This window comes from Hylobates moloch, unplaced genomic scaffold (genome assembly GCF_009828535.3).
Source record: "Hylobates moloch isolate HMO894 unplaced genomic scaffold, HMol_V3 SCAFFOLD_3, whole genome shotgun sequence".
Taxonomy (NCBI): Eukaryota; Metazoa; Chordata; class Mammalia; order Primates; family Hylobatidae; genus Hylobates; species Hylobates moloch.
Genome location: NW_026652278.1, coordinates 12,359,204 through 12,503,149, shown reverse-complemented (window position 1 = coordinate 12,503,149; position 143,946 = coordinate 12,359,204). Strand labels below are relative to the sequence as shown.

Here is a 143,946-nt window from a genome sequence, read left to right as displayed (position 1 = left end):
CTAGGCAACAGAGCAACGATGCTACTCTGTCAACAGGATTTCTGGAAGGCCCAGCACTGCAGTACCAGGGTTGACCCAGGGTTCTAAGGCTTGTAGGAGGCTGGCACCTCAACCATGGAGACAGATGGTTTCTTTCCAGAGCACAGCCTCAGGGCTCCCTTTCAACTGATCTGACTTTGGCTGACGCAAAAGGATTTAATGTCTTTTCCCAGAGAGAAACTAGATCTTTTCTATATACGAAGCTGAGAGACCATCAAACAATTTTTTCCAAGCCTAGAAGTTTCATGGAGAAGAAAACAACAAAAACACGTAAGCCAAATCAAACCAAACCAAAACAAAAACAACCCTGAGAACAGAAACACACTAATGAGATTTCTGAACATTTAAAGGTTTCTGAATAATTCATGCAACCACAACTTTCCTTCTTTTTTGTTTCTTAGGATTCCCAGGGTAAGAGGACTCAGCTTTGCCATGGTCCCTTCCAAGTGACATCCTGTCTCTGCTTACATACCTCCCATGATGGGCCGCTCACTACCTCCCAGGCTGTCCCTTGCATTACTCTTAACTTCCATCACCAGAATGTGCTTTAGATAACAGTAGGATGACTCCAGAGATCCACCACATCAGATTGGTTGTCTAGTGTAGGCATTGAAACTCTGGATTCTGAATTAGACCTCCTGGGTTAGAACCCCAGCTCCACCATTTATGAGCTATGTACAAGTAGGCAACATGCCACATTCCTCTGTGCCTCAGTTTACTCACCTGCAAAATGGGGGATCATACACTGTACTTATCCCATAGGGTTGCTGAGTGATAACACTCATATCGGTGTGTGGCGCATAGTGCTACACAAGGGTTTGATGCTATTTTTTTCTAAATTGTGATGACTTGGGACATTCAGCAGCGTAGTCTTTTCTAGATTCTCCACCAAATACATACAGGTCTGTGCACCCAGCCTGGACATCAGCTCTTTGGACTTATACCAGGCAGCCATGTCCACAGCCATGGCACCAGGAGGAAAAGGCCAGGGAAAGACCGGGACACTGGGCGTACTCTGTCCATCCACTGTGGTAAGTTCTTGTGCCGAAAGCTCAGGTCCTCTATCTTCCCTTTAGATTATGGCCTTCTGGTCTCATTTTCTGATTCACTGAGGCTCATCTAGAGACTCTGGATGTGAATGGCTGTGTAGCTCATCACCCTCTTCTTCTACAAGAACCTACGTGGCTGCCAATGATGAAGGGGTGTCTCCTAACTTCACTCAACATCTGCTTTCAAGCCTTGGGACCTGGTAAAGGAGCAGTGTCCCAGGTGGAATTCCCCAGGACCCTGGGACCAGGAATCTGTTGCCTCTTGCTGGAGATGGCCCTGAGGACATCTGGCGGCACTCCTAGTCCCCAGAGATGCTTCATCCCCCAATCCACAGACCCAGTTTCCTGGCAGTGCCCTACCTGTCTCTCTCCTGGGGATGTACACAGGTGCCCCACTGGAAGCAGCTAGAGAGTAGGTGAGGGACAGGGGGATGGAAAGGATATTGGGCCAGGTCAAAGCACATCACAGATGGAAAACATCCAAGTGACCCAGATGGGACAGCACCTGTGAGTGGATGTCCTGCTGGGCGCCCCCCAACCTCAGACTCTCAGGGAGTGAAGCTTCCATTAGAGTCACACTTGCCAAACCATGCGCCATCTGATCCTCACAGCTTCAGGGTAGCCACGATCACCCCACTTCACAGAGGAGTGAACTAGGCTCAGAGAGGTTGAGAAAACCAGGGTGACCAACCATCTGGATTGTGCCAAAAGGAGGAGTTTCCTAGGACACCAGACTTTCAACTAGGACAGTCCTGGGCAAACTGTGACAGTTGGTTGTGCTGCAATGAAGTGACAAATTTGGGATGCAAGACACACCCTGCCTGACATCCTGGTCTGAGCTGCCTCCACTCTAACCAGCTTTCCAGAGGAGGGAGAATTGAGAAGGATCTGATCCCCAGTGGTGCTGGAATCCCAAGTGCTCTCTTCCTGCAGAAGGGGGAAGCTGAGTTCAGCCAGCAAATGAGACAGGAAGGCCCAGAATCCAGCAGGGGCCAGAATTAAAGGATTGTCTTCTTAGCCATGCTCTGTTGGAAATAATGCAGTTTTCAAAACATTTTTAAACTTTTTTGCACGGTGGACTTTGGACATTCCAAGTAAGTTTATTTGCAAAATTGGACCAAGTTATACCATTTTGGTTTGGGGTGCTTTCCTTTCATACAAAAACTACCAAAGAAATCCATTGCTTCTTCTTCTGTCCTTATTTTTCTCTTGAACAAATAGCAGATGCTTTAGGGAAAATGAAACCATACCTGTTGGCTGAAAACCAAAACATCAGTCTACAGCGTCTGGGCTTTAGAACCAGGATTCTTTTCCTGCTACCTTGGAGGTGGCTCTGTTTTTAATTACAAGGCCAGCAAAAGACAGTGCTCGCTCCTGACAATGGCACTAGGATCATTCTTCATGATGACAGGGTCATAGTGGCCACTAGTCATTCCAACCCTGGTCTCAGAGATTGTCATGCTCAGGGCCATCTTCCACTGTTTGATCTACTCAGGAATCCTGGTGGGATCAGATTCAATAAATAAACTAAATAAACCTCCAATGAGGTTTAAATAAAGCTGTAACACTGCTTGCAGGCGGAAGCATTGTGACTGTTAAGATTTCATAAATAGGATGTTGCCTGCACTTGCAGGGGATGAGACTTTAAGAAAGCTCCAGAGAGGTTGCTCTGTTTCCTTGCATTTGCTTCCTGGCCCACCCCTACTCTTATCTCCTCCTCCCTGCTTTCCTTTCCTACCCTGACCAACTTGGATTTTGGCCACTCCTAGTGAGGCTGGCTGAGAGTCTTGCTGGGTGTGAATTAGACCACGTGAAACCACTTGAGGTCATTAGAATGTTAAGTGGAGAAGCAATTCCCTACTAACACAGAGTGGCCTGAGCTCACTGTCCAGCTGCCAGAATGAGGGCAAAGGCTCATCTGAAAGTTCGTGAAGACCCAGCTCCCATCTGAAGACACAAGGAGGCACTTGTGCCTTGGAGAACCAATGACATGGAATATACTCCGGGAAAACCTCCCTTTGTGGTCTGGGCCTGTCAAGCAAATGGCACTTTTGGCCTTCAGTCATCAGACTGACCCTTATGTTCATTAGAGTCAGTAGGCTTCAAGCCATCAGTGGTTGAGGCAGCTTAACTCGTATACATCAGTGGGAGTATGAATGGGAATGCTGTGTTTGAGAACTGAGAGGCTAGTGGCTTTTCATAAAGTCATCGCGATGCTTGGTGAGCCTCAGGCCCGGCCTCTGATGGACCTTCCCACGGCCGTCCTCCCACACCCTGAGCCACAGACATGAGTGTCCACCTGAGCTGACAACCAGGACTCTGGAACACCTGACTCTCCTGTAGTGGAGTTAATAATCTCTCTCCCAAATTCACCTCCATCTGGAACCTCAGAACGTGACCTTACATGAAAAAAGGGTTTCTGCAGATGTAATTAGTTAAAGATCTTGAGATGAAATGCAATGACTGCTATCTTCACAAGAAGAGGAGAGGACACAGAGACTCACACAGAGGGAAGAAGGACATTTGATAATGTGAGACAGAGATTGGAGTTGTGCTGCCATAGGCCAAGAAACCCCAAGGTTTGCCAGTCACCTCCAGAAGCTAAGAAGAGGCAAGGAGGGCCCCCCCTAGAACCTGCAGAGACAGCACGGTCCTGCCAACCCTGATTTCAGACACCTGGTCTCCAGAACTGCTAGAGAACAGTTTTCTGTTGTTTGAAGCTAGCACGTTTGTGGTCATTTGTTACAGCAGCTCTAGGAAGCTAACCACCTCCAATGAACAAAAATGAGGACCCAGAATTCTTCCGGGTCCTCTTCAAGTTGTAGAGATAATCCCCCTACTTTTTGCCCAAAAGACTAAGAATTCTAATTCTACCCTCCTGTCCTTCTTTCTGGCTGAGGGTGGCTAGGAGGAGGCCTTTTGCTTGTGTTTGTTTTACTCAGAGTCCTTGTCAGGTAAGGACCCACTCTCTAAAAAGAAAAGGATGTCCTTCAGTTGCACCTCTGGACTTAGAAATTCCATTTGCAGCCAGATTTACACCACAGGCTCAGTACCTTCGGCTTCCGTCACCATGTTCAGCAGCCCTCTCAGGCTTGCTGGCATTTCTTTCTGTTGTCCACAGCTGATCAGACGGAACTATGAACACTAGCAAGTCCCAAACTCATAGCCTGGGGAATGTTCAGCTCGTCGAAGACATTGGACCCATGATGGTGGCTTGGGGAAGGTTCCAGAGTCACGGAATATCTTTGGCTTTAGCGTTCTAACTGTCTGGAGCCCAGAATCCCTTTTGCCAATATATTCCAATCTGTGCTCCTTGGAACTGTAATGCCCTGCAAAATATTAATAAACATTTTTAAAGCATCATGATCAAATATGTCTGGGAACTGCCAACATAAATAGAATTAAATGACTTTCTTACTGCAGAACTTCTCAGAGCCTTTAATATGCCAAATACAATTTTTACCCCCCAAGTAAAGGATATGGTATTTGGGGATTCTCAAGCCTGTAAATCATAGGTTTTCCTCTGTGTTCTGCCTGCCTCTGCCCGACTGTGCTTTTATGAACTTCAGCAATGAAGAAATCCCTCTCTTGCTTCTCTTCCACGTTTTAAGGAAGCCACTCTGCCCCTCCAGTTTTTCCCATAAATCCATGTAACTATGCAGCTTCCTGGTCCAGAACTTTTCACTAGTTCTCGAGCCCCCAAGGCCAGAGTTCACTTTTGAATGGCATAAAAGCCACCCCAAAATCCAGAGCCAGGCAACCTGTCCTGCTCAGTGTCTACCATCTGCACCCCTCGAAATGGGCCTGAAACCCGTGTGGTTCTGAACCCACAGCACCTTCACAGCGTTGCTCTCGCTGGCTGAAACACCAGCTGCCTGGCTCATCTGTCTGACAAACACGGACACATCCTTGAGGCTTTGTGCCCACCCCACAATGCCTCCCTTTATCTGGATCAGGAGCCCACCTCTGAGCCCCACACCCCTGAGCTTACCACAAGATTTGCTCCTCTACATAATAATTGTATTAGCCAGAGTTCTCCAGGGGGACAGAACCAATAGCATATATATATGAATGAAAGGGGATTTATTCTGGGGAATTGGCTCACATGATCACAAGGTGAAGTCTCACCATAGTCTGCAAGCTGGAAAACCAGAGAAGCTGTTAGCACAGCTCAGTCCAAGCCCAAAAGCCTCAGAGCAAGGGAAGCTGATAGTGCAGCCCCAGTCTGAGGCTGAAGGCCTGAGAGCCCTGGAAGGCTGCTAGTACAAGCCCAGCAAAGGCTGAACGATCTAGAGTGACGTCCAAGAGCAAGAGGAGAAAATGGCATCCCACTCTAGAAGAGAAAGAGAGAGAACGAGAGCCAGCTGGGTACCCCCCTCCCTCTACTGCTCTGTCCCAGCCAGGCCCCAGCTGATTGCATGGTGGCCCCACATTGAAGGCAGGTCTTCCTCCCTCAGTCCACTGAGTCATACCACAATCTCATGTAAACCCCCACATAGACACCCAGAAACAATGCTTCACAGCCATCGAGGCCTCCCTCAGTCCAATCCATTTGACACCTAACATCACCATCACGGTAATGTACCACTCATTGGCCTGTCTGTGATGACCTGGATGGTATATCCTGGACAGGTCTTGCCCACCACACCATCTCCAGCATTTTCTACAGTGTTGGACACTTCCAGGTCTCCATGCACTTGCTTCGTGATTTGACAAATCAGGGTCCTGGACGTTCACTGGCCATGTTTTTTTGTTGTTGTTGTTTGTTTTTTGTTGTTGTTGTTGGCTTGTTTGTTTTGAGACGGAGTCTTGCTGTGTTGCCCAGACTGGAGTGCAGTGGCACAATCTTGGCTCACGGCAGCCTCTGCCTCCTGGGTTCCAGTGATTCTCCTGTCTCAGCCTCCTGGGTAGCTGAGACTACAGGCACATGCCACCATGCCAGGCTAATTTTTATATTTTTAGTAGAGATGGGGTTTCACCATTTTGGCCAGGCTGGTCTCAAACTCCTGGCCTAGGGTGATCTGCCTGCCTCGGCCTCCCAGAGTCCTGGAATTACAGGCGTGAGCCACTGTGCCCAGCCCACCGTCCATGTTTTTACTGGAGGATGAGGACAAGCCCATCAGGTCTGTAAGTCACCCATATTTACAGTCTTTGCTCCTTGCCTTCATGTCTACTTTGTTTGATATTAGCACAACCACACTATTTTTCTTTTCCTGTGTGCTTATATTGTTTTATGTTCAGCCTTCTCTATCCTTAACAATGTGTCCCTTCTAAGTACCAAGTAACTGGGTTCTTGGTTTTTTATTTGCTCTGTCTTCCAATTGGAGATCAGACAATTTACATACAAAGGTATTACTAAATCCTTTGTATGTAAATCCATCATCTTATTATTTACTTTCATTTTTTTCTCACCTGTTTGATGTTCCTTTTCCCTTCTGTCTTCTTTTGGATTAGTATGTTTCTTTATTACTCCATTTTCCACTCTATTATCTTGTTGCTTACAGATTCTTTTCTATCCACTTAGTGATTATCTGTTGGATTACATCATTTGTCCTTGACTTATGATTAAAGTCTAATGTAAATTTGTACTTCCACTTTCCAGACAAGTGAAAAGGACCTTAGAACATTCTAGTTTTGTTTATCCCTCTTCTGGTTTAGGTGCAATTCTGTATTTTAATTCTTTATGCATCCGAAACTCCTTCAAGACATAATAATTATGATTCTATTTGGTGAATACCCCTTTAGGCTCGCCCACGTTATCTCTCCTCAGACCTTCCTGCATCTCTCAGCTGCCATTTGGCAGCTTAGGGCCCTTCTGCCTGAAGAACACTTTTCTGTATTTCCTTTAGTGCTGTTAATAAATTCTCACAGCTTTTGCTTGCCTTAGCTGTCTTCATTTTGCTTCATTTTGCTTTCATTTACTTTATGGAAAATCTCAAGCATACAGAAGTAGAGAAGATAATGTAATATATATATATATATGGATGCATCACCCAGTTTAAACAATAATCTCTCACCCCCATGCTTTAGGCTGTTTTCACTGGCTAGTCTGGGTTGGGAATTATTTTCTTTCAACACTTTGGAGCTATTACATTGTCTTCTAGTTTCTGCTATTTCTATAGAAATGTCAGTTGTCAGTTGTCAGTTGTCAGTAGTGACATTCCTTTGGGTATGCCTGATCATTTTTGATTGTCAGACTCTATCTATCTATCTATCTATCTATCTATCTATCTATCTATCTATCATCTATCTATCATCTATCTATCTATTATCTATCATCTATCATCTATCTATCATCTATCTATCATCTATCTATCTATCTATCATCTATCTATCTATCTATCATCTATCTATCTATCGAGAGAGAGGCGGAGTCTCACTCTGTTGCCCAGGCTGGAGTGCAATGGTGGGATCTTGGGTCACTGCAACCTCCACCTCCTGGGTTCAAGTGATTCTCCTGCCTCAACCTCCCAAGTAGCTGGGACTACAGGTGTGTGCCACCGTGCCTGGCTAATTTTTATATATATATTTTAATAGAGACAGGGTTTCACCATGCTGGCCAGGCTGGCCTGGAACTCCTGACCTCATGATCTGCCCACCTGGGCCTCCCAAAGTGCTAGAATTACAGGTATGAGCCACTGCACCAGGCCTATATTTTAAAATATTAACATTTTAAAAATTATATTTAATTTGAGAATTTGGATGATGTTGTCTTCCTCCAGAGAGGATTTACTTTTGCTTTTTGTAGGCAGCTAAACATTAGAAATGCCAGGTTACTTAAATCCAATAGGACCTGAGATGATTCAGAAGTAGGCATTGACCTTTGTGAGGTTTGGCCTATTTCCGGTGCACTTTTTAGAGTGTAGCCTTGCAGAGCCCTCCGAGCTCCTTGTATCTACTAAGAGCTCCACTTAGAGTCTCACCTTCTCAGTCACCACTTGTAAACCTAGGAAAAAATATTTTGGCCACTTCTCGAAGATGGAGGTAAGAGTCCAGAGGCCCCGTTGCCCTATCTGTGTGATCTACAGGCTGCACCGTGCCCTGCTATAATGGCCAAGTAAGGTATGCTCTCCCCAGGTCACCAAAGGAAAGCAAGTCTCTGTCAAATCTTCCACAGGTTTTCGTGATGTTTATCTTCCGCTAATGAGCAAAAGGACAAAACACAGTGCATAACAAGAAGTGTGGAGATGACCAGTAATGTTGAGGTCAAGGGCTATTTTTTTTCTGGATGTGTTTGTGGTTATAATATTTAAGAAAATACAAACATGCAGTGCTGTTGTATCTTTGGCTACTTGGCTGGCGTTGTTTGGCTGGTTTGTGGGGTTGAATGAAATGTTTACACATTTCTGGTGTCACACAAAGAGAGCCAATAGGCTCCTTGATTTGTGCAGCTGGATTGGAGTACGGGCTAGGTTGAGATGAACCCAAACTTCTTTCTTTTGTGGATAACTGTGATCCACGGGCTCTAGAGCAAGTCAGAAAATCAAGTGCTGGTAGGGGTGGAGCAACCAGAGTGTGAGGGGATGGTCAAGGTGTAGCACTTTTGCCCACCCTATGTGAGTGGGGTTTCAGGGCTGCAGGCTCTCAAAGATCAGTAGCAGCCATTCAGCTCCAGCTGACTCTTGGCACAGAAAAATTGGGACCCACAGTGTCAGATCCCTTGATCTTTCAAAAGAAGCCAGAAATTCAAATAACTAGGTGAAATAGCCCATTTTTGGCTTGACTAAAAAAAAATCCAGTGTAAGCCAAACAAAATACATCTCTGGGCCAACATCAGCCCTTGTGTTGACAGTTTGTGACTTTGACAATAATAAAAATAAGCATAGGCATTGTGGTACATCTTTCTTTCTTTTTCTTTTTTTTGAGACGGAGTCTCGCTCTGTCGCCCAGGCTGGAGTGCAGTGGTGCGATCTCAGCTCACTGCAAGCCCCGCCTCCTGGGTTCACACCATTCTCCTGCCTCAGCCTCCCAAGTAGCTGGGACTACAGGCGCCTGCCACCACGCCCAGCTAATTTTTTGTATTTTTAGTCGAGACGGGGTTTCACCGTGTTAGCCAGGATGGTCTCAATCTCCTGACCTCGTGATCCACCCCACTTGGCCTCCCAAAGTGCTGGGATTACAGGCGTGAGCCACCGCACCCCGCCTGTGGTGCATCTTTTCTTCACTATCTTAAGACACCAAGAAAACTGGCATATGTGCAACATTTTAGGGCATCTTGGTCTTGCTGTACTACTTAGGGCCCATCCTGGACACACTTGGGCTTCTGGAGTAGTGGCCCAGATGTTTCTGCCTCATTCCTGATCACCTGAGTTGTATGTGCAAATTTTGTTTAAAGTAGTATAACCACACCACCTTATTCAGGTGGAGTTCTGAAAGCTGGGGCCTGAGCATCTGAGGTTTGTACAGCAGCCCAAGTGATTTTAATGTGCAGCCAGAGCTGAGTTCATTTCGCTCCTCACTCCCCTGTCCTCCTAGCGGAGGGATGGTGACCAAGATGGTGACTAAGCCCCTGATGGCGACCCTGTTTGCCAAAGTCCCCAATAGCTTAGAAAGGACGATTTCCGAGCAAGATGTCCACACACATCTGGGCCCACTTTCTGGACCTGTCACAGGACAGGAGAAAAGGCATGAAGTCTAGCAATAAAATAACGGGTGGCGTCCTCTGTCACTTCCTGGCTGGATTGGACTCTTTCCTATTTGACCTCCATCTTTTCTACTTTTAACAAGATGATGATGCTGGTGCTGGTGAGATGGAAAATTCTGCGAGCAGCTAGCAAGCTGTGGAGTGCGGTGCACACATGGGTGCTAGTTTTCTCAGGTCCCCTACCCCCAGAACTTGGTGTATGTCCAGCCTTGGTCCCTCCTCTGCTCTCCCAGGAAACACTCCCACACTGCTTCACGCAGGTCCTGCCATGGGACCACTGTCTTCAGGGAGGCCCTCCTGCCTCAGTGTCACCAGAACTTTTGCAAAGGGCCCTATCATCCCCAGAGGTTGAGCTCTGGGGCCATGCCTGGTCCAGGACACAGGGCTGGAACGTGGCTTCCCATGCTTATTGGCTCCAACTGTGGAAAGGAGACCTTGGCCCTTGTTACTGACGTCAGCCCCTTCGGAGAGGCAAGTGGGCCGTGAGCGCCTCAGTTCTGCCCCTCTGCTCCCCTCCCAGGCTCCAGCCCACTCTGTCTTGCCCCACATGCCCCCACCCTGTCTCTGCGCCTCCCCTCTAAGGCTCCGTCTGAGCAGAGACTCACTGCCCCCTCCCTTCCTCCTGCCCTGAGCTCTCAGATTCCAATAGCATGCCCTCGTGGCTGTTGGGCCATCAGTATCTCTGCATTCTGTCATGATTTTTTTTTTTTCTTTTCACACAGGAAGCCCTAGAACGCTGCCACTGTCTTCTTAAAGTAGCCATATTTTCAGGAAGAGAAGGCCCTTCCAGTGATCAGACATGGTGCAGGGTACACTTGGGGGCCGAGGACCATCCCCGAGGGGATGAGAATAACGTGGGCTCTGGATGCACATCCCTTTATAGCTCCCCCTCCAATGCCTGTCCCTTTCCCTGACTAATTAATGACTCCACCCATCACCCAGCCAATCCAGGTGCCTGGAAGTCATCTTCCACACTTCCAGCGTGGGCAGGCGGTGTCTCTTGATCACAGATGAGAGCTTGCCCCATCTGCTGCCTCAGCCCTTTGAAGCCTCCCTCCCATCTTCAGAATGATGCCCCCATCTTGGCCTGGCACTCCCTCCCACCAGACACTTCCCAGGGCTCAGCCTCCCAGCCCCACCCCACCCCGGGCCCCATTCATCCCAGGTAGCAGCTTCTGCTGCTCAGATGCCCCTCTGCTCCTTGGGTGGGTCCGGGAGCTCCTCATTCTTCCAGAGGAGGCCTGAGCAGTGAGGGAAGCCCTTGACACTCGCCTACAATTTTTTCATAGCATCATTTGGCGAGATAAATAAAGTCTTTGAAGTGGCTATGAAATTCCACTTGTAGACATTTTGCCCAGCAAACATGAATGGGCGCAAAAATTCAGCTGCAAAGATATACTTGTAGCAATTTGAAACACCCAAGTGTTGCTTAAAGCAATCCTAGTGCATCCATTTAGTGGAATCCTAGGCGTTAAAAATATTGAGGCATATGTAAATTTTGTTTTTGGAACCGTTACGTCTGTCCTGGACTTCCTCAAAGCCTCCTAACGGGCCTCTAGGTGTCCCTCTTTGCTCCTTTCCAAATCATTTGCACCTGGTATTGGGTGAGAACTAAAAGCCTGAATCATGCCATCGGGCAGTTTAAAGCCTCATAAGGCATTTCCATTGCAATGAGATGAGCTTGTGAATTCTCTCCCAAGCTGTGCACCATCAAGGCCCTGCGTGCCCTGTAATCAGGTGCTTGTCTACCTGGGGGTCCCACAGGAGGACACGGGCCTTAACCTGGGCCCTGAGCTTGTCAAACCCTTGTCAAACAGTGCCTCCCTCCCGCCCTGCTCTGGCCACAACCACCTTCTGTCAGCGCCTTGGGATAAGCCTAGCCCTGCCCCATCTCTGGACTTTGGTTATGCTGTTCCTGCATCAGTCGGCTTCCCCTTCCTGGCACTTGGGGTAACTTCTCTGCATCCTTCATTTCTCAGAGAGGCTTCCCTTAACCCTTCTGTTCAAATGGGGTTGCTGCTATTATTCCTCACTGTACCTTGTTCTTTCTGTTTTCCCTTTTCCGATTATTATACCCAGTAAATCCCTAAGGACAGCATCCTGATGGGCTTTGTTTACAGGGTACATCCAGCACTGAACATTCTGTATGCCTCACACAGAGGAGGTGCTTGATAAACATGTAAGAATGCCCATGCTACATTGTAATTTAAAAAGCAAACTACAAAACAGTATGATGGCATATATAACATAGCACGGTATAATGCCATATAGTACAAGAGTACAAGGATTAATATTTAAAAATCCAGAAGACTCTTCCACAAACTTTTGTCAGTGGTTAAGTATACATGATGGGATTATAGATGGTTTCAAATGTTCACCTGCTCTGTATTATCTATATTTTCCAGATTCTAAATACATTTTTATTTTTATTTTATTTATTTATTTGTAGAGACAGAGGTCTTGCAACCTTGCCCAGGCCAGTCTCAAACTCCTGGCCTCAAGCAATTCTCCCGCCTCAGCTCTCAAAGTGTTGGGATTACAGGTATGAGTCACAGTGCCCAGATTGAATCAATTTTTCAAAAATGGTAACAATAGCAATTATTCCACAATAAAAAAATAAAAAATTTGCTTAATTCTCACTGTAAAAAGACTCTGCCCACAAATCCCCAGCCTCTGTGAAGTGTTTCCTCTAAGCTCCATCTGCACCACACACCTGAGAAGGTGAAGCTTGAGGCATCCTTCTCTCTCCCATAGCACCCTGGGACTGCTTCCTTCATAAGATGAGTCATCACCATTTCATAATCCTCCCTCTCCCTGCACCCTCCTGCCTATGGGAGCACCCAGAATGTCTTCTTCATAGCCCTCACTCATTAATGATTGTGACTAATTAATTTGAGCTAATCCATTTTATGTGCAATTTCTGGCCTGCTCTGTCTTCCCAGGGCTGTAATTTCAATAAGGGATCATCTACTCTAATTGCTAGCATAGTCTTTATAATTCATAGTCAATGCTCGATCAACAGTTGCTAAATGAACAAATGAATGAATGCAAAACAGGACTGTCTCCGAAGTTGAAATCCCTGCCCTTGATTATGTCTGCCATCAGATGTGCGTCCCGAAATGCAGAAATCCTACTCAAGAACAGAGGCATGTTACCACTCACTGGAGTTCCATAGACATCACCTGACCACGGAGACTTTCTAGGTATTTGTCCCTGAGAAGACTCCGCTGCAAAGTTCCGATTAAGATACCTGTGAGCGGCCGGGCGCGGTGGCTCAAGCCTGTAATCCCAGCACTTTGGGAGGCCAAGGAGGGCGGATCGCAAGGTGAGGAGATCGAGACCATCCTTGCTAACATGGTGAAACCACGTCTCTACCAAAAATACAAAAAATTAGCCAGGCGTTGTGGCGGGTGCCTGTAGTCCCAGCTACTCGGGAGGCTGAGGCAGGAGAATGGAGTGAACCCGGGAGGCGGAGCTTGCAGTGAGTCAAGATGGCGGCCACTGCACTCCAGCCTGGGCGACACAGCGAAACTCCATCTCAAAAAAAAAAAAAAAAAGATACCTGTGAGCTGTTTAAATCCGAATGTTCGCACAGCACTGACCTTTTTAAACATGAAAATGAAAACAAATAGTCAGACTCCTGCATTTTTCCATGTCTTATTTCAGTTTTAAAGATGGACAATATGATAAGAAAGTCTGTTTCTCTTCTGGATTTCTATTTCCAGAGATAGCAAAGGTTCTCAGGTTACTTGGAGAGTTTACTAGGATGCCGAGCGCTGATCCTCACCCACATAGTTTATTATTCAGGAGGTCTGAGATGGAACCCCAAAAGACAAGTTCTCAGGTGAGGTTGATGCTGCTGGTCTGGCGACCACGCTTGGAGACTCCGTGAGCCAGAGGACTTTGCCCGACTGCTAGAGAGGCAGGAGCTCCGGTGACCTGCTGTGTGGCCTGGAGGAAGTCACTGTGCATTCTGAGCCTCGGATTCCTTGTTGGTAAACAACGTCTTAGGACGCAGCTCTGTGATGCTGTGGCCCTCTGCGTCGCATCGGCATGTCTCAGCCGGCACCGGACAGCAGAGGGCAGCAGAGATCAGGAAATGGCGCCCCGGCAGGCGGCTTCTCCCACTGCTGAAGTGAGTTCTCTCAACTGTCGCTCAGCACTCCAAAACCATTAGCCAAAGAAAAAAGACATTTCCTTATCCCTTTGCTCTCCAATGACTAAGAAAAGTGAAGTGATGCCTTACACTGAAATGTATTTCTTAAAGTTGGATACTTGTATCATCTTAAAAGCCCCCCTACATCCAGGAAAACTGCAGCCCAGAGAGGGGTGGAAGAGCCCGTGGCCTCCTGCTGGTGGTAGGTTCAGGAAGACGCATGGGCCTTTCTGCTCCGTCCCAAGCTGAGTTTTACTTTCCCTCCTAGAAGAGAATTGGCGAGTGGACATGAGGGTAGCTTTCTTCCGTGGTGCTGGGGGGCAGGAGGAACCCCAGGGTCTCATGGATGTGGGAAGGACATGAGGTTTCCCAAGTAGGGCCCCTTGCATTTAGAGCCCCGCTACATGGAGCTGGAAAAGGGAGTTCCCTGTAAATGTGTGACCTTGGAGTCCCCAAACATCTATTCAGAGACAGCAGATAAATCCCAGACTGCGCCTCTCCAGCTGGTCTTCAAGCTCAGAACCCCCTCCTCATTTCCAAGTGTAGATCCATCAGAATGAAGGGCCCACACCTCTCCCCCACGGTGGATTTCACATTTCCTGGTGTCTCTAAGTCACCGGGAGTGGGCAGAAAATTCTGCCTCCCAAACCCCACCTCCAGGGACCCCATTCATCAGGTTTGGGTGCGGTCCTGGAATCCACTTGCTAAACAGACACTGAGGGTAGTTTGCCCAACCAGACCTGGACAATCTCTGGCCCGGAGGTTAAGCCTGAGTGGTGAAGATGAAAAGATAGGTGGCAGGCAACACTGGGAATTCACAGTCTCCATTCTTGGAATCATACTCCTCATCCATGGGGAAAATTCCTTGGTTCTGGTACCTTCCCTGCAACTCTCTCCAATCATCCTAACATTCTGGGGGCCCAAGATGAGAATAAAAGTGAAGGTCCCATACCATGTGTCAATTATTAAAAAGTTATCAATCCGGGGCCGGGCGTAGTGGCTCATGCTTGTAATCCTAGCACTTTGGAGGCCGAGGTGGGTGAACTGCCTGAGTTCAGGAGTTCGAGACCAGCCTGGGCAGCACAGTGAAACCCTGTCTCTACTAAAATACAAAAAACTTATCCGGGCGTGGTGCCATGCACCTGTAATCCCTGCTACTTGGGAGGCCGAGGCGAGAGAATCGCTTGAACCCAGGAGGTGGAGGTTGCAGTGAGCCAAGATCACGCCATTGCACTCCAGCTTGGGTGACAGAGTAAGGCTCCGTCTCAAAAAAAAAAAAAAAAGTTACCAATCCAATCAGTTGTTAGAAGATAAAATACATAATTTTTCTACCTTGGTAAATACATCTTCATCATCATGAAGGCAAAGTTTGAATTTAGAATTCTGAGGAGTTGACTTTCGAAAAAAGGCAGCACAGAGAGCCAGGCTGCAGCCTACCCCCTTCACGCCTCACCCCACTTGGCTTTTTAGTGCACACACACGTGTGTGTGTGTGTGTGTGTACAGGTGTGTACACCCACTAGCCTATCCACGCCCCCAACCAGTTCCAGCTGAGCCATCACCCACGGAAGAATGATGGACCCAGGGAGAGAAGCCCACACAAACCTGCAGGTTGGCTCAGGGTTCCAGGTATCCGTGACTCTAAAAGGCAGGGTACAGGATCCAGGGGAAGCCCAGCCCCAGCCCCAGGGATCCCTCGCCCTAGATAGGGCATGGCCTCTTGAGACAGAGCAGGCCCCGCCCCTGCCCGCCGGGACTCCTTGCTGGCCAGTGGGAGGTGGAGGCCTTGGAGTTATAAGGAGCTGTCAGGATGGTCCCACTGAAGCCACACTGGCTTTGGGCCCCTGGGAGCCTGTCTGTGAGGGCTTTCTGAAACCTCAGGTAGGCCTGACAGACAGACAGGGCTGCAATCCAGGGCTGAGCGCCTGCCTGGAGATGGGGTTCCAGGAGGGGCTGGCAGGGCTGCCTGGAGGGAGGGCTGTTAAAATGCCGCTCTCTGGACCCTGCCCCAACTCTTCGGAATCAGTGGAGCTGGACATCTACGTTTTAACAAGACCCTCCTTCCCAAGGATTCTAACACAATGCTAAAGTGTGAGAAGCACAGCTTGGAAACATTTTGTTTTATTCATGCAGTCAACAGATATCCACAGAACATCCCCTCCCTTGGCACTGTCAGATTCCTGTCCCCTGCAGCCAACAGGAAGTCAGCTCTTCCCCACAGATTCTTTTCCTCCTCAAGTTTCAATTCTAATTTCACCTCCTCAGGGGCACCTTTTCCAAAATGGCTGCCATCTCCCGGCCCTCAACACCACATCCCCTCTCCTAGCTCCTTCTTGGCCTTTACCACAGGTGCAGATGAGCTTCTTGGAGTATTTATTTTACTCATTGCCATGCCTCCCCCTCCAGAATATAACCTCTTCCCCAGGGCCAGGGCCTGATATGTGGGAATCTTTCCTTTACTGCAGTGTTGCTGGGATATAATATGCCCATAAACCTACTGAGTATTTGATGAATGATGAATAAGGCCACTACCACTCAGCAATTCATTCATTGCCTCTTCCCACAAGGGGACAATGGGGCAGGTGCCTTTTGGATAAAGAGGGAAGGTGTAGGTGGCGGAAGCCTCCGAGCTCTGAAGGTGTAGGTGGCGGAAGCCTCCGAGCTCTGAAGACCCTGCATGGCTGTCTGCCTGCCCCTCCATGAAAGGGGCAGCTCTCCCAGGAAAGTAAGAGAGGAAGAGGGGCCAAGAGAGCTCACAAATGGGTGTCTTCTCTTGTGAGGAAGGATTCAGGGCTCAACACGCTTCCTGGGGCTGGGTCTGTACAGGTAGAAGGAAGAGGCCCAGTTGGCTCCAAGGCTGGGCCAGCCCCAGCCCTGCAGCCTGGCGGTGTGCAGGCACCCTCACTTCAGAACATGCTTGTATGCACTTGCTCTTCTGGCTCGCCATGAAGTGTTTCTTGGCTGCCTTGTTACGAGATTAAGCTTTCTCTAAAAAGATGAAAAAAAAAATCTCTAGCAAAGGCCTGACTAGAGCTGACCCCCGAGGAGGCGGTGGGAATAACTGATGGGCACTACATTTGTCTAACTAATCTTCTTGTCAACAAAGTTGTTCTTTGCTGGTGCCAGCTCTGACATCATCCTGCAAGCTTGCCACACTGGTTCATATGCAGTTACAAAGGCTGCCTGTGACCCAGCACTACACTCCCTAACCACCCCCAACACGCTGCTGCCTGGAAATGGGTGGATGAGAACAGAGATGTCACACAGCTGCCGGCTTAGAAGGGGCCCTGGGGAATCACAGCTTGAATGAAAGGTGGATAAAGATCTGGAAGGTTCAGGGGATCCCCAGGCTGGAAGGAGCCTGGTTTCTAAATAGGACACCGATGCCGACCATCTTCTTCAAGTTAAACTTTGGAAAGTTCCATTTGCCATGCAAACTACCCTTGCCATGCAAACTACCCTTGCCCTGGATGGGTTGCCCCAAGAGTGACCCGAGAAAGTTGAGGTGGTAAAGTTGCAAAATCAAGTGCCTTCAGGGCCCAGGCAGAGATTTCACCTTCAGTACCCTGGGATGAAATCTCTGCATGTCCACGAGGCTGACCTGGACTTTCGGGATTGGGAGGCCTTGTGGTCAAAAGGTGAGTCCAGGTCTGAACACCAGATCCAAATGTTCGAGAAGACTGTGCAGATTTACGGGCTAAGTCAGAGTCCCTGGTAGCCATTTCCTACCTCTGTATGGGGCTTTCACAGTGAACTGTGGTCTCATCCAGGCGTTTCTCGACCATCGCGTCCCACACAGGGCCTCCCTTCCGATTTTATCGTTAGTCTCTCTCCCTGTTGATTTCCTCCAAGTGCTCATCACTGTCCACACTCACCTGTTTATTTCTGCTCACCGATCTGGCTTTTTAACCAAGAAGACTGTTAATAAAATCTGGAGGAGGGGAGGATCCAGGAACTTGGACAGGGAAACATTTATATCATTATTTTCACTAACGTCTAACTGAGATTTAACAATTTACTCAATTACGAAAATAGGCAACAAGCCACAGTGTATTAGCAGTGTCTGTGACTTTGTCTCCAACAGAAATCACAGCTGTTTTTCTATAACATCATAGTTGATGCAGTTATCTCAAAATATCTGCTGGGCTCATCACTATTTTGAAATGACTGTAGTTAATAGATTGGTCTGTAGATCCTGTTACATCCTCTATCAACAGAGAAGATATACGACTATAGCACTACTTAAAAATATTTTGATAACTGCATGACAGTATAATCGGTTTGTTTCATAATCCTGTGTATCTTAATTTATGCTTTTTTCAAATATTCTGGCCTCATGAGACTGGCAAGAAAGACTGTAAGCCATCTTTTCCGTTACCTTTTCTTTCTTTTTTCTTTTCTTTTCTTTTTTTTTTTTCTATTTTTGAGACGGAGACTCTCTCTCTGTCGCCCAGGCTGGAGTGCAGTGGTGATCTCGGCTCACTGCAACCTCCGCCTCCCGGGTTCAAGCGATTCTCCTGTCTCAGCCTCCCGCGTTCTCTTTTCTATCCTTAGCCTCAACCTTGGGTTCTGGCACACGGTAAGTGCTCAAGACAATATTGTTGACTGAATTAATGAAGGAACCACTGAACAAATGAATTAAATAAGTGAACTGAACAAATGAACATGAGCCTTAATGTGGCCGTGCCCACGTCCATGGACCCATGTATTCTGGAAGGTGCAGAAGGTTCCACGACCCTTTGCCACCTGAGCTTCTGTCTCTGCGACATCCCCACTACCCACCAGGAGAGACGGGGGTCTTGCTACCTCCACTAAGAACAGTACGAACAGCTCAGAGCTGACCAAGGCGTCCCCGCTAAGCAAGACTCCACCGGCCCATTGCCTTTGTTGCTCCAGCCACACGGGCCTCCGGAGCCCAGAGCTGGAGATAAGGGGATGATCCTAAAGGGACGCAGTGGTCCCGCCCATCGCCTCCTCTACAGGGACGGAGCCGCGGCCCCGAGCTGGCCACGCGATGGCGCTGTGCACCCGGCCGCGGAGCCCCTGCAAGTCCGGCTCCCGCTCGCGCTCTCGGCTCGGGCTCCCCGACTCCAGGCTCGGAGCAGGGGTTCGGGCTAAGGTTCCCGGCTCCGTGGGACCGCGGGGCTCTCTGCCTGGGAAGGAAGCTTGCGGGCCGCCTCGGGCCTCGCTGCAGCCCAGCTAGGTTAATCAATTAGCAGCCGCTCACCCATCCGTTCCGCCTCAGTTGCGTGGGTCTGGGGATCATGCCTACGGCGGGAGGCGTGGGAGCGCAGGGCGCCCCGGGTCCAGATCCTGCTGGAGGGGCGAGCACAGCGGGTTCTCCATCCCCTGGGGTAAAATCTCTGGGCCCAGGCTTTGAGACCCTCTAACTCGCCATGCACACCCTGTGTCTGCAGAGGGGGCCGTAGTTCAGAGGCCAAGCCCGCTGTCGGAAGGCAGCCAGGCGGACTTGAGTCCCAATTCCTCCTTCCTTTCTGCCATCACTCTCTGTTTTGCAAAATGGGGATGATAAAGGTCCCGACCAGTTGGTAGGATTGACGGAGATGGGGCAGCACAGGGCTCCTAAGCACAGTGCCCCGAGCCCAGTCGGCACCGCGGGGCGCATCGTCTGCAGCCGCGTGGGCTCGGGCAAGGCGACCTGGGCTCATCTCCGCGGGACGGACGAGGTCCGCCCTGTACTTGTGGCATCTGTGTGTGGTGGAACTGAACGAAACGCCTGCGGAGCTGCGCACGGTGCCTGGCACACCGCTAGCAACCCTTCCCTTCCCTTGTTCTGCGCCTGTCCTGTGAGTGGACAGGAGGACACCCAGGGCCTCCGCTGCCTGTCCAATACTACGGTCACCCCAGGGCTTAGAGGCTTATTCCCTGGAGATGGGACCCACGCCGAGCCAAGGTCTCCCATTTTCTAGAGAGAACTTGGGCAGCCGGGAATGCCACCCTTGGAAGGAAAGGCAAGAGGGAGGTGAACATTCATCCCAAGGCCGTTAAACATGGGGAGAGGCACTGCTGGAAAACTGTTCTGGTCAGAAAGAAGCTGCTTAGTAAACCCAAGAGGCTCAGTGGAAACCCAGCCGCGGTGCTTGAGGACGTGGGGAGGCTCCAGCTAGCTCCGTTCCGTGTCTGACGTCTGCCCTGCGTGCGTCCCAAGGCTGTGTCCCTGCTAGGTGTCCCTGGCCCACTGGCCCTCCGGCCTGTCCCTGTGCGCGGTCACTGGGGCGTGCAGACCCGAGCCGGCCCTCCCTGAGTCAGCCAGGGACCCCCGAGTGTCGATAATTAAGAGACACACGTCAAGAATGTAAATTCCTGTGGTTCCCAGCCTAGGAAGTGTTCATTCGGTGCCTCAGGACAATTACAAGCCGAGGGAGTCTGAAAGAGCCAGTGTTACTGTTTAAAGTGTTATCAGTTTAATGAACTACTTATGAAGTGTTAAATGCATGCAAGTGTAAACTGCAACATCTGGGTTTGTGTTTTATTTGTAGACTTCAAACTGGGCACTTGGTGTTTTGAAAATGCCAATTAACAGTGTAAATCAGAATTTCTAATGGAAGGAAGAAGATTTTTTTGTGATGTCTCCCTAAACTATCTCAAAATGTCTTTAAAACACACACACACACATTCACACGCAAACGATGCAGCTACAAGGACTTAAAGGATTTTCTTTTTAATTAAAAAGAGCAGGAATTTGCTGCCCTCTTCTTTGTTCTTCTATATATATATCTAGTGGAAAGAAGAATTTAACATCAGGGGTGTCATCAACACAAATTTCTCAGAGGTTGTCGTAGGAAATTTGTCATTTCTACCCATTTCTTCCAGGCTAGAAAATAGATCGCCTTCAGGAATATTTACTGTGCTTTCTTGAGAAAAATTTCCAAGCTACCCCTTGAAGCAATGAAGTTGGATTTGGAACAAGTGGAAACATTATAAAATTGCTTATTTTCTTCCAAAATTTGTATTTTTCTTCCTTATTTCCTGTTAAATCAGTGCCACTCATTAGCAACCATATTTTTGCATTATATACTCAGCAGAATTTTTGCTCCGTGACTGCATTCCAAATTAAACTTTTACATTTCCAGGGAAAGTGTAACAAATGTCTAAATCAGTCAGAAGTTAAACTAATGAGAGGAAGGGAAGAAAACTCAGCTTTCTTCTTCTCGTATAAAAGCGATTGCTTTTTATCTGTTTCATGCTTTGGGGACACTTTCATCCCTGGGATCTTGAAAGGATCATTCACAAAGCAAGAAGGCTCAGGAAAACAAAAAGATTCTAAATTCAGTGCTGTTGAAGAGTTCTGACAAATGCTGGTTTCAGGAAACAAAGGCAGACACTTTGAGGATTTCATTGCAAGATTTGGATAGGGCTGCCTGTAACCAGTGGCCCTACCGTAGAGCTGGAAGGATGTCCAGACTGGAAGAATGTCACAGGTGGTGTGGTGGGATTCCGCCATGTGATAGCAGCATACCTGAGATAATTCGGTGATAAGGTCGCAAATACAGACTTTACCCTTTGCTGAGTGTTCCTTAATGGACAGCTACCAGTGTCATTTATGGGTGCCCCTCTGCCAGGGTGCAGTGAAGAGAGCTAAGTGCAAGTTATTGCTTTCTGGCCAATAGCACATGATTCTCTTAATAAAAAGAGGGTGACCACACATGTTAATTTCCTGTCAACGTGGCCCAGCAAGGTCCAAGCTGTTCCTTCACTCTGTCCTTCTTGCTTCTCCATTCCAATGCAAAAGGCCACTATGAGCCGGGAAAAATCAAAAGATCAGTTTTTTGGAAGAAAGTTGTAAACTTGACCTCTTAGAGAGAGACAATGTTGGCTGTTCAGGTCAACAAGAGTTATATACACACCAGGTCTGCAGTAGCCTGGACTGTGTCTTTTAAGACATTTTTGGTAGCACAATTCAGCCCAGAATATTTTGAGAAAGAAGTATATTAAAAGTATTCTATCACAATGGGGAGAAAAGGGTGGGGAGATGGTATTTTAAAGCTTCAATAGCCAAATTAAACTGTGAACAGATGAGTCAATATAACAGAATGTCTCAAACACAGGTCTTAATAGAGGTAATATAGACAAAAAATTTAGTATGTGGTAAAGATCTGTGAGGAAAGGGAGATTAGTCAATAAATGATGTCAAGACCAATCATATGGAAAAAATTAAAGGTAATCCCTATACCAAAATAAATTCCACATGCATTTAACAGTTATATGCAAAAATAACATAAAAATAAAAGACAGGTAAACTTCAGATCTTGAGAGCAGGACTTTGTTGATATAAAAGCTTAGGAATAGATTAAAAAGTAAAAGATTATTGAGTTTGATGACAGAAACATTAAAACTTCTAGGTATCAGTAACACTGGAAAGATCTTTGGATAAATATCAGAAAGAATCTTATTTTTATGTGAAATTTTATTGCAAAACAATGAGAAAAGTGCTATCCTAATACAGTTAAATTGGACAAAGAACACAAGTAAATAATAAAAATACAAATATTCAATAAACAAGATATTCAAATATCAAAAACAAAATAAAAATTCATTTTGCCCATCAAATTCCTATATGACATGCACTGTTACACATTGCAGGTGTGACTTTCCACAGACAGAAACTTTATGTAATTGATTGGGGGCCTTAAAAGTGGCCATATCCTTTTGTAATTTTTCCTATTTCTACAAATGCTCTACAATCAGATAAAAGTACAAAGACTTATTTTCAGGGATGTCCACTTTGGGGATTAGTTAAACATTTTGAGAAATAAGCTATATAACCAGTAACAAGAATTGCTATCATCCAAATGCTAGAATAATATGCAGCCATTAACTTTTTAAATATTTAAGGATGTGGGAGCATGATCATGATGTCATGCTAAGTGCTAGACTTTGGATGTCAAAAGGTACATATTGAATGTAGCAAAACACTAAAAGAAAAAATCCAGACGTTTTCAGTGGGGTTAGTGAAAATTGTGTATAATTTTAATTATCTCTTTTTATGTGCTCATTTTTTCCACAATAAAATATATAAATTGATGATAGAAAACAAGTTATTGAGAATAGCCTGACCATCTCTGGCTGATCTCCCCACACAGACCCTGTTGGCAACGGGTGGGGGCAGATGTTTTTCCCAGGCGGTGGTGAAAACATGCTTAGCAGGAGACACGGCTGCGCTCTCACGAAGTGGGTCTGGTACCCTGTGAGCTTCTTGAATGTTTGTTCTGCGCTCATCCAATCCCTCAGAGCAGCCCAGTCAGGGAAGGAGAGTTTTCAAAACCCTCAAGGAGCTGTGGCCTCTCTTGCCCACAGCCATCTGTGTATCTACCTCTCCGCAGGTGCAGGTCTTGCTCCCCTACCTTTTCGTGTATTGTGGAAGATACTGTCAAATTAGGGGTGGCTTAGGGTTGGGTAGATGTTTCTGTGCCCTGTCTACTATGATTCTGTGTCTTGGCCAAAGATAGGCGCAGATAGACTCCACCAATCCCAATGCTTCCTGGCTCTGGACTCTGTCACATAAACTGGAAAAAGAACTTTAAAACATGCTCAGAAGGAAAATTGGCCTTCAGAGCTGTCCCTTTTAAAGATTTACTCTAGTGCTGTATACAGGGGTGTGCAGGAGCCCGTGCATACTACTTGTGAGAACCAATTGTGTGCATCTCTTCCCAACTCTTGTTATCACATTAGTAGCTTAAGATTGGCCATTGTAGGAGTTTTACACCACAGAAATAGCCGAACGCTACAAATCAGGGTGGCTTTTTTTTTTTCCATGGAGAAAAATCCAGCATGCCAATGGCTATGCTTAAAACAACATTTTATTGTCTCTCCCAGTTTCTGTGGGACAGGAAATTGAGAGGGGCTTGATTAAATGGTCCTGGGTCTCTTATGCGGTTATAGTCAGACAGTGTGGCTGGAGCTGGGAGAGGGGGAGCGTGAGCAGCTGGGGGTTGACTGGGAATCTCTCACTCTTTGTTGTCACGTGGCTTCTGCATGTAGGATAGCTTGGGCTTCCTCACAACATGGCAGTCAGAACAGTCAGAGTGATTCTCAGGGCTCCAGTTAGTTTTCTGTTGCCACGGCAGAGCTGAATTGCTTTATGATCTGGCTACTGAAGTCTGACAACATTACTTCCACTGCATTCTATCGGGTACACGTGAGTCAGAAGCCCATCCTGTTTTAAGGGGAGAGGAATTACACTCCACCTGTCAATGAGTGAATGGTAAGTTTCTCAAAAATCATGTAGGATGAGAAGTGTTGTTTTGGAAAATATAATCTGCCAGAGAGTTTAAAAATATACTTTGGGATTTGCCTTTCAAGGCTACTGGACATTTTTCTAGCTATTTGGTGGGTGTGGCTACCTTTCCACTGTTGGGCATATATTTGATTTGTGAGAACAGACAAAAGATATTGAAAGCCGACTCCAGCAAACAATGCAGATAACTCTGCAGGATGACAATGGATCTGGAATAGGAAATGTTACAATGGTAACAGCCAGCTGAGACCTGACCAGGGACCTGAAGACATTTCCAAGAGGATGGAGGAGCCCTTCTCAGCTACATCTTAGAAATAAATGCACAGCCTTCTAAGGGGACTACTGTGAAAGACAAGGTGTTCTGGACTACATATTACAAAAGTGCCATGTTTTGCTATGAAACCTGTCTCATTGCCTTGTAGCCACATTGTACTTTTCTTTGGTAACCATCAAAATATTTTGCATTGTATCAGGCACATGATAGAGACAAAGTAAATATCTGAGTGACTGATTGATACAGCTAAGCCAGCCCCTGGTTCAACTAGGTCCTTAGGCATTAGTTGGACTTGGCCAACTATCAAAAGAGAAGGTGACCCTTTCTCATCAAAACCACTTACAGAAATTCTAGTGTGTTTAAACTGGGGGACTCAGGGTATGAATACAAATGTACATTTCTCTTGATACACACTTTTTAGTTTATCTCTTTCTAAACTTCATAAATCTATTTCCTGCCATCCTTGTTGACAGGGCTCATAGAGGGGAGGGGTGGGAACCATGGATGATACTCCAGGGTTCTTCATGGCCTTAAGGCAGACCCAAATAAATCTTAGCTGGCTTATTTCTGCTCAAGCCACTAAGCATCCTCTTTTAGTTCTTAGACCCCACTTGACCAATTATGCACAATCATCAAATATTTACCAAGGTCCTAACCTATTATGCCACTAGCATAGAGGTGCACATAAAAGTCCTTATGCATCTGTACATTCTCATTAATTAAAGCTCAGAATTTCCCCTCAGTGTCCCCAAAACTAAAACAATCTTTTAGTAAGTCTCATGATTGTAGACTTATTGATGCTTAGATGGGATGGTGGAGACATTTCCTGCTCAACAAATACCATATCCCCTTTCCTGAGCATATTCGCCAGTCTCCTTGCAGACAGGTGGGGCTGTGTGACTAGTTCTGGCCAATGAGCTGAGAAAGAAAATGATACATGGAACCTCTAGGGTTCTCCAAGAAACTTCCAGGTTGATGCATGATTCCAGGTTGGGTTGGGATATCCAAGGGTTCTCTTCTTCCGTGGTAATCGTAGAGGTCATATGTTCCCAAGAACTTAGCCACAAGATTCAGGAATCACCATTAGTCTGGCTCTTTAACTGGCTATGTAGAGCACTAGCTCCCTTGAATATCCCGCAGCCCCTGGCCAACCCATACTGGGTTACATTAAGACACTAAAGTTTTACGGGTAAGTAGTTCTTGCAGTATAGCCTCAGCTAGCCTGACTAATACACATGGTCCACAACTAAAGAGCAGGAGCAGGAGTTGGCAAGGGTCTCATGAGAGGCTAGCTGAGTGGTCCTATCTACAAAGCACACCACTCAGCTGGTCCAGGTGTGAGAAGCTGCTTGGCTAGTGGGAAAAATTCCACCTAACTTTTGTTTTAGGAAAACTTAAAATGAGACTCTCAATGGCCAATAAAGGACATTTCCTTTGGACACAATAAATATTTGATATGATTGTTAGTATGGGATATATTTGTGAGTTCAGGATTATGATCATGTGTAGAGAGTCTAAAAGCCAATATCTGATGAGCTAGGTGAACATTTGGCATTCTGAGAATATGTAAACATCACTTGTGTGAGTGTGTGTGTGTGCGTCCACATATTTATAAAGTTCAGATGAGTTGAGAATATAATAAATGGGAGTTTTTAATCTGCGCATTTTGTAGCTGGCAACCCAATGGCTCTATACTAGAAGCTGATATCAAATAATAGAAGATTTTCATAAACTAAGTCAGAGGCCAGAAAATCAGTCCCCAAAGGAAGGTCAATTATATACGAAAATATTAGGCAGGGAAATGTAGTTGTTAAAAGTGCATTTTGGCCAGGTGCGGTGGCTCATGCCTATAATCCCAGCACTTTGGGAGGCCAAGGTGAGCAGATCACTTGAGGTCAGGAGTTCGAGACCAGCCTGGCCAACATGGTGAAACTCCGTCTCTACTAAAAAATACAAAAATTAGCTAGGCTTGGTGGTTTATGCCTGTCATCCCAGCTACTTGGGAGGCTGAGACATGAGAATTCCTTGAACCCAGGAGGCAGAGATTGCAGTGAGCCAGGATCATGCCACTGCACTTCAGCCTGGGTGATGGAATGAGACTCTGTTAAAAAAAAAAAAAAAGTGTATTCTTGAACTCTGCCTGAGTTAGAATCTTGGTTGCACCCCTCTTCAGATGTATGACCTTGAGTTAGTTATATAATCTCTATGTGCCTCAGTTTCCTCATTTGAAAAATATTGATGTCATATTATTGTTATGGCAATTAAAATCAGTAACTCTGCATTAGGAGTATGTTTGGCTGTTGTAATAGCATACCTCAAATAACAATGTATCTGAGTCACCATGGGCTTCTATAACAAAATATCATAGACTGGGTGGTTTAAACAACCGATATTTATTTCTCACAGTTCTGGAGGCTGGGAAGTACAAGATCAAGTTCCCAGCAGATTTAGTTCCTGGTAAGGACCCTCCTCCTGGCTTGCAGACTTCTCACATGGTGGAAAGAGAGTACTCTAATTTTTCTTCCTCTTCTTATGAGGCCAGTAATCCCATGATGGGGTCTCCACTCTATGACTTTATCCAAACCTAATGACCTTCCAAAAGCTCACCTCCAAATACCATCATGTTGGGGTTTAGGGTTTTAACATATGAATTTTGGGAGACATAATCATTCAGTCTATAATACGGTGGCTTAGAAAAAGAAAGATTTATTTCTCTTACCCCCAAAGAAAGACCAAAGCTAGGCAATGGTGTGTAGTCCATGGTGTCAGAGACCCAGACTCCTTCTAAGTTGTTGCTGCTCCACCATCTTCAACAAGTCGCTTCCACTTAATGATCTAAGATGGCAACTGGAGTTCCAGCCATCAGATCTTCACTCCAGCTAGCATGAAGGAATAAGAGAGAAATACAAGGCAAAGGGCTCATTCTGTACATCTCATTGACTGGAACTTGGTCCCATGGCTGCCCCTAAATGAGAGAGGCTTGTAGGCTTGTAAATGTGGTCTCTATACTGGGAAGCCACATGCCTAGCTTAAAACCATGGTTCTTTAATTAAAAAAAAAAGCAGGAAAGCAGGTATCAGAGTATATAATTTGTAGTCTGCTTGAAACAGTGCCTGGTACTCAGTGAGCAGACAATGAACATCAACTATTAACTCTTATCAGAAGTCTGCCATATTGGATGGAGCTAGTCATGCTTCGAGCACGTCATAGGCCTCATCACTGTGCTCAGAGTACTTTTTTGGCTGAGTTTCATGCTCAGGATGAGTAAACAGACTGCCCTTCTGCTTTAACAGAGTAGCTACAACAATTAAAACATAAAAAGAGCTAAAGCTGGCATAGGAATAGTTAGACTGAATCTTAGGTTTCCCTGGGAGAGAACATAACTGCACCTGAATGATGCCAAGGGCATTGGTGCACTGTGGCAGCAAGGGGAGCCCTGGGGGGGCAGTTGGTCCAGGGGACATGCTCCTCCAGCAAGTGGGAGGGTTTCAGACAGATGTGGCCATGTGCAATGCCAATGAGAACAGCTCTGATTCTTCTTAAGGACATATAAGGTGACATGTCAATGGTAGCTTCTCTTCCTAATCTTATGGGTGAGGGTGGAGGGAAGAAGAGGAAATAGAAGACAAATGAGATTTGGAGAAAGCCTTGGATCTGGGAAAAACTGCCACTCCTTAACCTTGTCCCCAAAGCCTTTGGTTGCCAAGACTGCAGGGGAGCCACTGGCCCCACCCTAGGTTTGCGCAACAAACGAGGGAATGGCTCGTGGTGTTCTAACCTCTTCCATCTCTGACTCTCTGGTTATCTTCCCGGAAGCAGAGGCAGGAGAGGCCATCTTTGCCCCAGCCTAGTCAGCTATCTCTTAGAGGCTTCGCCCTACGAATGTTTTATTTTTATTTATTTTTTGAGACAGAGTTTCACTCTTGTCGCCCAGGCTGGAATGCAGTGGCACGATCTCGGCTCACTGCAACCTCCACTTCCCGGGTTCAAGTGATTCTCCTGTCTCAGCCTCCCAAGTAGCTGGGATTACAGGTGCCTGCCACCATGCCGAGCTAATTTTTGCATTTTTACTAGAGACAGGGTTTCACTGTGTTGGCCAGGCTAGTCTTGAACTCCTTACCTCAGGTGATTCACCCGCCTCAGCCTCCCAAAGTGCTGGGATTACAGGCCTGAGCCACCGTGCCCAGCCCTATGAATGTTTTGGATCCTGTGTTTCTAAACCAGTGGTTCTCAAAGTATGGCTCTGTTACCTCTAGGGTTCTCCAAGAAACTTTCAGAGGGTTTACTAGGTCAAAACTATTTTCATATTATTACTAAGATGTTATTTGTCTTTTTCACCCTCATTCCCTCATTAAGTGCACGGCAGAGTTCCAGCTCCAGTGGCTGTGTGTATGTAACGTCACAATAGAGTGAACATCCACCTGTCTTCTCTTAACCCAGACTTTAAGGAAATTTGCAAATATATAAATCAATCCCACTCTTCTCAGCTGATATTTTTGTTTTGAAAAATATAGTTGTCTTCCACCAAAATGCATTATTTATGTTAACATGTAACAGGTTTATTATGTTATCTTAAATAAATTAACATTTTATTTTTTAGACCCTCACCCAACGATCTATCAAGTAAATTTTTTTTTTTTTTTTTTTGAGATGGAGTTTTGCTCTTGTTGCCCAGGCTGGAATGCAATGGCGCCATCTCGGCTCACTGCAACCTCCATCTCCTGGGTTCAAGTGATTCTCCTGCCTCAGCCTCCCAAGTAGCTGGGATTACAGGCATGTGCCACCACTCCTGGCAAATTTTGTATTTTTAGTAGAGATGGGGTTTCTCCATGTTGGTGAGGCCGGTCTCGAACTCTTGACCTCAGGTGATCCGCCTGCCTTGGCCTCCCAAAGTACTGGGATTACAGGCGTGAGTCACCGTGCTCGACCTCAAGTAAATATTTTAAATGTTCGTAGTTTTAATTTCTAAATATGGCAAATAGCAATAAACAGAATCCCTATTTTAAAAAAGCTCTTTTGGGTTCTCTGCGATCTTCAGGATTCAAAAGGGGCTCTGAGACCAGTTTCAGAATCACTATTCTAAGCAAAATAACTTTTGTACACATTGGTGTGCAGGTACACATTACTGTGCATGCACACATATGTACACTTAAAAGTATATTGTGACCAAATATCTTCTCATACCTCCAGACCAAGGAGTAGCAAACTTTTTCTGTAAAGGACCAGAGAGTAAATGTTTCAGGTTTTTTCGGGCTGTCTGGTCTCTGCAGGGACCACTCAGCCCTACTGTAGTATCACCAAATCAGACACAGATGATGGCTAATAAGTGGGTGTGGCCACGTTCCAATAAAATTATTTATGAACACTGAAATTTGAACTTTGTATAACTTTCACTTTGCATAATTTCACAAAATGTTATTCTTCTGCAAATCTTCTTCTTCTTCCACATAAATACATTTATAAATCAGATAACATCCTTGTTTTCTACTTTTCAACATGGGAAATGTGATTATCCATGCCACGTCACTGCTTTTCTCAATGCTATCAATGGCCTTTAGATTAAGTGGGTGGTGAAGGTCAAGGGAGTCATCAGAAGTTTGCTTCTCTGGGAGGGGACATGTGAGCTGGATGCTTATGCCTCAGAGATGTCTATGAGGAATCCAGCCAAAGGCAGGGCTAATGAAAGAAGAAACCGAGAAATTCATTATGCTGAACAGGGATCCAAAGTGTATAACAACCTCTAACATTTATTTTCCCACTCATTCAACACACAGTGTATTTATGTGCTTACTATGTACCAGGCATTAAGAGTTAAAAGATAAAATTTGAATTCTATTTGCCAAAGAGACTTTCTGGAAAGCTTTTGGGAAAGGATGTCCACGAATAGAGGAGGTCTGTAATCCATGGGCAAGACCTCTGCAGTCTGAAAGATTCATGCACCTAAGACACATACAGTATTCTCATCATCTGTGGTGGTTATGTTCAATACAGGCATTCTGAACACCGAATTAGCACATCCTGACCCACTGCTCCCAGGGGAAACACAAGGTTTGGTTCCTGTGAGCCTCTGATTATAGTATTTTTGTCAACAGATCATTGCATAACCATGTTTTATGTGTGTTTCTGTTTAAAGACCCCTTATTTAATGTATACTGTTGACTCACTGATATTGAACTCAGTGCCCATGGCACTATGACTTATGCATGAACAAGCTTATCTAACACATAAACTCTCTCTATAAGGCAGGAAAGACCCTTCTTGCCCTTAGGAACACCAGACGGCACTTCAGCACTGTGCCTAGGGGCCTTTTTAAACAGTGAAATCATCAAGAAAAAAGCACAAAAATGAGAAAAATGTTGCACTAAACAGAGCATGAAAGGACACTTGTTCATAGTGTGAGAGCTGAACGTGCACATATGTGTTCATCACTCTGCACTTGTCTGTAAATGACCGTGAACATGCTGCAAGTCTCGATTTGGGGGTTACAAATTAATTTTATCAAGTAGAAGAATTTGCCAACATAGAATTTATGAACAATGAGGATCAATTATATGTATTTTTGGTGTCAGAGAAGAGCTCAGGATGGAACTTCGTACACTTGTTTGGGAGGGGAGCTGGGTTGTGTGCACCTAAAATCTTTGATGCTGGGAGTTCAATTTTGGAAACTTATGTGGAGAAAATTAGCAGGCAAATGAGTGAATGATTGTGTGCAAGGATGTTCATTTATAATTTAATGAAACACTATGCAATCATGAAAATGCATTGATGAATATTTATTAATATGAAAAATTTATGAAATGTAAAATGAAAATACAGTCAAACAATACACACATCATAGTCCCATTTTTGTGATTAATATATTTTATTTATGATGTCTAAAACAGATATATTTAGTTTATAATCCAGATATATTCAATTTCTGAGTAGAAAAAATTCTGAAATTATATATATTACTAAGGTACCATGTCTGGGAGTTGGGATTATAGAAGAATTTAGTTTTGTTCTTTGTACTTTTCCATGTTTTCTAAATTTGTTTACAGTGAAAGAACTGCCTCTATAATTAGAAATGTATTGTTTCACAATGAAGATTTTTAAGGTTCTTACTCTCTGCCAGGCACAGGGCTAAGTTCCTTAACTCTTGAATTTTTATTAAAATTCTATGAAACAATCATTTATATTTCACTATTTATAATAAAAATAGAAAAAAACCCTCAAGATTCCCTAGCCTCATTCCTCAGATTTGGAAGGCCCTGGAAGGCTAGCTCCCCCCGACACATCTTGCTGCCATTCTGGGAACCGGAATCAGAGGTGGAGACTCTGGCCCAAGTCCCCACTGCTCAGAAAAGTGCTGAGGTCTGAGTCTTTCCAGCCAGGGCAGAATTCCTGGGGCTTGGCCACAGGGACAGGACTAACAGATTCAGGCAGGAATTTTGTCTGTCTCCTTCTCTGTTTTTAAAAGAAATAGCCCCCGCCTAAACTGGGTTGAGCCTTGTATTATCTGGTTTTCTTCAAAGCCTGAGCATAGACGAGCTGCCGCTATCCAGTTATGTGGGACTGTCTGGGGAACGGGGTTTTGGGGAGAGAAGGTACTCTGCCCAGAAACGACTCAATTGTCAGCAGGGTCCATTACTGCGTGAAGATGAGCTTAACAGATGTCAGCCCATCGGCGTGAGAGTTTCTGCTTGTAATTTATCCTTTGGAGCATTGCTCTATCCCCAACTTGTATTTTTCTAACAGTCAACAAATCAAAAAATGACCAAAGGTGATAATGGGGACCGAGTTTGGGCTCCCACCCTTTCCACATGGCACCTTCCCTAGTACCAGTCTCTCTAGTGTGATATTTGATGAATCTCGGACTTTCCAGCTTTTTCGTTTTACTCCATTACTTAAAAACTGCAGAGTCTATTAGATTGGAGGCCAGAGGACTTGGATGCAGGTGCCAGTCTGCCACATCTGCCTACGTGACCTTGACTAAGTCACTCATCCTTTCTGGCGGTTGGGTTACCCATTTGGAAAATCGGTTTGAAAAATTAGGTCACGTTTTGATTTGTCGACTTAAAAAAATGCAGGTTGGGCATACAGCAATGAGGTCCCATCCTGGAGATTGGATCATACTCCTGCCTGCGGAGGCATGTGTCTGTCATGGCAAAACCCAGTGTCTGGATTTTGTGATGTCGAAGCACAATCAGAGGACAAAATGGGCTACTCAATTTCAGCATCAATGAGCTCAGCTGGGAGGCATTGCTGTGGGCAGGAGCAGGGGGACCTTCCAAAAATCACACCACATAAGGGGTCTCCTGACCTACACAAAACGAGGCATTACCCCCTGGGGCCGGTTGATTGGAGCTCCTGGGATCACGTGGCAGAATTAGCCATGGTTTATGGTTCTTTTCAAGCAGCCAAATTCTCTAGGAGTGGTGTAAATGTCAGTTTCATGAAAATCCATTCTAAAAGCCCCGATCAACTTTTCAATCACCTGCTCCCCCTTTTCTGCCCAGTTCTTCTGAGAGCCCGAGGCGATTCTGAGATCAGAGAGCATAATTACAAATGAACCAGGGCTCTGGGGATGGCTTACAGCTTAATTAGCTCCCATCCCTGCACTGTCTCCGTTGCTCGCCTCACGCTCTGTTCAGCGCTCAGCTCGGTCCTGACTGCCAAAGAATTCAGAGCAGGAGCCTCTTGGCTTGTTAATATGCTCTCCTCGGTTCCTCCTGACACTCACATCTAGGCTGCAGTTAGGCCCAGTTGAGGCGACAGAGAGTCCTGAGCGGCTCTCGCTGCCTCTGTATGTGCATCCGGAGCTGGCTGGGGGTTGGTGCTTGTCTGGACCGGCCCGGAGGTGAGGTACACCATGGAATGTGGAGTGGCGGCGGCTGCAGCCACTTGCACCTGCTCTGCCCAGCCCAGGTCAGGAGGCTGCGGGCTGCAGGTGTGTTTCCAGGGGCGTCTGACAGGGCAGGGACTGGGCATTGAAGGCACCTGGAGTTAAAGGGCGCTGTCTGATACCAGCTGGGGGAGAGAGGGGATTGGGAGAGGTAAGGGCTGGGATGGCTCCTGGGCAGAAGTCACCCTGGGCAGCAGGAGCTTCCCTCTAAGCGCAGCCACGGCCCTAGAAAGAGCTTTGGGCTTGTGCAACATTAAAAGGAAGAAACTACAATTGTTCCTTGAGGGTTCCTCTCAAGGAAAAGCGCAAACCCGTAAGCTGATTTCTCGGTCCTTATGACTCCCTGGTGGCTTAAGGCTTGGGCTGTCAATGAGTTTCCAGCTTGCAGTGTGTGACTCTACCCTAGAGGAAACTCTCTCTCTCTCTCCTGGACAGGAGGAAGCTTAAAGGAAGAATCTTGAGGGCAAAAAGAAAGGTCATTAGCTGGGCAATAACATCTGTCCAAGAAGACAAAGGGAGGAAATAGGGCCGCCCTCACACCACCTGGCTGCCAGGGGGGTCTGCCTAGGTTTATCAAACCCAAGACCCTACAGAAGGGTTTAAGCCTTCCTCAGAGACAGGAAGTGAAAAAACAAAACTGCAATAATGTTAAAGTGAATGTCTCCAAAACAGTATTACCTCTGAAAGTCGAGGTCACTCTACTTCAATCATTACATAAAACTGTGTTCTAATGTTAGCCAGGGACATATTTTAATCTGTTTCATATAATAGGGAGTCGTTCCCCCAAAAGCAAGTGCCTGAGGCCTGTAAACCTCTTAACATAGACCTACCCCTCCCAAAAGAAACCTGCAAAGAGATGGAAGGAACATGAATCTGTGCAGTCACAAAAGCACCAAGGCCCCTCAGGGACCACAGCCCCAGTCCGGGGCCAGCCACATGGCTCCAGGAAAAAACTTCTCTGTCAAAGAGATCCTCAGCACTCCCACCCTCAAAACTGCACTCACCTGCTAGGTTCATGGTCAGAACCTGGCGAGGAAGCCATGTGGTCCATGCACAGAGAGGCTGGTGCCGCAGATTTTGGCTTTCCTTCTTTGGGAAGGATGATTAAGTGGGAGCATTCAAGGGACAGAATGAGAACTCCATCTATCTCCTCCTATCCTGGATCAAGAATTCTCTGTTCTGCTTGCTCTCCTTTACTGAGAAGTGCCCTGTCTGCTTCCCTGGGCTCTGAACCATGCTGCATTTTGGTTATATTGTTAGGAAACCATGGCTTCTGTGCACATGGTGAAGCGAGAGGGACAAGACGCTTTCCACATTTGTATCTTAAACAGCCATTGAGTGAATGCCTACCATGTGCCTGGCAGGTGCTATTTTTGAGGTGCTCAGAGGCTGGCAGGGAGATAATTTTGGCAGTACAAAATTCCCCAGAGCAGGGGAAGGCACTGAGTGTGGAGAGGCCTGGAGAATGAAGGATTAACTCTAGCTGAAGTTAGGGAGGCCTCACAGAGCAGGCCACCACCGAGCCATGTCTCCAATGATGGCAAGGGTGTCCCTGGGGCCAGGCCTGAAAGATGATGCGGACTTAGTGGGGAGGGACTGAGATGCTGGGCAGGACCCAGGCTGGAGAAGTGGATTATAATTCAAGGGAGAGACCCTCCATGCTGCCCTGAGCAATTGGGCGAGCACCTCCCAGTCTATGGGAGCTACTGAAGAAGCCCAGCTAGGAGACATTTGTTTGTTTCTAGGCTGCAGAGTAGAAAATGGAAGGGACAGGAAGGAAAACAGAGGCCTCATCCACTGACTGCTTTTTAGCAACATCATTGCTATGCATCAGTCACAGCCATGATGGGGTCACACCGCTGTTTCACCCTTCCAATGTACCCCTGGCTTTCTTTATAGCTTTTCTATCTAAAAACCAGCAGTGTTTTCATGAAGGCCAGAGATGGGTTTGGATCTAGGTCCAGGGCCAGTTGGAAACCCCAGGCCTTGCTCCTCACAGTGTGGCCTGGGGGCGGCAACATCATCAGCATCACTGGGAGCTTGTGAGAAATGCAGAGTCTCAGGCCCCACCCAGACCCACTGCATCGATTTCCCCAGCTCTCCAGAGCCATGTGTGACTTCCTGAGGATTCCTGGACCAAAAGTGGCCACTCCCTGGAGCAATGTGACCTGAAGGATGGACCCTTCCATTCCCAGGCTCAGGCCACAGAGGACAGGGCAGGAGCAAAACCAGAAATTCCCTCCAGGTTCTAAGCAAGGCGTCAGCTTCAGTTTTTTGTATTCTAGGTGGGAGGCCAGCCAGAAAGGGCTCAGTCAGTCTCAGGCACACGGGCATCAGACACACTATGAAGAAGCAAAACAACCCAGGAATGTAGGTGAGCTCATGCCGCCAAGCAGCAGTAATTCATGCTGCAACAAGTTACATGTGTTTCATAGAGGAGGAGGCCTGTACAGGTGGAGTCACGCACCCGTACCTGTCAGCACTTACATTATCCATGATTATCTGGATTTTCTTTCCATTTGGCCCCAGAGAAGGAGCTGCCACACAAAGAGTTCAGCAGAACGAAGTCACTGGCCTTACTCCTGGATAGAGCAGTATCCACAGATGTAAAGAATAACCAGTCTAATAGTGTGTTTGTGTGTGTGTGTGTGTGTGTGTGTGTGTGTAGGAGACATGCGGGTCAGACCTCACGGCTGCTGAGATATGATGTACCCTAAAGGGAACTTGCAGAGAAGCTCTCTACCTTGCCGCTCTGCGGGTCACAGAGTAAGAACAACTTTCTCATCATGTTTAGGGCCTTGAGCATTTGAAAATAATAAAAAGGAATAGTTTGAATTAAAATTTATGGTTGAGTCTGCCTGTCTGGGAGGAGCTGGCTTAGTGGGCAAGGCTGACGCCAGCCAGGCTGCAGGGGCTGGAAGAAATTGGACACCAGCAAGGCTGTGAGGAGGGACGACTCTCCCATAGACCTGCGTGGTGGGCCCTCTTGGCCAGCCGCTCCCAGCTCTGGTTGCACATTGGATGCTCCTAAGAGAGCGTTTAAAAAATGCTGATGACTGGGCCACACCATAGACACAGTAAATCTGAACCACTGGGGTTGAGGCCCAGTGACTGAATGATTTTTAAAGCTCTCCTGGTGATTTTAATGTGATGTCAGGGTGAAGAATCATTGGCTGAGGCCAAAGGCTCCAGGCTGGAGGAGAGCGGATCGGCCCTTTGTTTCCGCTCCTAGGTGGGTCTTGCCCTCTACCAGGCAGGCATACAGGCCTCAGTGGGTGCATAAGGGGTGATTTCTAGCATTCAACTCCTTGGGAATTTTACCAAACTGTGGATAGGGACAGTGAGTGTGACAAATCTGTCTGCAGGGCTGTGGAGTCAATTCTGCAGCAGCTTCCCCTGGCTCTGCTAGCCTCTGAACACTCGCTATGGACACTTACAATCTCCACCAAGATGCGCTTTTCATTTTTCAGAGAACGTGTACGCCAATGATCTTATTTTATCTTGTGTATTAGTTTTCTATTGTTGATGTAACAAGTTACTGCAAAAGTCATGGCTTGAGACAACAGACTTATTGCCTTATAGTTCTGGGGCACTAAAATCAAGGTGTCGGCAGGTTGCATTCCTCCTGGAGCCTCTTGGGGAGAATTGGGTTCCTTCACTTGTCTGTCTTCTAGAGGCTGTTGTGTTCCTCTGCTGGTGATCGCCTTCCTCAAATCACTCTGACCTCTACACTGTCTCACATCTCCTTCTCTCACCCTCTTGTCTCTGTCTTCCAAGGACCTTTGTGTTTACATCATGCCCACCAGGATAATCTTCCCATCTGAGGATCCTTCCCTTAGTCATATCTGCAAAGTCCCTTTTGCTATGGAAGGTCACATTCACATGTTTTGGGGATTAGGATATAGACATCTTTGGGGGAGTCATGACTTCATCTCCATGCCCTGACAACAGCCACGTGAGTCAGCCGTGTGTTATTATATCCATTTGGCAGATGACAAAACTGACATGTAGCCAGAGATGTAGGTTTTAGAGAGCAAAGGTGAAACTATATTCTTGTTATCCTCCACCTAGTTGTTGCCCTGCCCTCCTGTTATTTCCACACACTTTTGTTGGACAGGTTCATGGGCACCCAGTTACTGATACAAAATTACTGCCATCAGGTTGGGTGTGCATCGCCATAGGCCCAGGAAGCCAGTTTCTCTCTCTGGGTTGGTGCCCATGGTTCTGGACAACTCTGATCTCCTCGACTAGGTCTATGCACCTTTACACACAAATGATTACCACACACCTCTCCTCCGTGGCATTTGTCAGGATTCTACCATTTTTTTTTTTTTTTTATACTTGAGGTTTTAGGGTACATGTGCACAATGTGCAGGTTTGTTACATATGTATCCATGTGCCATGTTGGTTTGCTGCACCCATTAACTCGTCATTTAGCATTAGGTATATCTCCTAATGCTGTCCCTCCCCCCTCCCCCCACCCTACCATTGTTTATGTACCTCTAGCCTTTCCCTTTCAACAGTAAACTCCATGAGGACAGAATACATACTTGCTTTTGCACTCCAGCACCTTGTAGAGAGCATGTGAATGTTTAATTAAAATGTGTTAAACGAATGAATGTTTGCCAGCAGTCGAAGCCTTACAGATGACAAGCAACAATTCCTTTGCCTTGTCGAAGCTGTGGCTGATTGCTTTAGCGTTCCCATCTACTCACTTCCCTGTAGGAAGATTACAGGTCCCATTCATTGGCCTGTGACTGCAGGGGCTGCTTCCTGCCCCACTGCCAGGCTTGGCCATGTGACTTGCTTTGGCCAATGGAATGTGAATGTGAATATAACAGAAGTCATGTCTGCGCAGCTCTTAGAGCAGTTCCATGGCTTTGCTCTGCCTCTTGTGCTTTTCCCTTTCCCAAGGGAATACAATATCCAAACTATAAGATACTTTTCCGGCATGTATCCCAGAATGAGAAGACATTAAGGAGTGGAGCCACCATGTTCACCTTGCAGCTCCCAATATGCATGAGATTGAAGCTGTTGTTGCTGTAAGCCAATAAGATTTGGAGGTTTTCGTTATTGCAGCATAACTTAGCAAATTCTGACAAATATGGAAGTCATTACTGGATAGCTCAGGGCATATCCAGCTTTCCTTCCTCCCCAGTGGTGACCCAGGTTACAGCCCTGGCTCTACCATTTGCAACCTGTGTGATTTTGAGAAAGTCACATCACATCTTTGGCTTCAGATTTTTATACCAATAGATAACAGCTTCTTCTGGCTTCAGAATCAGCGATTCTGGAGATCTAGGCTATTATTCGACCCTTGACTTCTGTCCTTAATGAATTATCTGCAGATGGTATATGGTGCCAGGGAAGTTGCCCCAGATTTTTAGTATGACAGTTATGTATTCTTGGGCAAACTTTTTTGTCTCTCTTTTTGTTTCTAAAAGTCTTCTTATTTGTAAAGGGACAGTTATCACACAATGTCGAGGTATGTCACCTATCTCACAACATGTACTCAATTAATTTAGGTGTCCTCCCCTTTCCCTTAGCTACTTGATCAGATTACATCTTTTCAAGTGTACTTTTTTAGCATCTTGTATGCCCTAAACTTGGGTGCTTTGAGGGAGGGCGTGAAAATCCCTGGAAAAAAAAAATGCACAGAAATGTACACAGATGTTCATAGCAGCGTTACTTCTAATAGCCCCAAAGTAAAAACAACAGAAAGGAATATTATTTAGCCATAAAAAGTAATAAAGTACTGATTTATGCCACAACATAGATGAACCTTGAAAAGATTATGCTAGAGGAAAGAAGACAGTCACAGGTGGCCAAACACTATATGATCCTGTTTACATTAAATACCCAAAATAGGTAAGCCCAGGGGGATAGAAAATAGCTCTGTGGTTATCTAATTTACTGGGAGGCAGCAGAGTACATAGGCATTGAGTGGGAGCGGGAGGGTTGGTGGCTAATGAGTCTGAGGTTTCTTTCTGAGGTGATGAAACTGTTTTGTGGTTAAATAGTGGTGATGATTGCACAACTTTGTAAATATACTAAAAACCACTGAATTGTACACTTTGCTTTTTTTAAAATCATATACTTTAAAAGTATGGAATGTGTGGTGTGTGAATCATATCTTAATATTGAAAAAAACCCAACAACCTCAGAGGGACGCAGAGGGATGAGTCCCAGGGGCCGCTGGCTGAGGTGGAAGAGCATTGCCACGCCAGCCCTTCTTCTCAGCCTTGTCGGTGTTATCTTGCTTTGTTCTCCTCCTAAATCTCTCTTCTCTTCTGTTGATGCTGCATGCTCCAGCAAGGGGAAAGGTCTCTTGTTGCTTTGCTCAAAGGAAATGGTTAGGAGTTTTCAAAGATCATTTTATTAAAAATTTTAAAAGAGGCCGGGTGTGATGGCTCACACCTGTAATCCTAGCACTTTGGGAAGCCAAGGCGGGTGGATCACCTGAGGTCAGGGTTTCAAGACCAGCCTGGCCAACACGGCAAAACCTCATCTCTACTAAAAATACAAAAATTAGCCGGGCCTGGTGGTGCATGCCTATAATCCCAGCTACTTGGGAGGCTGAGGCAGGAGAATCACTTGAACCCAGGAGGTGGAGTTTGCAGTGAGCCAAGATCACACCACCCACTGCATTCCAGCCTGGACAACAGAGCGAGCCCCTATCTCAAAAAAAAAAAAAAAAATTAGAGACGTAGGGAATAAAAATATAAACACATAAAAAGATGGAAGGGTTCTGGAGATCATATTCTGTACACTGAAGTAGCCACAAGCACAGGCCAACTCTGGTTCTTGTGTCCTTCCCACCCCCTCAGCCCTGTCTAGGGGAACTGGCCCTGGAGTCCCACGTGGAAGCTCTGGACAATTTCCTCCATTCTCCCTTCCCTTTCATGCTGGGCCTGAGCCCTCGCTGGTCATGGTGTAGTGTGAATGGATGGCAATGGGTTGGTGGTCCTCTCCATATAGAACGCCATTTTCTTCCTCCGCAGACCCAGGGACCAAGGCACTGGTGAGTAGGGGAGGGGGGCATTTATGAAGACTCTCAGTTCTTCCTTCCATTCCCCATTCTTCTCCCTACAAGAGAAGGAAGGGTCATTTCCTTATAGTGCTCCACCGACACTTGTCAATGGACCCACTACAAAGCACCCAGAAAATCATAACTTCTTCTTGCTTCACAGAATACTCTCAGCCCCTCTCTCCCATCTTCAATCTATAGTTTCAAAGATCACCAACTCAATTGTTAGAGTATCCTAGCGAAATAGAAATAATTACTCTCCTCTATTTTTCGCTTGGATGATTTTAGATTTTAAGATCAAATAATCTTTGCATGTGTTTTGGATTGGTTGGAGTCCTATTGGCCACTATTACATGACCAACTTGAGCTGATAGGACAACTCCCCCACATACAAGAGAGTGGATGGGTAGCACCTTGGGGCCCCTCCAGGGACTGTCATCACCAGTGGGGTGGGGGAGTGTCTGCTTTTCCTCACCAGTCCCCACTTACCTGCGAGGGTTTGGCTGGCGTTATCCAGAGAGACTTTGGGATAAGGGAACATGATTTGTCTACTTCTTCAGAGCCCTAGAAGCTTATTTACAAAGCCCTCCAGGTCCTGGGTTGAAAGGGCTTGCAGAAAGACGTAAGATGTTCTCAAAACAATCCAAGACCCAGTCAATATTTATAACCCAGGGCTTTAGCTCAGGTGGCTTCATGAGACTATTTGAGCTCCACTTAACTACTGTACATTGATCATCTGTGGGAGCCCTTTTGCCTGCTGGCTCCTTTATCTTTATTATACTGTGCAGTTGGGAATACACTTGACTCTCAAAGGCTCAACTTGTACCTTTCAAAGGAAAAATTTCCACCTTATTTTTAAGCCCTATCTTGTTCCCCTGCAGTCTGAATAAACATTACTCAATAGCTGGAGTTACTTAAGCATCAATCATTTCCATTTCAAGGAGAAGGTAAAGGGAACAAAGATGTAACAGCACAAAAAGATTGAAATTTAACCTCCACCGCTGGGTGCTTTCCAAGCTTGTTCAGATTAGTTCGTCAAAAAAAAGCTCCAGAGAACTGATGTTACCTCAAGTTCACTGAAATTCTCTTTCTCTCAAGGATTACACTTGACTATGAAGCAAGTCATCCTGGAAACCCCAGGCAGGCGATGAACTCGGCTAGTGAGCCATTTGCTTTCTCTGAGTGGTTTCCACAAACCTTTTACATTCCTCTTATCTTCAATGCACCTTCCCTCAAACAGGTCTCTTGCCTGGTCTCCTCCATACCTCTGTCTAATACAACTCACAGTTCGTGGCCTTCCATTCTCTCTCTCTCTCGATTCTTCCTTTCCCTCCATCCTCCTTTGAAAAATAAAATCATCCTGTATAGAAAAATTGGCCTCCAAAATCTCTACTTTCTCCAGTCTCATTGACTTTCCAGATGCCATTTTTGGCTCTGAGATGCAGAAGTCCTCTGCGGAGTGGCAACAGTGTGTGCCTGGGTGTGGTCTCAGACCACCTGTTCTCAACTCCCCTGGGGACCTTGGTAAGCAGCTAAATTCCTCGAACCCTATCCGTTTCTACTGAATTAGACTCTGGAAGTAAGCCAGGAAATCTGCATATTAAGCAAGCTCCCCAGGTGATTTTTGGCCCAAGGAAGTTGGGGATCTGCTGTACTGAGGGAGGATATTGGCTTCGGAGTCAGAGAAACCCTTTCTGGGTTCTGTGCTTCACTCTTTGCTAGTGGCATGATTTTTAAAAACAGCTTTATTAAGACAGAATACACATACCATGAAATTCACTCATGCACAAATCAGTGGTTTCTGGTACATTCACAGAGGTGTGCAACCATCACTACAATCTATTGTAGAACAATTCTATCACTCCAAAAAGAAACCCTGTGTCTATTAGCAGTCACTCCCCATTTACCCTTAGGCTCCCAGCCCTAAGCAACCATTAATCTTATTTCTGTCTCTATGGATTTGCCTATCCCAGACATTTCATATCAGTGGAATCCTACAAAATATGGTTATTTGTATCTGGCTTCTTCCATTTAGCATAATGTTTTCAAAGTTCATTCGTGTTGTACCATGAATCAGTACTTATTCCTTTTTATGGCTGAGTAATATTCTACTGCATGGATATGCCAGCTTCCATTTATCCATTCATCTACTGATGGGCATTTGAGCTGTTTCCAGTTTGGGGCTATTGGAAATAAGGTTGCTATGAACACTTGTGTACAAGCTTTTGGTATGGAGGCATGCTTTCATTTCCTTTGTGTGAGCTAGGCATGGAATTGCTAGGTCATATGGTAACTTTATATATAACATTTTGAGGAACTGCCAGGTTGTTTTCTGAAGTGACTGCACAATTTTACATTGTTACCAGCAGTCTATAAAGGCTGCAGTATCTCCACATCATTGCCAACACATTTATTTTCTATCTTTTTTTAAATTATAGCCACCCTACTGAGTGCAAAGAGGCATTTCACTGTGACTTTGATTTTCATTTCCCTAATAAATAATAATGTTGAGCATCTCCTATAATGATTGGCCTTTTGTATATCTTCTTTGGAGTACCTAATTTAGGAAGGCATTTAACTCCTCTGAGCTTCAGTTTCCTTGCCTATAAATTGGAGTAACTGACAAGGTGATTAAACTAAATGAGGCAATGAAGTTGGAGTACCTGACACATAGTAGGCACTTAATGAAGGTTAACCTTCCACACCATTGATATTTGAAACATGTCAACCTAGACAGGCTGGAACCATGATAACCAGAATTCCCTTTCCTGTAAGGCTCTGGGTTAGGATTGGCCAGGGGAGACATTAATGGGAACTCTGGAAGACACAGGTGACTCAGTAGCCACTTCATGCACTGAAGGTTGGCACAGTGCACCATGGGAGCTCGTGCATGCTGCTGCTGCTCTGCTGTCTCACTTTGTTGCCATGAGGCAGCAGGTGCCCCTGCAGCTCTGTCAGCTCCCACTGGATCTGGTCCTCCAACTTCTGTAAGTCCTGGGCCAGGTGTCTGTGCACTTCCATGGCAAAGGGAACAGTTTCTTCAGCAGATCATCTGTGTTATTAAAGGTACATGGGAGACAAGCTTTGGTTCCAGTTAGTCCTCATGGATTCCAGCTTATCCATGCTCCCTTCTATTCACATCCAACTTTTTTTTCCCTCTCTGCTGGGTCTAGCTGACCTATAACGACTTCAGGCTTAACACCAGAGGCAACCACCTTGCATAGATTTTTCCACCAGCTTTTTGTACTGTGTATAGCCCAATTCCTATGAGAAATGCCTGATTCTCTATCACTCAGAGTGATTCTGATTCTCTGATTGAACCTGTGAGATGCAATCACCAAGGGCAGCTGTGGCATCTCCCCAGCTAGAGAAACCAGGGGCTAGGATGAAAGTTGGTCTCCCCAGCAAAAGTAAATGCGTGGTGACCTGTAACCACACCATAACCTCAGGTCTCCCCAGGCAGAGGTGAACCTCCACTAAACCCTCCTGTGTAAGTTTCCTATGAATGCTATAACAAATGACCACTAACCTAAGGGCTTAAAACAACACACATTTATTACCTGTCAGTTCTAGAGGTCATTAATCCAAAATAGGTCTCATGGGCCAAAATCAAGGTGTCGTCAAGGCCACATTCCTTCTGTAGGCTCTAGGGAAGAATTCATTCCCTCGTCTTTTCCAGCATCTAGAGGCTTCCTGCATTCTTTGGCTTGTGGCCTCTTTCTCCATCATCAAAACCAGTAGGTAAGCATCTTTAAATCTCTCACTCTCTTACAATGACCCTCAGGTCCTCTCTATAAGGAGTCTTGCGATTATTCTGGCCTCACTTGGATAATACAGGATAATTTCCCCATCTGCAAAGTCTGTATCTGCAAAGTGCCCTTTTCTATAGTGTGGAATATTCACAGATTTTGAAGATTAGGACTTGCACATCTTTGGGGCTATTATTGAGCTGACCGCATCTCTAGATCCATTCTCCTTACTTCCTCCCTGCTGTTCAGTGCCCTAAGAGACTGATCTGTATGAACTGCATTTACCAGCTCTCTTGCCCTCTTGCTTCTGGTAGGATTTAGCCAACTGGGGGGCACCAGCAAAGATCAGAGAACAGAGGAGTCCCTGATTCTGTGCCTGAGGATTGAATGCATCCCTCTATCAAAGGACACACTCCTGGTGGCCAACCCTTTCCACACAGCTCCAGCTCCACTTTTTCTATTTCCATTTCTTGCCCCTCAGGCCTAGGGATCGTAGCAGCTTCCCTGCCTGGCTAGCTCCAAGGTAATGCAACATTCCTTGTTGGTTTCCTTTAACCCTGTACACATCTCTGTAAAAGTTCCTGTTTGGCATAAATGTAACAGCTAAAACTATAAAACACTTAGAATACAACATAACAATAAGTATTCATGACCTCAGGTTTAACAATGGATTCTTAGATATGACACAAAAAACCCCAGTCAACAAAAGAAAAAATAGATACACTGAATTCCATCAAAATTAAAAACTTTTTCACAAAAGAACACTAGCAAGAAAATGAAAAAGACAACCCACAGAATGACAGATCTGACAAGGGTCTAGTATCTAGAACATAAAGAACTCTTACCAATCAACAAAAAAAGACAGACAATCCAATTAACAAATGAGCAAAGACCTTGGATAGGCATTTCTCCAAAGAAGACAGACACATGGCCAACAAGCACATGAAAAGATATTCCCATCATTAGTCATTAGGGAGATGCAAATCCAGACACAATGAGATACCACGTCACACATTCTAGGATGGCCATAATCAAAACAAAACAACAAGTGGGTTGGTGAGGATGTGGAGAGAGTGGAACCTTCATACACTGTGGGTGGGAAGGTAGAATGGTGTGGCTGCTGTGGAAAACAGTTTGGCAGTTCTTCAGTAAATTAAATGTAGAATTACCATGTGATCCAGCAATTCCGCTCCTAGGTATATACCCCAAATAATTGAAAACAGGTGTTCAAATAAAAACTTGTATATGAATGTTCCATTCCATCACCCATGGATCCTCCCAGCCAGCTAAACTTATGAGCAGAAAACACTTGCTTTTAGACCCTCTCATAGCAGACAATGGGTGTAATCGCAAAAAGCCAATGCATGGAGCCTTTGGAGGGGAGGGCTGACCATTGTCCAGGAGTGCTTATCACAACATGACACAAAGTTCAGGGTTTCTGCCAGCTGGGTTATTTCTCAGTATGCTGGAGGGGGCGGAGGTTGCCCTTCACATGCCTAGAGAGGCCCCTGATTTATGGGGCTTTAAGAAGAAAACAAGGTCAAAGGAAAATTGGCTGACCCACTGTGAGCCCAAGTGATTTCAACTAAAACAGACAGAGAAGATGGAGATGATAAAAAAGGAAATTTCAGATTTAGTGTCTGATGCTCCACCTCCTAAAAATAGGCAACCTCCCAGGCTCTGTCCTTGGCTTTCTCTTTGCCTTGTCTCTTTTGGAACTCCCTGTTAGATGTTTCTGTGCTAAATATTTCTACCTGCCAACTACAAACCCTCTGCTGGGAGTCATAGCACACCTCTAAGGCAGCATATTCCAAATTGAACTCCTCTTTCCTTCCTTCATTCACTGTGCTCCTCTTGTCACCATCATCTCCAAACTGCTCAGCACCCTGGCCTCCCTATCTGTGATGCCGGCACTGCCACTTCCCCTCACCCTGACTCTGAACCTCCTAGTCTCTAGCATCCACATCCCTTCCATTTCGTGGGACCACAGCCTCACAGCTGCACTGTGCTCAGCATTTAACAGGGACTGTCACACTCAGCCTTCACGTTTCCTAGCAAATTGGAAGTGAGGCATCTGACACCATATACCCAACCCGTATTGCCTGCCAAAGCCAATGAATCTCTGCTTCCTGGCTCTCCCTATTCCAGTCTACCATTGAACCCAGTGTCCAAGTTCTCTGAAGCCTGGCTCCAAGCTACCTGTCCCCTGCTATAAGCCTTCAATTCATTATCATAGAAATGTTGAAAACTCCATTTCCCTCATTCCGTATCAGAAGTTTCTTGCATATCTATTTTGTGCTGGGCATGGTGTTAGGGACTGGTATTAAAAGAGTGAGCAAGACCCTCAGGGGGCTCATGATCCAATAGGTAAGCTAAGTATGACCTTGTACTATAGGGTGAAAAGGGCTGCAATAGAGAGTGAGGAAGTGAGTATCCTCTGGGACCACAAATAAGGTACCAACCCCAGACTCAGTAAGGGAAAGCCCCCAGTACCCTCAAGATCAAGTCTAGATTCCTCAGCAAGGGTGCGAGCATACCAACACCTGGCCTAGATTCCCTTATCTGGCCTCTAGACTCCTCACATGTCCATGAAGCACCCACAAAGAGGTCCTCCTGCCTCTTTCCAAAGAAGCCAGCACCCTCCTACTTCTAAACATTGTTATTCATTCTTCTTTCTCTGGGTTATTCTTGCTCCTCACCTTTACATGTCAAACTCCTACTGAGCGTTTGAGGGCCATAGAAACACTACCTCTTCCCTGAAGCCTTTGCTGGTCTCCAGACTCACACATAATTTCTCTGTGCATTGCCCTTATCATTTTCTACATGGTGTATCGCATGTATCTTCCTTGCGCCACTGAACTCAGTCGGGGCAGGCACATGTCGTTCATCTTTGAGGGCTCCCAAAGGGCCTACCTACCACAATGCCCTGCACTGAGGTGAAGGAGGAGGTGAGTTAAAAGCCCAACAGGGCCGGACACGGTGGCTCACGCCTGTAATCCCAGCACTTTGGGAGGCTGAGGTGGGCGGATCATGAGGTCAAGAGATTGAGACCATCCTGGCCAACATGGTGAAACCCTGTCTCTACTAAAAATACAAAAATTAGCTGGGCGTGGTGGTGCACCCCTGTAGTCCCAGCTACTCGGGAGGCTGAAGCAGGAAAATTGCTTGAACCAAGGAGGCGGAGGTTGCAGTGAGCCAAGATCGTGCCACTGCACTCCAGCCAGGCGACAGAGCAAGACTCCGTCTCAAAAAAAAAAAAAAAAAAAAAAAAAGAAAGGCCCAACAGGATTTCGTTGTTTACATTGAAATATGAATGGGTTACACATGGTAGATTTGAACCATTCTGTGTGCACTGCGTACTTGTACTAACATCCTCTGTCCACTCATCTGCTTTCTCACTGGTCTGGGAAAAAGTTAAGGTAAGTCATGTTAGTCTATGTGTCCTGGGGCCTTGAGCTACACCTTGTAGGTCTGCAGTAAACATTTCCTGACCCCCAACCAAGAGCAAAAATGTCAAAGTCTTTCACATTACCCTTGTTAAGACTAAATTAAGGCTCTTGCAAATATAATCACGTCTTTCTCTTTCATACATTTGGTGAGGGAGGGAGAACTGGCTTTTATTCTGGGATCATTGCTCTCTGCCATCCTTCCCAATCCATTGCTCTCCATTTGTCCACCCACCGCTAAATCTTCACCTCCTAAACCAGTTCTGTTTGGACTGGCCATCAGCCCAATCCATACAACCTTCCTTCCCTTCCCTCGTCTCACACTTGGGCCTCTCACCTTGGCTTTACTTTGGAGAAAGTTTAAAAGGCTGGTCTCCTCCATCCCCTTTAATAATATTATGTTATCTTGATCAGCATTTGTATTTCACATTGTAAGATTCTGGCCTGAATTCTGACTTGACTGGGGAAGGGGAGTGAGTTGGAAAGAGGATTGTTGATGACGGCGATATTTTATTACATATGATGGTCATGGGTTAGACGTTCAGCTCGTCAAGCTGGAGGCTGGGGGTGGGGAAGGGGAGAGGACACTAAATATCATGAAGTCACAGTGCAAAATATTTTTCAAGGAGACATCAAAGCCCTTTTCCATGGTGTCTTGCCTTGACCCCATTTCACACTGGCAAAACACAAACTCAAATTAAAATAAAAATACCAGGCCAGCTCTATTTAGCCAGTTGGGCTGCTGGGCTAAGTGACTGACTTTATTAAAATCACCAAATGCAAACATTCCAAGATTTATTTTCCTTGCTTATAATTTTTCTGCCTTTCCACTGGTGGGCTGTTTATTTCTAATAATTTGGTAGGAAAAAACATTGGCTCATACCAGTGGAGGTCTTATATGCCAAGCTGCAAACCAGAGCACATTTTACTGAGGAATAAAACCCCTGGAAAACAGGCTCCAGGGGGGCCCGCTGAGGGCAAATTTACAAGCGTAGTACAATTGACGCCATTATAATTAGTTCCCCCCAAAAGTCTTATTTTTCAGGGCAGAGATCCGACTCTTTCTCTTTACACATTAGTATCTCCGGACTAGAGCAAGAACATTATGGAGGGTGAGTCATAGACCGGCTTTGGGCTTTAAAGACTAACGCAGATCCTATAAATCTAACCCACATTCTTTTACTGGGAATGACCGACTTTTATGAAAACCAAGGATTGTAAATCAGAAACCTAAATAGCTTACTTTGCAGCAGATAAACACTGATTTATGTAGTGAGGGAGCCCTAAGTTAACCCTTTCATGGGGCCACAGCGGACCTGAAGGTATGTGTGCCGTGGGGGTGGGTTCCATCCAGCACTGGTGTTCCTTTCTAAACACTGCACGGTGGAGGGGAGACATGCCACATGTTTATCTCCAGCAGACTGAGGTGGGAGGCAGGAGGAGTGCGTCTTCTTGAGCCAAGTGAGCTTCCTACTGATCCGTCTCAGCTGGGTGCAGGCTAAGCAGACAAGATTTGGCCCCTGATTATTTCAAAGGACAATCTCCAACTTGAAGTGACACACACACCAGGGCTAACCTAGAAGGGGCTTCTGCACGCGTGCTTGTATGCGAGCCTATTGTAGCCTGGGCTTCTAATCATCAGCTGTGTAATCTCTGACAAAGCACCAAACCTCTGCGGACCTCAACCTTCTCATCAGCAAAATGGTGCACGTGGCATGTCATAAGGATTAAATAGGACAGTTTTGTAAGGTGCTTAAAACAGTGCTGGACTCACGCTAGGCACTCAATATATATTAGCCAGTATTATTCCTATTGTTACTAGAGCCACTGGTTATGTAGACCGGGCTTCTCAAACTACTGCGCACACAAGTCGCCTAGGGACCGAATTAACGTGCAGCCCTGATGCAGCCGCCTGAGACCCGCCTTTGCAGCAGCCTGCCAGGAGGTGCTGATGCTGCCGGCGCCTGGACCGCGCGTTGAACAGTGCAGGTGAGCAGCTCGCCTAACGCACAAGCCACGCCCACTCCCTTTCTCGTTCACTTCTCATTGCAACTCCTTCCGCCGCGTGGACAGGTTCAGCACTCTCCGAGTCGATGTCATTATTCGCCGTCGACGCGAACCTCGGCAAAGAGACGGGTCTTACCGGTCTCCGAATCTTCTCGGGCCCTAAGCGCGCGGCCCCGCACCCGGGTGCAGCCGGCGCGGTCCCACGTGTCCCTACCGTGAGCCGCTCCCCGCGTCCCTGCCGCCACCGCGCGCTTATCTCTGCCTGCCCGCCCCGCCTGGCCGTTCCTGCGCAGCCCTGGGTCGGCCTCGCGCTTCTGTGTTTAAACAAGGCTCGCCCTTGTGTTGCCCACTTCAACTTTAAAGGGAAACAGGGCCCGCTGATCCCGGGAGGGGGAGAAGGACATCTATCATTTTTATGTGGCATTTCAAAGGAGGAGGCCTAGGCAGTCCAGAGACAAAGGCCCGCTGCGGGGTTAATGGAGAACCCCCATTTAATCATTAACGCTTAATACTAAACCCACCCAGAGGAGGCCCGCCTGAGGGGGTTGCAGAGGGTCGCCGGGAGGCCCTGGCTCAGCGCTTGGGCGCTGAGGGGCCCTATGGGGGTCGGACGGGTTCAGGGCTGTCGTGGGTTTGCTATGGCGTTGGGGCTCCGGGGCCATCCTTGCAGAAGGGGGTTTCTGCTGAAGCTCAGGGTGGGAGCGTGAGAAAGGAGGGAGTGGTCACCGAGGAGGCACCAACTGGGGAACTGAGCCTTTCCACGGGCTCCCCTTGCCCTGGGAAGGTGAAAGCATCAGTTTACTTTCTAGGCCCGACCTGAGATCCGAGTAAACCACGCAAATCCACGCGCACCTGGCCTGTGGTCCCCTGCGAATGTGGGGCCTCCACACTGCTTTCTCCTTCTGCCAGGGCTGTGACATGGGCATCCCCAGGCTCTTTGGAGCGCCCGTCCCCACCCCGCTCAACCCCAGCACTGATGCATCCCCAGACTCTGACATATGCTGACGCCCCCCACCCTCAAGTGCCCACCTCCCACCCCTCTGTCTGCCCCAGCTCCCCACCCTTATCACATTTTAATCATTTACCTGGAGCTGGGAATCAGCTGCCTCCTCACTGTTTTCCCAAGTGCTTGAACAAAGCCTGGCATTGCACAGTGAGAAAGTCATTTCCTTTCCAATGCCCCTCCAAACCTGAGGAGGAGGAGGAGCAGAAAACGTGGCCAGCACAGGCTTTGACCCCTGCTGGGCACTTGTTCAGCCTTTTCTTAAAGGAGGGGAGCAGACCTCAGGCCCTAAACTGACCCTGGTTTCTGGCCAGAATTTAATATGCACCGTAGTGTGTTAGCTGCCTTCTACTTAACTTTTAATTTTTTTATATTGAAGTTTAGCACCATCAGTGATGTTAACTGGATGTAAAACAGAGTGAATCATCACAAACTGAACAACCTGTGAAACCAGCACCCAGATGGAGAAACAGAATTTGCTAATTTTGAATTCACAAAACAGAATTTTTCTGGGCTCCCAGAAGCCCCTCCCCCATCCCTTTCCACTCTCTATCCCTCCTTCCAGAAGGGCAACCACTCTCCTAACTCCCAACAGAAGATAATTTTGCCTGCGTTTAGTTTTCCATCAGTCATTTAAATGGACTCACCTGGGCTCAGCTTCGCTCCCTCAACCTGTTGTTGGTGATTTCCATGTGTGTTCAGTGGTATGTAGTTGTAGATTTTTCATTCCCATTGCTGAAGAGTATTCATTGTTTATTTTTATGGTGACTTTCTATGTGTAATACACAGATGCTGGTTTTCTATTTACCTCCATCTCTACATGTCCAAATTATAAAACAATAAAACAAATCGAGTTCATTTAAAAAATCAAACACAGCCCTGGTGGAACACAGATACCGCAGGAGTAGCGGGGACGGTGCATGAGTTGTGAAGATGTGGCATTTCAACCTAGTAATTTAGAGAGATGGGGCTTCTGATGCTGTGCACATGCCTGGGTTGGGCCAGTTTTAAAACTTGTCAAATGGGAGCTTAATAGAGTCTCCTGGGGGCTCCCTTGCAGGCCTGGCACCACGGTGGCATCCCCCAGTTGCAGCTCCGTGGTATGTCTTAAAAGGAACCATTGGGCACACAGGTGTGGCCTCCAGGACGTCTCCCAAAGCACTCCTGTGGTAGAAGTGGGTGGGCCTGCCTTAGGGCTCTCAGGACACACTGCTGACCTTTCCTGCCTCCCTGTGGGAAAATTCCCCAGGAGGAGATAAGATCAGTATAGTTAGGGCCTTGCAGGGGGCCTCCTGCACCAGGAGCAGGATAGAAGGAAACAGTTCAGATCTGGCTTAAGCCAAGTGCCTACCCCTATCCACCAACCCCCACCCCCAGGGCTCTGTCTCCAACTGGAGCTCCTGCAAATCCTGCTCTCCTTTCCCTGCTGAGGGAGAGGCCCTCCTGGAAATAGCACCCAGCCAGGATCCCCTGGGGGCTGTAAGCAAAGGAAGCCTGAGAGAAACTTGAGCCCCTGCTTTGGGCTCAATTCTCTCAATTTGGTGTAGATTTCAGTTTTCTCCCTCAAGAGAGGAAAAGTAACTCACAGACCCTAAGGAGAGATGATACTGACTTGTTTACCTTCAGATAGTGCTTTGAAAGTCCTGTTGACTCATTCATCTTGGAGATCCGATCACCCTGCGGTTGATCTCCCACACTTACTAGTCTAAGAAGAAAGACGTCTCTTCTCTCCTTACAAACCCAAATTTGAATCCCAGCTCCCCGTCTCTTCATACCTCCATGACCTTTTGCAAGTCCCTTAACCTCTCCCAACCTTAATTTCCTGGTGTGTAATGTGGTGGTAATAGTACACTCCTTGCAGGTCACTAGTGAGAACTAAATGGGCTGGTGCTGTCCAAGCATTTGGCAAAAAGCAGCTCACTAAGCAGTGTTGGGCTCCATATGTACAAAAAGAGGAACAGAAAAAAAGCCTCACTTTGAACCCAAAATGTCTAGTTTTTAACCCCAGTTTTGGGTGCTTCTTCATTCCAGTTCAGTTTTTTCTTTGAACAGAAGAGAGAAATGAGAGAAAGAGGCAGAGCTCTGCTTGTCATACCAAGGTGATTCTGGCTGGCTTAGGGTCTCAGGTTCCACCTGCAGTGTGATCCTCCCGGGGCTTATTTATTTCCAATGCAGCCTTCAAGATGCTTCCTAAGGGCTATCTTGGCACCCTCAGCAAAGGCTCCAAAGCAGGATTCTAGCGCATACCTGCCGCAGGATGGTGCCTCTGCTACTTGGGAAACCTTACTCCCTACCCCCTAAGGATCACGTGTTCTATTCTGGGACTCACAGACATTATTAGACATTTCTGATGCTTAAAAGAAAAAATCCAAGTTCAATTCCAAAAAAATTATGTGCAACAATTGGGTTTTCCTGTCTTGAACCGAGATTAACCAACTCGACATCATTTGCCTGGGATTTTCCTGGTTTTAGCACTGAAATTCCCCATCCCAAAACACCTCCAGTCTCAGATAAACCAGGATAATGGATCACCCTACCCAAATGGCTTCATCACATTCTGCTCTGGTTATTTTCTGCCTCACCCTAATTAGTAGCTACCTTTATTAAGCAGAGACTCTGCTAAGCACATTTCCTACATAATTTCACCTGACTTTCCTAATAATCCTATGAAGTAAATATTATTATTATTATTATTATTATTATTGAAACTAGCATACTTCCCTGTTTCTGTGCTAAACAATACTGAGACTAGGAAAAATAATTTAGCTGCTTGCTCTAGGAAACACTTCCTGCTGGAAAACAAAGCTGCTGCCCTGTTTTCTTACCAAGACCAAAAGCTTGCTAATCATTACTCACTCTAAGACCCTAGCCTCACTGTGCACACTGATCAAAAGGTCCAGTCTTTCAAGAGCTGGACAGCTCGGAAGAGAAAGCCCTGTCAATACCCTTCTTTCTACTCCTACCTTCTGAGACAGTGCAGGTAGTGGGCACCCTACCTTCTAGTATACTTTCCTGAGGTTCTTTTTGAGAAGTCAGCTGTCAGCATTATTTCCCTAGTTTTAATGATGAGGCATCTGAAGCTCAAAGAGATGAAGCATCTTTTTTGATGAACAATGAGTACTTACTGGTTTTGCTGGTTGAGTCCCTCTCAGGGTTAGCCAGTTCCCCAAAACAGCAAACCAGTTTCCCAAAAGAACTCACACGAGCAAACCAACCAATCCCAACCACACACCCCCAACCCCCTCCTCTATGGGGCTCTCACACTCTGGGCCACCGTTCTTCTGTCCTAGCTACCTCAGGGCCAGGAAGCAGACAACTAGGGACAGCCCTACACCCCAGAGCCCACTGGAATGATGCACACCAGCCAGGCCTCCGCCTGCTGGGCCTGACTTACCTGTTTGCTCCCTTGGAAACCACAATAAAGTTTCCTGCCCATTTCCCCCTACCCCTCCCCCTCCTGCCAGGCCCTGGGGCTTCCCCCAGTGCCCACCCCCATTCCGTATACCCCCTGCCCCATAGTGTGTCCTGCCCCATCTTCTGGGATCTGTGAGTGTAGCACAATTTCTTTTCAACAGCAGCCATCTCCTGATCTGTTGGCCTCACCATACCTGATTAATAATAAAACTTTCCTTTTAAAATACTTGTGTCTGAGGGACAGAGGGCAGCTCTGGTCACGTGGGTCACAGCTAATGAAATCCAACCCTGGTCTGCTGCTCTGTGGCCATGGTGGCACCCTGTGTGACATCACCAGGCCGGACCATGCTGGGCTGAGGCTGAGGGCTGCTGACAAGTGTCCTTTGCGCAAAACCACCCATTCCTGTGGGCTGCAAGCTCCTTTTCTTCCCAAGTCCATAAGAGTCCAAGCCAATCATCCTGTTCAGCTCTGCATCCGCCGATGACCTCTGAGCACAGCTGTGTGCCCAGCAGGCCTGACACAGCCCCTGCCTCATGGGACCATCAATTGGAGGGTACGCCAGGCAGCAACTCCCCAGCCCCCAGTTTCTATGTTTCTGTATTAGTCTGTTCTCACAGTACTAATAAAGACATACCTGAGACTGGGTAATTTATAAAGGAAAAAGATGTAATTGACTCACAGTTCCACATGGCTTGGGAGGCCTCACAATCATGGTGGAAGGTGAATGAGGAGCAAAGTCATGTCTTACATGGTGGCAGGCAAGAGGGCATGTGCAGGGAACTCCCCTTTATAAAACCATAAAATCTCGTGAGACTTATTCACCATCACGAGAATGGCATGAGAAAAACCCGCCCCCATGATCCAATCACCTCCCTCTTGGCCCCTCCTCCAATTCAACATGAGATTTGGGCAGGGACACAAATCCAAACTATACCAAGCTGTCATAAGAAAGTACCACAGATAGAGTGGCTTAAACAACAGAGATTTATTTTCTCACAGTTATAGAGGCTAGAAGTCCAAAATCAAGGCATTGGCAGGGCTAGTTTCTCTCAAGGCTTCTCCCCCTGGCTTAAAGATGGCCACCTTTTCGCGGTGTCTTCACATGGTGTCCATCTGTCTGTGCATGCTTCTGTTGTCTTTCCATGGGTCCAAATTTCCTCTTCTTAGAAGCACACCAGTCACATTGGATTAAGGCCCACACTGAAGGCTTCATTTTAGCTTAATTACCTCTCAGAAGATTTTTTCTTCAAACATGGTTCGTTTCTAAGGTGCTGAGAGTGAGGACTTCAACATCTAAATTTGGGGCAGGGATACACTTCAGCCCATGAAAGGTGGTGTATGCACATGTCAGCTCAAGCACACAAGATGGAACACAAGTGAGCAAGTGGCTTCTATGTGAGGAAGGTAGAGAAAATTCCTCAAGTCTATAAGGCTCAGGATGGGATCCATCACCTTGGGGCAAAATGTCCAGCTCTAGTCCGAGTCTGCCATGTCCTGGCCACAGAACCTCAGGTGGTACGCCTCTTCTCAAAGCCATGCTTTCATTGTTTCAGGAGGGAGAATGATTATGGTCTCGGAGGCTGATGGTGAGGGGTTAACAGTGTAATTTGTGTGTAGCAGTTCCACCAGCTGACATTTGTGAGAATGACAACTTTGAATGACAACTTCCTTTTTAATTTTTTTTTCTAATTTATTTTTGCTTCCCTTTAGTGAGCTGTAGGGAAACTTTTGGCATTTTCCCTGTCTCCTGGGGTTTGTTTTAAAGTCCAAGTGCTTAGTAAATGTCAGCAGTTGGATTTAAAGATTCTTGGTAAAACCAGCTTCCAGAGACGCAAATGTACTCATAGATTTGTAAATGATTAGAAAACTGTCAAGTGCAGTAGAAAGTAGCCATTGGGATTATTTTCCAAAGGTCTTAGATGTCTCCACCACTCTGCCTCTTTCCATGAGCTACTTAAGCTCACCCTCTGTTACCTACTGAATGAATGTTTGTTCCCCTCAAATTTATGTTGAGATCCTAAACCCTGATGTGATGGTATTAAGAAGTGAAGTCTTTTTCTTTTTTTTTTTTTTTTTTTTTGAGATGGAGTTTCACACTTGTTGCCTAGACTGGAGTACAGTGGTGTGATCTTGGCCCACTGCAACCTCTGCCTTCTGGTTTCAAGTGATTCTCCTGCCTCAGCTTCCCGAGTAGCATGGCCTGGCTAATTTTTGTATTTTTAGTAGAGACGGGGTTTCGCCATGTTGGCCAGGCTGGTCTTGAACTCCTGACATCGTGATCCACCCACTTTGGCCCCCCAAAGTGCTGGGATTACAGGCATGAGCCACTGCGCCCGGCTGAGGTGAAGTCTTTAGGAGGTGAATTAGGTCATGAGGGTGAAGCCCTCATGAATGGGATTAGTGCTCTTAGAAGAGATACAAGAGGCTAGGCACGGTGGCTCATGCCTGTATTCCCAGCACTTTGGGAGGCTGATACAGATGGATCACTTGAGGTCAGGAGTTCGAGACCAGCCTGGCCAACATGGTGAAACCCCGTCTCTTGTAAAAATACAAAAATCAGTTGGATGCAGTGGTACATGCTTATAGTCCCAGCTACTTGGGAGGCTGAGGCATGAGACTCACTTGAACCCAGGAGGCAGAGGTTGCATTGAGCTGAGATTGTACCACTGCACTCCAGCATGGGTGACTGAGTGAGACTCAGTCTGAAAAAAAAAAAAGAGAGAGAGAGAGATACAAGAGCTTCCTGTCTCTGCTCTCCCTCATGTGAGAACACTGCAAGAAAACAGCCATCTGCAAACCAGGAAGAGGGCCCTCACCAGAACCTGACCATGCTGGCATCCTGATCGCAGACTTCTAGCCTTCAGTATGTGATAAATACATTTCTGTTGTTTAAGCCACCCAGTCTATCACAATTTGTTACAGCAGCTGGAATTGACTAAGGCACCCTCTCCACTGGCATTTCTCAAGGAAATATGTAGAAAAGCAAGACCCATTCCTGTCCTGAGGAGTTAGCATGGACTGGGGGAGGCCAGAAGGTAAAGCAATCAGCAAACAAGATAGAATGAGGTTTTCTTACCCCAGAAAATGCCACTTGACACCGTGAGCAATCTTATAGAGGGTAATTTTAGATCTTATTACCCAGTAGGGGTGACTTGAGAGCAGCAATATCCCTTGAGCATCTCTAGACTAGGGAGGATGAAAGGCAATCCAGGTGACATGGGAAACGCCGGAGAGGTGGTGAAGGAAAGGGAGGACACAGAGAACTGGTGTGGAGACATGTTTGCCTGGCACATGGCAAGAAGGAGAGTGGCAGAGAAGAAGACCAAGAAGGAAGCTGTGGCTTGAATGCCAAGTTGGGGCATCTGGACACACCTCCTTAAGTAACAAAAACTAAAATCAGTATTCAGTAGAAATTGTCCTCATCTAAGTTGGGTTTTTGGATGATAACTCAAGCACCTAGCAGAGTGGACTAAAGGGGAACAGCGCTAAGCAGGTGGCCCAGCTGGAGGTGTGCCAGTGGTTCAGAGAAGAGGAAGGGAGGAGCTGGTTTGGGTAGAAGAGAGGCCCTAAGATAACTTCTGAGAGCGTGGGACTCCTTTGCAAAAACAGAAAAGCTGCCACAGACCCCATTTTTTGGGGAAAAACCCTCTGTTTTCCTTCTGGAACCCCAGGAATTAAAAGCAGATAGATTCCTCTTAAAACTGGTTTTGTCTTTCAGCTATGCTTGTTATTAGGCCCTAGAAACTGTATGTTTTCCTAGCCCTGTTTCTTGAAGGGCTCCACCCTGAGGCCAGTAATCCAATTAGGAGATTGGCAAATGAAAAATCATACAACTACTGGATCTTCTTCTGTCCATCTGTGTAACCATGTATGTGTTATGTGTGTGATGGTTATATTAAAAAGAGCTCTAGTAAATTGGCTTAAATAAAATTAAGTGCTTAGATCAAATATTTTTTGAAGGAAAAATAAAAGCTGTAATGCCTTTTAGTTCATAAGACTTTAATCTTTGAGAAATAAAAACAGTTTTAAAGATAATTGGTAAAATACAAATGTCTTCAAAATGTAAATATGTGACCTAAATTATGCGGATCAGATACTAGGTTTGCTAAGTATTTTAAGCTTATAACCTCTTCTTTGGCTTTTGAGAACTGTTTGACTAGCCTGTTTTACAATTTGGTAAGGCTTGGGGACATATGAAATTAACCATGCCCTTAACTATGCTGGAAAGAGTCAGACTTTATGTGCGCTGAGTACATAATTAAAATAACTCACCAGGTTTTAAATTAAAATTTAAAATTGCTAAGAGTTGCCATTATAACATGCAATTGAAACTACTGAAAAGAGATTTACATGCAAAATGTGCAAGGAAAGTAAAATGTGTTTTGAGTAAAAGATTATAAAAAGACATGGGAGTGTAAAGTTTTGCCTAGTTTAGAGGGTTAAAGGATTGTTTTGAATTAGATAAGATAATGCTGAAGGTTTAAGCAAATGGTGGAAATCTTGCAAAAAGAAACTCTGTGTGTGAACATATTGACTAACCTCAAAAAGGTATCATATGGATTTTCCGTAAATTGAGCATTGAAATAAAAGCACAACAAGGTTTTATTAAGGCACTGACTTGCTCTTTAAGAAAAAATGGTAAACAATAATGAAAGGTTTCTGTCTTTTAAAAAATTATTGAGGCATCAATTTGACTAAATAAAATGACTTACGGTAATCTGGAATTCTACTTCACAATATCAAGTGCTTTGAACCTCTAGCATATTTAACAGTCTTCCCAAAATCAAATTGAGTTTCAAGGTTGTCTTTCCTGACCCCTAACTTTTGGATGCTACAGAGGGCCCCTGGAGCATCTGAAGGAGAGGTAAACAAGATTATTTGACATGTTTAGTCACATGGGATTGCCAAAATAAAAATAATGTTTAACCTTCTTCAGGCTATATTTTAGTGAATAATGTTAATATATGTTCCAAAATTGTATGGGATTTCTAAAAATCTAATGTCTGAGTATACGCTATTGATCATAATTAAGGTTATTATGGTAAGCTATTGTAAACCATAGAAATAACCAAATTTCTTTGTCAATCATGTTTTTGACTGTAACTACCCTGGACATTTTGTCATTCACAGACAATTGTTGTCATGCTTTGATCCTTTTCAAAAGCTATAGGACTTTGACAGGTGCTCTCAAATGCAGGTTTCTGATAGCTTTGGAGATTGTGACATTGGAATAGAGGGAAATATACAGGACTCATGAATAGCTGAAATGCTTATGAATATCAAGCAGAATAAGAGTTAACTGAAGAGACTAAAGTATCAGAAAATTGAAGTAATTTTTTAACCTTTTTGCTTAAAACATTGCTGACCTTTATTTTTTCAGAGCCAAGGAAACTTTTTTGAGCTATCTACAGCTTCTAACATGAGTAAGGTATACTCTTGTAAACAAAATTTGGAGCATAATTTTTTCTCTCTGCTTTGTTTCTCTAGATTTGGAAACTGTTTGTGAGTATTCTTAAGTTATGGGAATACAGTTATTTGGATCAATGCAATAAGAATCCATTTTCTTTTGCAACAGGGTGCAATTGGAGAAACAGGTTGTTTTACCAAGGCTTTGACTGAAAGTGTGTGCTTCCCTTTAAGGAATTGAGCTTGACTTGCAAAGCCAATAAAATCCCCTTGGGAAAACTGGCCTCATACCTTGTCAAAACAGTTCCTATACAGGGTTCCTAACCTGTGGTGAGTAAACAATGTCATGTTCTAACAGGCCCAGGAGCCCCATGTTGTCTTGGGACCTGAAGAAGAGAGGGATTTATCCAACTCATAGGTATTTGAGGGTACAAACCCACAGCTAGGCTCGGCTTTAAAAGGTCTTATGTGAGATTCCTCATGGAATGGAGTTCCATCAAAGCCAATTTAAAAAGCCTACTTGAAGGATAATTATTCTTGTTGCACTTTATGCAAATGATCAAGCCAGGACTGAAGTTTATTTTGAAAACAACTCAGTCCTATCATGATTTGTTTTGACAAAAATATGGACTGGAGGGACAAAAATTATGTTTCAAAACTTATCATATACTTGTCATTGAATTCTAATCTCAGTTGTTTTTAAGTTTTTGCTTACATTTTAGACTAACACTGCTTATTCCTGTGTAACTAACCAGTGGTCTCTGGCTGCAGCTTAGAAGAAACAGAAGGGATGGGTAATGTAAAAATCTGGATCAACATTCTAGTTCTGAGCAATTATCCTGCAAATCCTGCCAGGTGATAGGAGTAAATAGGGTGCCTATTACCTGGAGGTTTCTTTGTTTGGGAAAATAAGACCAATGGAGCTAACCAAAGCCAAGCCCCATGCACCCAACTCCTAGCAAGCATAACTATAGCCACCAGTTATCTGGGAATTCCAGCAGCCTCAGGATTTTTAAGCTGTCCTTACCCCCTTGTTTCATTTTGATACATGTCTTCTGATAACCCGGTTTGTCTCTTCTTGACTTCAGGCTGTCAGGCTCCAAAAGGTCATGCAATTGGAGCCTTGGATAATGGCTCCCATTCACCAAGTTCCCTTAGATAAGCCTCTGAGGGAGATCTGACTGCTGTTTTCCCAAAACATCACCCCCTGTCAGCAGGAAGCAGTTAAGATTGGTCTTCGTCCCTATTCTAATGGCAGTGAGATATACCTCTTCAGAGGGGGGACATGAGAGTGGCAGGAGGCAGCCAAATGCCTAGGCTCACAGGTGCAGGTCCCAGTGAATCCCCACCTCCAAGCCAAAGAGAGTTTAAAGCCTGAAAGCCAAGCTACAAGTCAACCCCTCAGACCAGATTGAGAACTTGTCTTCCTGTTTGGCATGCTTTCCTCTGACTGATCCCCACCCTTCACCTATTTTACATATACCTGCTCTTTCCTAACTGGTTTTCTACACTGCCATACCCAACTTTGAGTGGTGTCCTCACTTTAACCTTTTCTGCATACTCACAGACCAATCAGCATGCAGTCTCCATTCTGAGTCCATAAAAGGCCCCAGACCCAGCCACACGGTGGGGACTTTCCCACCTTCAGGTTGGGGAACCACCCCCGCCCCCCATCCCTTCTTTGCTCAAAGCTTTCATTTCGCATAATAAATTCTACTCCACTTAATCTCTGGTGTCTGCACACCTAATTCTTCCTGGCTTTAAGACAAGACCTCAGACCTAGCTGAGCTAAGAAGCTAAGGACCACAACACTGCCACTTCCCAGGCTTGGAGGATAGCATGAACTCCAGAACTCACCAGCATTAGAAGAGTCCATAGCTCTTCTCTGAGCAGACTGTGCTCCTTCAGGATAAGACCAGAGCTCCTGTCTTTTCCCCAAGTGAGCCCGCCCAGAGCGTGCTTTGTTTTTCAAAGCCTCAGGAGCAAGAAATGCAGAATTAAAGCCAACAGCTCAGCTCTGACTGTGATATCAGGTTGTGTTTGTCCCCTAACCATATACAAACATGCCCTGCCCTTGCACACCCAGTGTCTGCCTGGGCTGTGTTCTGAGCCCTTGCAGTCAGCTCAGCCCACGGTGGCAAAACAAATACACAGGGCAATTCTGCAGAGAAGAGCTGCCTAGGGGCATTTGGGCCCAGAATTTATTTGAAGAAATGTGGGAGAAGCCACGGCACTCTCCCCAGAGTTCCTGCAAACACAGCATTCATGGCTGTGAGGACTGGGATGGGGACAAGCCACCTCTCCAGAGCTACCTGCCACCTTGCTCCTGTAGGGACCCTCAGCTCCAAGCAAACCTGTTTAAAAGCAAACCTCCAAGCAGAAAGGCACCTGTCACCACCCACAAGCCTGACCTTCTCCCTTTCCTTTGGCTCTGCTGACCCCTTCCTGTCTGTGCAGTTCCACAACCCCTGCTGGCCCCCTGACACTGTGGTCTTCCTGGTCCAATGCTGGGCAATGGGGACCTTGAGATAAGGAAGATGCAGTGCCAGCACCCCCAGACCTCACATTCCAAGGGAGAAGTTAGGGACTTATACAGACTAATATGATTCAAGGCACTAAGAGCCCAAACAATGGGACACGGCCTGATAAACAGCCTGGAGAGTAGGGAGGCAATAGGGAAGGTTTCCTGAAGGAGGGGAGACCTGAGCAGAGTGGGGAGGTGGCCAAGCAGAGGGACTTGAGGGCATTGTCAGCAGAGGGGATGGATGCAACACCACCTTGAGGAGATCCTTCTTCCCTGCACCTTCTCACCTGCAAACTCAACACAAATTTCTCTGCACCACTCACTGGTGTGGCCCCTGGTGTATGCTGCTCTGTGTAGCAGTGTGTTCATCTGGCTCCTTGGCATGACCAGACTCTCTGTGTGTGTGTGTGTATGTGTGCGTGTGTGTGTGTGTGAAGAGAGAGGGAGAGATTTGTACTCTCCTTCTACCCTCTGTGCTGTCCCCAGAACACTCTCCATTAAAGCTTGTTGAGCAAATATCAATGACAATGTCTCCAGCACAGCCACCGAAGCCTCATGCTTCATCCCAAGCCTGGGGTCCAGCGCAGGCTCTGCCCCTTCCCAGCTGTGCTTCCTCAACTGTGAGATGTAGATAATCATGCCATCAGCCTCCAGGGTTCTTGTGGTGACTATGTCAAGTGATGCATACGTGCAGAGCATTCAGCAAGTGCCTGGCACACAGACAGTGTTAAATAAATGGTAGCTATTATTATTCTTGGTGGTATTCTAAAGCTCCCACAGCCACTGTGCCAATGCCCTGGCTGGCATTCTGGAGGCCCCAGGGCACAGTGAATAAAAGCTCCCATTTAAAGGCCAGGTCTTGGGGGTGAGTCCTGCCCTGGCTATGCAACCTCAGGTTGGTGCCTAGGAGGACCCGGGTGTCCTGTGAAGTGGCCGACTAAGGCTCTTGGAACTTTCCCAGAACAATGATCTAACTCCCCACTGCCCTCCTCCCCCAGCGACTGACCACAGCTCCCAGATCTCCTATCAGCTCCCTGCTTTGGAGTCGTGGACACTGGCCCAGGGGAACTGGCCTCTGTGCCCCGAGAGCCTCCCTGGCCCCCTCCACACACCGACTCCCAGCTTGGCAGCAGGCAGCCGTGGAATTTACAGCTGTCTTTCCAGCCTTGGCCTCTGCCCTTGAAGGTGGGGGATGAGCCTGGCCCTGCTGCTGGCCAGCGCTGCTCCATGGGAAGTTCCTGCTGCCTCCCACTTTGCTGCTGAGCCACTTCCTAAAACCCACAGAGGCTGAGGCAAGTGGTACCTGGGCAGGCAGGGTGGCATGGTGGCTGTACACACGTGCTTTTGGAGTCTTGGGTCCAAATTTCAGCATTGCCCTTCCAAGTCCCAGAACCTTGGACAAGTCACTCAGCCACTCAGAGCCGCTGTTTCCCAGCTATAAAAATGGGAAAATACTAGTGCTCTCCCTTTGGGCTGATGATTGTGGAATTACATGATATTTGCCCTCAGCCTAGTGCCTATGTCAAGGCATAATAAATGTCTTCTTAAAAAAGAATGTGCTATTAGCCTAAAGCTGCCAATCAATTTCCAGAAGCAAAGAGTGCACGAAATGGGCCATCTCCTGAATCACAAGTGGCCACCTTTACAGCTTGACTTGGGGACCCAGGAAGGTGAGAGACATTAAACAGACCAGAGGAGATGCTACCTGGGCCTGCAGGAGGAGCAAGGGGTGCAAATGTGGGGTGCAGGTCCCAAAGGACCCAGGGAGGGGAGGAGGGAAATACCCACTCCTGGGCAGGCCCTGCAGAGGGAGTCTCTGCTCTCAGCCCAGAGAAAGGCCCTGGCAGTGGGTTTCCCTTGGGTGGGGGGATCCCTGATGCTCAGCCCTGCAGCAGTGCAGAGCAGAGGGGCACTGAGGGTGGCCCAATGGCACCTTCTTATCTGAGTGATGTGGCTGGGGGCTAAGCTGGTCTGTGGAGTGCCTAGGAACAACTTGCCAGAAGCTACATTGGTACTGAATGCACTGTGGTTGCAGCTGCCATTCGGTTGGACTCCAGGGGTAGAGGGAGGAAACATGGCTGAAATGGCAAGGGGAACCCAGGGGCTGCCTTGCTGGGCATGCAGTGTTTTCTGGAGGACTGGAGTGATTAGAACTGCTTCCCTCCACGAGGCAACTCCTCTGGGCTTTCACACAGGGGGAGATGCTCTTTTCCTCTTTCCTGTGATTTTTTATGGTGAGTAGACACTGGCCTTCTCAACTGGAACCTGAAGGTCAAGAAAGAACATCAGAGAGAAGAAAGGAAGCCTCGGTTCTTAGGGACCACCCAAGGACCTTAGGATGAAGCCCCTGGGAGGGACCCCCCTGCACAACTCCCTCTGTGTCCCATGATCATGGAGCAGGAGAACAGCTGGTTAAGGCCACGGGGGTTTCACATCCCAGGTCTTGGCCAATTTGCTTCCACCACAGACATGATTCTGAGTGACAGAAAGTGTGCTGCTGGCACAGGAGGCCAACAGGAGGTCCGGGAGTTGTGAGGCTCCAAGACTGAGAGGGCTATGGCCTCCTTACCCTTTGAGTCACTACTGAATGCTGCCTCCTCATAGAAGCCTCCCCGCCCCAGGTTTCTCTATGACCAGTGCTATCTGTTTCTTCCATGGTGCTAATTACCATTTGTAATTACGTATAAATTTGCTCCTTTGTTCTCTAGAATAGAAGCTTCTGGAAGGAAGGGGCCTGGTGTACCTATTCTCTATGGTATACTTGACATGCCACTAGGGGGCAAAGAGGACAAAAGGGCTTCAGAGAAAGGCCTAGACGTGCATTGCGGAAAGCATTTGACATTTGGGCTGGGGTGGCGGGGGAGAAGGCAACAGCAATTTCTAGGCACGGGCAGAGTTATGTCGTGCAAAGTGTAACCTGGCAGCAGAGCAGGGGAGAGACTGGAGACCAGGAGACAAGTTTGGAGGCCACTGCCATGGGTTAGCTGAAACAGGGAAGGGCCTTGGAGAGTGGGGCATGGCCCACCAGAGGGGAGATAGGAGAATCTTCTAGACCCTAAAGCCAACAGAGAAGAGCCAGTTCATGTGGACAGGAGATACAGCTGGAAGTCAAGAGCACGTGTCCATTCATTAGTTGGGTAGTCCCATCATCCAGGAGGGAGTGGGGCTGTAGGGACGGAGACATGGAGTGGTCATCATAAGGAATGTGTGCTTGAAGCTACTGCAATTCTAAAACAAATCGGAGAAACAGATTTTCACCATAGAGTTTCACGCTGCCACTCTGGAGTTCCAATTTGGCCCAGATTCTGATCACCCAAAGCAGAAGCATGGAGGAGAAGGACGCTGGCCAAATGCCCTTGGTGCCTTTGGGGGCCCAGTCAGTCTCCCCTCCAGTGGCTTTGTGTTCACTGTCAGCAGAGCATACACCTCCCTGTCACTGGAGGCCACAGCAAGTCCCTGTAAGACCCACAGAAAGCTGAACCTTGTTAGCTTTTGGTTCCCACCAGCACCTCTAGGAAGCCCAGCGGAATGGGGGAGAGCTCCTGTACTCCCCCTGCACTGTCTTCTGCTGCTGTTGGTGTCAAAGATGATGATCAAGGCAGGGAAAGGGGATGAAAGGGGAGTGAGTTCAGAGACGGGGACAACCAGGAGTGTTGCCCATAGAGCCACTGAATCCACTTAGAGAAGAGCCCACAGCCTTCAGGCTGGCCCCTTTCTGGAGTCTGTAATGTGCCCCCACTCTGTGAGCAGCAGACCCTCCTCTGAGTGTGGAATTACATGGACTCACATATCACTGCTTAACCCACTGGGGTCCTTCCCATCCACACAACCCTTTTTATAGCTTGCAATGACCAAAGGTTGAGCTTGTTCCAAGAGAAATGCCAAGGAGCTGGTCTTAAACAAGTTCCCCTTGTCCTTCACTGGCAACTTGCACTTCCAACTTGGGTTTTCTGACTCCCTGCTTGAGCATTTCTGGGCTTGCCTCCTGGCCTTCAGCTCTAGATCATTCGCCTCCCAAGCCTCCCTACTTCCTGTCTCTTCTTCCCATTCCATGGAAAATGCAAACCTTCCGTGTTGAGCAAAGGCCTGTCAAAGTGCAACTCACAGACAAAAGAATCACCGCAGTGGGTGGCTTCAGAACTGTTTGGCTGCCAGAGCTGCCTGAGTCAGTGGAGACTGTGAACCTCCACTCGGGTGAGGAGCAGGCTGCCTCCTGGGCTCCTGTTCTGGGGCAATGGGTGGGGAAAAGGGAATGACTGTGTATTCTGTGCCTTTTCATTCCGGGCTTTAAACACATCATCTATGTTGTTGATCCCTTGCTACCATCCTGAAAGGCAGACTCTGTTATGCCCACTTTACAGATAAACAAGCAGATGTTCCAAGAAGTTACATGACTTTCCCAATGCCATCCTCCTTACCAGGGACAGAGGCAGGATTTGAGTACAATTTTGACCCTAACACCGCTTCTCTTTTCCAAGCATTTGACAGGAAGCTCTCTGCAATGCTAGCAGCTATTAATGTCATCAGGACACAAAATCTAGTAAGGGGACAAAATATTTGAAACCAGGACTGACCTGGAGAATTTCAGTGTCAGGAGGCCACCTGTAGGTATTGGTGGAGGTCCTGAACCTCCCTGTGACTCCTGGAGGAGCCAGCACCTCGAGCCATCTACAGGGTGGGGCAGATTTCCCCCATCAGGCTCAGGTGGCATCTCCTAGCTTTTGCCCAGCCAGGACATTGCTAGCTGACATCTCCTTCATTCCCGTCTCACCCCTACTCATTACTGCCAACACCATTCACATATATCCTCCCTCCCTTCTGTTCTTCTTGCTAATTACACACATGTTTCTAGATACTCTCTCAATTCTGGTTCTCTTCAAGCCAAATTTAGGTCTCTGGCACCAATCATTGCTGCCAGGGGGCTTCTCAGAGACTGGAAGCACAAAGTGTGATGTCTTTGCCTCGGGAATATGTCTGCAATCACGTCTGCTGAGCTCTACTCCCAGAGGTTCTGATTCTTGGGAACTATATCAGGGCCCAGGAATTTGCATCTTAACAGGCTCCCCAGGGAATTCTGATGCTGCTGGTCTGGGCATTGCACTTGGAGAAGCTCTGAATGAAACCAATGCAGAATGAATGCAAACTTTTTAAGTGAAAAAGGAGGTGGAAAATATACTTAGAGATGTGGTGGGGGTGGGAAGGGATGTGGGGGTGGGAGGGTGCTGGGAATTAACATACATGGAGCTCCAGCTAGGAGCTGGTTACTTTTGATATCTCATCACCTTTGGGCCCTACAACAGCCTTGCAACAGACACCTTATTTGCCCTTTTCACAAGAGGGAAGCAAACACTCAAGGAGGTTAAGAGGCATACCCAAGTTTTCATGGACTGTCAGTAAAGACCTGGAATTTGAAGCTACATCTGCCTGATTCCAGAAGCTTTCACAACCTACCTTGCCCCACTGATGACTCAGAAGGTACCAGGTAGCAGATGCTTTTATACAGGGCTGGGCACAGAGTCAGCTTTCAAAACATACCTGCTAGATGAATGAAGAACGAGTGAATGAATGAGAAAATGAAAAAACAAAACTGCTTTGAGATCATGGAAAGTAGCCCAAGAGGTTCCCTCTGTGACCTCATGCTCAAACTTCCTCTCCCACTGTTTCTTTAATCTGAAAGGTTACTCCACTAAATTTGCCCAGTTGATAAGGCCATGCAGCTCACCTGCACCTGTTACCAGCAACCTGAATCCAAACAGGAAGCCAAGGCTGAGATAAGATCGAGGAAGGCAATGCCTGGAATCATTACAAGGCTGGAATTAGTTTGTTGCCATAAGTAATCTATTGAGCACCTCCTAAGTGCCAAGCTCTGTGCCAGGCCCCAAGGATAAGGCAGGAAACCAGGCAGTCCCTGCCCTTGAATGTCTTACAATCTACTGGGGAAGGAAAGTGGGTGTTGACGAAATAATTACAAATGGGATGAGTGATACGGAAAGGAAGAAGCATGAGGCCAGGCGGTCACAGCAAACCTTCCTGAGGACACACCCTGTAGGCTGGGAGCTGAGCAATGAGGAGCTAGCCAGTTCTTGAAGCTAGGGGAGCCACCTACCTCTCTTCACATTACAACTATCCCAGAGCAAAAAGGTGCTTGTTTTTGTGTTTCTTGTCCCTGCTTAAAATGGCTTTCCACAGGCAATTACCCATGGTCAAGCTTTGCTTTCTGTCTGCTTCTACTCTCCTGTTATTACCAGGGTTTTTCCTCCAGCAATAATGGCCAAGCCGGGCACTTTTCACTCAGACCTCCTGCTGCCTCTCCCAGCTGTCTTCAGCCAGTGTCTGCTGAAGCCTCCTTGTAGTGGCCTAGGCAGTTGATTGCTAAACGTTTTTTTCTTTTTTGTGAAAATTATTTTTATAGAGTTTGAAAGTACAAGTGCGGTTTTGCTACATGGAGATAGTGTGTAGTGAATGAAGTGTGGGCTATTAGTGTAACCATCACCCAAATAGTGTACATTGTAGCTATTAGGTAGTTTCTCATTCCCCACCACCTCCCACCTTTCTGAGTTTCCAATGTCTATTATTCCACTTTCTATGTCCATGTGTACACAGTTTAGCTCCCACTTATAGGTGAGAACATGCAGTATTTTACTTTCTGTTTCTTAGTTATTTCACTTAAGATAATGGACTCCAGTTCCATCCACATTGCTGCAAAAGACATGATTTCATTCTTTTTATAGCTGCATAGTATTTTGTGGTGTGTGTGTGTATGATGTTGGCTATGAGTTTGTTGTATATGGCTTTCATTATTTTAAGTTATGTTTCTTTGATGCCTACTTTGTTGAGTTTTGATGATGAAGGGATGCAGAATTTCATCAAATGCTTTTTCCCTATCTTTTGAGATTATCATATGGTTTTTCCTCTTATTCTGTTTATGTGATGAATCACATTTATTGATTTGTGTATGTTGAACTATCCTTGCATCCCTGAAATAAAACCCACTTGATTGTGGTTTATTATCTTTTTGATGTGCTGTTGGATTCAGTTTGTTAGTTTTTTTTTTTTTTTTTTTTTTTTGAGGATTTTTTAGGATCTGTGTTAATCAGGGATACTGGTCTGTAGTTTTCTTTTTCTTGTTGTGTCCTTGCCTCATTTAGGTATCATGGTGATACTGGCTTCATAGAATGAGTTAAAGATAATTCCCTCCTCCTTGATTTTTTTGGGACAGTTTCAGTAGCATTGGTACCAGTTCTTTATATACATGGTAGAATTCAGCTGTGAATCCATCTGGCCCTGGGCTTTTTTTATTTTTTTGGTTGAGGGATTTTATTATTATTATTATTATTACTGATTCAATCTCACTACTAGTTATCAGCTTGTCATTTGCTTTCTATTTCTTCCTGATTCATTCTTACGAGGTTGCATGTTTGTGGATGTTTATCCATTTCCCCTAGTTTTCCAGTTTGTGAACATAGAGATGTTTGTAACAGTCCCTGATGCTCTTTTGTATTTCTGTGGTATCAGTTGTAATGTCTCCTTTTTCATCTCTGATTGTGCTTATTTGAATCTTCTCTCTTCCTGATTAGTCTAGCTAGTGGTCTATCAATTTTGTTTATTTTTTCAAATAGCCAAGTTTTTGTTTCATTGATCCTTTGTATTTTTTGTCTCAATTTCATTTATTTCTTCTCTTTGTAATTCCTTTCCTTCTGCTAGCATTGTGTTTTGTTTGTTCTTGTTTTTTTTGGTTCCTTGTGGTGTGACATCAGGCTGTTAATTTGTGTTCTTTTTATTTTTGTTCTGTAGGCATTTACTGCTATAAACTTTCCCCTAAGCACTGCCTTTGTTGTATCCCAGAGGTTTTGATATGTCATGTCTCCATTTCCATTTGTTTCAAAAACTTTTAAATTTTCATCTTAATTTCATTGTTAACCCAAAGATCATTCAGGAGCAGGTTGTTTAATTTCCGTGTGTTTTTATTGTTTTCATAGTTTCTCTGGGAATTGATTTCTAGTTTTATTCCACTGTGGTCTGAGAAGATACTTGATATGATTTCAATTTTTTAAAATTTATTGAGACTTGTTTTGTGGCCTAACATATGCTCTATCTGTACAGTTCTATGCACTGTATATTCTGCAGTCATTGGGTAGAATATTCTGTAAATGTCTGCTAGGTCTATTTGGTCTAGATGCCTAATTAAGTCCAGTGTTTCTTTGTTGAATTTCTATCTGAATGATCTGTCTAGTGTTGTCAGTGGGGTGTTGAAGTGCCCCACTATTATTGTATTTCTGTCTATCTCTTTTCTTAGGTTTAATATTTAATAGTATTTGTTTTATGAATCTGGCTGCATTGGTGTTGGGTGCACATATGATTGTTATAACTTCCTGGTGAATACATTCTTTTGTCATTATATAATGATCATCTTTTTTTTTTTCTTACTGTTGTTGATTTAAGGTTTATTTTATCTGATGTAAGTATAGCTTATCCTGATTGATTTTGGTTTCTGTTTGCATGGAATATCTTTTTCTACTCCTTTACTTTGAGTCTATATGCCTTTACCAGTGAGGTGGGTTTTTTGTAAGCAGCATATGTTTAGATCTATTTTTAAATCAATTCCAACAATCTGTATATTTTAAATGCATTTAATCCATTCACAATCAAAGTTAATACTGATGTATGAGGTTTTGCTCTTGTCATAATGTTGTCACCTAACTGCTTTGTAGTCTAATTTGTGTAATTGTTTTATAAGACCTGTGATTTTTATACTTTTGTGTGTTTTTATAATGTTAAGTATCAACCTTTTGTTTACATGTTTAGAACTTCCTTGAGCATTTCTTGAAGGACTGGTCTAGTAATAACAAATTTTCTTAGTGTTTGCTTGTCTGGGAGATACTTTATTTCTTCTTCATTTATGAAGCTTAACTTAGCAGATTACAAAATTCATGGTTGAGAGTTTTTTAAGTCTGAAAATTGAACCCCAATTTCTTCTGGTTTGTAAGGCTTCTGCTGAGAAATCTTCTGTCTCATGGAGTTTCCTTTATAGGTGATTAGACACTTTTCTCTTGGTGACTTTAGAATTTTTCCCTTTGACTTCAGATAGTGTGATGACTATATGTCTTGGTGAAGTATATCTTGCAATGTATTTTCTTGGAGTTTTCTGAGCCTCTTATATCAGGATACTAAATCACTAACAAGACTAGGGAAACGTTCCTCAGTTATTTCCTCAAATAGGTTTTTCCAACGTTTTTTCTTCTGACTCAAGTATACCTATGACTTGTAGGTTTGGACATTTTACATAATCCCATACTTCTTGAAGGCTTTGTTCATTTTTAAAAACTTTTCTTTATTTTTGTCTGACTGGGTTAATTCAAAAGACTTGCTTTCAAGCTTGGAGATTCTTTTTCTGCTTGGTCTAGTCTATTATTAAAGTTTTCAACTGTATTTTGTCGTTTCTTCAATGAATTTTTCATTTCCAGAAGTTCTATTTGTTTTTGTCTTTTAAAATATCTATGACTTTGGTTAATTTTTCATTTATATTCTGAATTGTTTTTCTGATTTCTTTGTATTGTTTTCAACTTTCTCTTACATCTCACTGAGCTTCTTTAAAATCAATATTTTAAATTATTTACTTGCTATTTCAAATATTTCATTTTGGTTAGGATCCATTGTTAAAGACTCAGTGTGTTCCTTTGTGGGTGTTGTAACAATTTTTTCATACTTTCACGATTGTTTCTCTGCCTTTCTCATCTGAATAAACCATCTCTTTTTATTATTTTTTAATTTACTTTCATTTGGATAGGATTTCCCCCCCTTGATGTTGTGTAGGGTTGTTTGGCTTTGGTTCTGGGTGCTTTCAGTGGCCATGACTCTGTATGAGTTCCTTGGTTATAGATAGCCATTGTGTGGCGGCTTTCTCATATTCTGGTTGTAGTAGTAATGTACTGGACATGTGAGCAGGCTCACAGCCTCCTGCAGAGCCAGGGTGGCAGAGGTCTCAGGAAATATACCTGTTCTCCAGTGCACACATGTCAGCAGCTTCTGTGTGTGGTAAGGTTTTGTGGGTAAGAGCTGGCTTCAAGAGAAGCAGATGGTATATGCTTGATTTTGTTTACTGGGAAAGTCTCTCTGTTGCCTCAGGCAATGGGCTGATCTGTGGAATGTAAAGTGGCCTGAATTCCCTGCTCAGCCCCAGATGCAGGGAGAGGGGAATAAAGCTGAGTGGAGCTGGACTGCCAAGCCTACCACTTGGATATTCCAATGGTGAGCACAAGCACTAGCCCTGATGGGGGTGGTGGGAGAGCTCCTGGTGAAATGCACCAAGGTCTCCATGGTGGGGGCAGAAACATAGTCCACTTCCTTGTCACTGATTGCTAAGCTTTCAAGGATTTTGTGAGCTGGCTAAACAAAGCTATATTAAAAATTAAGTTAGACATGCAATTAAATAAATCATACTATATTATATTAAAGTCAAAGGTCATAAATACTCGAAACTCATTACTTCCTAAGTATTTTACTCCTATTACTTATATTCTGGAGGAAATTTACATCTGTTGTATCTGTATAGTATTTAACTATGGTATATGTACAGCAGTATATGTAACAGTGGTACTGTGCATCTCTTCCCAATTCTGCATTCAGTGACAGGAACTTAATAGTTTCAAATGGCCATGATGGGAGTATTTATACCACAGGAACTGGTGTAAGTTGTTGTGTTTATTGTCTCAATTTAACAAAGTGATTGAGAAAAATCTGATAATATAATTAAATTACATAATTAAACTTAAAAGTGTGTCCTATATAGCAGTTTTCTAGCATTAGACAACTATTATCGGATTCAGCAAAGAAGTTGCTCACATCAAGTTTTCTAGCATTAGACAACTATTATCGGATTCAGCAAAGAAGTTGCTCACATCATTGAGTGAAGTTTCAACATACATCTTCACTATTTCATTTTTGTCTCGTGAAAATACCGACCAATCAACATTCACTAGTTGTACATTCATTGGAATTTTTCAATGATGTGACTGATTTTGCTCATTAAAATAGTCATCAGGCATTTATTCATAGTCTGATTTTGTCACACACAGTATGGAGTTGCAAATTATAAAAACCATACATTTTCCATGAAATAGGAAGTCACACTGAAGATATGACTTTATATAGGTATATAGAATTTTCAATTAAGATTATTGGATATTTTTATTGTTTATAAAGTCTGTGCTGCAATTCTTTTTTTTTTCTGAGACAGAGTCTGGCTCTTTCACCCAGGCTGGAGTGCAGTGGCATGATCTTGGCTCACTGCAACCTCCACTTCCCAGGTTCAAGTGATTCTCCTGCCCAGCTAATTTTTGTAATTTTAGTACAGAAGGTGTTTCACCATGATGGTAAGGCTGGTCTCAAACTCCTGGCCTCAAGTGATCCACCCGCCTCAGCCTCCCAAAGTGCTGGGATTACAGGTGTGAGCCATGGCATCTGGCCTGTAATTCTTTATGTCAGTTCAATTTATGATAAACTTATGTTCATATGTACATATACTTTCTTTTTTCAAAACCTGGGTTGTCCTTAGCCCTTCTGCCCTGTTTTCTCTCCTGTAGCCTCAGGTGTTTGGAGAATTCCACCCAATTATGTTGAGGAGCTACTTCTCTGCCCAGGCAGGTCTCCATCCATTTCTAACATTTTCCTTCATGGGTTCACAAACCAGTTTCATTTTAAAGGTAAGCCTTCCCTCTTCTCCACTTTTAAAATATTTAAAACTCACAACATTTAAATAAAGGAAAATATAGGTAAATAATGGGGAAGCCCCATGGCCAAGAGCAAATCTGAAGCATCCTGGCTGCAGGCCCTTCATGGCCAGCCTTTGTCCCTGGCTCTGAAGTACACTGGCTGGGAATTCTGGAGTACTGGCACTGTGACCCAGACACCATTCCTGGGCCTCTGCATCTGCCATCTTCTTTCAGACTTTCCACTGGGAAAGCCTGAGGGGCTGTCCCTCTCCTGTATTGTTTGCTTCAAGGTCCAGCTCACTTCTTTCAGAAGTTTCTAGACCTTTCTAGAAAAGACTGAGACGCTTCAAGGTGTACAGGGCTAATAATACTATCATGGAGCTGAATCTGAGGTGAGATGTCTGCCACCTACCATTTTTCTTATCCTGGGTACCACAGGATTCTCTCATTGTAATGTTTGATTATATAACTGGGTCTCCCTAGACATTGCCAGAAATACCTGAAGTCTTATATGGGTCAGGAGTCCATGGTAGTCAGAAGTAAGACATTTGGCTTTTAGTTCAGTGACTCAGGGGAACATGGAACAGATATGAGTTATAGCTACTGGGCACCTGACACTTTGCTCAGACATTTAATGGGTTCCCACTTAATCCTTACTGAAACCCCATGAAGTGGATCCTATGACTATTCTTGTAAACAGATGAGGACAACAGGGCTGAGAGAGTTAACACAATGTGCTGGAGTCCCACAGGTGATGAGTGGAGACTCAGGTTACAAACTTGTTCTCTCCCCTGGTCCTACTGACTTGCTGCCCAGTTTGTCACACCCTCTGGCCTTTGACCTCTCCCACTGTGGCCACAAGTGCACTTCTGTAGGTATCAGGACCAGATGGGACCAATGACTTGAAAGAAAACACTCTGCCAGATATCAGAAAATCTGATCAAAATGTGAATAAATTAAAGCAAGTTAATCATTTTCTCTGACTTAGTTTTTCTGTTTGTAAAATAGGTTGTTAAGAAGTCTAAACGAGAAAATCTGTGGAGTGCCTGACACACAGTTCTGTAGGATCAATTTTAATTAACCCTACATGAGATGGCACTCATAAACCACACAGAAGAGAGACTGGCACATACAGTGTGTTCAATAAGTAATATTCCTTGTTATTACTAATATTTTCTGACCTTTATTAGAACAATACTGAACCTCCTGCTTCTAAAATACCCACCTGCTGTAGAAGTTCCAGTAGCTGTCCTGCTTTTCCAGGACACACTGGGTTACAAATCAGGCCTCTGTGGACCAGTTTAGGATCCTACCTATAATCTTTAATATTATTTGTACTGGAGAAGTGTGTTCTGAGTTCCAAGTAACTGACTTATACATTGTTTGAAAACAAAGCCCCTTTGTAGCTATGAATACTCCATGGCTTTCAAACACTTGCAGCGGGGTCGGGGGGGTGCACAGAATCCTTTGTTCAAATGACATCTTATATGTTAACCTAAGATATAAAACAGGTTCTGCAATGAGCAAGTACAGCTGAGGAAGAGGTGGTAGAGGTGGCCTAGAGCCTGCACCCCTCACCAGAGCCCTGCCAGGCATGTATAAGACTCATCTCATACTATTATCAGCTTGAACTTCTGAAGACAAGCCGGATTATTTGGTTTATTGAAAATGGTTATGTGTCTATCATATGGTGCTACTTAGGACACATGAAATGCCTTTGGTTGGAGGCTCTGTCTTATTTTTAATATGCCTCTGCTAAGCAGAAGTAATCATTTCATGATCATGGCAAGTTAATGGGGTTACTCTGCTGAACCCTGATATATTACCAATATTACTTCTCATGGATCAAACAAAGTAGATCAAAGTCAAAGTTTTCAAAATCCTCCTGCAAAAGAAAATTTCTCCAGGCAAAACTTTGAGGTTTTCACAGTTTTGAAAAGTAGCCTTGACTCTCTTCTAGTAACAACAACATAAAAATCCTTTTATTTGTGCCAGGCAGGAATATATTTCTCCTCAGAAACTATTTTATAGATTACATGTCATTTTCTACTTTCTTTTTTATTCTTGTAGTAATTATCTTCCTTTAAGAAAATGTTAGCACAGCATACAGTAGGCATGTTGAGGCAGATAAGCCCTGCAGGCCAACCCAGCTATAGAGCAGAGTTGTTTCTGCAAGGCTTCTAAATCCCAGGACCCACATAGTTAAATGTCAGGGCAGCATTGCATTCAAGAAGCCATAGTCTTGTGGCCAAAAAAGTAACTGAAAAGGAATTCCAAACCCTACCAGGCCTCCTCAAAACTGGGACAGGGATCCAAATTCAGTCTACAGCAACAATTTCTTCTCTCACCAGCTCCCTGCACCCACCTGCTAGGTTTCTGGAGCATCTCTCTCTCCATAGGTCTTCTGTGCTTTTCTTCACACCACCCCTGCACTGAGGTGGCAATTATAGGACTATCTTGGTTGGGCAAAGGAATGGTGGTGGGGAGGAAAGTCTGAATAGCCTCTCTTCATCTTAATAACTTTGGTCTGAGGTTTGCTGTGTTCTAAATTATATCCTCATTATTGCCTGATTTTGTGCATAGTATAAATAGATTATACAACCTGACGTACTTCATTGAACCAGCTAGTTCAGTGAAGCAATATTTAGTTCTGTTACTTTACAAGTTCTTAGTAGCCCAAATGGCAAAGAAAATCAGATCCCAGTAACAATAAGAGAATTGTTATGACCACTCTTTCTCATATGATAAATAAGAGACTCCAAGTATTCTTCTATTTGCACATGTTTAATCCATTGTAATTAAGGTTAAATTAAATAAAGTTATTACTCTGAAAATGCAATGAGAGACTTCTGGTTTCTAGTCTAACATGTAAGGAGATTGGAATAAACCACCTGATATTAACACGTAAAAAAGCTAAACAACTTGAAAAGTCAATGAGTCTTAGATCTGTCCGAAAAGTAAGTGCACAAGGCAAAAAGCTGTCCCCCAAATTGGAGAGACAGGCAGGTGGATATAGAGAATCACAACTTATCAGAGCAGAAACCCACAAGCAGAAACTTCTCTGTGAACAAGCACAAGGATAGGAAAACCTAATTGTAACTGAAAGTGTTGAAGGAAAAAACTCACCAACTAAGAATTCTACATACAAAACTATTCTTCAATAGTAAAGGAGAAATAAGGACTTTCTCAGATAAACAAAAATTGAGGGAATTTGTTGCCAGTAGACCTGCCTTGCAGGAAATGTTAAAAGGCATTCTTCAGAGAGAAGGGAAATGATATAAGTCAGAAACAGGGATCTGAATAAAGGAAGGACATCAGAAAATAATTAAGTGAAGGTAAAATGAAAACTTTTGTTTTTCTCTTTTTTTTTTTTTTTGAGATGGAGTTTTGCTCTTGTTGCTCAGGCTGGAGTGCAATGGTGCAATCTCAGCTCACCACAACCTCTGCCTCCCGGGTTCAAGAGATTCTCCTGCCTCAGCCTCCCAAGTAGCTGGGATTACAGGCATGTGCCACCATGCCTGGCTAATTTTGTATTTTTAGTAGAGATGGGGTTTCTCCATATTGGTCAGGCTGGTCTCCAACTCCTGACCTCAGGTGATCCTCCCACCTCAGCCTCTAATTCTTAATTGATCTAACAGATAACAGTTTATTCAAAATAATATCACCAATCTCCTCGATAATGTATGCTTACATTATATAAATATGTATTCCTATGTATGCTTACATTATATAATATATATATTCCTATGTATGCTTATGTATAAGTGAGAAGAATGACAGCAATGATACAAGAGATGGAAAGCAAGAATTAGGAATATTTTGTTATTACAAGATACTTACACTGCCTATGAAGTGGTATAGTGTTATTCAACAGTCAAATAAACACTGGATTAGCTGTAAATGGATACGGCAAACTCTAGGGCAACCACAAAAAAAAAAGTATAATTGACATACTAAGAAAAGAAAGAAAATGGGATCATATGGAATGTTCAATTAAAATTACAAAAGGCAGAAGAAAGTGTAGAAGACAAAAAAAGGAGTGAAGAAAAAGGGCACTAACTAGAAAATAGTAATAAAGATGGTAGATGATAATTCAACTATATCAATAATCATTTCAAATATCAGTGTCTAATACAGCAATTAAAAGAGATTGTCAGAGTGAATCCAAAACAAAACTCAACTATATGATGTCTACAAGAAACCCACTTCAGCTATGAAGACACACATGTATTAAAAGTAAAGGAATGGAAAAAGATATACCATGTTAACACTAATCAAAAGAAAGTAAGAACAGCTTATTAATTTCAGACAGATCCAACTTTAGAACAAGAAAAGTAATCAAGCAGGAAAAAGAGGAGCATTACACAGGGATAAAAGGTCAATATTCCAGGAAGACATAACAATCTTTAATGTATATGTACCTAACAAAAACAGAGTGTCAAACTCTATGAGGCAAAAAAATGACTGAACTATAAAGAGAAATAGATGAATTCATTACTATAGTTGCATACTTCTACACTCCTCTACCAGAAATGGACAGATACAGCAGGCAGAAAATCAGTAAGGACATAGCTAAACATAATACCACCATCAAAACACTGGATATAATGGAAAGCTATAGACTACTTCATCTAAAACCAGCAAATTATATGTTTTCTCAAACTCACATGGGACCTTCACTGAGATAGACCACAGTCTGGGGCCATAAAACCCATCTTAACATATATAAAGCAATAAAAATCATACAATCTCTGCTTTCAGTCCACAGTGGAATTAAACTACAAGTCAATAACAGAAAGTTAAAAAAATCTCAAAATACTTGGAGATGAAGCAAGACTTTCAAATAACATATGGATCAAAGAAGAAATGGCATGAGAAATTTAAAAAAACATTTTGAATAAGTAAAAAGAAAATACAACTTAGCAAAACTTGTGGGATGTAGCATAAGCAGCATTTAGAGGAAAATTAATGCCATTAAATGTATATATCAGAAAAGAAGAAAAATCTGAGATTAATAATAATTTAACCTTCCATCTTAGGAAACGAAATAAAGAAGAACAAATTAAATCCAAAGTAAGCAGAAGAAAAGAAATACTAAAAACTAGAGCAGAAATCAATGAAATTGAAAACAATAAATCAACAGAGAAAGTTAACAAAACCCAAAACTCATTCTTTGAAAAGATCAATAAAATCAATAAATTTCTAGCTAAGCTAACTAAGAATAAAATAAAGAAGACAGAAATTAATTATATTAGAAATTAAGCTGGGCATGCTGGCACATGCCTGTAGTCCCAGCTACTTGGGAGGCTGAGGCAGGAGGATCACTTGAGCCCAGGAGTTGCAGGTTTCAGTAAGCTATGATCATGCCATTGAACTCCAGCCTTGGCAACAGAGTGAGACCCTGTCTCTAAAAAATAATAATAATAATAAAAAACATTACCTATGTAACAAATCTGCACATTCTTCACATGTATCTTGGAACTTTAAAATAAAAATTAAAAAAAAATAATAAAATACAAAAGAAATTAAAGAGGGGACATCACCTTAGATCTCATAGATCTTAATAGGATAATAAAGGAATATTATGAATAATTTTATACCCACAAATTTGATAACCTATGTAAAATGAAGTAATTCCTTTGTCTCAGTCTATTTTGTGTTGCTATAGCAGAATACTAGAGACTGGTAATTTGTTAAAAAAAAAAAGAAAAGGTTTATTTGGCTCATCATTCTCGTGGCTGGAAAGTTCAAGATTGATTATATGCAGAGATCACATGATGAAAGAGGAAGCAAGAGAGAGGGGAAAGTTGCCAGGCTCTTTTTAACAACCACCTCTCACAGGAAATAATAGAGGGAGAACTCACTCACCCCTGAAGGAAGGCATTAATCTATTTATGAAGGACCTAACCCCATGATCCAAACACCTCCCATGAGGCCCTACCTCCAATATTGGAGATCAAATTTCAATACAACAGTACAAGGGAACAAAAATCTAAACCACAGCATTCCTTGAAAGACACAATCTGACAAAATTCACACAAGAAAATTAGACAATCTGATTAGACCTACTGTTACATAAATTAAATCAATAATTAATAACATTTTAAAACATAAAGCACCAGGCCCAGATGGGTTACTGGTAAATTTTACCAAACACTTAAGAAAGAAATTGTACTAATTCTCTACAATATTTTTGAGAGGATGGAAGCAGAGAGAATACTTCCTAACTCATTCTGTGAGCCCAGCATTACCTTAATACCAAAACCAGACAAAGACATTACAAGAAAAGAAAACTGCATACCAGTATCTCTCTGAAACACAGATGCAAAACATTTAACAAAATATTAGAAAATCAAATCCAAATATTTGTAAGAAGAATTATACACCATGACCAAGTGGGATTTATTCCAGAGATGCAAGGCTGGTTCAACATTTGAAAATCAATTAACATAATTCACCACAGAACATCCTGAAGAAGAAAAAAAATCACACAATCCTATCAACAGATACAGAAAAAGCATTTGACAAAACCCCATTTATAATAAAAACTCAGCATGGCCGGTCGTGGTGGCTCACACCTGTAATCCCAGCACTTTGGGAGGCCAAGGTGGGCAGATCATGAGGTCAGGAGATAGAGACCATCCCGGCTAACACAGTGAAACCCTGTCTCTACTAAAAATACAAAAAAATTAGCCAGACGTGGTGGCAGGTGCCTGTAGTCCCAGCTACTCGGGAGGCTAAGGCAGGAGAATGGCGTGAACCTGGGAGGTGGAGCTTGCAGTGAGCTGAGATTGTGCCACTGCACTCCAGCCTGGGTGACAGAGTGAGACTCCATCTCAAAACAAAACAAAACAAAACAAAACAAAAAAAACTCAGCAAACTAGGAAGGAGGGAATCTTCCTTAACTTAGTAAATAACACTGACAAGAAACTTCCCTCTAAGATCAGGAACAAGAAAAGGATATTGCCTCTCCCCTGCTTTTCAACATCATACTGGAAATTCTAGCTAATGCAATAAGATAAGAAAAGGAAATAGGTATAAAGATTAGGAAAGAAGAAAGAAAACTATTTTTGTTTGCAGATGACATCATCATCTATGCAGAAAATTTAAAAGAATGGACAAAAAACACTCCTGGAACTAATAAGTAGTTACAGCAAGGTTGCAGGGTACAAAGATAATGTACAAAAGTCAATTACTTTTCTATATAGCAGCAATGAACAAGTAGAAGTTGAAATTAAAAACACATTACTGTTTACATTAGGAATCCAGCAAAGTACTTAGGTATAAATATAACAAAATATGTGTAAGATCTACATTAAGAAAACCACAGCCCAAAATCTCCTTAAGCTGATTAGCAACTTCAGCAAAGTCTCAGGATACAAAATCAATGTACAAAAATCCCAAGCATTCTTGTACACCAATCACAGACAAACAGAGAGCCAAATCATGAGTGAACTCCCATTCACAATTGCTTCAAAGAGAATAAAATACCTAGGAATCCAACTTACAAGGGATGTGAAGGACCTCTTCAAGGAGAACTACAAACCACTGCTCAATGAAATAAAAGAGGATACAAACAAATGGAAGAACATTCCATGCTCATGGGTTGGAAGAATCAATATCATGAAAATGGCCATACTGCCCAAGGTAATTTATAGATTCAATGCCATCCCCATCAAGCTACCAATGACTTTCTTCACAGAATTGGAAAAAACTACTTTAAAGTTCATATGGAACCAAAAAAAGAGCCCGCATCGCCAAATCAATCCTAAGCCAAAAGAACAAAGCTGGAGGCATCACGCTACCTGACTTTAAACTATACTACAAGGCTACAGTAACTGAAACAGCATGGTACTGGTACCACAACAGAGACATAGATCAATGGAACAGAACAGAGCCCTCAGAAATGATGCCGCATAGCTACAACTATCTGATCTTTGACAAACCTGACAAAAACAAGAAATGGGGAAAGGATTCCCTATTTAATAAATGGTGCTGGGAAAACTGGCTAGCCATATGTAGAAAGCTGAAACTGGATCCCTTCCTTACACCTTATACAAAAATTAATTCAAGATGGATTAAAGACTTAAATGTTAGACCTAAAACCATTAAAATCCTACAAGAAAACCTAGGCAATACCATTCAGGACATAGGCGTGGGCAAGGACTTCATGTCTAAAACACCAAAAGCAATGGCAACAAAAGCCAAAATCGACAAATGGGATCTAATTAAACTAAAGAGCTTCTGCACAGCAAAAGAAACTACCATCAGAGTGAACAGGCAACCTACAGAATGGGAGAAAATTTTTGCAACCTACTCATCTGACAAAGGGCTAATATCCAGAATCTACAATGAACTCAAACAAATTTACAAGAAAAAAACAAACAACCCCATCAAAAAGTGGGCAAAGGACATGAACAGACACTTCTCAAAAGAAGACATTTCTGCAGCCAAAAAACACATGAAAAAATGCTCATCATCACTGGCCATCAGAGAAATGCAAATCAAAACCACAGTGAGATACCATCTCACACCAGTTAGAATGGCCATCATTAAAAAGTCAGGAAACAACAGGTGCTGGAGAGGATGTGGAGAAATAGGAACACTTTTACACTGTTGGTGGGACTGTAAACTAGTTCAACCATTGTGGAAGTCAGTGTGGTGATTCCTCAGAGATCTAGAACTAGAAATACCATTTGACCCAGCCATCCCATTACTGGGTATATACCCAAAGGACTATAAATCATGCTGCTATAAAGACACATGCACACGTATGTTTATTGCGGCACTATTCACAATAGCAAAGAGTTGGAACCAACCCAAATGTCCAACAACGATAGACTGGATTAAGAAAATGTGGCACATATACACCATGGAATACTATGCAGCCATAAAAAATGATGAGTTCATGTCCTTTGTAGGGACATAGATGAAACTGGAAAACATCATTCTCAGTAAACTATTGCAAGGACAAAAAACCAAACACCACATGTTCTCACTCATAGGTGGGAATGGAACAATGAGAACTCATGGACACAGGAAGGGGAACATCACACTCCGGGGACTGTTGTGGGGTTGGGGGAGGGGGGAGGGACAGCATTAGGAGATATACCTAATGCTAAATTATGAGTTAATGGGTGCAGGAAATCAACATGGCACATGGATACATATGTAACAAACCTGCACATTGTGCACATGTACCCTAAAACCTAAAGTATAATAATAATAAAAAAAAAGAAAACCACAAAACTCTGATGAAAGATATCAAAGAACTAAATAAATGGGAGATGTTCAGTTCATGAAAAGGAAGTCTCAATATTTTCGATATGTTGGTTCTTCCCAGTTTTATCTGTGGATTCAACACAATACTGATTGAAATTGCAGCTAGTTATTTTGTGGATATCGACAAACTGGTGCTAAAGTTTATATGAAGAGGCAAAAGACCCAGAATAGCCAACTTAATATTGACAGAACAAAGATGGCTTTGACACTACATGGCTTCAAGACTTTCTGTAAAACTAGTAGTCAAGGCAGGGTGTTATTGGTGAAAGAACAGGTAAACCAATCAATGAAACATAAAAAAAGATCTGGAAATAGATCCACATAAATACAGTCAAAACAATCAATGAAACAGAAAAAAATGATCCAGAAATAGGCCCATATAAATACAGTTGACCAAAAGCAAAGGAAAACCAATGGATCAAAGATAGAATTTTCAACAAATCGTGATACAACAATTGGATATCCACATGTAAAAATAACGAATCTAGACACAGACCTTACACCCTTATAAAAATTAACTCAAAATAAAATATACACCTAAATTTAAAAACAAAACTATAAAACTCCTAAAAGATAACATAGATGAAAATCTAGATGACCTTGGGTGTGACAATGACCTTTTAGACACAACACCTAAGGCACAATCCTTGAAAGAAATACATGGTAAGCTGGACTTCACTAAAATTAAAAACTTCTGTGAAAGAAAATGTCAAGAGAATGAGAAGACAAGCCACAGGGTCAAAATATTTGCAAAGGATACATGTGTTAAAGGCATACTATCCAAAATATTCAAAGAACAACTAAAACTTACCAAGAAGAAAATGAACAAACCAATTAAATCATAGGCAAAAGACCTGAACAGACACCTCACCAAAGAAGATACTCAGATGGGAAGTAAACTTATGAAAAGCTGTTCAGCATCATATGTCATCAGGGAATTGCAAATTAAAGCAACAATGATATACCACTACATATTGATTAGAATGGCCAAAATCCAGAACATTGACATCACCAGATGTGATGAGGATGTGGAGCAACAGGGACTCTCACGCATTGTTGGTTGGAATGTATAAACGGTATAGCCATTTTGGAAGATAGCTTGGCAATTGCTAAGAAAACTAGAAATACTCTTACCATAAAATCCAGTGATTGTACTTCTTTGTATTTTCCCAAGTAAATTTAAAACATATGCCCACACAAAAACCTGCACATGGATATTTATGGCAGCTTTATTCATAACTGTCAAAACCAAAATGTCCCTCAGTAAGTGAATGGGTAAACTGTGGTACATCTAGACAATGAAATATTATTTTGCACTAAAAAGGAATGAGCTAACAAGCCACGTAAAGACATGGAGAAAACTTAATCAATAATGCAAAGTAATAATTATTGCATATTACTAATGAAAGAAGCCAATCTGAAAGGCTACATACTCTATGATTCCAACCATATGATATTACAGAACGGATAAACCTATTGAGACAGTGAAAAGATGAGTGGTTGCTAGTCGTTAGGGAAGATGAATAGGCAGAGCACAGAGGTTTTTAGGTCAGTTAAACTAATCTGTGTGACACTACAGTGGTGGACACATGTCATTCATTTGTCAAATCCCATAGAATGTACAACACCAAGTGTGAACCCTAATATAAACTATGTACTTTGGATGATAATGACATGTCAATGTAGGTTCACTGAGTGTATAAATGTACCACTGTGGTATGGATGGTGATACTGAGAAGGTTATGCATGTGTGGGGGAAGTGAATATATAGGAACTTCTGTGCTTTCTGCCCAGTTTTGCTGTGGACCTACACTACTCTTAAAAATAAATGTCATTGATTAAAGAATAGCTAGAGAAGGCCAAAACCAAAAGGAGGAAACTGGATAGTGATTTGCAAAGTTCAGATTCTATATTTAGTTATTTCACTATCTAGATAACTTTGGACAAATCTTAACCTCATTCCATCTCAGTTTCCTTTCAAAATAAAGATTGTGAACTAGATAAACTCAAATATCCCACTAAGTCTTAAACTGTGTGATTCTATATACCAGTATTTTTTAAAAGTGAATGCATTAGAATTCCACCATGAATCCTAAATCAGAGACCAGTAGCAATATTGAAAGACATTCGTATGTGAAATAAAATCAAGATGAAAACATAATTGAACATTCTCTCAAGCTAGTTTTATATTCTCCGATGTTCTGCCTACTACTACTTGAGTAATGTTGTTGAATAAAAATTAAAAGGCTATAACAAAAAAAATCCAGTGAGAGGCAGATGCTAGATAGTAAAACTGTAAATTCCTCTTTTTGCTCTGATGATGGGAAATTAGTGAAATTGTGAAAACTGACAATGATTTGGGGTAAGAAATACCTCTTAAATTTAAGGATTGACCCCCAGAAATCAGAAAAGTTTTCAGAAAAGAAGTCAACTGGAAAACAAGTTAACTGGAAATTCCTATGAACAACTTCTAGACTATATTTTAGTTTCTTGCTAATCATATTCTTATTTATTTAAAAATGAGACTTTATATGTGCCAGTACTGAAGATTCAAAAGAATTGATAAAATAGTCCCTGGCTTCCAGAAGCTCCCACTCTGGTCTATAGTTATAGACCAGCATAGTTACAGACCAGCAGACTCCAGAATGCTGTGTTATAAGTAATCTGGAAGGAAGCTTGCATTGTGGAAGCACAAAGTGAGGAAAGATCAAGTCTCCCTGTAGGTAGAGGGTCAGGGGACACCACACCAAACAAAGAAGACTAGCAAGGATAAGTATGCATAATGGCTGAAAGGTATGAGTGTGCATGGTGGCTTTAGGAAACTATGAATATCCAGTGAGGCTGAAATAAGGGAAGCAGGGAAATAAGATTGGGGGTGGAGGTGAGGATTTACAAGATATTTCTGAAGGACAGGAGCAAAGTGGCCCGGCTGCAAGAAAAGGTTATGGTTAAAGGAATAAGGAAAACTAACATTAATTCTTTATCCTGTGTAACACAAATACCCAATTAGTAGACTGGGCTCTACCACAACAATCTGAAGCCTTACCTCCTAGATCCTTAAGTGGCTGCCACCTCCACAAACTGCTTCGTTTTCTGTAACTCTAGAGAGAGCTCAGGAATCAAGGACTTGACACATGGCAGAGGCCCTAGGTGTCTTGAGCCAGGGAACCTCAGACTGGAAGGAGTATTCTATTTCCAAGTGGTGAGAAGGGGCCATAAAGAATTCAAATCCTTCCTCGATATTGAGTTCTTTGATGTTTTTCAAGTTTCACTTGTCCTTTAAAAAAGTTATAATTTGAGAGAAATAAATACTCAAGTCTCTATGTACATAGAATATCTTTTTCAGCAGTAGAATAGTAATCTCCACAAGACATTTTACAAGGAACTGAGGTCATACGAAGTACTATTTATTAAAAAATTGCCCCCACCTTTTTACTTTTACTTTTTACATTTTCTTTATAATATCAGCTCACCTTTTTTTCCCACTGTACTTTTTAAAGACAAGATTAGAATAAATGCAAAGAAATAAACCACATTTAACAACATTTGAGTATGTTAAGGGCACTGGCTTTCCGTTCTAGCATTGACATAATTTGATATTTGACCATGGGTAAGGCTTTTGACAGCTCTGAGCCTTGATTTCTCAATCAGGAAATAGATGAAGGTGACCTCTTAAGTTCCTTCCTGCTCAAATATCCTGTGGTCTCATCCATCTTTGCATCTCTTTTGATAAGCATTGTGATTGACACATGGCAGATGCTTAATAAATATCTTGAGTAGATGAGTGTGGGGTAGTTTGCTACTATTCTCAATAAAGAAAATGTAGTTGGAACTGCTTTGCTCCCACTTCTGTTGGTGCATGACAGTTAGGATAAGCATATACCCTGTCAAAGGGAATAGTCATCACTATTGTCTTACAGGCAATTGGCCTTGGTTTTCCACAACCAATTAAACCGTTTTAAAATGCTATGGTGGCCAAAACAAACAAACAAACAAACAAAAAAATAACACTTCTGGGACCTGTATTGAACCCATAGAGCAAATCTATCCTGCAAGAAGTTGAATATATGGTTTGAATTTGGAAATGAGTATACTGTGCAGATGCAGCTCACACCATCTTGTTCTTCAGAGATGCGTGTGTACATATGTACTCACATGAACTCCTACCCGCTATGTGCCAAATCAACAGTCATGAGATGGCAATGATAATTTCCTGTGAGGCACATCAGAGACTGGCAGAAATGTAATATCATATGTAGTAATGGATACTCTAAGATCCGAGAAGAACATTCCGGTGCAAAGGCACACAGAGCATCCTGTTGGTCATGTGTCTCTCCTCAAACTCATATCGGTGTGCCTTGCACAGACTAAAATGCAAAGACATGAAATTGCAGCTGTTCAATCTGCAGTGGTAACTGGAAAGGCAAAGCCAAAGGGGCAAATCACAGCAATTCAGAGTTCTACACATGAAGTCAGGATGCAAGACGAGAGGACAGTAGGATGGCCAGGAGACAGAAGATATACAAGAGAACTCATAAAAGATTTTAGTAATTACAACTTAAACATATGGAGAAATAGGGTAGGTATAGGGCCAATTCTTTCAAAGAGTTTAAGTTGCCTTGTAAATCTTTAGAGAAACCATAGCATGAGTAGAAATCAATGGGCCCTTTCAGTCTGAAGACTAATGTCTTTCTCTAGCTCTGGGAAATATAAAATATTTCCTCCTTTCAGTTTGTCTTCTCTTTTGTGGGTCTCTTATTAGAAAGAGTGGACCTCCTTTGGAGATCTAAGAATCTATCCTCAAAGACTCTTTCCTTTCTCATGTCTTCTGTCTCTTTGTCCTTTTGAACTGTGTTCTGAAAAAAAAAAGTCCTTCCATTTGATCCTCCAGCTTACTATTTAAGATTAAAATGTCAGTTAAACCTTTTAATTATGATCATCATAGTTTAACTCCCAAGAGCTCCAATTGTTTTATTCTATAGTGTGTTCTTGTTTATAGAGATGTAATATCCTCTCTTACTCCTCTGAATATTACATATTTTTTAAAAGTTTTCTTCTGTTTGTTCTATTAGCTCAATTTATTTAGTTTTTAGCTTTTTTGTTATTGAGTTTGTGTTTTCTCTTTCATGGTATTGGTTTTCTTCAATGGGTTCCTTGGTTGCAATTTAAGTTTTGTATCTGTGATCCACTGGGCCCCTGTCTCTCCGTGGTCTTTTTCTGCGAACTGCACCATGCCTCTGGTGATGGAGGCCAGGTCAACTGAAGAGCAAATTGTATTGAGGGACATGTGCTGCCAGTAGCTTTTCATCTCAATTTACAAGTTCTCTGTTCTCCTTTTTGAGTTTAAACTTTTGTCAAAATTACATCTATGTAATAGTTTGAAGACTCAAATAAGACTAGAAGCCATGTCACAAAAAGAGCAGTGCCCAGTGTCCCACCCTTTGACTTCTTGACCAGTAGGAGGCAACTACTTTAAGATGATGCTTTTGGCATTTATCACCTTATCTCTACATAACTTGCTTATATTAGTACTTCTTGATTTTCTCCACAATTTCAGGCATTACAGTACCTATAGAATTCACACTATAAAATATGAGGGCTTAATCTCTCTTTCAACCCACCCTACCTATAGTCCCATAATTTACACACAACACAATACACACAACAAACATACTCACATCCTCTCTGTTCCCCACTCTTTGAAATGTGGTTTTATTACATTTTACTTAGCTAAATATATGGTGCTGTCATTATTATGACCATGTAAATACCATGCACAACTGAGCCATAAACAGTAGTGCACTATGATTGCTGTTATCTTTTGTAGCTTTTGTTTCCACTACTGTTAATTTTTTCTTTTATACTCTGTTTGCTTTTCTAAGAAGTTATCATTATTTAGACCCCAGACTTCCTACTATCTAAAGATCTCCTCAATATGAATGGATGCATCAGGTATTTTACCAATTTCATCTTGAAGAAATTTCCTCTAGAGCTCCTGACCTATACCAATTGGGGCTGGCTGCCTTTCAGTCCTGGTACACAGTTGCCATACTGGGACCTCCCTCTAACTGTATCTCACAATCCCCCTTGCTGCTTTCTTGTGTTGGATTCCACTGTCTGTATCCCATAAATTCCTCTTTTTTTGGTTTACTTCTCCATTTTAGTGAAGCACATCTTCCAGTAAGTATCTGAGAAAGGATGCATGGCAGGTCAATAGTTGGGGTATCTCAGAGATCTCAAAAGTCTCTTTATTCTATTATCACATCTGTTTGATATTTTGGTTGAATATGGGATTTTAGGATGCACGTAGCTTTTCTTCAAGATTTTAAAGGTGTTGCTACATTGCCTTCTTTTTTCCAGTGTTGCTATTTGGAAGACTGAAGCCATTCTGATTCCTGATCCTTTATCAGGAACATTCTCCTCACCCTTCTGAAAGCTTGGAGAATCTTTCTTTTGTATTCTGATATTTCACAATAATCAGTCTGGGCTTATTTTAAACCATTGTGTTGGAGGCTTGTGAAATCATGAAAATGTAGAAATTTATATTCTTTATTATAAGGAATGTCCTTGAATTATTTTATATTTAATTTCTTTGCTTTTATTTTCTGTTTTTGAAACTTGGATGATGAATTGTTTGAACCAGTCTTTAATTTTCTAATCTCTTTTCTATTTTCTATACTCCTGCCTTTTGCTCTACATTCTGGAAGATTTCCTCAAGTTTATTTTCCAACCTATTAGGTTTCAGAAACCTTGTGTGTGTATTTGTATGCATGTGTGTGTGTGTGTGTGTGCGTGTAAATATTCAAGAGCTCTTTTAATTCTCTGAACATTCTTTTTAAATTTTTTCCTGTTTTTCATTCATGGATTAAATATCTTCTCGTATCTCTGGGGATATTAATGTTACTTTTGAAGTCTTCTACTTGAATTTTTTCTATTTCCTCTCATTTGTTTTGTTGTTTTTTATTTTGACTTGAAAACTGGCACATAACAATTGTACATATTTGCAGTATATAGTGTGATGTTTTGATACATGTATACCTTGTGTAAAAATCAAATCGGGATATTTAGCATATCCACCACTTTATAGATTTATCATTTCTTTGTGATGAGAACATTCAAAATCTTCTCTTCTAGCTATTGTGAAATATACAGTACAATATTGTTAACCATAGTCACCCTACTGCAGTAGAACACCAGAACTTATTCCTGCTATCTGACTGTAACTTTGTACCTGTTGACCAACCTCTCCCCATCCTTATTCTTCCTTACCGCCCTTCCCCAGCCTTTGACAACCACCATTTTACTCTCTACTTCTTGAGATCAATTTCTTTTTCATTACAGGTTTTCCTTATATGTCTGGTGATCCTTGTTTTCCTCTCATAACTAAGAGTGGGGCATTAAAAAGTTGATTGGCTTTGGGAGGCAAAGGTGGGTGAATAACCTGAGGTCGGGAGTTCAAGACCAGCCTGGCCAACATGGCAAAACCCTGTCTGTACTAAAAATACAAAAATTAGCGGGGTGTAGTGGAATGCACCTGTATTCCCAGCTACTTGGGAGGCTGAGGAAGGAGAATCGCTTGAACCTGGGAGGCGGAGGTTGCGGTGAGCCGAGATTGTGCCATTGCACTTCAGCCTGGGCAACAAGAGCAAAACTTTGTCTCAAAAAAAAAAAAAAAAGTTGATTGGAAAACATAACTTTGAAACGGAGCAACAAATTGGAAGGACTACACAGCCTGATTTCAAAACTTCCTATAAAGCCACAGCAATTAAGACAGTGTGGTATTAGTTAGACACACTGACAAATGAAAAACTTAATGCAGAAATTGAGCCACACATACATGGTCAATTAATTTTTGACACAATGCCAAGGTAATTCAAAGGGGGAAACCATAGTCTATGCAAAAAAAAGATGCTGGAATAACTAAATATCCATAAAGAAAAACAAAATGAACCTCAGCCTTTACTTGCCCACATATGCAAAAACTAACTTTAAGTGGATCATCGATGTAATAATAAAATCTAAAATTATATAATAAAACTGCTATAATCATAGAAGGAAATCTTTTTGATCTTGGAAAAACTTCTTAAATAGGACACCAAAATCATAAACCGTAATAAGTTAATAAATCAATTTCCTCAAAATAAAAAACTTCAGCTCCTTGAAAAACATCTATTAATAAGTAAAATGCAAATACACACTAGAAGAAAATATTCACAATAAATATAACTGACAAAGGATTTAGATCCAGAATACATAAAGAATTCTTACAAGTCAGTAATAGAAAGACAAATAATCTAATTAAAAAATGGAATAATGTGTTCTTGCCGCTGCTTCTGCTTTTTTCATAACACTTTCTGGATGTCCAGAAACCCAGTAGTATGGAAATTGAGCAACTTTATTTTATATATTCCACCATTACTCAATGACATTCTACTTGAGATATAGATGCTTAATGAAGAGAAATGTAAGTAATTCGAAAAAAAAAAAAATTGAGCAATGGCGTGAACAGACACTGCTCAAAAGAAGATATACAAAGAGCCCATAAACTCAGTAGAAGGCCCTAGAAGGCCCTGAGATCATTAGTCACTGGAGAAAAGCAACTGAAAACCACAGTCACACACACACAATACCATTTAAACAGTGGCTTTGGTCTAATTGTGTGCCTTAAGATTTTGGTTTTGATCATTTTAAGAAGACATTTATAGTGCTTTGACATAGGCCAGTCACTGGGCTGCGGACAAATATCATGTCATTCCACAATCATCAGCCCAGGGAGACAGTGCTAGTATTTTCCCAGTTTTACAGCTGGGAAATGGAGGTTCTGAGACGCTGAGTGACTTGTCCAAGGTTCTGAGACTTGGAAGGGCAATGCTGAGATTTGGATCCAGGACTCCAAAAGCATGTGTGTATAGCCACCATGCCAACCTGCCTGCCCAGGTACCACCTGCTGCAGCCTTTCCTGGAGGACTTGGCAGCTCCTCAGCTTCTGTGGGTTTTTAGGAAGTGGCTCAGCTGCAAAGTGGGAGGAAGCAGGAATTCCCCATGGAGCAGCGCTGGCCAGCAGCAGGGCCAGGCTCACCCCCCACCTTCAAGAGCAGAGGCCAAGGCTGGAAAGAGCTGTAAATCCCACGACTGCCTGCTGCCAAGCTGGGAGTGGGTGTGAGGAGGGGAGCAGGGAGGCTCTCTGGGCCCAAAAGCCAGTTCCCCTGGGCCAGTGTCCGTGACTCCAAAGGAGGGAGCTGACGGGGCATCCGGGATCTGTGGGGGAGGAAGGGAGTGGAGAGATAGAGCACTATTCTGGGAATAGGAAAAAGATGTCGATTGGAAGCTCTGAGCCTGGGAATGAGGTTTGAAAGTGACAGGTTTCTTGCAAGGTGCTCAGGTCTTTTCTCTTGGGCCACTCACACTCCCTAGAGAAGGATCTTCCATCTTCTGCCTGGAGGTGATAGTTCTGCCCACCAGAGTTCTAGAGACTGATTCCAATTTTTCATTCATTTAGGTAAATGTTTATTTAACTTCCCGGAATGCCACTCCAACCCTCAACTCTCTCTGGTGTTCCCCCACTTTCCATCCTAGCTAGAGCTCAAGATTTCTGCTGTGGCGGTAGCAATGGTGGCAATGGCTCCAGGAAACTAATCGCTTCTTAAATACTCAGTGTTTTGTGCTGCCTTCATCCCTCCTTCCAGAGGTACCTGACACTGCCAAGCCTGGCACATTTTTCCTTGTAAGTCAGGTTGTTTCCTGCCTTTTCCCATTTCGTCCTTAGGAGTCAGTTTTCTTGGGTCAGTTGCCGCTGGTCCATCTGTTTCCAGAATCCAAAATTTTGTTACAGTTGCCCTTTCCCCAGTCTGTTTGTCCCTGTGGGTTTATGTGTTAAGAAAAATTAAATCTCTTTACAGTTCATTTAGAGGGGTTTTGGAGGGAGAGTAAGAAACTGTGGGTGTTTGATCTGCCATCTTTACTGAGAAGTCACTCCCTCTCCTTTGGGTAGGTTCCATAGCCATCTGGACACAGCCCTGCTTCTCTGGACCCCTTGTCCACTCGCTGCTTTTGTCTGAATGTAAATACTTGAAACTAATTCTTCAATTAACCACACATATGCAATAGCTAGGGCTCCCCTTTCCCTTCTCACATCTGTGACCTCTGGGCTCCCAGCATCTTTCAATCTTTCCCCTTCCACAGATGTCCCTCCTGTGTATGTCTGAGGCATGGGTTTTCTGCAAGCTTTTTCCTTCTTTTCCCTGTGTTGATCTGATCCATTTCGATTCTTTCAGGAGTTAAAAATTCTTGTCCTCTGATGGCACTTTTTCTCATTGTTATTCATACCAGTTATAGTTTTATTATTAAAATATTTTTTCCTACATTTCATGAGATTTCGGGTGGAACTGGGGATAGTTGCAAGTGCTTAGTCAGCCTTCTCCTCCAGTTCTGAAGTTTAAACTATTTAAGCCTCCACCTTTTTGGTGGGGAGGGCAAGGTGGAGGTTATGCAAAACTTAGAAAGGTCTTTGCCACACCAAGATTATTCACCTATATTTTCTTCTAGTACTTTTGTGGGTTTTTAAAATATTTACATCTTTGGTTCATTTAAAATTCCATTTGATGTTAGTTGTATACAGGAATCTAGATTCTTTTCAAATGTTTAGCTTTTTGTTCAAACATTAGCTATTGACTAATTTTCTGATTTGAAAGACACACTTTGTTAATTTGTATAGCTTTATAATAGGTTTTATTATTTCATAGGTTAAGTTCTTAAGTCTTTTTAAATTATTTCTTGGTATAATTTTTTCTATTAAATAAAATTTTGAAGTTTGGCCAAATCAAAAAAATCTCACTTGATTTGGGTATGCCTGCATTACTTTTTGATTCATTTAGGGAGCATTAGCATTTTAATGCATTAAAAGCCATATTTCAACTACTGGGATGGATCTAAGTTATCTAGTCAGCTGAAGTAATCATTTACTTTAAGATGTAATAAAATTGTCTCAACATCCCAAGTCACACCTGATAGAAGTCTCAGCACACCTTCCAGGCTCTCTAGGGTGTCATGGCAGTCGAGGGGGTTGGTGTTTATTTTTCCCGGAGTCAGTTCCATATTCCTGCTTCCATGGAATTCTTGATCTCCAGTCTGGCTCTGACCCCCGCACATCTGTCCTTTCTCCAGTCCACAACACTCCACTGGAAACCATCTGATCTTTTCACTGGCACTAACTCAAGGCCATGTGCATGGTAGATAGGCAACATCAGGGTAGTGTTACAAATCTGAGCCCTGGAGTCAGAATGTCTGGGTCAACAGCTCGACTTCACACTTGTAAGCTATGCACTTGGTCAAGTTACTTAATGTCTCTCTGCCTTAATTCCTCATCTGTAAGGTAGGAAAATAGGATTTTTGTGATAATTAAATGTAGAAAGTTAAAGTGTTAAAGAGTTAAAGTGCTCAGTGCAGTGTCTGGCAAGTAGGTGCTCAATAAATGTGAGCTTTTATAATTATCATCGAAGGTTTGGAGGCTATGGAAATGGGTTACATAATAACACAGCACCACAAATGACTATAAACTGAATATTGGAAGTGTACTCTTAAAACTCCTTCTACTTTTCTTATTACAAAAGGAAGGTCCCCTCTCTCTCTTTAAGCCCCAGCTCGGCCCCTAACTTTGATCTCGTCCCTTCTCCTCCCTGTTTTTCAACTCTAGTCAAATCTCACTATCTTAATTAGTCCATTATAGTTTCCAAGGCATGAGGACTTATCTTTCCAATACTTAACCAGCTCATCATTTGTTTGGCTAAACAAAACCAGTTCAGGCTCCAAAAAAGAGCTTATCTTCCCTTTAGACTATAGAAGAATATAAAAGAACTGTAGTTCAAAAACTAACAATAATTTTCCCGCACTTCGTAAAGAGAGCATATCTAAAAGGTACAGCTCTCCATTTTCTCAAATCTCTTTTTCTGCCCATGAATAGAATTTTGTTGTTTTCTCTATACAGCACATGTCTTATGGTTACTATATATAAATTGTTATTATGAGTAGAATTTTTATTCACTATATTTTCTTACTGGTTATTGTTAGTATGAAAGAAAGTTATTGCTTCTTTGCACATTTATTTTGGAACTACAGTCACATTACCACTGTTTCATATAGTTTCTAATGGCTTTCTCAGTTTATTGTCTTGGATTTTCTCAGGCATATAATCATTTTATCTGCAAATAATGACAATTTTGCTTGCTCATTTCCAATATTTACACCACTTATTTTGGTTTATTGTGCTGGCTTGGACAGACATTATGTATCCGTGATGATAATGATCACTGATAGTGCTGGGTCCTATTTCCTAATATTTTGTTTAGGGTTTGTAAATGAAACGGCTGTAGTTTTCTTTTTAGTATAATTTTGATAGATTTTGTTATAATGCTTTGCTGGCTTTATAAAAACAAGAAAAGCATAAAGGAGTAGCTCTTTTTTCTCTGAGTTCTGAAATAATTTAAATAATTCTTGTGTTCTATTCTATTCTATTCTATTCGTTGATGGTTTGATCTGAGTGGACTACATGGGCCTGGCCGATTTTAGGATAAGGTTCTTCACAATCATCTTGTAGCCTATTTTAGGTTTCCCATTTCTACTTCATACAGAGAACTTATTTTTCTAAAATAATTATCTATATCACCCAAGTTTTAAAATTTATTTGCACAGTTTTTTTTTTATGCTTTAAGTTTTAGGGTACATGTGCACAACATGCAGTTTAGTTACTTATGTATACATGTGCCATGTTGGTGTGCTGCACCCATTAACTCGTCATTTAACATTAGGTATATCTCCTAATGCTATCCCTCCCCACTTCCCCCACCCCACAACAGGCCCCGGTGTGTGATGTTCCCCTTCCTGTGTCCATGTGTTCTCATTGTTCAATTCCCACCTATGAGTGAGAACACGCAGTGTTTGTTTTTTTGTCCTTGCGATAGTTTGCTGAGAATGATGGTTTCCAGCTTCATCCATGTCTCTACAAAGGACATGAACTCATCATTTTTTATGGCTGCATAGTATTCCATGGTGTATATGTGCCACATTTCCTTAATCCAGTCTATCATTGTTGGATATTTGGCTTGGTTCCAAGTCTTAGCTATTGTGAATAGTGCCGCAATAAACATATGTGTGCATGTGTCTTTATAGCAGCATGATTTATAATCCTTTGGGTGTATACCCAGTTTTACAAAGTTTTCTTTAATACTTTAAAAACTTTTCCCTGCATCTGTGGTTATCTATCTTTTCTTTTGACTAGTTTTGGGTATTTGTATTTTCCCACCTTTTTCCCTTTTTTGACTAAGGTAGGTTATGATTTGTTTTCTTATTTTTTTTTAATCTCTTGAATTAATTAAACAATTCTATTGCTTTTGGGTTTTCCAGTTTAAACTCAATTTCACATTTCGTATTTATTCTTTCCTTCTGCTTTAGGTTAGATAATCTTTTCCTACATCATTGAGTTTTGTGTTTATTCTATTTCACTCTTTGTTGAGTAATGACAGAACTTACAGATGTAAGTTTTTGCCTAAGGACAAGTTTAGCTTCAACACATACATTTTAGCGTACAGTAGTCTTGTTACTGTTGTTTTGGCAAAATAGGTGTTTTAAAGAGGCTGGTATATTTCCCAAATGGTTGGGAAGTTACTGTTTGCTTGTTTCTACTTATTTATTTCCAGCTTTATTGCATATTGGTCAGAAAACATGATCTTTCCTCTTCCTACATTTTAAGCTATGTTGAGGTTGCCTTTATGGAATGATACGGATTTTATGCTGAGTACACAGTTAAGATCTGTAATTGTTTCATAAGTACTTGAAAAGAACATACATTCTCTAATGTGATAATGTAACGTATGTAATATGCATATATGGCATCTGTCAAGGACTGAGAGAGGTTAGAATTTGCTTCTTTTTCTCACTTGCCCCTTTCATTGATCTAGTTTATTGTACAAGGGAATGTTTCTCAAAGTGTGGTCCCTGGACCAGCAAGCATCAGCATCACCTCCTTGGAAATGCAAAATCTTGGGCCCTACCCCAGTCCTGTGAATTAGAAACTGGGGCCGGCACTAGCAGTCTGTGTTCTCAGAAGCTCTCTGGGTGATTAGAATGCACACTCACATTCGAGTACACTAGGAGAAGGCATGGGATGTGGATCTCATTTTGTCTTCCTTTGTTCTGAAAAATTACTCTCCCTCATCCTACTTGTTTGTGATGCTCCCCTTTTCGATAACTTAATTCTCTTTATAAACTATTCATTCTGTACCATTAACCTGTGTCACACTGTTTTAATTTTTATAGTTAATAATCAAAGGCAGGCAAATTGGAATTAGGTATTATGTTTTTCCTATTAAATTTGCAAAGATTTAAAAACTCAATAATTTTCAGTGCTGGCAAAAATACAACGAACAAGACACTTTCATACAGTGGTGGTGAGAATGTAAAGTGATACATTTTTTCCTGAAAATAACTTATGGCAATACATCTAAAATATCTTTACCTCTGCTTCAATAATTCCACCTGTAGACATTCATTCTAAGGAAATAATCAGAATTGGTTTAAAAATTATATTTACGTTGTTTTTATTTACTCTGTTATTTGTTTTTAATGAATAGACATTTTTGGAAAAGCTTTAGGTTTATGGAAAAATTGAGCAGAAAATAAAGTGTTCCCATATGCTCCTCCCTCCCCAACATTTGCCTTATTACTAACATCTTGTATTAGTATGGTATGTTTGTTACAATTGACGACCCAATCTTAATACATTATTAGTAACTGAAGTCCATAGTTTATATTAGGACCCGCTCTTTATGTTGTACATTCTATGGGTTTTCCCAAATCTGTGACATGTACAGACCATGACAGCATCCTTCAGAATAGTGTCCTAAAAATCCCTTCTGCTCCATCTATTTGTCTTTTTAAATAGAAAAAAATAGAAAGTTCCAACAATATGAGCATTTTTACATAAACTATGATATATTTAATTCAACTAAAATATTATGCAACCATTAAAAATCATGTTCCTGCAAAATATTTAATTGACTTGGGGGAAATGTCAATGATATATTACTAAGTTTAAAAAAGAATACAAACTATATTTATAATATCATCTGAGCTTTATTATTATTTTTTAATTTTATTTATTTATTTTTGAGATGTAGTCTAGCTCTGTCGCCGAGGCTGGAGTGCAGTGGCGCGATCTCGGCTCACTGCAAGCTCTGCCTCCCAGGTTCACGCCATTCTCCTGCCTTAGCCTCCCAAGTAGCTGGGACTATGGGCACCTGCCACCACGTCTGGCTAATTTTTTGTACTTTTAGTACAGACGGGGTTTCACCATGTTAGCCAGGATGGTTTCAATCTCCTGACCTTGTGATCTGCCCGCCTCGGCCTCCCAAAGTGCTGGAATTACAGGCGGGAGCCACAGCGCCTGGACTATTATTATTTAAATAATAATATATGTTCATAAAAAATACTCAAAGGGGCCGGGCGCATGCCTCACGCCTGTAATCCCAACAGTTTGGGAGGCCAAAGTGGGCAGGAGTTTGAGACCAGCCTGGCCAACGTGGTGAAACCCCGTCTCTACTAAAAATACAAAAATTAGCCAGGCGTGGTGGCGGGTGCCTATAGTCCCAGCTACTTGGGAGGCCGAGGCAGGAGAATTGCTTGAACCCCGGAGGCAGACGTTGCAGTGAGCCGAGATTGTCCCACTCACTCCAGCCTGCGCAACAGAGCAAGACTCCATCTAAAAAAAAAAAAAAAAAAAACACCACAGGGGAAAAGACTGAAAGCTTTCCATCAGAATGCTGCAAAGGTCTGTGAGAAGCTAAAAGTAGCTTGTAGGGTCAGGAACAATGCCTCTGGCATCAGCCACCTGAGAGCTGCTCGATCTTGGGAAAATCACATTTTTTTCTTTTTTGTCTTCATGAAATTTTCTAAAATAAGTATGGATTGTTTTTAGAATGAGAAAAAGACTAATCAAAAAACTACAAATAGTAAAAGAGGAAGTGACAGAGAAGCAAAAGAAAACACAATGGGGCAATAAAGGAGTTTAAATGGCAACGTTTCCTACCGAAAGTGACTGGAACAGAAAAGTCATTGACTTGCACAGCCAAAAGCACTAGAGGGCTGGCCCGAGGCTCGGCTTGGGGCAGGGCTCCAACGGTGAGCCTCATGCCCCATTCCCTCTGTCTCTCAGCTCAATCTGGCTTTCCCCCTGCAGTAGCCCACGCCTCACTCACATCCTTCCCGCTTCATAGGCTGTGAGAGTTTGCCAGAATTCCCCCCAGTGAAAATTTCATCTCATCTCATTGGTTCTGTTTGAGTCACATGTTCACATCTCAACCAATCAAAGTGGCCAGAGAAAATGAAACATGTTGATTGGTTTAAGCCTGGATCCCTCAACCTTCAGAATCAAGGATGAAATCAGCTTCCCCAGAACCACGTGGACTGACATTAAGCAAAGGAGTGATTCCCTAATGGGAACTGCTGGGTGGCAATAAACAAAAGATGCTCTTTGTCCCTGAAAGGAGGTGGCTCCACAACTCTGTCAGCCATTTTGGGTGAATCTCTGTAACATCAATGTCACTCCTGAAGTAGTTTTAGGGGTCTTTGTTTTCACGCCCACAGTACAGGTGGCTCTATTGGTTTGTGCTGAACCAAGACCGGACCAGGCAGCAAATGACTGGTCTTCAGGACACTGGGGCCACAGGCTTATTGTTAACATCTTTCAGTTTGTGCTTTCAGCATTTCACATCAAAAGGATTTTATAAAATGCCCTTTTTAAATTTTCTGAGACTATTAGTCTGAGTATTGGGAGGCACAGAGAACGCATCCCTGAGGCAGGGGTCAGGGGATGGGAGATCTTCATTTCTGTGTAACTGAAGTGCGGTGATGTCTTTTATGACCTTCCCAAAGACAAAAGATGGGTATAACAATACTCTTGCCAAGTTGCGGGAAAGTTTATCGTTTTTAGTTTCACAGCTGGAGATCCTCAGCCCATTTCATTATCCTTGGGCTAAACAGAGTCCTCATTTTATGGCTGTTGTGAAACTGTATTCTTGGAACAATGACAACCTCTGACTCCTCTAAAGTCATGGCCAGTTGAACTCACTTGTGTCATTGGGATTGGCAATAAAAACAGGTTGGATACTAAGCAGATACACCTGCCACTCAGGCATCTCTCAGGTGCCAAGAGATAGACTGATTGTGTGGACCAAGCTCCATGCTCTGGGAGGAAGGGAATGGAATGGAATTCCCTTGGGAAGTTGAAGCTTCAGGGAGTATAGATCAAATAAACCTCCCTTCTGAGTAGGCTGTCCTTCCATCTGACAGTGAAATGATCCAGTTTTCTTGGGCTATGAATATGGACAGACCTTTAGCCCCACCTTAGCCAACACATGAAAAAGTATATAATCCTGGCAGGAACCCATATAGAAGAAGGCACTAGACCAGGCCGTCTGCACCTTGTCATTTGTTTAATAAAATAGGATTTCATTACCTTGGCCCTATCAGTATCTTTATCTCGCCTCTGCCTCTTTTCTCTCTTTTCTATACTTGGAGTGGGTTGCTGGGTTACCTGAAAAGAGACTGTTTTTCAAAGCAAAATCCTGCATTACTATTACTAATATCACTATTTATGCCCCATCCTTGCTGTGCATTGTGGACATTATGTTGATTCCTCACAATAACTCTCCAAGGTAGGTCTCACAGTCATCATTTTAAATGGGAGGAAACTAAGGCTCTGTCTTGTTAGATAATTTACCCAGTTCATACAGTTCTATGTGATAGAACTGGAGTTTGGAAACTAAGCCTGACAATGCCAAATATTTTGTTTCTTCTCCTCATTATCAATAGCTGACTAAAATGTATTTCTGTCAACCTGATCTTGAAAAAATTTAGCCTGATTTTATTTTTATCTGTTATTCCTAAATTAAGCAGCCTCAGCAGCATTACAAGCCTAATCCTTGAGGTGACTGGTCATTAGAAGGAATCCAGCCTTCTCGATGCACAGTCACTGTACAGCAGCCTTCCAGACCCATCCATGGTAATCCTTTTCTTGAGGTCTGGGCAAAACCACTCCAAGAACAAACCCCTCAATCTCCACCAGAGCTTCTCTGCCCCATCTTTGTCTGGCCCCTCAGTTCAGCAGTGGTGATGACCAGGGCAAGTCAAATCCATGTCTGAGCCTGTGGCCTGACCCCACTGTTCGCACTTATCAGATGTGAAATGCTAGTACTTGCTTTGCAATTTTACATTTTGATGCAAGTGCAAGGTTTGAACCAGCTGTTTAAAAAAACAAATAGCTTTAAACCCCATTGTAAAGTGATGACCTCATGTAGGAAAACTGGTTGGGCTCCTGCCCCAGGAGGGGCTGGGGGTAGGTTCCCGATAGACAAGCTGCTCCTTGTGAACCACTCAGAAGCTGGCTCTTGCTCAGTGGCTGTGGATGAGCCATGAGAGCCACATCTGTTTTTAAATCTTCAAGACGAATGGAGTTGAATTTTCTATTCTTTAAATGTGGAGAAGAAAAGAACAAAACACTCCTGTCAGTGAAGTCCTGTGTTTCTAACTGGGGTAATCTCTTTTATTGAACAAAAGCTGTTCAAGAAGCATTCCAAAGAGGATATACCAGAATTTGGAACTGGCATATGAAAATACCACCTCTAGGGAACAATTCATAAAGCCACCAATTACTCTGTGAACTCCTTTTGGCTCTGTCCTTGCTTTAGATGATAGGCACATTTTCACACCCCTGAGCTCCTCAGAAAAGCAGGAGGGATCCCTTTGTGCCCTCATTTACATCCTGCTAGAGGTTAAGCATAGATGATGCTCTGTCACCACCCTGGAACATTTTAAACTTGGAAACAAAAAAAAAAAAAAGAAAGAAAACCTATTAAAATTGTCAACATTCCCACAGTAATTGAGTTTTCTAAATTCATTCAATAGCTAGTTCATTCATTTAATCAACCACTTTTTGAGTCCCTACTATATGCCAAATGCTGCTGTAGGGTGAGAAGTTGAAGATATAAGATCCATTACAGTCATCCCCCTCATCCTCAGGAATACATGCGAAGACCCCCGGTGGATGCCTGAAATCACAGACAGCACCAAATCTTATATATGCCACATTCTTTCTCTCCATTCATACTCATGATAGCTTAATTTATAAATTAGGCAAAGTAAGAGACTGACAATAACTAATAAGAATAATTGTAAGTACACTTTAATAAATCCTCTGTGAATGTAGTCTCTCTCCCTCTCAAAGTATCTTATTGTAATGTACCTACTGCTCTTGTGAGATGATAAAAAGCCTACATGATAAGATAAAGTGACAGGGCCGGGTGCGGTGGCTCATGCCTGTAATCCCAGCACTTTGGGAGGCCGAGGCGGGTGGATCACCTGAGATCAGGAGTTTGAAACCAACCTGGCCAACACGGTGAAACCTCGTCTCTACTAAAAATACAAAAATTAGCCAGGCGTGGTGGCTGGTGCCTGTAATCCCAGCTACTTGGAAGGCTGAGACAGGAGAATCACTTGAACCCAGGAGGTGGAGGTTGCAGTGAGCTGAGTCGGAACAGCATGTACTTTAAAGCTTATGAATTGTTTATTTCTGGAATTTTCTACTCAGTATTTTCAGACCGTGGTTGACTGCAGGTAACTGAAACCATGGAAAGCAAAACCACAGATAGAGGGACTACTATACCTGTACTCAAGTCCACAGTCTAGCAGAAGAGGAAGAGAAATAGATAACTTGAAGGCCATGTGGTCAGCTATGCTCAGGACACTGGGGGATAGGCCTGGGGGTAGGGAAGGAAGTGATGATGAAAGATGGCTTCCTATAGGAAGAAACCCCAATCTGAGCCTTGAAGGACATGATGGGGTCAGCAAAACATTTAAGACAGAAGGAGCAGCCTGTACAAAGGTGGAGGAGTGAGACAGGAGATAGGAGATGTATTGTAGGGGCTGTGGGGGGCCAGGGCACAATACAGGTTTATGATAGTGTTACCCCTGTGATAAGTCCCACACCTTTGGTCCATGGGAGCATCTCAGCACTGGGAGGCATCTGTGCATGTGTCTCCTCGTAGCTGTAGCCTCTCTGAAGATGTCTCTATGGATGTGGACACTCTTCCCCGGCATGTTATGACTGTCTGTTTCACACTTCCCAAAGCACATGCACACACATGCAGGCCTCCACACAGAAGTTTCAAACAGATTGTTATTTAATGACTACAGTCATTCATCCAAACCTACACTACTGGTTGGGTGTAGGGAGTTAGAAAAAATCAGACATCCTCTGTTTGGTCTGTCTTATCTCCATTTATAGCACAGAGAAAGGTATCATCAACCAGCCTTCAGGATGTCATCTCAGAGGCCTTCCCTCTGCTGGTAGGGAACCCCCCTCCCCAACACCTCTCTACTCTCTCTCCCCTCAGAACTTCTGCCTGTTTAACTCTTTTCCTCTAACAATGTCCCCACATCGCTTCTTATTCTGGCTACTCTCACCCCCAACCAAAAGTCAGCAAGTGGCTTGTCCTGTTGGCACTTGCAGCCTCCCTGGATCAGTGTTGAGTGAAGAAAGCTCTTCCCTCCTCAGCCAGGTGAAGGAAGGGAGAGCTTTTGGTCAGGAAGCTGTGTGTGGCTGATGAAGATGATCACTTACTCCTGGTTGTGCTTTTCCTGATCTTTCCTTTGGTGCCCCTTACTATCTCTGGAAAATAAAAAAAACACACAACTTACACCAGGAGCATGAGATTTCTGCCAAAAGCCCTGTTGAATCCTTTGAGAGTCACAATCTGAGTAATTCTGAACTTATTGGTCCAGACATGGATTTATCCCTCTACTCATCTTCGTCTTCTTTGTGAAGCCCCCTTCCGTTCATACCACCCTAATGGAAGTGTCCAGTCATTCTTTCTTAATTCTCCCTGATTGGAGGGAAGAAGCGTTGTCCAATCACACACCAAACAAAATTAGTAATCTTAAGGGGTTCCATGCATGAATACCTCCTGGGTGCTAACCACAGGGTTCAATTTTGTTCATTACTCAGTGGCTAGCGTGGTGTTGGGCACACACAAATTCTTCAATAAATCGAAGTTCTTCAATAAAGAAATGATTCCCAACACTCACAATGAACCTGGAAGTTAGGTATGATTATTTCCAATTTATAAATGAGAAGGCTAAGGCTCAGAAAGATTACCATGGTCATTTAGCTGATAAATGGTAGATTTTGGTTCCTAACAAAGGTCTTTCTGGCCCCAAAGCTCATGCTTTTTCCAGAAAACCATGAAGTCATCCACCTGCCAACTCACTAAATATAATTCATTATGTCAATAAAGATTAACCCTTTGCATGGACACTTAACTGCAATAATCTTGGTGCTGGGTAACGAAGCTGTGGACTTGGGCAACTCTTCATGACCCAACTTGCTACTTCCGAGTTGCCTCCCTCTCTAGAGTTTGTCTCCTTCAGCCTATTCAATGCAGCACCTATTCATTCATTCATTCATTCATTCCACAAATTTTCTGGAAGTATCTACCATATGCTAGAAGCTAGAGACATGAAAATGAGTCCAACAGCTCCTGCCTTCAAGGACACTAGAATTCATCACAGTATATTAGTCACCTATGTGACTACCTTAAGGACAGAGAGAGTTGTAGGATTTTTGTGCTTGTTTCCAGCTCCCAACAAAAGACCTGGCTGATGACAGGCCCTCAGTAAATGTTGGCTGTATTGGATTGATATGGTGTCTAATGTAATGATAAGTGCTATATATAAAGCTATGTTCCATGAGCCACAGCCATTCTTTTGGGGACATGCATATTAACTATTTTTTTTAGATCATTGAGCTGTCATTCAATAAATGGCACAACTGCCTTAATATAGAAAATTGCCAGAGGAGCTAGATTTATTTTCTTTCCACCCACTAAGAAGCAATTGTGGTAATTCCTTATGCAATAAACCAGTAAGAACTAATTTAATTGAAAAAATTTTTTAAACTGGATTACACACAAATATGGTACAAAATTTTATAAACTTACAAAAGGATATAAAATTAAAAATAAGTCTCCCACTTCTGACCCTAGGCACCCAGCTTTCATCCTTAGAATGCACAGCTATTACCAGATTTCTTGAATATTATTCCAGAGATCTTCTGTAGGCACACAGGAATAAATATATGTACTTCTATGCATGCCTGCACACACTGCCCCACACACAAGGTGGTACATTTAGCACAATGTTCTACACTTTGCTTTGTTCATTTAATGCTATGCCCTAAAGACCTTTTCATGTTATGACATAGATATTATTCTCATTTTTAAATGACTATTATACGGATTGTACCATCTTATCCTGTCCTTCATTAAGGTCCATTTAGGTTGTTTCCAAATGTTTGTTTTATTACTAACAAAGTCACAGTAAATTTCCTTATCCATATATCATTTTGCACTCTATAACAGCTGTGAGATAAATTCCCAGATGCAAAATGTAAATTTATTTCATTTTTAAAATTTAAATTTAAAATGTATTATTATAATAAATAAAATTGAATACGTTCCCAGAAATGCTGGCCAAAGGATATATGCATTTTAAGATAAATAAGATGCATTTAACGTAAATGACATAGCCCAATTGCTCTACACAGCAGTTGTGCTAATTTGCACTCCTATAGCAATGCATGACAGAAATTTTCTCCTATGGTCAAGACGACTGACTTACCAAATTTTTTTGATCTATGCTAATCTCATTGCAATTTTCATGTTCCTTTATCTTATTATGAGATCTTATTTACTTCTTTTTTTTTTTTTTTTGAGACGGAGTCTTGCTCTGTCGCCCAGGCTGGAGTGCAGTGGCGCAATCTCGGCTCACTGCAAGCTCTCAGCCTCTCCGAGTAGCTGGGACTACAGGCACCCGCCACCACGCCCGGCTAATTTTTTGTATTTTTAGTAGAGACGGGGTTTCACCGTGGTCTCGATCTCCTGACCTCGTGATCCGCCCGCCTCGGCCTCCCAAAGTGCTGGGATTACAAGCGTGAGCCACCACGCCCAGCCTCTTATTTACTTCTTAATAGTCCAGTTTAATGTTAAGAAACCATAATTCCTGTCATGTCAAAGGTACTGCGATCATAAATTTTGAGTTTATCTGAACTACTGTTCACCGGAAGTTAAAAATAACAGTGTTATTAGTTACATTTTTATATCACTGCCTATCTCAAAGTGAACTTGAGATAACTTAATAAACAAACAAAACAATGAGACAGATAGAAACAACATTTTTAAAATCAAGACAACAGAAAGTAGAGGCAAAATGGTAAAATGAAGTAAGAGGGAAGTTTAGTGAAACAAAATGCATATCTTCAGGTTCAAAAATCTACTAATTTTGGTCCACAGTTTTGGCCTTAAGCTTCTTAGAGGTCAAAGCAAAAAGGAAAATGTAATCAATTTTAAAATGTACATTGTTAAAAAAAGAAAATCAAAAGATTTTTAGCTTTTAAATCTAAGGGAAATTCATAAGGTTTATTGCAGAAGGGACTCCAGATAGTATCTCAACAAGATTCCTAAAATGAAAGAAAAAGTAGGGGTTTTGGAGAACAAAGCTCTGAGCTGTCTAGAATGCTTTCCTATGGCCCTTTGTCTGGTAAGAGCTCCCCTTTTCCTCCAAGGACCAACTCTCTGACTCTTCATAGTCCTGGTAGGGGTATCAATGACCATGCCCTATTCCTTCCACCTTGAATACTGCTGTACAACAAACCACACCAAAATGCAGAGGCTTAAGGGCATTCCTTTAGCCCATATGTCTACAGGTAGATCATTCTGTCTGAGCTTGGCCTCACAGTTCTATTCTTGGCTGGGTTCTCTCCCAATCCAGGGGCCGTCTGGCCATTGCAGGGGCATTTGGGTATCTTGGTTCTGTCCCACAGGTCCCTCAGCCTTTAGTATGCTGGCCTGGCATGTTCTTATGGTATGGCACAGCTCCGGGAGTAGAAGCAGAGGTATGAAGATGCCTTTTTAAAACGTCAGTTTGTGTCGCATCTGTTAATGTCTGATGGACCAGAGGAATCACATAACCACACTCAGGATGAAAAGGTAGAGAGGTGAACTTGTGGGAGGATTGCAAAATCACGTGGAAAAGGCTGTGTTACAGGGGAGTGTGCGTGCCACAACTCACCACAAGGGACAGTGATCTAGGCTTAGAAAATGGAGAGGAAACTCACTTTCCACTTTCCACCCTGAGGCTTCAGGGTGCCATGTTTTTCACTACTTGCTGCAGGAGGGAATGGGTATTCAAAAAGAAGAGGAGAGGGGTGGATCAGACACATGCAGAAAGAGCGAGCCAGGTGCTATAAAGTCCCTGAAGCTCTTCCAGTGTGTCTGCAGGTCACTCCAGTACCCAACCCAGCCCCTGAGCTAGTACATTTTCCTGTTTGCTATATCAGGCGGTACTCAAGAGTGAATACTGCAGCCAGTCTACCCGGGTACGAATACCAGCTGTGGCTGAAGAACTGTGTGGCTTGGAGGCAAGTTGCCTCATTTCTTTGTGCCTCAGTTTTTTCGTCTATAAGATGGGGATAAGGATAATCTTACCTCTCAGAGCTGTTGTGAAGATCGAATATATTGATATTGGGAAGGACTTACATGCCTGGCATATATTAATAAATGTGTGGTAATTATTTTTTGCTGACATTAGTTTGAATTGTGTCCCTGCCAATAGATTGGATTTCGTGGGTGGCATCTCAGGTGGATTTGATGGAAAGACAAAGCTATCTCTCATGGGAGCTGGGCTCCTACTTTCACCCAAAGGCATTGAACTGCATCCCAATTGCCAAATATACCAACTAAGAAAAAACAAACCCAATACCTTCCACGGGAATTACCCTAATCTGTGACTGGCCTGGTGAGTGTGTCATTTATAGAGCCACCATAACCACAGGACGTGGGACATGCCAGCAATGTTCGGGGACCTTAGTGCTCCCCTTCCAGATATAGAGTGAGGTTTGCCTGAGTCCAGGACCTGGCGGAGTGGGCCAGATTGCTGTGTGGGTTTATGGAACAGAGTGTGATGATAATGGGCTTCTAGATTCTTTCGGTGCAGACTCCACCTTCCTGCCTGCAGCCAATACTGAGCCCTGACAGGAAATACAAAGCCGCTGACAGCCCCAGACTTGGTGTCCGCACCACCATCAGGGCTCTGAGCAGCCGGGCTGGAGCCCCCTCTCCCTCCAGGTCGGCCATCCGGCTGGGTCTGCTCAGTCAACAGCAGTTTACAGTTTGGCTGACTACAGCCTGACTCCACAAGGGGAATAAAGCCCAGCATTGTGCTGGGCTTGCAACATCTTTCCCCGTCCGGAGTTCCTGATGTGTTTGTTATACAGGATCTGGTCTGAATGTTTCCTTTGTCGCAGACCTTCACGTGCTGAGGTGGGTCTGCCTTCTCCGCGGCAGTCCTGGGTTAAATAAATACATTAAGGTAACATACACGGCTTGACACTGGAGCCAGCCTCAATAACTCAAATAATTCATGTGGCAAAAGATGGAGCCGCTGTGGTTTTGAATTCATTTAAAGATGGATTTCTTTGTTCAGTTCCTTTGCTCGAGGAGAACACAAACTGGGAAGGGGCCGCCATGCTCCAACTCAGCTGGCCATTTTTCTCCAGCAAGTCTGTTTGAGAGTTTCTAAATCCCGTGCAGATGAACACAGAACATGACCTTCAGCCAGTTATAGGATACCATGCTGACATCACCACATAAATATACACTCCCGAGAAAGCTGTGATTAAGCTCCGTGCAGATTTTTATCACTTTTCCAGTGCACCGGCAGGCTGCTTGTTCGCCATGCACCTTTACAAAACCCATAATATTTAGAAATGTGCTGTGTTAGCCCCAGAGGCTTAAATAAACTAAAGCCTGTGAAGGTTTTAATGTAACAAGTTACCTTCACGTGTGAAATTACGAGTCTACATGACACTCAATAAGGCCAACAGTGTACACACTCTGTTCTTGTGGGATCTTGTGTACATTTCTCCTGACATATCTGTTTCAGACAGTTTTTTAAGAACAGAAAATATTTCTATTTGAATACCACCATACATGTTCATGACACTAAAGAATGAGTGAGATTGTATATTTTAAAAAATTCAGAATCTCTGCCGGGTGCGGTGGCTCATGCCTATAATCCCAGCACTTTGGGAGGCTGAGGTGGGCGGATCACAAGGTCAGGAGTTCGAGACCAGCCTGGCCAACATGTGAAACCTCGTCTCTACTAAAAATACCAAAATTAGCTGGGTATAGTGACAGGTGCCTGTAATCTCAGCTACTTGGGAGGCTGAGGCAGGAGAATTGCTTGAACTCCGGAGGCAGAGGTTGCAGTGAGCCGAGATCGTGCCACTGCGCTCCAGCCTGGGTGACAGAGCAAGACTACATCTCGGAAAACAAAACACAATATTCAGAATCTCTACTCAAGGAGTTTGTGCTTTAAGGCCAACAGAAGGATAGGTGGGAGGGTGCTGTCATTGTAATCTCCTATAAAATCACCAAGTTTTCATTTTCTTTTCCTTTCTTTTGTTTGAGATGGAGTCCCTCTGTCACCCAGGCTGGAGTGCAGTGGCGCAATCTCTGCTCACTGCTCACGGCAACCTCAGCTTCCTGGGTTCAAGTGATTCTCCCGCCTCAACCTCCTGAATAGCTGGGATTATAGGCATGCACCACCATGTCTGGCTAATTTTTGTACTTTTAGTAGAGACAGGGTTTCACCATGTTGGTCAGGCTGGTCTCAAACTCCCGACCTCTTGATACACCTGCCTCGGCCTCCCAAAGTGCTGGGATTACAGGTGTGAGCCATCATGCCCGGCCTTCATTTTCTTTTAAAAGTGCAGATAAAAGATTTGTTTCATGAGTATAGCAGAGATTCTCAACCAGGACAGTTTTGCCCCCCAGGGGACACTTAGCAATGCCTAGAGATATTTTTTCGTTGTTACAACTGGGAGGAGCAAGGTACTATTGGCATCTAGAGGGTAGAAATTATGATGCCAATATATATGTATGTATCCTTCCATGCACAGGACAGCGCCCCCCCCCCAACAAAGAATCGCTCATTCCAAAATGCCAACAGTACCATGGTTCAGATACCCTAAGGTACAGTACATTTGGGAGGAGGGGTTGGGATGGCATATATTCTAACAGGCTGGATGACTGTAAACTTTTTAAGGTGCTATACAAACACTAACCTTGCCTTCCAGTCAATTTACTGGCTGCTAAACATTGTTTCAAAATTCTGTCTCTCCATTTATCCTAAGCACATTGCTATAAAATACCTTATTGATGAGGCTTGCCTGGCCCAAAATCTAAACAGGGCTGCTCAAGTTTTCTCTTTTTAAAAGAGAAAAATTAAAACTTTTCTTTTTTACTTTGAAATGATGTTAAACTAAACATATAGTTTCTAACATAGTAGACAGTGCCTTCACCCTGCTTTCCCCCAGTGACAGCATCTTACATAACTATAGTATAATATCAAAACCAGAAAACTGACATTGGTATGATACTATTAAACTACAATCTGATTTGGACTTTACCACTTTGCTCAAGTTTTAAACAATAAAACATTTTAAATTTTATTTCTCCCAAAACATTCAACTTTATTCCTCCAGAAATGCTTACCATGAAAAACAATGATGATCTTTCTGCTTCTAAATGATCCTCATTGCCAAGGTGCTACCCGTTGCGAGAAAAGAAAGTGACTAGTGGAAATAATTGGCTTCTAGTTTTATTAATCAGTCTCTACCCTCTTCAAAACAAAGACTCCCATGATATTTTCTGGCTGTCAGTGCCTTCTTATTGTTGTTGTTGTTGTTGTTTTGATCGGTTTACATGTCCTCCAAAGGCTCAAGTATTGAACATTAGGACCAAATGTAACAAATTTCTCAACCTTCACCCCCACACCCCTCACCCCGACACTACAGCCTCCTGGAAGCACTCTGCAGACCTTCCCTGCCTATATATATATATATATATATACCTATGTGTGTGTGTGTGTGTGTGTGTGTGTGTGTGTTTACTGGGGTTTACACTGTTGGTGCCCCTGTTTTTCAGGTCTTCAGATTCAGACTAGTACTATTGTATTATAGTACCAAGAGCAGAAGATAAGTGAGATGTTCTAGCCATAGAACATCTCATTTGTATATATATATATATATACATATATATACAAAAACTATATATATACACAAAAACTATATATATATACAAAAACTATATATATATACAAAAACTATATATATATATATACAAAAACTATATATATATATATAGTTTTTGGATTTTTTTTAAAGGACTCTTTTACAAATACAAATGGAGTGCCCCGCCCCAGACCCACCTGAGGGAAGGTGGGAAGGTGTTGTCTTTACTGCTGCACAGCTATTAAGACCTTCAGGTGTAAGGATTGGGATAAGATACATGCTGCTTCTACCTTCAGCATCCTTCAAGAGTATAGGAGAGGAGGCATCGTGGGGACCTGGGCCCCAAGTGGGATTCCTTATGTTGTTCTAACCTCAGAAAGAAAAATACACTCAAAGACAGCCAGAAAAAGCCCTAGCAGAGGGGCTTTAGCACCGTCCGAGAAGGTCGGCATTCAGTGGAAGAGAAAGCCTCAGACCATGGAGAACTGAGTTCAAGGGTTGGTCCTGCCACTTTCTGGCTATGAAGCCTTGGAGAAGGCACTGAACTAAGCTTGAGTTTCTCTATCAATAAATCAGTGACATTGGTATCAATCTCGGTAAACACAGAAGGTGGTCTGACGGTCACTGACCTGCTTCATTGGAAGGTGTCTTTTGTAATAGGAGAAATGAAAAAAATAGGGTGTCCTCATATAGTGAAAGTAAATAGAGCTACAGCCAGACACATCAACATGAAGAAACCCTGCAAATACAAATAATATAATGTATTAATCAGATTTCTCCATGGAAACAAGGAAAGAGAACCAATACGTTATATATGTATATAATATATGTATATACATATATGTAATATTACATACATATATTATATACATATATGCATACATGTAATATATACATATATGTATAATTACATGTATGCATATATGTATACATTACATATATGTATATAACATTGTTCTCTTTATTAATACATATATTGTATTATATATGCTATGTAATATATAATTACAGAATTATGTAATATATACATGTATAATTACATACCTACATAATACATATATGCATTACATACATATAATATATATTACATAGCATATACACACATACATATAATATACATGTATTATACATGTATATTCATATAGTGTGTGTGTGTGTGTAAAATGTATTATGAGAAATTGACTCACACAATTATGGAGGCTGAGAAGTCCCATGAACCACTGATATGTTTTGCTGTGTCCTCACCCAAATCTCGTCTTGAATTGTAGCTACCATAATTCCCATGTGCTGTGGGTGAGACCCAGTGGGAGATAATTGAATCGTGGGGGTGGTTTCCCCTATACTGTTCTCATAGTAGTGAATAAGTCTCAGGAGATCTGATGGTTTTATAAGGCGTTTCCCCTTTCACTTGGCGCTCATTCTCTCTTGACTGCCACCATGTAAGACGTGCCTTTTGCCTTCTGTCATGACTGTGAGGCCTCCCCAGCCAGGTGGAACTGTGAGTCCAGTAAACCTCTTTTTCTTTATAAATTACCCAGTCTTGGGTATGTCCTCATCAGCAGCATGAGAACAGACTAATACATCTACCATCTGCAAGCTGGAGACCCAGTGGGGGAAAAAAAACAGTGGTATAGTATCAGTCTGAATCTGAAGGCCTGAGAACTGGGGGAGCTGATGGTGTAAACCCCCTCCCAGAGCAGCAGATGAGATGAGATGTCCTAGCTTAAGCAGTGAGGCAGGGGAAAAAAGGAGTAGCAAATTTCTCCTTCCTCCCTCTTTTGTTCTATCCAGGCTCTCAACAGATTAGATGATGACCACCCGCGCTGGGGAGGGCAGTCTGTTTTACTGAGTCCCCCAATGTAAATGCTCATCTCATCTGGAAACATCCTCACAGACACACTCAGAAATAATGTTTACCCAGCTATCTGGGCATCCTTCATCCAGTCAAGTTGACACATAAAATTAACTGTCACATACAATATTGGGCAAAAAACGTTGTAAAAGAACACATAAGGTATAATATATCATTCATACAAAAATATAAAACCATACTATATGTATAGCATAAGGATGTACATTGATGTAGTGAAAGTAGAAAGCAATGCATGAGAATGAAAAGAATCCAGTTCAAGTTAAGAGTTACCTCTGGAAGAGGGGGAGGGCAGGGAAGGCAATTGAGGAAGGTATACATGATGGATTTAACTGTGCTGGCAATATTTATTTCTTAACCTTGGAGGGTGGCTATGTGAGATGCCTTCCATTATTCTTGATAGATTCTTTAAATGTCTTTAATATTTCTAAATGCTCAAGATTTTTTTTAATTGCTATCATTGTTGACAGAGGCCTTGAGTGTGGAATACTGTGTGTGGGTTGAGAACATGGAGCTGGCCTGAATGAGAACTCCATCACATTATTACCCTGGGCAATTGCTTAAAACTGCTCTATGCCTTAGGTTCCTCATTTGTCAAGAGCACCTACTTCATAATGTGACTTGGGAGGCTTAAACAAGATAATGTTTAAAGCTCACTCACCACCATGCTTGAAGCATAATCACCTCTCAAGAAACGTTAGATTTTAGCTACTGCACAGTACATGAGATTACCTGATCATCATGATAACTCATCGACTGACAATGGAGTAACACTGTATATAACTAACATAGATGCTTCCATCTTCTGCTAATTGTAATGTAATATTTAGCACATAGAATAATGTTATTATTCCAACCTCAGATTTATGAGCCAGAACCTTACTTGACGAACTTAGGTCACTCTGCTGAAATATCTTGTGGGGAGATAGTTGAATCTTTGTTTGGATTCTTGCCAGTGGCCATAAAAATTCTTTGCCACTCAGTAAGGTTATGTATTATAGCCATGTAGGAACTCTGGATATCAGAACTTTCACTTTTTGGCTGTGCCAGATAAACCTAAATTTAAGATATCTTCAGTGGTTTTAAGATTTATGGCATAAAATTCTAACCTCCTGGCCCCAGGCCCATGCAAGCTACGTTTCTTACCTCTATATAATGTTACCCTAGGTAGCCAACTCACAAAGCAAGGTGCCTGGAATGATGTTAGCTTCAATGCCAAAATATCAGTGAAATGGAAAAGACTTTAATAACTGTAAGCCACATTTATGTCTCTATATTCTCCAGCATTTGAGCCAATGTGGAGATATTTTCCTTTGCCGTGTTACCCTCAAGTAATCTTGTTAAAATTTTAGAGAGCCTTGCTATCTTAAAACAGCCCTGTCCTCTGGAGTTGACCCACCAATTGCTGGGCTTTCTCCTTAACAAACAGAGCAGAGCAGAGTGGATTACAACATGAAGCCTCAAGTGACCAAAGAAAGGTAAATGTCACCTACCCCTGCCATCTGCAAGGCTAGACATCCCACATTTAATCTGTTTTAAGAATGAAAGTGTCTGTCTATCCTTAAACAGCACAGTCCTCCCAGCCTTTTCTTGGGCCTATAAATGTACTTTTTACATGTAGGTCTGTGAAGTAGGGCCTTGTTGATTCAACATCTGGAACTACTCAGGTGGTTTGTCTCTGCTGACTTTATGAACAATAAAAGCAAACCACTGGATGATTCCTGGATATTCAAACTCAGGGTATAGGCATCCTGGCCTCATTGCTGACAAACACAAGATTTTAATTTTTGCTACTAGAGCCAAATGCAACCAATGTGGTTGTGAATAGAAGGCTAAGTGTTCTCCTTAAAAATAGTCTGCTTGTCTGAGGTATAATTTTATTTATTTTTTTCTTTAATCAGCTGAATTTAAGATTCATCTAAGGTATGGTTTTTTAACTGTGGGGCACATACCTCAGAATTTCCAAAGTCCTTGCAAATCTCAAGTCTGTTCTCAAACCCAACTACAGTCCCACTTTGAAGAAATAGACTCAAGTTGATCACTTTCTAACTACAGTTTCTGCAAAGACTGAGAAGAAACCTATCATACCACTATGGAGACACCACAGTCAACCCCACTCCTGGAACCACTTAATCAACACTATTTTTTATTATGTGGGGAAAGACTTCTCTAAAGTGATCCTAGGCTGTATTCAGCTAAGATTCAATTTCATGAATATCCTTAGAAATGTCACCAAAACCAAGAAGAATGAGTCACTGAGGCCAAGTATGAGAAAGGAAAAACCAACTGCATAGATTGGATTGGAAAATATAGAAAAATATGTGACTGTGCTGTGAAAATATCACCTGGTGGTCATAGTATATTATAAGCTGATATAAATAATACAATGTCATAATGTTATAAAGTGCTAAAATACATGGTTCATTAAGAGTCTTAAGATGAGGTATCAACAGAACTTTTAACATGGGCTTCTGGGAACAATGCTAACCTACTATACTCTAAGACTCTCTAGGATAACAATCACCTTTCTTTGTCTCTGTATCCTCCAAGCACCACGTCTTGTCCACAGTAGGTACTTACTGCATGTTTAATTCTGGATTGCAAGTGCTAGAAATGGCTTTATGACTTTATTAAGTAAAATGTTAGCAAAACTACAACATCGTTTCGAAGAAGTACCTTGACACCTGCCTACTCTATGGAAATTTCAAAATGCAGACCCAAAGAAAGACATTGTGATCCTCCTCACAATTTACTAACAAGAAATAATCCCTCATGTATACACCGATCATGTTCAGGAAGGTGACTCAGGAAAACAGTTGTTTGGAACTGCAGTCCCCTCTGTTTCACTCTGCCCAGCAGCCAAGATGGTCTTTTCTAAATGTGGATTGTGTCATCTCACTGTCCCACTTTCAAGGGCTCACCACTGTCCTTTCCTTAAGGCTAAAAAGCTCCTCCAGAACCTGCCTCCTGCCTAATCTGCAGCTCCTATTCTTAATATACTCCAGGAACACTGGTCTCCATCATGTCCATATAAAAAGACCAGACTCTGTCTTCTCACATAGCCTCTGCATTTGAGCTTCCGTCTGCCTATTTATGTTCTTTACCCACTTCTGCATGTTGTCAGCTCCCAAACATCTCAATACAAACGCTACCTCCTCAAAGAGGTCTCCTCCGAGCACTCAGCCCAAAGAAGTTCCCACCAGGCCATTGGATGTTCCTCAATATCACATCCTCTTGTTTGTTGACTTCTCATGTTGTAGGGGCAGCATCAGGAAAAGAGTAGAAATGGTGGGAAACACGGTTAACAAAGTATTTGGTTTGGGCCAAATTTTGTAAGGCCCTCAGCATCAGTGACGGAGTTCAGATGGTATATGGGGAGAAATCTGGCATCAGCTGGGGCAGTTTTAGGACTGGATCATATTGCGGTGTGGATAAGAGGTCATGCTGAAGAGACTGGAGGCAGGAAGCTCTTCTAGAAGCCACTGTAATCGTCCAGTTAGAGGTAGTGATTACCCATATTAAGGCAATTGAGACAAGATAACCAATAGGAGATACGGTTGAGTTAAACAATTCCTGATCTTAAGAAACCTATCTATCAGGGAGTGAAGTTAATGCTGAAATAACTGAACTGCAAAGCCCTGTAAGGGAAGAACTCCAAGAGAGACACCTCAAAGGAGAATGGTTCCCCATGAATGGTCCTACTAAATTGACATCATTTCCTCCCTCTCATTATTAAAGCAACGACAGTCTCATTCAGTTTCTCTTTGAGCCTCATGATTTGTCTCTGCAATTTCAGTAAAGTTTGACTTGACTTTTTTTTTCCTGTTTTCCTTTTGAAATTAGATCACTCTTCAGATTGTTCCAACAAGATTTCAAAGTAAAGCTATGGAGGGTTAAATGTCAAGCCTTTTAAAGATCTAGCACAAACTTGAAAGAGACTAAATTTTTCAAAATATGCTATTTCTCAGCTGCTGAGTCTGATGTAAAAGTTGAAAAGGAAAACAAATAGTTATCATAAGTGCCTTTTCCTTTACTAGGTAAATATATGAACACAACTTGCTCTACAGATGAAGTTAACGCATACACAGATGGCAGAGGGAAAACTGAAAAGGCAACAGAACAAATATCACTGTAGATAATGATTATGTATGTACAAGAGGCAAATGGCCAATTAGTGCTATTATAGCACATGATTGAATATTTGCAAAAATTTTTTTGATTCAGCACTTAACTTTTAATATTTGTGATGTAGCCTGAGAACGCTTATGAAGCTAATCACTGGAGAATTGTATAATTCAAACTCAATTAGATAAAATTGCTAATTGCTTTGAATCCAGTGAAAATTATACCACTAATAGTACTATTAAATTGAGACCACTGTAAATAACTTCTGGCTACCAAAGGAAGAGATAAGACCCGCAGTAATAGAGCAAAATCAGGCAAGTTTGAGCTCTAATCTCTGATTTAGACTCTGGACAAATTGTTTACTCTCTATGAAGCTCAGTTTCCTTATCTGTAAGATGGGTTTAATAATAATACTTGCTTCCTAGGGCTGTTGTAAGGATTAAATTATATATTTGTGCAATGTGCCTTGCACATAAAACTCCTCAACAAATGAGTTTTCCTTCTCTTTGGGACCTGAACAAGACAATGACACTTGGTGCCTCAGTTTTTTACTGTGCGAGATGACTGACTGCAGGCACTGAATTACTTGGTGAGGGGGATGCCATGATATTTGGTAAAATGAGCACCAGGTTATAGTGAATATTGTAATTGCCAAAAATTTTGCTGGCTGTCATTCTAAAGACCATGTAGTTTCTATCTTTTCCAAAAACTAAGGCTAAGTCAATTAAATAAGTTCATGAGGCTTTAAAAGTATTACTTATTACTTCTGCAAAAGATGAGAAAACAAGAGATAACGCAATAACTAGTTCAAAATTTGGGTTTAAGATGACCTGGAATGTACAGAGACAATTGTGAGACCAAAGAAATTTTTCCCATGGTCATTAAACCAAAGAGGTTTTGGCTATACAAATCATTTATACTTAACACTTGTTTAATAGGTTGGCGATGCCTTTTAATAAGTATCAAGTATGAAATGTAATGGGAGAGTTTTTAGAAAATGTATGATTTCATACACCTACCAAGGAATGCCTCGCATTTTATAAAGTCCTCTGTAGGTTCTAAAACACTTTCATTGGCATGACCTCAATGAATCCCTGTTATGCCCCTTTAAGCCTCTTTAACTGATGACAAAACAGAGATTCAAGAGATTCAACCACTTGCCCAGCTGGTGAGTAGTGGAACTTTGGCCCAAAATCAGGTCTTCTAAGGCCAAGTCTGATGATCTTCTCACTACTGCAGAGTTACTTCTACATGATTGATATCTAATACCAAAGTTAGAAAAGAAAAAAACAGTATAATGTGGGCTGAATTGTATCCCTCCAACATTTGTGTGTTGAAGCTCTAATCCCCTAGTACTTTAGAATATGACTGTATTTGGACAGGGCCCTTAAAGACGTGATTAAGTTAAAATGAGGCTGAAACAGTCGACCTTAATCTGACTGGTGTCCGTATAAAAAAACTTGAATACACAGAAAGACACCAGGGATGTGTGCACACAGAGAAGGTCATGTGAGGACACATCAAGAAGGCAGACATCTGCAAGCCAAGGAAAGGGGCCTCAAGAGACACTCAACCTCCTGACACCTTAACCTTGGACTTCTAGCTTCCAGAACTGTGAGAGAATAAATTTCTGTTGTTTAAGTCGCCCTACTCACCCCCTACTCCCGCCCTTCAGCCTGTGGTCTATTGTTATGGCAGCCCTAGCAAACTAACTGACAGTAATACAAGATGAAGAGAGCTTACACCAAAACTAACCACCCAACATTAAAAAATGAACGATTAATTTAACTATATTTGTTATGATTTAAAATATTTCTCTCTTTCAATCTTCCCATAAATACAAGTCAATTTTCACCTTGGGATGTTTATTGGTCAGGGTCCATTCAGGAAACAGAAACCACACAGTAATTTAAATAAGAAAAGTTTAACATTGAGATTTATTAACTATAAAATCAGATTAGGGTCATGGGGGATGGGCTACTACTGGAAAAACAGAACTCTAAGAAATATAGGAATGGCAGGTGTAAGGAGCAGTTACCACACCTAGGGCTTATGGAGAGAGCCTGAGGTAGCCTCCGCCCCACCCACCTCAGTCTCGGGGCTGAATTCCAGACCCTGTTGGAGAAGGCATGGCCATGGCTCACTGGATGGCAAGGAAGCTGCTGTGATGCTGTGCAAGAAGAACCTGCTGGAAACCTGCCCTTGAGAGTGCCAGGGAGAGCTGTTCACAGAGCGATGTCTCTATGACACAAGACACTAGACTATGAGATTGCCCTGCGGGGAGACAAGGCAAAGCTTCTGGCCACTGGGTACTGCTGACCGTGTACCCTGAGGGGATTGGGGCTGGGAAAGTTGCAATTACTGCAGGTGCTGGACACTGCTGAAGCCCTTGGTGCCACCAGAAACCTGGTGCTAAAGAAGCCCTGCCAGGTGCATGAGACAAGTGAGCTGCCAGAACCAGTAAGAAAAACCCCTTCCTCCTGCAGCGTCTCTCCAGCACCTTCCACTAACACAGCCTGGCATTATACCAGCTGGAAAGGGCAACATATTTAAAGGGCTCTCTCCATTCTCCAAGGGCAGGCAATAAAGGGTGAATCTGGAGCTGAGAGGCATGAATAACGGGCACAAGATGACACACAGTTGTACTAAGTGTGCGAGTCTCATGGTACTCAGGTAACTAAAGTATCTGTATCAATATTCCAAATCCTGTTGAAAGCGGTACCAAGGGACTTGTTGATATTTGGGGAAGCTTCTCCAAAGATAGGTATAGAATTTTCAAAGTGCAAAGGAAGGAAAAATGATGAAGGGCAATCTGAAGAAACAGGCTACCACAATCCAAAGCCGTGCATTCTTAACTGGAATCTCTTGTCCCAAACAATGAATATGAGTTCACGAGGTTGCACAATGTATAACGTGACCCAACTGCAGCATGGTGTTCCTGGATTTTAATCTCCTAAACTTCCTTGTTAATAAAGTTATGTTTGTCTGAATCACTATATTTACAAGTTAAATATTTAAAACCTCAGTCATCTTGGAATTAGCAAATATTTAGTGCCGATATGTCTTCTTCTTGGTTAACTCTAAACTAGCTCAATAATTTATTTCAAATCATAATTATCTCTAAAGATTTTTATTTATGAGTGGAAGAGGTATACCAAAGACTACTCCAAACTTATAGCTTTACATAATATGAAATTGGTATCTCTGGGTTTTTTTTTTTTAACCCTTCTAGAAGTTTCTAGCTCTGCAAACAAGATAAATCTCTGAGAAACTTGCTAAAAAATTTATAGATAATCAGAGCCAAGGAATGTTGGAGCTGGATGAAACCTTGGGGACCATTCAAGTAGTTCCATTTTTCCTTTCATAGTTGGGGAAACTGAGTCCCAGAGATCCCTGCCCCAAGCCACATGGCTCCTGAATGGCTACACTGAATTAGATCTGAAGTCTTACAATTTTCTCCAAATTTTCTTCATGGCTGCCTCAAAGAGAAATCATGCTATACTCTATATTTTCTGCAGTAAAGCCAAGGATATGGGAGGGAAAAAAAGGGGAAAGAGTCATGGAAAGCCAGCTTCTTGCTGAAACTCCACCAGGTGCCCTGCTGGAATCTCCCTTGAAAGAGGTAAGTTGGAGAGAAAACATTTTTCCCATTCTCATTCTTCCCCAATGTCTGGTGTGATCAAATGCAAAACACTAGGAATGTCTGATCTTTTAAAGGAAACAGCTGAAGGCATACTCTTGTTTAAGGATGATGTAAGAAGCAAGAATTTCAGTTCTATTTCCCTCTTGTTTTGCTTTCTTGTTTTTGTTTGTTTCTTTTCTTATATTTGGTTGCTTTGGTTTGTGTTGGAAATTTAGAGGGTTGAACTGTTTGGATAAGTTAGTCACTCACACCTAGGAGAGAGTGTGCTGATGGTGCAAATTGTAAACTAGCAATACGAATAGAATTTTCTCATTTCTCCGACTAACCCAAGAATTTGGATGCAATCAGGATGGCCATTAGCCATTTATATTTTCAATGGATTATACATTTTTTTTGGAATAATGAATTTTGCATTAGCCCTATAAAGGGCAATTAAAGTCTACAATTTATAAATACAGGTGTGCTAGCACATTAGGGTATTTAATAAACGTGGACTTTAACTTTGTAATAAAAAACTTTTTTCATCAATTTCTAGACTAGGAGATTTGCAGAAGGGGGAGATTGTAATTTTTGAGATGATCTGTTGTAGCTATATCCCTTTATTAGTAAGGAAATGAAGATCCAGTCCAGGTCACCTGACTTATGTGGTTGGAGTTTATATTCTTCTCTTTTTTTTTTTTTTTTTTTTTTTGAGACAGTGTCTCTCTCTCTGTTGGCCAGGCTGGAGTGCAGTGGCACCATTTCGGCTCACTGCAACCTCCACTTCCTGGGCTCAAGCAATTCTCCTGCCTCAGCCTCCCAAGTAGCTGGGATTACAGGTGTGTGCCATCACACTCGGCTATTTTTTGTATTTTTAGTAGAGACAGGGTTTTACCATGTTGGCCAGGCTGGTCTTGAACTCCCGACCTCAGGTAATCCGCCCATCTCAGCCTCCCAAAGTGCTGGGATTACAGGCGTGAGCCACTGTGCCCGGCCTGTATTCTTCATTTTCTAACCATATCTTCTCTCCTCCTCACTTTGCCTTTTGGACTTGAGATAATAGCATAGATAATACTATAGACCTGGGTCTTCACAAAGGACCTTTCCCCTGGTGCCTGGTGGCATCCACATTTGCTGTGTTGCTGAAATAACTGTGTGTCTCATTGCATCAGGCTGTCAAAACATGCTGGGTACTGATGAACTGCAGAATCTTTTCCTCTCATACTGTGGAACTGGGCATAGGACCCAGCAAGAAAATGAACCCAAGAACCCGCTCCATCCAGCAGCCATGCCAGAAGCACCAACTAAATCTAAAAACCACAGATCCAATTAACTCCTTTTCCTGGAAGCACCAAGAAGACATAATCTTGTCAGCACCCCCTTGTCATGAGCCCAGATCCAATGTTCAATATTCTTTTTATTTTCCTAGAGCCTTCCAAAATAAAAATTATTTCAAGGCCACTCCCTGTCACCCTGTTTTCCACATTCTTAACAGAGGTATGTTGTCCATGCTCCACAACAACTCTTTACTGACGGGACAGTATTTGTTTTTAATTTCTGTATGGTATTATGATTGGTTCTTGTATGTTTCATAATTAATTGAACATACATAGCCAGATTCATTATAGAGACCAATGGGAGTAAAGACGTCCCAGGAATTTTTTTCCTGCTGGAAATATGAAAGATTCATCTTCCCCATTTTTTCCTGGTCACCTGAGAGCCTAAGCAGCAGAGGTATTAAATTCCATCTTGCGAAATAACACCAAAAGTATTTAGCGACATCCCCCCACCCCCCCGAACAATGCTCAACAAGACTGCACTTCATGACAAACTTTATTCCCCAATCATATGAGCCAGATCACAGCTCAAAAAAACATGTCCTCAAACAGATGGGCTCTTGCAAAGTGTTTTCCTATAGATCATTTTCACTTTTCTCTGTTTTCTTTTCACTTTCCTGTCACATAAAAATTGGATCATAGGCTGATTTATCTCAGGGGCAATAGGGCACAACTTGTGTTATGTCTAAGATGGTTTTGTGTGACTTTTATCAACAACAGCCAAGGACAGAAGAAAGTTTCTTATTACTAAACTATCCTGAAAGTGATGAAGAGTTTTATTGATTACAAAAATTTAAGTGTGAAAATTGTACCACGATGTTACTACAAACACATTTTCTTTTCAGAAGTTTCAGAGTATTAAAGGGACGTAGTGCCAACTAAAACAGAGCTGACTATTTGAATTGGGGCATGATTTTCTCAGTGAAAACATTACTTATTTGGAGAGTGGTCCAGGCCGACTTTGAAGTCTAACAGAAGGAGAAAAGCTGCAAGGATGGGGTGAATCAGGCCCTGAAGTTTATCTGCCTGTACAACTCTGATCGAATCAAGAGCTGGCCCACTGCTTATTGGCCGCTAACCTCTTGACTGAGACTTCCAGAATGTTCCCCAGCATGGTGGTCATGGTGGCAGCTTTTGTTTACCTTCAAGCAGGATGTTTTGAGACCCGGTTGAGAAATGATGCTAATTTGTATGGCAAACTTTCAAGTCGAAATTATCTGTGGGTTTTCTGCTGCTTATTGAAATCTGAACTAAAAGCAAAACCTATGATTTCTGCCACTTGGGTTTAATAACAGAAAACAAAGCAATCACATAAACAGATCCCTTTTATTGACTAGAGGCCCCAACTTCTCCCTTCTTGAAACATGAGTCATTGGGAATTAGAACTTATACCGTAAGCAGAAACCGGATACTCTTAGAATCAGAAGTATTTCCAACACTAATTGGATTAAAAATCACTAAGCGCTCTCACAGACTGGAGCATTCAAATCAAATTAGCCACCATCTTATTTTGTGAAAATAAAGAATTAGTGCCTTGTGTGTACATTTTCATCACAAGTTAATGAGGGATGTAGCATGACTGAAACCGCTCACGTTACCGGAATTCAGATATCACCAAATGCCCTTTTCTTTTTTCTTTCTTTTTTTTTTTTTTTGAGACAGAGTATTTCTCTGTCATCCAGGCTGGAGAACAGTGACACGATCTCAGCTCATTGCAACCTCTGCCTCCTGGGTTCAAGCGGTTCTCCTGCCTTAGCCTCCCGAGTAGCTGGGACTACAGGCTTGCACCACTATGCCTGGCTAATTTTTGCATTTTTAGTAGAGACAGGGTTTCACCATGTTGGCCAGGCTGGTCTCAAACTCCTGACCTCAAGTGGTCCGTCTGCCTTGGCCTCTCAAAGTGCTGAGATTACAGGTGTGAGCCACTGTGCCTGGCCCCTTTTCATTTTTTCATGCAAAAGCTGAACTAGAATCTTAAAGTTCTCCAGCTGAATTCTTTCCTAAGGTAGCACAGCAGAACTCCTCACTTTGCAAATGAGAACATGGAAGTCTAAAGAGTCTGTGATGAGCTCTAGACCTTGCAGTGGTTTGACAGCAACACATACAGGTAAGACCCAGCTGTCCTCACCCGCAATGCTGTATGTGCTCTGGTGATTCCACTAGTGTTTCCTTTAGATAAAGGGAGAGGCAGTGATCATTCTAAGTGGGAGTGACCCATCGAGCAGCCCAGCTACTGGCTTTGGGTAAACCAGAGCCCTGTGATCTTCCTGGCTCATAATATAATATGATCCACGTCAGCTCCTCACAGCAATCCACTGATGCAGGAGGAAAGAGGGCAAAGGCCAGGCAAGCAGGCAGAGGACCTCTGCTTCTGGTTAGAACATAAGAGAATGGGAAAGACCTTTGTTTTTGAGAGAACCACAAGAAAAACTGGGACAAAATAAAAAGTGTGCTTCTCTACCAGGCTGGCTAAGAGCAGTGGGATGCAAGAAATCTTGGATGACCCGAACTCCAGAGAGAAGTGAGCCCTTTATGGTGAGCAGTTTCCATACCTGGGGGAGGGAGCCAGATCCCCGAATTACAAGATGGAGGAGGGTCCTGCTGGAGCCGTGGAGACTCTGCAGGGACGGGGAGAACTCAGCTGAGCCTGACTGTGCTAGCTGGTGGGGTGGATGGCATCTGGAGGAGCCCCAAACAAAGCACTCAGCCCAGCAATTCAGCCTGCCTAGACCACACCCAGTCCCAAATTTGGTTGAGGAGGTGGCAGTGGAAGAGAAACTGGAAAACATGTCCCGTGGTGCTTGGATTCAGAAGCCCGGAGTTTACCTCACGAGGAACCAAGGGCATCTGAAATCACAGCTTAACCCCTTATTACCTGAAATACTGACAAGATCAGCAAGGTATCTCCACTGATACTGAAATGCAGAGCACCCAAAAGGGCAAATATGCAAGTAATTATGAAAGGCTGTTTTTCATCATTGCTTAATTTCTTTAAAAGGTAATTGTTTAAGGCAAAAATAATAGCAATAGGCTGTGGGGTTTATGGGGTTTATAACATGTGTAGAAGTAAAATATATGGCATCATAGCACCAAAGATGGAGAAGCAGGTAAATGTGAATATACTATTAAAACCTCATATCTGGGCTGGGCGCAGTGGTTCACGCCTGTAATCCCAGCACTTTGGGAGGCCAAGGCAGGCAGATCACGAGGTCAGGAGATTGAGACCATCCTGGCTAACATGGTGAAACCCCATCTCTACTAAAAATACAAAAAAAATTCAACCAGGCGTGGTGGTGGATGCCTGTATTCACAGCTACTCGGGAGGCTGAGGCAGGTGAATGGCGTGAACCCGGGAGGCAGAGCTTGCAGTGAGCCAAGATCGCACCACTGCACTCCAGCCTGGGCAACAGAGGGAGACTCCATCTCAAAAACAACAACAACAACAACAACAACAACAACAACAACAACAAACCTCGTATCTGACGTGGTAGAAGGTTAATTCAGTGCATTTTATATTAAGGTTGCAAATTATAATCACAAGAGCAATCATTTCAAATATAAAACAAAGGGGCTATTTTAATCTCTTTTCTTCTCTCTCTCATTGGAGAGAAAAAGTGAAGGGACATGCTGCCCAGATGTGCCATCAGGATGGGAGCACTACTTCCCCTAGCTGCTGCAAGACATAGATATTGTAGCCTCTTGCTGAGCGCCCCCTCCAGAATTACTGTTGGCCCTAAGAAGCAGTCTCACCCAAAGATACATCCTTTACCTGGAGGCAGCCTGCATCCTATTACTCACTGACGAAGGGACACAGGGTTCCAGCCCTCCTGCCTCAACTGGAAAGAGTCCAGTTCCAGAGCTCCCCACAGGATTGGCTGAGTCTGCTGTTGCAACTGGATCATAGTTTATTCCACCTGCCCACTTCTGCTTCCCTCACCCCTTGCAGGGGCTGGTCCTGAGACCACTCCCAGGAAACTTCCTGCACACAGTCTGTTTGCTGGGGAACTTGACCTATGAACGTTGGTCCCAGCAGCATGTTGGAGCTGTCATCTGCTAGCTGCTGCAGTGAGGACCTCGTCACTGGTGGAAGGCACTTGCAGTTATGATTCACTTGTTAAAATTTTCACTGGTGATGAACTAGTACATGATACCTGGGAAGAAACTGCTCTGGCAGATGCGACATCTCAGGTGTTTAAGAGTTTTGGGGGAAATAGTAATTATAAGAACTATGGAATCAGATGGTTGTTGCTAGAAGCTGTTAATTCATTGGAGAAATTTAATGAAAGATTAAGTGATTAAACACCAATATAAGGCAAGGTATACATACCAGAGGACCTCTTGGCCTTTATATGAAGCCTATGAAAAGACTATTATCCTCTGCAACTGCAGGGCAGATACAGCTGAGAAGCAGGCCCCAGGTTTAATTATAAGAATAGAAATGCTCAAAGCAACATTGAAGTTTAGTCCTGGCAGGTCTGCTAGGCCAGTCAGTTCTATGATTAGGAAAGAGTGGGATGGGAACATTTGGGTTGATATATTAAAACATCTCAAGTTCTCAAGTTCCCAGATCCTCTGGAATTCTCTAGGCCTGGAATAGTATCCTACTCTTCTCCTTAAAGGCTAATGCCTGCTTTTGCATGAAGATGATGATGAGGTTCCGCTCATGATGAGCATGACAACTCCCTCCTTCTCCCCTCATAAATCTACTCTTGGCCACCAGACCCATAAGTAAGGTCAAGCCACAACATAATCTAGCCAGAAAAGTGTAAACCTGCTAAGGGAAGAAACAAACTATAGCCCAGAGAGCTGTGGGACCCAGCCAACATGTCCTATAAGTGCCACAAGCCCATGTGCAGGAGGGAATAGAGAGAGTGCTGGACAAAGTGGGATGAAATGCAAAGCTGGATGGGGAAAATGTATTGCTATGGAAGCACTCTCCTTTGATGTAACATTTAACATCCTGGTAAGGACCCCAGGAGTTGGACGCTTAGAAAATGTGATGCCAATTCAAATGGAGATGTCAGATCATGGAGGATGGGGAAGGAAGGGATGAAAGGCTCAGAAAACAGGCAAGATAGAGCGGATATACCATACAAGGCCAGAGAACCGAACAGCTAATGGTTTTTTTTTACAAGAGGGCCTACAAGAATGCTGTATTTGCCAAAGCGAGAAGAATACGCTGGTGAGAGGGCAAGTGTCATGAAGAAGCTCAGTGGGTGCTCTTCTCTGAAGGTCAAGACTATTACAGGATATCCAAAGGTAGCCGATATAGGCCTGGGCTCCCTAGTAACAGTGGGACTGATAGAGGTAGCACTTACTGTTCAATGCAAGGTGTTTGTAGTCATCATAATGTAATTATCACAAGGGGCGGGAACGTGGGTGTGACAGCTAGTGGGATCTAACCCACAGAGAGCTATGGAAATGGTAAAAAGAAATTTGCATTCAAGGGGAAAAACAGGCAGCCAACAAAGTATTATTGCTCAATCTCTATAACTAAAATAAATCAAGGATGGCTCATCAGGAAGCTGAGGGCAAGACTGGCTGAAGAAGCAGCTAATCTCCCAGGCCTTCCTCCAAAGGGACCTGCAGCCATTTCCTTGGGTAACTGGACTCTGGGGAAGGGTAAATGCCCAAACATTTTGAAGATGTTGGACACGGATTGTTGCTGACATTGATACCTGGGGACCTGAAACATGAATGAACACTCCATTAGAGGGGGTGAATATAAGACCCAGATAATAAATAAAGTCCTGATCAAAATTCAGTTCACAGTCAGCTCAGATATGTCTTCTGAGTAGGTATACCGGGCTGGCAAAGGCAGTCTAATGAAGGCAATCATGGGTTCTAGATTTAGGACGGTAAACCTCACCAGGTTTACATACAAATGGCAGGATTACACCTGCTGGGCATGAAATAGTATGTAATAGCTGCTTCCCCTAACTGCTGCAAGAGGTAAATACTGTAGCCTCTGCTGAGCCCCTCTCCAGAGTTACCCTTGGTCCCAAGAAGTGGTCTCACCCAAATATACAGCTTATATTAGAGCATGAGCTTTGAAACCAGACAGAGGTGTATTCACATCCCAGTTCTGCCACTCAATAACTAGGATTCTTGACGAGGTAACCTCTCTGAGCCTCAATTTTTTGATCTTCAAAATGGGAATATTACTAACCTCTTCATAAGGTTATTTTCACAAGTAGAAGAGACAATAAGTGGTTAACCCTCAGCCTAATGCTGGGCACCCCAGAGATGGCAGCTGTTATGATGATAATTACTGTGAAAAGGGTTTGGAAGTTTGCAGCAATGAGTTCCGACCATGAAGTCTTGGACACACCAGTTTGGATGGTGGTTGCAGAAGTGTGTGCTGCTGCCCAGGGCTGTTGCTGTGGAAGGACCTTGATGGGCAATGGGAGGCAGGAGCTCCGCAAACATGAAAATGTCACAGGAAACCTCTGAGATGTGTCATCTGGAGCCACAACAGATGACAAAGATGGCAAAACATCTGCTTTAGTTTTGTTCAGAGCAAAGAGCTCGAGCAAAGTGAGAATCAAATTCTACAGAACTCTTCCCATTCCCTTCTTGTCTCTCTTTTCCTGGCTCAGAATGATCTTGATAATGAAGAGGCAGTAGGAGACTTATTACCTCTGTAGCCAGAACAAGCTGAAAACAGAAGCAGGCCTCGGGGCATTGGGTTCACTTAGAGGATGATTGATGCTGAGATGCTTCAGTTATTCAGAATCCAGCAATCTGGCAACCTCGTGTATCCGGGATGTTATAGAAAATGTGGAAGTAAGTCTGCAAAACATCTCAGGTGTCAAAAGAGAAATATCAAAGTATACTCACAATATGCAAGGAGAGAAGAGGAGAGGCCCTTTCCCTGAGCCCTCAGTAAGGCTGTTTCTACTTTCCCTACAGCAGTACGAGCTGCTTCCCTGTCCTGACAGCACAATAAAAGGTACGAACTTGAGGAACATGGGGACCTCACAGAGGCAGGCACAGCCGGCTCATCGAGATGTGTGGACAGCAGAAAGCAAGTGAGGCAAGAGAAAATCAGCACAGGGTAAACATCAGAGATCAAAGGACAGCAGCCGGAGTCACTGGGTGGAGAAGCAGTGCAACTGTGGCTTACCCAGGCAGCCAGGGTTCCAGGAGATTCTTCTAGGCCAGAGCTCTGAAATATTCACCAAACAGCTGAAAACTTTGCCTTTTGCATGGGAAATAAGGGGAAATTAATCTTGGCCATCGACCACTGGTTTCGAAAAGATCCTGGCAAGGTCTGTGTGCACCTGCCACACAAAAATGAAATTCATGTGATTGCAACAAACAGAACAATAGTGCAAACAAAATTCCTAGGAAAACTTTTGTCCAGAGGTAATGCCAGCTGGTTGTAGTATTGCAACTAAAGTTCAGAGAGGGACTCACTCATTCCACAGGGCTCCAGTGGGGTTTTGGACTTACAACTGGATGTCATCACCTCTGTGGGTGCCTGAATAATGACTCTCATAGATTTTCAGGGTTATCCTCTGGAACAACTTGTAGTTGTTATTAATACCTTACATTACAAAAGTGTTTCTGCAGATGTGATTAAGGTAAGGATTTTGAGATGGGGAGATTATCTTGGATTATCTAGGTGGGCTCTAAATGGAATCACAAGGATCCTTATAAGATACTTATAAATATGAGGAGGGGGAGGGGTAAGACAGATGACTATAGAAGAAGAAAAGGCAATATGGTGGCAGAATTCTGGGATAGATGGTGGGAGATTGGAAGATGCTATTCTACTGGCTTTGAAGATGGAGGAAGGAGTCATGTGCCAAGGAATACAGGTGTCTGCTAGAAGCTGAAAAAGGCAAGAAACAGTTCTCCCTGGGAGCCTCCTGAAGTAACCAACCAAACATTGAAAGGGTAGAGGGAAGTGTTCAGTGCTGGTCAGACATGTGAAAAAATAATTCATGATCCATTCAGAAACTGATCACCATTCACTTATCAGTTAGAGGGCTAAAGCTAGTGTAGCAATATTTAGAGAACGTATAATATCTTTTTTTTTTTTTTTTGAGACAAAGTCACTCTATTGCCCAGGCTGGAGTGCAGTGGCATGATCTCAGCTCATTGCAACCTCCACCTCCCGAGTTCAAGTGATTCCCCTGCCTCAGCCGCCCAAGTAGTCGGGATTACAGGCACGCACTACCATGCCCAGTTAATTTTTGTATTTTTAATAGAGACAGGGTTTCATCCTGTTGGCCAGACGGGTCTCAAACTCCTGACCTCAGGTGATCTGCCCGCCTCAGACTCCCAAAGTGCTGGGATTACAGGCATGAGCCACTGCACCCAGCGTATAATATCATTTTTAATGTAATATCATTTTGTATCGAGAAAAAAGGAACAACAGAAAAATTCTGACTGGCCTCCATATCTCTTGGTGGCCCAAATTTTCAACTTCCTCAGTTATTTTTTTCCACCTTTTTCTTTAATGGCTTGACTGAGATCTATTTCACATACCATATAATTCACTGAAAGTATACAATGCAGTAGTGTTTAGTATATTTACAAAATTTTGCAACCATCCCCGTTATCTAACTCCAGAACATTTTCATCACCCTAAAAAGCAAGCCCATGTGCACTGGTGGTCACTCCCCATGTTACCACAGCCCTCGTCCCTAGGCAATCATTAATCTACTTCCTGTCTCTATAGACTAACTCATTCTAGACATTTCATGTAAATGGAATCATACAATATGTTGCCTTTGGGCCTGGCTTCTTTCAGTTAGCATAATGTTTTTAAGGTTCATCCATATTTATCAGTAACAGTACTTCATTCCTTGTTAAGGCCACTATTCCATTGTATGGATATACCATGCTTTATCCATTCATCAGCTGATAGACTTTTGGGCTATTATACACAATGTTGACATGTATGAATTTTCATATGGACATATATTTTCAACTATCGTGGGCATACTGTACCTGGCATAAAATTGCTGGATCATATGGTAACTCTATGTTTAACTTTTTAAGGAATTGCCAGACTACTTTCCAAGATCATGACACCCTATTACATTCCCACCAGCAATCTATGAGTGGTCCAGTTCCTCCACATCTTTGTCAGTACTTGTTATTGTCTGCCTTTTTGATTATAGCTATTCTAATGGGTGTGAAGTGATATTTCATTATGGTTTTGACTTGCATTTCCCTAATGACCAATGATGTTGAATATCCTTTCATGTGTTAATCATTTGAATATCTTTATCAGAGAAATGTCTATTCAGACCTTTTGTCTATTTTTAAATTGGTTTGTCTTTTTGTTGTTGAGTTGTAAGAGTTCTTTATATATTCTGGATATAATTTCCTTATCAGATATATGATTGGAAAATATTTTCTCCCATTGGGTGGGTTGTCTTTTTACTTTCTTAATAGCATACTTTGAAGCACAAATGTTTTAAATTTTGATTAAATTTGATTATCTGGATATTTTTTTTTTTCCTTGTGCTTTAGGTGTCATATCTAAGAAGTCATTGCCTAACCTGAAGTCATTGCCTAACCTAAAGTCATCAAGATTTACACATATTTCCTTCTAAAAGATTTGTTGTTTTAGTTCCATATTTAGGTCTATAATCTATTTTAAATTAATTTTTGCATACTGTCTGGGGCAGGGATCCAACTTCATTTGTTTGCATGTGAATATATAGTTGTTTCAGCATAATTTGTTGAAAAGACTGTTCTTTCCCCCATTGAATGGTCTTGGCACTTTTCTTGAAAATCAATTGACTACAGATATATGGGTGTATTATTGGACTTACAATTCTGTTCCATTAATCTATATGTCTATCTTTATGCCAGTATCACACAGTCTTGCTTACTGTAGCTTTATAGTACTTTTTGAAATCTTTGCATGAATCCTCCAACTTTATTCTTTTTATTTTTCAAGATTGTTTTGGCTTTTCTGGGTCCCTTGTATTTCCATAAATACTTTGGAATCACTTGTCAATTTACGCACACACACACACACACACACACACACACACACATATGCACATGCAAAGGCAGCTGGAGTTTTGATAGAACTTGTATTGAATATTGAATTCATAGACCACTTGGGGAAGTATTGCCATCTTAACAATATTAAGTCTTCCAATTCATAAATTCTTTATATTTATTTAAATCTTTTGAAATTCTTCAACAATGTTTTATAGTTTTCAGTGTATATATCTTATACTACTTTATTCAAATCGATTCCTAAGCATTTTATTCTTTTTTATACTATTGTAAATGGAATTGTTTTCTTAATTTCATTTTCAGATCATTCTTTGCTATTGTATAGAAATATAATTGATTTTATATACTTATCTTGTGTTCTGCAACCTTGCTGAACTTATTTAGTAGTTCTAATATATTTTAGTGGATTCCTTAGGATTTTCTACAAGATTATGTAGTCTACAATATTATGTCATCTGCAAATGGAGGTAGTTTTGTATCTTCCTTTCTAGTCAGGATGCTTTTTATTTCTTTTTCCTGGATAATTCTCCTGGCTAAAACCTCCAGTGCAATATTGATTAGAAGTGCCAAAAATGAACATTTTTTTTTCTTGTACCTGATTTTTAGGGGGAAAGCATTCAGTCTTTTACCTCTTTTTGGCTATGGACTTATTATAGATGCCCTTTGTCTTAGTTCATTCAGGCTGCTGTAACAAAATATAATAAACTGAGTGACTTATGAACAATAGACATGTATTTTTCACAATTCTGGAAGCTGGGAGGTCCAAGATCAAGGTGCCGGCAGACTCAGTATCTGGTGAGGGCCCACTTTCTGGTTGATCTTTTCTCTGTGTCCTCACATGGTGAAATGAGTAAGGGAGATCTCTCGAGGCTCTTCTATAAGGGCACTAATCCCATTCATAAGGGCTTCACCCTCATGGCCTAATCATCTCCCAAATGTCCACCTTCTGATACCATCCCCTTGCGGGTTAGCGTTTCAACATATGAATTTCGGGTGGACCCAAACGTTCAGGCCACAGCACCCTTTCTCAGGTTGAGGAAGTTCCCTGTTCCTTTGAAAAACAAAAATTATGCCCAGCTTAGGGCATTATTACATCTCCCTCCATTATCTTATTTCCATATAATTCAATTCCAGCTTAGAGCTGTCTGAATGTCTCGTTTTGTACATTCAGGAAGGTATTGTCATATCTGATGCTCACAGTGACAACTCAAAGACTAAATATTCTGTGATATCCCAAGTTTCAGGAGGCACAGCACTATATAAAACACTTTGAAATATTTCTGTCAAAAGTGGTTTAAATATTACCTATAATAACCAGTAAAAGTTTAAAAAGTGGCTTAAATAAAGTGAAAAGTACTACTGCTCAAAAGGTGAACTCCCCTGCCCACCCAGTTCCCCAGTGAAGTCCAAGCTGCCTGCTCTGTTTTCTTCTCCTTGTCAGTTAAAATCAACACATTCCTTTTATCACCTGATGAGGAAACAGGTACCTCTCAAGCCCACAACTGGTTATCTTCCAAGTCCTTTAGTTCTTCTTCCTTTATACCCACTAATTGCAAGTCTCCCACCATTATCTTCTTATTTCAACATTGTTCAGTTCCAGTGGAATACAGGAATTGGCCCATGGGGAAAAGCAGAAAAAGGAAAGGAATGAAAATGCTTCAGTGTTTCAGGAGATTTGTTTGAAGCTGCAGTGAGGATGAGCCTCCCTGATCCCCTTCTCCTCCCGTGTCCCTGCTGGACTAAAGGAGTTCCCATGAGGGAGGCTGGCAGCTGACAGGACCACCCAGGACTAGGACTTCTGGCCCCCAGACCACTCCTGGGTGTGCCCCATAGCGGCGCCTGAAGGGGCTGCTTCCTTCTTTGCTGGGCCTTGGGTCTCGGAACCTCCAGGGCATGTCATCTTCTTTCTCTGTGTCCTCCACTGCTCAGATTACGGCCGCCTCAGCCATGGCAAATGGCAGGGACCCCAGTTTCACTTCCCGGCCCACCCAGACACCAGGCAGAAACTCTAATAACCACTTTTCTGGGTTTCTACATCCTGTTTCTCTGGATGACTAATCATCTCCAGAGCATGAACAATTGAGTCATCTCAAGCCCCAGGCTTGGATTTGTGCACAAGGCAACCAGCTCCTCCTCAGCAGGCTCTGGGAGCACTGGCTGAAGGTGTGGCCCTCCTAAGTCACTGTCCTGGCCTGGAACTCTTGGAGCACAGTAGGCTCCTCCGGGTTTGCTGAAGAGCCTTTGCTCAACTGAACCTCTTTATTGTGGGCTTTTGCTCCTTTCTGAACAGGCTCTTACAAGTAGAGCATGCAAGATCGCATTATATTTAGAGTCCCCATGAGGCCATGCTCTGCAGGCGGCATTGGGACAGCAATGCATCCTCTTCTGGGAACAGAACTCCAAGATCCTTTGAATAACAACTACTCCCCTTCTCTCTGAGCTGACTCAGGCCGGCCAATTTACATAATTCCAATCTCTGGTGACAGTTATTGCTTCAGGGATTGGCACATAACCCAAGTTTGTCCTACCAGAATAAATCCTGGGATTTATTTAAAAGCTGACAGAAGGAGATGTATTCTTTTTTCCACAACCTCTATCCTGAAGAGTGTTGGACCCTGGAGCTGCTGGCCACATCTTGATCTGCCATATGTGGTCCAAGAATGAAGTCAACACGAAGGAGAATGAAGGTGCTGAGGGATAAAGATATTGTTTGACATTCTAGGAGCTCCTGGATCAAGCCATGCCTGAACTCAATTTATCCCTTGAACTTTTCAATTACATGAATAAATTCTCCTTTCGCCTGAGCCAATGTGGATTAGTATCATTGGCATTCAGAAGATTCCTAAAGACTCAGGTCTTCTGCACATCTATAACCATGGCAATTGCGGTCCTGCTCTCCTCTCCCCTCCCCTGAGCAGGCAAGCTTTCCTTCTCCATCATGTAAACCTCCTGGGTCATTCAGAGTATTTCTCAAATGTTACCTGGAGTTTCCCAAGACTTCTGTTCTCACTGACCATTTCCTCCTTAAACTGCTAGGATGATAACCTATAACTTTGCATCTAACCAATCCCTTAGCACTTTCCGTAGAGACCTCTTAGAGATCTTTTTGATGCCTAAGGGTAGGAATCAGGGCTTGTCTATCTTGTATATGCACTGCCCCCCACCCACAAGTCCATAGAATAGCGGCTGAGGACCTGTAGCTCTACAAGGGCAAGGACTGTCAAACATGCCAAACTGTACATGGTAATTACCACTAGAGGGCGTTGGGGATGGGCAATAAGCAGGACTTCTGCATTTTACATCTGTGTTATCATTTGAGTCTTGTATGAGCATTTATTTTACGAATCTCTATCTTGCCAAGCAAACCCTCAGTGTAAATAACTGAGGAGTGGTGGATCGGCCAGCTCTTACGTGCAGTGTTCTAAAGCCTCTTGCTCCCGTCTCTCCTGTGGGAAACCCATACTTACGGCTTCAAGCAGAGACCCAAGCACCACCTCAGGGTCTTGACCTTGTGTGGGAATAATCTATCACGAAGATGCAGACAGAGACAAACTACTTCACAGAGCATTTTATCCCCTAGAAAATCCCCAACCCCAGCATCCTGGGTGCTGCCCAACCTCTTCAAATACAAGGGCAAATAAAATAAATAAAAGTAAATATTGTACTCATAAGCAATAGAATGCCTAGCAACCAAGAACAAGGGAGGGCTGAAGGAAGAAGGTTGACTTTCGCAGGCCCTTGTGTATAAACTGCAATAAAAGTCTTCTCTGCGTGAATAATATATTTTTGAGCGTTAAATTATAGAAGGTGTAAGGAATGCTAAGGCTGAGACCCAACAGAGAGAGCTAGCCCCACCCTGAATGGGAGGGGCAGAGGTCTCCTTGGCCTTCGTCCCTGCTGACTGGTACTGAGGGAGGGGGAGTCTCCACTGTAGCTTCAGGAATGGAACACAGGGCATCAGGCCTCAGTTAAGCCCTTTAGGGACCCTTAGCCCTGAAACAATGCTGGTGCAACCCCACATGTAACTCGGAAGAAAATGTTAAGTCACAGAATAAATGTAAGAGCTCTGATGTTTTTCTATAACGCCCAATTTCAATGCTTTGTTAGAAAGTATGTACGTAAAGCACATGACATTGTTCTCATTAAGTTTTTTTGTTATGAAAACTTTTAAACACACTCAGAAGAGTAGGATTTTTGAACTTCTCGTCTGGGTACAATATTATTAAAATTCTGCCACATCTGCCTCATTGATCTTTTTGCTCTTTTTGTTAAACTATCTGAAAGCAAATCCAAGGCATCATGTCATTTCATCTGCACATACCTGGGTATAATCCATGAAAATTATGGACATATTCTCATATAACCATAAAGCCAGTATCATACCTTAATGAATTGGGTACGTTTTATTTGTTTTTGTTTTGGGCATCCTCCAACCTCCAGTACATAACCCATTATCAGATTTCCCTGATTGTCTCAAAGGGTCTTTTGCATTTGGTGTGTGTTCTCATTGTTAATACCCTTGTGTCATAAGTCCCCTAGGTGCATGCTCAGATTGACTTTTGGAAATCTAAGATTATTTGGTATTTATTGAAAGCAGAAGAGAGAGAAGAAAAAAAAAAGAAAGACAATGCAGTGAAAAGGAAAACATATAAGTGGTATTTTATAAGATCTATGTGAAATTTTGCTGGCTGTCACCTTCGCCCATATAGGATCCCCACTGCTTAGGATAAGATTAAACTGTCCCAGCTTATAAAGCAGGCATTTTCCCCAGTGTCTTCTGAATTCTGAAGATTTTGGGTGGGATGTGGATAAAGGGTTGCTGTCCTTTTCTGTCACCATGACAACTCCAGCCAGGACTTGGCCATGCTAGGGTTTTCTGGTGGATTGTGGAGCCTGCTAACCCTAGGTCAGAGTGAGCAGGAACGTGGATTTACAGATATACAGCTGCTCCCTGGCATGGCTTCCCCAAAGAAGTAGGAGAGGGGATCTTGAGGGCCAAGGTTAGTAGCAAATGTGAAAGCTAAGAAGAGACATGGAAAATTTCTCTTGACTACATGGGGGTTGGTGGGGGGGTACATCTGACTCCCATGAACAGACAAATCTAAGAGTGAGAAGCGTTCTTCTGACCCAGCAACCCCACCTCTAGGAATTTGTTCTGAGAAAAAGCCAGAGTTTGCACAAAGATTTATTTTGTTTGAGAATGTCCCTTAAGCATTCTTTATAGCAATAAAAAGAGCTGGAAGGATTGCCTTAAGGCTCAATGATACAGAATTGGTTTAATAAATTATAGCTCATCACTATAAGGGAACACTAAGCATCCATTCAAAATATGTTTTCAAAAATATTCAATGATATGGAAAAATGTCCACAATATATTAAGTGGGAGAAAAAAGAGGTTACAAAAAGTCAGTCCGATGTCAGTCTCAATTTTTAAAAATTAAAAGAAAAAGAAATGAGGGAAGGACTGAGAAGTCTATAATTAAAATGTTTCTTAAAATATATATAGTTTTTTCACTAAGTGATAAAATTTTTGACATTTTCAAATTTCTTATGATGAACACCCGTCAACTTGTAATATAAAATTTTTATTTTATTTATTTTGAGACGGAGTCTCACTTTGTCACCCAGGCTGGAATGCAGTGGCGTAGTCTTGGTTCACTGCAGCCTTGACTTCCTGGGCTCAAGTGATCCTCTTGCTTCAGCCTCCTGAGTAGCTGGGATTATAGGGGCTCACCACTACACCCGGCTAATTTTTGTAAAAAAGAATTTTAGGGATAGGGTCTCACTATGTTGCCCAGGCTTGTCTTGAACTCTTGGCCTCAAGCGATCCTCCAGCCTCGTCCTCTCAAAGCACTGGGATTACAGTGGTGAGCCACTGTGCCCAGCCTAACTTTTATATTAATAATAGTAAATGTAACAAAGAGGCAAAAGGAAAGGAGGAAGGAAAGAATGGGAGAGACAGGGAGGGGAAGAGAAGGTAAAGTCCAAACAGAAAAGAAAAGGGAGAGAAAGAAACAGAAAAGAAAAGAAACCTGGGCCCATGAGATTTAAGAGCAGTTTTAGAAAGTTCATTCAGGGTTAAAAAAATTCTGTTACAAAAGAAGAAAAGGAAACAAAATTAAGATTTAGAAGGTCTAAGTAATTTTTAAATAAGTTGTTGGCACATATACATTGACTGGATAACCTCAGGCCAAAATTTTCTTTGGAGAGTGTGGCTTCCTTCCTTTATAAGACTAACATAATAATGAACCTTGACTTTTTAGGTTGTGAGGATAATAAATAATTTATAATACTGTAGAAATGAATTTATATAATTTTACTGAATGGTCATTAGGTAGCTGTTCAATTAAGAACCCGGTATCGAGTTTCACAATTTATTAGCTAATAAGGGTCTGCCTAGGGGACCGTTGCTCACTAAAATGTGACGACAAAGTTGGATAATACTCTCCCCATGAAGTTTTCCAGGACAGTCAGAAAGTACTGTCTGTGTTCAATGTGAAAAGAAAAATGTGCAGCTCCTGGTGACAGCTACTGGCCTACAAGCAAATGAAGCTTAAAGCAACATGTTTCTTGCGGACAGTGGTCAGTGTGGCCTCTGTCATCTGGGTGGTGGTGTCACCTGCCTATTGTCCTAGTCCCTGGTTCTGCAGCTTTTGCTGGGGCTTTGGGGAAGAGGATGGCAGAGGAGGGCACAGTTCGGGCTGGGAGGGTCCCCAGAACTCCTTCCCTCTCTGACCCCTTATTGCCTTTTCCAAAGCAGACCTATGCATGGGGCATTTAGAACAGCACACACATCCTACAGAACACACTCAGTTACTTCTCAGTTGTCCAGGGCTGTGCAGTCCAGTTGTGATTTCAGGCACTCTGATTGCCTTCCCCTCCCTGATCTTTGGTTAGCTGAGATGCCTCCTAGCATTTCCGCACATCATGGCTGAGGAGAAAGTTGAAGCTCCTGCCAAGAATGGGAGATGATCACTGTCTGGGGCTTTCTGGTCCCTGGAACACTAAGAACCTCTTACCTGTTGGCTTCATCCTCAGCATTCATCTAACAGGTATTTATTGAGCACCTGCTCTGCACTGGAGCCTATTCTAGGTACTAATGATATAGCAATGAGCAAAACAAAGTTCTCCTTCCAGAAAATAAACAGTAAGAAGACAATAAACAAGAAAAATACATAAGGCATATAGTATGCCAGATGGTTTAGAGCTAAGAATGAAAACGAAGTAGAGACTATAGGGGCAAGAAGTCTGAAAGGTTGCTATTCAGACACAGTGACCAGGGAAGGCCTCGCCAAAGAATGCTATTTGGGTTTTGTTGTGTGTGGTTTGAGATGGAGTCTTGCTCTGTCTCCCAGGCTGGAGTGTAGTGGGGCGATCTTGGGTCACTGCAACCTCCGCTTCCCAGGTTCAAGTGATTCTCCTGCCTCAGCTTCCCAAGTAGCTGGGATTATAGGCATGCACCACGACGCCTGGCTAATTTTTGTATTTTTAGGAGAGATGGGGTTTTGCCATGTTAGCCAGGCTGGTCTCGAATTCCTGACCTCAGGTGATCCACCCGCCTCAGCCTCTCAAAGTGCTGGGATTACAGGCATGAGCCATCACACCCAGCCAAGAATGCTATTTGTAAATGGGAGTGAAGAAGGTGAGAGAGTGACCAGGGCAAGGATTCGACGAAAGAGACATGTAAGCAAGGACGCCGTGAGTGTAAAGACCCTGAGGTCAATTGGTTTCTGGCATGACCTAAGCAATATTTCTCAATCTTTTTCTTATTGCCCTCTTATGGAGTTCTTTTATACATTTTTATTTTCACTAATTGCCCCCTCATGACATTTTAAAGCCATAGATACATTGTATATCTGTTCATTTACTGTGTGTACATCTGTGCTTTATAAATGTTAAAAAGTAAGATACTTTTTGCCCTCAAGAGCCAACTTGTGTACCCTTGGGAGTGGCATGGTCTCCACTGAGAAGCAGAACTTCTGCTCAGCAGGAGGCCAGTGAGGCTGAAGCAGTGAGGCCAGAGCTGCAGAGGAGAAACATCCCAAGGCCAGGGCCAGCCCAGCTCAGTCAGGGCCTTGTAGCTCATCACCAGGACCCTTCACTCTGAGCAACACGTTGGACTCAAGTTTTATTAGGATTGCTCTGGCCACTGTGGGAATATGGAAATGGATGGCAATAATCCCTGTTAGAGTAGAGTGAAGAGACGGCGCTTTTTCCTCTCCTTCCTGACTCTGTTCCTCTCTCCCTTTCTCCCTTCTCTCTCCCCTTTACTCCCTCTCTTCCTCCCTTCTTCTCTCCTTCCTTCTCTCCCTTCCTTCCCTTAGTCCTTTCATAAACATTTGCTGAGTGCCAGTTCTGGGCAGGTAATCAAGGGATGTTTGAATTCACTGTGCTGAGTTGTTATAAAGGTGTGCACAGCACATTATGGAGTCACAGACAAAGGAGCTCTGTGGGGACAGAGGAGGGGCCTGGGCAGAGACTCAGAGGGCTTCTTAGGGGAAGAGTCGTTGGGAGCCAGATACGCAAGGATGAAGAAGGGCTGGCCAGGAGCAGAGGTATAAGAAGCACTTCAGGTGTAGGGGGAGGCATGGGCTGAAGCCAGAGACATGGCCAGAGGGAAGAGGCAGGAAGCTCCAACATTTGGGCTAGGCTGGAGGGAGGACCAGGTGGGAGGGAGGTGACAGAGAGGCCTCAACTGTCCCCAGCACTGATCACAGCATCTAGCTGGGAGGAGTGCTCCGCAGATGCTGGAAGAAGGAAGCCGTCACTCATGAGCTTCTTTGCTTATGTAGGGTCTTACTCACCACACCTTGTCTTGGGCTCAGGGCTCTCAGCGTTGAGGACCTTGGCATCAGGACACAAAGCAGGGCCTGATCTTATGGGGCCTTAGAGGCCACATTCAAGATCTCAGACTTTATCCTGCGGCATGAGGAGCACAGAAGGATTTTGAGCCACACAGTCACATGGGTACTTGCATTGGCTACTGCCTTCAGGTGGTGGCTTTGAAGGAGCCCGAGTAAAGGCAGCTGGGGGGCCGAGATGCAGTAAGGAGATCAGGTGAGAGATGCAAAGGGACTGCGGTCAGAGCCCAGGTGTGCGAGCTCTAATCTTCCAATCTTCTCTAATCACACTCATTATTTGTCTAACTCTGGCAATATGAGGAAGTCAGGATCCAGCCCAGCTTCAAGGGAAAATCCAAATCTGTTCAAAGATGGACATAACTGGAGAGGCATGATTGCCTCTCCAGCAGACACGAACATCGCTGTCTGCTGCTCCTCCCCCTTCAACCTTGGACACAGTTTCCAAAATCCTCTTCCCATTTTGAATGACCCATGATAAAATCAGTGAGAGAGAGGTCACAGAGTTTTCCCTGAGGCCTGGGCAGGTGCAGCTTTATTTGCCCGACAGGTCCTTGTGAGGGGCCTTGGCACAGACACGGTCTTCCCAATAAGAATGGCATGTTCTACTCAGACCGTGACCTCCAGCCCAGGCTGCCCAGGACCTCCAGCCTGAGTGCCTCGCACTGTCAGTGTCTCAGCCCTGTGGATCCCTGCTCTCTGCTCTCCTCTTTTTCATTAACTTTAACTGCACTTGGGCAGATTTGCAGGAATAAATCAAGAACAGAACAGACAAGGATCTGCATCCAAAGCACAGACTGATGCTCCTTTTGGGGCCAGAGCCCATGAGGAAAATTGCTTCTGCTCATCATTTTTCATTTTCTAACAGCCTCATCTTCTCCAGTTTCTAAATCCCTGGAGGAGCCAGTAGCAAAAATGTTTCAATGGCCAAGTCTCGATATTGGAGGAAAACAAGACATCGAGGTGGACCCCTCCCCACCTCCAACTCCACCCCACCATTCACTACTTGGGGTTAAGGATGAGAAAGGAGAAGATTGCTCACCCCGCTCCAAGGAGAAGTGGAATTTAAGCCACAAGAGACCTGGACAGCTGCTTTCAGCAATGCTGATTGCATGTGAAGAAGGGGATTGCACAAGCCCAACTGCCTGGGGAGGTTTCGTAAAGCTTGGAATGTGAGGTCTGCCTAGCCAGGACCTAGACACTCCTGCTGGGTTTGCTTACCCATGGCAGTGAAGACAGTTCATTGGAGGACGCAGCTGTAGTTTAGGATGCCAGCCCCAAACCCTGGGAAAAATGCTCAGATGTCCTTAAATCATTGTTAATGCCCCAGCACGTGCTCAACTCCCGTTGCTCTCTTTGGGACTAATGCTATACATAGAAAAGGCATGTGCTGTAGTGGTGAAGGGTCAGGCTTTGAGAACAGATAAGTCCTGGCTCAAATCTTGTCTCCAACCTCCTGTTATACTATAGCATACTATATGACACAACACTACGCGACACTATGCTACACTACACCACTCTCTATTATACTATCTAATACTATCCACTACACTACCACCCCTATTATACTATCTATTAGTATTCTATTCTATCCTTTGTTATACTGCCCAGCACAGTGCCTGGCGCTTAGTAAGTACACAGAAAAATGAGAGTTATTCCCATTATTGAATAAGTTTAGGACGCCATCTTGGAAATCACTTGAAAAGGCCAAATCTGAGGTTCTGTGTGAGGCTGGACCTGAGAGGGAGGCGAGGAGAAGGAGAGAAGTGGGTAGCATCTTTCAAAGCAGCTGAACCAGCCTGCTCCCCGGGCAGGGTGTGAGGGGCCACGCCTAGAGGGGAGGGGGTGAATCAGCTCGATGTTCCTCGGGGAAGCCTCAAAGGTCCTGGAGCAGAGCCAGAGAATGGAATGCAAATGATGTTGGTTTATTGAATACGCCAAACTCACCTGGCAAATCTCCATCTAGCAAATCTCAATCGGGTACTTTCTTGCACCCCCTGTGATTCTCTCTGCCGTGGATTCATTCCGACGCTCATTCTCCTATACTCCCACTATATCTTATACACAACTCCACAGTAGCAAGGATAATAATGTTTTTTGATCATCTGCCTGCTCTTTGATGGTGCGGACTGAATCCTTTCACCTGTCTGTCCCCAGCACTGATCACAGCACTGAATCCTTTCACCTGTCTGTCCCCAGCACTGATCACAGCACCTAGCTGGGAGGAGCGCTCCGTAGATGCTGGAAGAAGGAAGCCGTCACTCATGAGCTGCTTTGCTTATGTAGGATCTTACTCACCACACCTTGTCTTGGGCTCAGGGCTCTCAGCGTTGAGGACCTCGGCCTTTCTTTTGGGTATTTCCCAGACGTGACACGTGCCCGGCATGAAAGCAGCTATGTGAGTTAACTATCTCACAGTTTACTCTTTCCAGTTTCACAGGCTGCTCCTTCTTCCTGGTAGTTTTCTGGCATTTGAGCAGGGCCATACCTGCCCCCTTCGCACGTTCCTGGGCTTAGATCCACATTCCCTGGGTCTTCATCATTCCAGACGCAAAGACATGATCTGTCTTGCCTGCCAGTGCTCACCCCACACCTTGACAACCTCTTCATCATTTTCATTCCTTTCTCTGGCCCTGCTGCAGGACCTCTGAGGCTTGAGGAGCAGCGAGCTGATTCACCCCGTCCCGTCTAGGCATGGCCCCTCACACCTTGTCCGGGGAGCAGGCTAGTTCAGCTGCTTTGAAGGATGCTGCCTGCTTCTCTCCTTCTCCTCGCTGCCCTCTCAGGTCCAGCCTCATACAGAACCTCGGAGTCGGCCGTTTCAAGTGATTTCCAAGAATCATCATTGCAAAAAGCCTTGTAACCATCAAGTGGTGCTGATCTAATATGAGCCAGCACAAATCCTATGTTAAACTAAGCAAATGGTGTTAATCTCATCATCATCATCAAGCCTAGGCCCACAGCCTGAGGTGACATGGGGTGACCGAGTCTCTGGATTGTGTGAAGGAAGGCTCCAGTGATCAGGTTGCTACAAGATCAGGTTGACTTGGGGTAATAACCACAGTTGCAATTACATGTGCTGCTTACATACTTTGCC

The 143,946-nt window shown here is 43.2% G+C and overlaps 1 long non-coding RNA gene across 2 annotated transcripts; it reads left to right on the top strand.

Moving 5' to 3' along the window:
• Window positions 1-24,046: 24,046 nt before the first annotated feature.
• Window positions 24,047-122,091, top strand: LOC131382932 (uncharacterized). 2 transcript variants are annotated; one of them, XR_009212559.1, is made up of 5 exons: window positions 24,047-24,112; window positions 48,558-48,637; window positions 49,348-49,514; window positions 120,561-120,664; window positions 121,837-122,091. It is a non-coding gene; the product is annotated as an uncharacterized LOC131382932 (long non-coding RNA). The 2 variants fall into 2 exon arrangements; XR_009212560.1 differs by lacking the exons at window positions 48,558-48,637; window positions 49,348-49,514 and adding an exon at window positions 73,463-73,582 and having other exon boundaries at window positions 24,083-24,112.
• Window positions 122,092-143,946: the final 21,855 nt, after the last annotated feature.